The 138,852-nt window shown below is 38.2% G+C and overlaps 5 protein-coding genes and 3 pseudogenes across 5 annotated transcripts; 7 read left to right on the forward strand and 1 right to left on the reverse strand.

Moving 5' to 3' along the window:
* Nucleotides 1-6,931: 6,931 nt before the first annotated feature.
* LOC140240151 (uncharacterized) lies at nt 6,932-16,230 on the forward strand. The gene is made up of 6 exons (XM_072319956.1): nt 6,932-7,097; nt 8,138-8,434; nt 11,882-12,555; nt 13,815-14,043; nt 15,262-15,405; nt 15,749-16,230. Exons 1-6 carry the CDS (start codon nt 6,932-6,934, stop codon nt 16,048-16,050), a joined length of 1,812 nt encoding a protein of 603 aa, XP_072176057.1. The 3' UTR covers nt 16,051-16,230.
* A 4,503-nt stretch (nt 16,231-20,733) lies between these two features.
* On the reverse strand, nt 20,734-22,536 carry LOC140239885 (uncharacterized; annotated as a pseudogene).
* Nucleotides 22,537-28,907: 6,371 nt separating this feature from the next.
* On the forward strand, nt 28,908-38,316 carry LOC140240113 (nucleoporin NUP42-like). The gene is made up of 7 exons (XM_072319922.1): nt 28,908-28,997; nt 30,182-30,635; nt 31,151-31,245; nt 31,836-31,912; nt 33,037-33,123; nt 36,177-36,283; nt 37,824-38,316. The coding sequence occupies exons 1-7, from the start codon at nt 28,916-28,918 to the stop codon at nt 38,314-38,316; spliced, it is 1,395 nt and encodes a 464-aa protein (XP_072176023.1). The 5' UTR covers nt 28,908-28,915.
* Nucleotides 38,317-49,941: 11,625 nt separating this feature from the next.
* Nucleotides 49,942-79,680, forward strand: LOC140240268 (uncharacterized). Its single transcript, XM_072320052.1, has 6 exons — nt 49,942-50,014; nt 63,245-63,562; nt 67,325-67,560; nt 70,485-70,587; nt 72,703-72,864; nt 79,622-79,680. The coding sequence occupies exons 1-6, from the start codon at nt 49,942-49,944 to the stop codon at nt 79,678-79,680; spliced, it is 951 nt and encodes a 316-aa protein (XP_072176153.1).
* A 3,354-nt stretch (nt 79,681-83,034) lies between these two features.
* On the forward strand, nt 83,035-84,367 carry LOC140240137 (uncharacterized; annotated as a pseudogene).
* A 2,022-nt stretch (nt 84,368-86,389) lies between these two features.
* On the forward strand, nt 86,390-87,410 carry LOC140240309 (uncharacterized; annotated as a pseudogene).
* A 10,898-nt stretch (nt 87,411-98,308) lies between these two features.
* On the forward strand, nt 98,309-98,905 carry LOC140239566 (large ribosomal subunit protein eL21-like). Its single transcript, XM_072319398.1, has one exon. It carries the CDS (start codon nt 98,358-98,360, stop codon nt 98,844-98,846), a length of 489 nt encoding a protein of 162 aa, XP_072175499.1. The 5' UTR covers nt 98,309-98,357; the 3' UTR covers nt 98,847-98,905.
* A 6,140-nt stretch (nt 98,906-105,045) lies between these two features.
* Nucleotides 105,046-110,759, forward strand: LOC140240270 (uncharacterized). The gene is made up of 2 exons (XM_072320054.1): nt 105,046-105,693; nt 110,004-110,759. Exons 1-2 carry the CDS (start codon nt 105,046-105,048, stop codon nt 110,757-110,759), a joined length of 1,404 nt encoding a protein of 467 aa, XP_072176155.1.
* Nucleotides 110,760-138,852: the final 28,093 nt, after the last annotated feature.

Genomic DNA, 138,852 nt, shown 5'->3' on the forward strand with positions numbered 1-138,852 from the left:
TGTAATTTTATTTTCATTTCTTTTTTTTTCTCCGCCGAAAAAAACGCATGGGTGTACATCCGCTAAGCTCCCTTGTTATGTTTTTCGTTCATAATTTTGTGGCATGGTGCTCTGAAATGGAATATAAAATCACAAAAATGGTTATCTATTAAAATACCAAGAGAGTAGAGCCATGCAGTCAAAGGAGAGTTCAGCCGTGTCCTGCATCTCCCCTACTACTCATGTGTGTATGTGCGAGTATGCGTTTGTGTCAGTTTACACTGTATACATATATGAAATATTATTTAGGTGAATAATCTAGGCCACAGGAAGCATTGTTTTCACCCTCTTGCTTGGTCTTTGCACACACGGCTCTGCACAAAGTTCAGTAGAGGCCACTGCTTGTTGACACCATTGTCTTACTTTATGGGCAATTCCGTTCTGTTACTTAACCATTTTGTTGTTGTTTTTTTTTCTTGTTGTTGACGTGTGCTTTACTTACTCGCGTGGCACAAACATGCGATGTGACCGCGAACGTGTTTGCATGACATTGAGGAGAAGGTTTGCGTGTGTGTATGTGTGTGTGTGTGTGTTTTAAACCTCATCTGAGCCAGATACTGAGGTAATAGTCCAGGCTAGGCTCCATAGAAAGTGCACCTAACCTTGTTTTTCGATATATACAATGTTTTTTGATGGTTTCTCGTCAGTTCGAGGGTGCTGATTCCAAATCCGATTGATGCCACTCGCGAAACCTTGAGCATTTTCGGCAAAATGGAAAAATCCAAAATGGCCGCCAGATATGCTAATTTGGCCATGATAATCCCATTTATGTCAATTTTATGACCGATTATTCCATCAAACTTTTCAAAATGTTTGTTCCTTGAGTAATTCTTTTTGCACATGCAAGAAAATTTTCATTTAATGTAGGTACATTTGGTATTTTAAGCTTATTTTCAATTCAAAATGGCCGCCATTCCTATACTCATGTACTTTACGAATGGCAAAAAAAAAAAAAAAAAAAAAATACGCATAGAGATAGAAGACGAATTTGCTGTTTTTCCAGTCACATACCTGCGCTGTTATCAAGTTTTGCATGTGTAATGCAAATCTGATGAGTGCCACTTGCAACACAAGCAAGCAAGCAAACAAACAAACAAACAGAAAATATCTTTGTAATCTTATATGTTCTTCTTAATACAATTCAAAATGAATGCCACTCATATATACCCCTGTACAATATGAACGATAAAATGTGCACGGAAATAAACGAATTTTCTCTTTTTTCTGTCATGCAGCAACACTGTTTATCAATTTGGGTGCTGATTACAAATCAGAACAAATCAGAAGGTTGTTTAGAGCTGTTTTATTTGTGATGCAATCATCCAAATCTGGTTCCTCAATCTGGATTCTTCACAAGGAATTCGGGAAAAAGCCCAACAAAACTTGAATTGATGCCAACATCACGATCGTTTAACAGGAATTATTACACATGAACATTTGGTACTTACTTGCCTTGAGATGTTCAACATCATGAAATTTACTCTGATTTACTGAAGCTAAATCTCAGATGATAACACAAATGAAATTTTCCAAATAACTGACTAAAATATCGAACTACCTAAAATAACTCTAATCTAAAAGTGATATTATACAAACTGTTCAATCCCCTCTTCCGAGAAAGAACATGAGGCAGGGGAAAGTTGAAAAAAAAAACGACCACCCCATCACTTCCTTTCCTCACATCTCTGATATTCAAAAAAAAAAAAAAAATTTCATGTTCACCCAGAGTATATGATTTGCTTGAAAATACAAATGACAAATGACCTTCTGTCTGATCTGTATAAAGTAGATCAGATTTATCACTGGTTCTGTGATGGCGTGATTTTTCACCTACAGTGTATTTGCTCAAGGTTGGTTAAAATGTAACAGCATGAACTTGTTTACTTGCCACTGAAAAATTGGTTACAGCTCGTTATTCCGAAGGTTCGTTATTCCAAAGGTTCTTTAATCCGAAGATTCGTTAGTCCGAAGGTTCATTTTTTTTCCGAATTTCATGTTCGGATTAATGAATCTTCGGAATGACGAACCTTCGGAATAACGCCACAAATGTTTGGATTAACGAATCCTTTTTCATTTTCGAATTAACGAACCTGTAGGTATAGGGAATTCGTGTGTTTCGGATTGACGACCCTTCGGATTAACGAACCCTTTGTCACTTTCGGGTTAACGAACCTCTAGGTATAGGGAATTGTTGTGTTTCGGATAGACGACCCTTCGGAACAACGAACCCTCGAAATAGCGAACCGTCGGAATAACGAACAGCACCCGTAAAATTGACACATTTTTGTGTCTGGAGATGAGTACACTGCTCTTACCTTTCCTTCAGTGATGAATTGTGAAACTATTGAATATTTACCAATGTTAGTACAGTGCAGGTGATTCATGATGAATATAACAGTATAATGGGATGTGTCCATATTAGTCAAGGGGCTTGTTTTACACCTGTTTGCCCCCACCTCTGCTGCTGCCCAGCCCTGCCCAACCGCGACCCCTGCAATCCTGCAATTGCCTTACAAGGTACTTAGGGGTCACTCGGTGATCTTGCCATACTGTAGAAAGAGGGTAAAGACGTGGGGACTTGCTTGAGCACTCCTTTACAGAAGATCCAAAGCCCAACCTTACCAGCAAGCATCCACACAGCTATCTGACAATAGACATGCTGACATTCTAGCCATGATAGGTGAACGGCTTCACTGTTCTCGCGATAGATGGATTTTACCACCAGTTTTCTCGGAGTGAATGTCTTTGCGTATGATTTCTAGGGAGGCTCTAAGATTTTTAAAGTGCTGCCTTATTCTGAAAGCAGTGCTATAACAACTTCACACTGCTTGTCCGTAAATTTCAGCCCTTGCAGCTTCAGGATGTCGCAGACCAACTGACTTAGGACTCTGAATGATGGCCTCCTCCAGGGTGGCTATAAACTAACTCCACTCCTTTTAACATGGTGACATGATAATCACTTCATGAAGGAAGTTTGCTCGTGCGGATGATCTTACCCTTACGTCTCATAGAAGGTCCTTGGATGACATTAGCCGAGTACTGACCCATCTCAAGACAATAGAGGAATAATTCTCCTTCTGAGGCTTTGCCTCAACCTTTACAAGATTACCATTATTCCCATGCCTCCCATCTTAGCAACCATCTTGGCAACGCTATATGTTCAAGTTAGCCTTCTGTGGCAGGCATAGGCTAAGGAAGTTTACCCTCCTTAACTGGTGCTCAATCACTCTCCCTCCTTACGCTTGCAGGAAAGGATGCCAAGTGTCCCCAGTGCCGTCCACACATACCCTGATCTTGGCTTCCAATCATGATAACCTGATAACCAACCTGGGGGCATTTCATAAAGCGTTTTGTCTGACAAATTTGTTCTCAGCCAATCAGATTCAATGTTTTTTAGGCTTATAACAGTTTGTCCAATATATATACATCGCTTCATGAAATGCTTTCCCCTCCCCTCCCCCCCCCCCCCCCCCGAGGAACCTGCCATCAATGTGTCTGAAATCCAACAAGCCAATCTCATCTCCCTTCCCCTCTCCCCATCACTGACAGCTTTGACCCCAAAACCGGATGGTGCAGATGCTGGTCTGAGGCCATGGGCCATCCAAGTTACCTACAATACTGTCTCTGGCATGGCAACAAAGCCAGACGGCTTCAACGGGCTTTCATCCTGGTCCTATGGCAAAAAAAAAAAAAAAAAAAAAAAAAAAATCACCCTCTGACCGTTGAGGAAGTCATGGAAGTGCGGAACATCATCAGATGTGGTTGCAACTATTAGGCAATTGCAGGACTGATATGTATCTTTAGCCCTAGAATCCTGCAAATTTGGGGCTGATGTGGCCTGCTGCCAAATATCAAATCAAAGAGATCTTTGAAGACAATAAAAAAGAACAGTTTTGGTTTTAAGACGAGAATGAATGACCTCATGATGTCAAAGTATATTATAACAAACACATGGGAAGTGTGACAGAACTGAAAGAGGTATTTCACATTGGTCCTTGGTTTTGAACAGTTTGAAAGGTATTGCGTTTGGACAGTTTTGTTTATTAAATACCTTCACCAGTGTTTGCTGTTGTTTTAATTCAAGAGGAAAATGAAGTTTGCTCGATAACATCAAGGCGGTAGTCTTAAACTAAATCATATAAAAGTGATGGAAGTTATGATCCATTTCAAACTCACCACAGAACTCCCCCCTCCCATTCCTTGCACCTTTTCTGTACCCTATTAATAATGGTTTCAGTGAGATACATGTTAGAAGCCTTGCTTTCTAGCTTCCCTTCCATTTTCAACATTATTTGATAAATACCATGTATCTAGGTTGTTAATATTGTGTGAGTATTACATTTTTATGCAACCTGCATACAGAACAGGATGGTATATTGATTTTTTTTTTTTTTGCGTGATGTGTAGTGCACTCATATTCTTTGATGAAACAAAATAATAGATAAGAAATTTTGTTAAACATCGTAAAGGTTACCATTCATAATTCCTAGTAATAATCCTAATTCATGTGGTAAATAAGGACTTTTGCATCACTAAAGAATAACTTTTTGTTTAAATAAGAATATCCTTCAGATATATGATCAGCACTAGATCTTAATAAACATTGTAGCTGGATGTCAGAAAAAAAGAAACACCCAGCAAATTGGCTTTCTATTTCCATATATGTTTTTGCCATTCATATTGTACAGAATAAGAGTGACGACCATTTTGAAGAATAGAAATACACGTAGGCCCTATATATTGTAAGTGGCACCCAATATATTTGCGTTGCACACGCAAATAACAACGTACATGTAGGTACGGGACTGGAAACACAGTAAATTTGTTCTATATTTACATGCATTTTTTTACATTTCATATTGTACATGAGCATAGGAATGGCGGCCATTTTGAATTGGAAATTAGCTTTAAATACCAAATAAACCTATATGAAATGAAAATTCTCTTGCAAATACAGATGGAGTAACTCTAGGAAAGGAAATGTACAAAGTTTGGCGGAATAATTGGTAATAGAATGCGCCTTATTCTGATTATCACGGCCAAATTAGCATATTTGGGGCCATTTTGGATTTTTGCATTTTGCCGAAAATGTGCAAGGTTACGCGAGTGGCATCAATCGGATTTGGAATCAGCACCCTCGAATTGACAAGAAACCATCAAAAAACATTGTATATATCAAAAAACAAGGTTAGGTGCCTTCTAGCCTGGACTATAAGCTTTTTCAGTCGTTCCGGAGTCCGTCATGCGTCGTGCATAGTCCGGGGTCAGCCGCGTGTCGTGCCTTTGGGCACCATTGCCCCCGTATGGTGTCCATGGTCCCCGACCCCCCCCCCATCTTTATTCCTCAAAGAAAACAAAATCTTCATTCCGAAATCTGCACTCCTAGAAACAAAAGTGCGCTTATAGAAAGACTGTATTTTGCGCTTAGAAACGCTGTATTAAGTGCATTAATATAATGTATTATTATTATTATTATTATTATTATTATTATTATTACTACTATTATTATTATTACTATTATTATTATTATAGAGGGAAGTTAGTGCTAAGAGTGTAGAATAGAGTGACTGCACAATTTAAGGTTTGTTAATGGGGGGTGGAGGCGTGGAGAGGGAGACAAATTGGGGTCCAATTTTCACATTTTCATTTCCTTTTTGAAAACTCATGGACAAATCTGCAACAAAAGTTTTGCATATCTCTTCATCGCGAGACAGAATAGCGATATTTGTACAAATGGGTACCGTCTCCCTCTTCTCCAGGTGACCCAATAACCCCAATCTATATAATATAATCAATAATAAGATACTATCAGAAATGGTCTGAGTAAATGTACATTAGTGAGTATACTTCCGACCTTGTGCATGTCAAAACTAGGGGTGACCCGGGATCAATTTGGAGCCAGTTTTCACATATTGATTGTGGTTTTTAAAATGCTTGGATATCCCCAAATACACAATCATGTGGTTCTTTCAATTAACTTCCTTAACACAAATACCGAGAGTGCTTAAAAGGATGGTACAGTTATGGTTGAGATGGGGCTATAGGATTGCATGTTTTTTATGATTTTTTTTTCTTCAGATTTTTGAGAAACATATGAAATGTCAAAGACCATAATAATGTTAAAAGGAATTTAAACGTTGATGGAAATTGGTTTTGAAATGACTGACATAATTTATTCAAAACAAAGCAATCCTTGAAAAGGTTGGACACACCATTTTTGTTAGGGTTGTTTTGTTTCACTTTGTTTTTGGATTTTTCAGCCATATCAAAACCAATCATCATCAAATAAGGTTTGAATTTGTCTTAGAATCATATGCTCTTTACCATTTCATAAAGTTGTTTCTAAGCAGGCCTATCTTGTAAAAAGTTAGTATCATCTTTTTAATTCGAAACATGGATGTAATGACGCATCACTTCAGAATCGTGATTCAAATTAAACATTCTTGTCGTGTGAAAACGGAATGTGTGATAACTCGAATCGTAAGCCAGTCATATTCTATTGTATAAAATTCAACAGTGTAACTTACATTTCTCACTGTGGTGTAACCCAACCAGATGGCGAATGCTGACAAATTAGTACGTTTTTCTTTGATTCAAAGAGTTTCAAAGGTGTCAGCGCAATGCCATGTTAGATAACTGAAAGTTCTTGCCTTTGTTTTGTTTTGTTCTGTTTTGTTTTGTTTTCACAGGATTCTTTTCCGACTTTTTTTTTCTATTCCTTTCCCCCCTGAAAGGTTTCAACACTACATCTAATGAATTTGTCGTCATCTCATTCTTACGTGAACTATACTGGACCAAGTGATAACGAGCAGATGAGTGCAGTGGTGCGTCAGCGTTAAGAGGCATCGTATGGAAAACAACCAGTACGGTGTCTGGTATTAGACCGGAAACCATGGGCTGTTTGACCACGTGGAGAACCGCTTTCAAGGCCAAGTGGCGTTGGGTACTTGTCGTCGCCGCATCCATGCTCGCCGCCGTCACCTTCGGCTTCATGTACTCCTTTGGCCTGCTGATGGTTGCCCTCATTGAAGAATTCGGGAGCGGAGTCACCGAAACGGGTAACGAACGCTGCATAAATCTTGTGCGTTGCGATCAAATCCGCTGATCTGCGAGCTTGTATTTGTCGTTTCTATGATAACCCGCAGCGATGGTATACCAGCTATATTAACTTCCTTGCTCGTCAGCATTATATGATTTCTCTCTGAAACAATGTCGTGAACGTGACACCTAGGAGGTTCGAAGAAGACTCTATATGTGATTGTGATTAATTGTTTTGCCGCTGACGGTTGTAGCTAAAGAAAGTTTCATGTCTGCATTGACTGGAATAGCTAGAAATATTATTCAGTAGATTCGTTGTTTTGTTTTGGTTTTTCTTTCTTGGTAATGTTCTTTGGACTATAGATACGAACTTTAGTACTATATGTGTAATCTATATCGGCCTATCAAACAATCCTGATTTACCTCTTTTTCTTTCTTTCAATGCGCTGCATTTAGAGGAATATGGTCTTGGATTTTGTGCAGTAATTAGCTTGCGTTCGCATTAACAAGGCATATACTTCCCCGTATACACACTGAGCAACCGATGTCAAGTACAGCTATCATCATTTTCATGTCGTTTTTCTGTGTTTGCCCTACTGCTCAGAGCTTATAAGAATGAGTATCATATAATACATTATATATATATATATATATATATATATATAGAGAGAGAGAGAGAGAGAGAGAGAGAGAAAGAAAGAGAGAGAGAGAGAGAGAGAGAAACGATGCAAGAAATAGTGTGCCAACCTGTACAGATTATATAAGTTATATCATTACTTACATAATTGCCGGTAATATGGCACACTCTGTCATTATGTGTCTTTTTTTGAAATCCCGATGAAGGCCTATAGGTCCGAAAGCTTCAGAACTTACTAAAAGAAAGAGAAATTGGTAGAATGTCTATTTGCGTGACATCATAATGTCGGTATCCGGTATTTCTATCTTTACGTAAGCTATACACATGTATAAAGCTTTAAGAATGAATTCTTTTAGCATGTTTGTACGTATTGCACTATGTCTATGTGGCAAATCAAAAGCGTACCTTGTGATATCTTTTCAGGCTATGTTGGGACATCCTCGTTTGGGATATCAATGGTGGCGTGTCTAATCACCTCACCGCTGACCACGAAAATAGGATACCGTCTGGCCGTCTTCCTGGGCGTTACCCTCTGCGTCGTAGCCTCGATTACGACTTCGTTTGCTCCAAGTATCTCCGTGATGATCTTTTCCTACGGCTGTCTCTACGGACTCGGATGTAGCTTCATTTTATGCTGTGTGGTCAACTGCACAGTCACCTACTTTCCGAATAAACATCGCTCATTGGCAATTGCATTTGTGTCAGCTGGTTTTAATATCGGTAAGGTTTAATAAATGTAGTCAGTAAAAACCGTAAACCTAAGTATTATACGTGGTATTTGTAGGTTTCATTTGTTTAAATCATCGTTTAGCCGGGCATAATTGGTTATGGTTGTGAAGTCTGGTAGTTAGTCTATGTAAGCGGCTGTGGACTAGTCTTCTTCCCAGGTATTTAATCAATTCATAAGGAATTCGGTAAACATGTCGATTAAAAGTAGACTTGCGCATGATATCCTCTTTCCCCAACAGTAGAGAAATGTGTATCTTCCATCATGGTACCAGCACAATATAATATGGTGCAACATCAGGTAAAATTCACACTGACCGAAGTATTCCTCTATTTCTTCATTCATTCATTAAGTTTGTTCATTCAATTTTAAACATGAGTGTACAAAATGCATCCAACAAAATTAATGAAACACATAATTATATTCTAGCTGATAAGAAAGTAGTATACAAGTACAACATGATGATAATATTGTAAAGGAAATATGCATGAAATTTATAACTTAAATGATGTTAAAAATGGAGGGGAAGCTAAAAAGCGGTGCTAGTATATTAGGTATTATACTCTAGGCAATAATAATGAGGTACAAGATAATGTTGGCTTCAGAGAAATGCGCTGAAAAGACATAAAAGGCACCGACAGCAAAAACAAACAAACAAACAACTAATATCCTAACAAAGCCCTTTACAATGTCGCCAGCTTTCAGCAAAGAGTGGGGTTATGATAGAGTTTAAAAACATCGTCACGGTCTTTAGAGGAAACTGATGAGGAAAAGAAGGAAAACGTCCCACAGAATGAAAATTACTGGCCTGGGAGGATACGTATTCAATGGCTTCGGCTACGGGATAGACGCATTGTGTAATCAAAGTAAAGAAAAAATTAGCAAGGATTAGATGACAACAAGTTTTAAGGTTTATGATGCTTTTGGTGTCCTGTTCAGTCTAGACTTTATTGACATAATACTTGGTATACATTTAGAATTTTCATCAAGAGAATTACATAAAACTATGACAAAGTTTGGTGTACCTCAAGGTTCTGTTGGAGGCCCACTGCTTTTTTCTCTGTATATGCAACCAATTAGTGAAGTATTTCGCAAGCATTGTATTAGTTATCATTGTTTTGCGGATGATATACAACTATATTTGTCTTTTAAACCCACTGTGTCTTCATTGTCATCCGCCATTGCAAAACTCGAAGCATGTTTGCAAGACCTGAAAATCTGGCTTACATCCAATGGCCTTAAACTAAATGATGATAAATCTGAGTTTCTGTTATTGGGATCAAAGCATATGTTAAGCAAAGTTGATTATCAGTCATGTCATGTCAACATCGGTAGCACTTGCATTACTCCGTCGAAAACAGCCCGTAATTTAGGTGTCATTTTGATCAGGAAATGTCATTTCGAAGTCATGTAACTCATATTCAGCGGAATGTTCGATATCAGTTGCGTAATTTAAGTTTCATAAGGAAATATTTGTCTAAATCTGCAGCTGAGATACTTATTCATGCTTTGATTTCTTCTCGGTTGGATTTTTCGAATTCATTGTTGTGTAATCTTTCAAAAAAAGATGTCACAAAACTTCAACGGTTGCAAAATTCTGCTGCCCGATTGTTAACTTTTACTAATAAGTTTGATTCCATGTCACCAGTTCTCCGTTCCCTACATTGGTTACCTGTAGAAAAAAGGATTATTTTCAAGATTCTGTTAGTACATCATTCAGTTCATTCTTTTTCCCCAATATACATAAGTAATTCTGTTCAAAAATACAATCCGACACGAAGGCTACGTTCATCATCAGATGCATTCTTACTCCAAACACCCAGAGTAAAACATGGGTATGGTGATCGTGCTTTTTCCGTTATGGGACCAAAATTGTGGAATCAGTTACCTCTTCAGTTAAGGGAACTGTCATCGACAGAGTCATTCAAATCCAAACTTAAAACTTATCTGTTCCTTTCATACTGAGGACTGTAATTACTGAATGTCATTAATATTGGATCAATATTGTATTTCTTTAATTGGTATATGTTGTATTCTTTATTTGGTATATATTTGTTTTTGTTTACCATTTTCTTTTGTTGAAATGTTTGAATATGTATATATGCATGTAAATATATGATACATTTTCATTTTTGAAGCGCCATGAGCACTGAAAAGTGGACCTGTGCGCTATACAATTAGCCACTATTATTATTATTATTATTATAAAAAATACGTATCTATAGGAACAACAGATGTAAAAAATAATAGAATAGTGAGTTTGGGTTTTGTAACGGCAAAGGAAATTCGTTTAAGTGATGAAGTTGATATCTATGAATTGATTTGTTTGTTTTGTGTTAGATGTTTGAAAGAATAGAAGACAGAGTTTCATATTCCAGCATGTGCATGATTAGGGTTCAGTAAAGGTGGTATACATCAAAGATGTTCTGTACCTCATTTCCTCCCAAAACAACGGAAAAGAATGAGCTCTTAAGTAACACAAATTATCTACCCAAGTTTCTTCCCCGGAACCACTCTAAAGGCTTCCCCATGATTTCGATAATGTGGTGTCTAAACAAAACTTTGCAATATATTGTCAATCCTATTATAGCACGTCTTTTTTCTTTTTAGCGTTTAAACAATTTCTAATCATTCTTCCCTCATACCCGACGAAAAAAGATGAAGTTTAAAATGTACTTCTCAAGAATTCAACGATCTCTATAAGCATATACAGGTAGGATGATTTTGACAAGATTTTTTCCAATCTCAAAAGGCAAACGTGGTGACTAGTTGGATGGCAACACTAATTAACACATTATCTGTATGTACTACCTCTGTTGCATCCTGCTTTTATATAGTACATTAATTGTTAATAGCACTCGTTGAAACAGAAGTATTTTACAATAGTATTATAATTTTGAAACAAAATGCCTGATCTGTTATCTGAGTCGTCGTACTTTGTGTTAATGTTGTAGGCCTACTTAGATGTACATTTAACTAAAGGAATATGTTTTTTAAAGGCTGCTGAAAATTTTAAATTTGTGTCCTGACCATCAATAGAGAAGACTTTGTTTTGAGGTCATAGTTAACGTTTGCGCTGTTTGTGGGCGTAATCATTTTCATGCATGCCATCGTGCTTTTTGTAGTTTCTGTGGTGTGTGGAACAATGGGATAGAAATAGATCATATAATATAATATTATATATATATATATATATATATATATATATATATATATATATATATATATATACATATATAAACAATGTACGAATGATTTTTTTTTTTTTACTCTGGAGAAGAGAGACATAACAATAGAGATAACGTGGTGTCGAAAACCTCTTAACTGATACGTTGGCTGTGGAGTTTAGTAACAATTATCGCTATTGAAGTCTTGCTTTTGTTATGCATGTATAGTGTTTGAAGAAATTCATTATCTGTGGATTTTTTTTTTTTTTTCAGGTGTCTTGGTCTTCAACCCAGTCGTTTACACTCTCATCAATTGGTTCGGCTGGCGCACAATGATGAGGGTCATGTCAGGAATTATTGCCGTGACTGGATGTTTCTGTGTACCCATGTTCACTCCTGCCTCGGCTGAACCATGTCCTGTAGCAGATGGACCTAAAGATGATTCTGCCCGCAAGGGCTTAAAATTTGAACGAGAACTACAGGAGGACAGCAACTGTGACAATGTGATTCCACAGAGAACTAACCCGAGGGCGGCGACAATTCTCAGTAGTGTTCAATGTATTTCTAGCGGCAAACCTGAAAACTCTATTAGTTCAAGGACGTTTCACGAAAATGACGCATCTGCAAAGAACTCTGTCAAACAAATATTGTATCAAAAGTGCAGCTCCAAACAGAGTCATAAACCTGAACTCCAGGGCAGTGGTTCTGTTCTTGCAGCTGTTGATGGAGAACCCCGCCATTTTGATCGTACTGCAGAAGGACTTCACAAAGCTAGAGGACATTTGAACTCGTCGGCTGACTCTTTGAAGGGTTTCGCTGATGGACAGACTGGGAAACCCCGCACATGGTTCCATGGTCTCGGGATCCTGAGAATGCCGGAAACGTGGCTAATACAGCTGGGCTTCGTAACCGCGGCTGTTGCTATGTCATTTGCCTACTTCAGCACGGTACAGTATTTTCAATATGTTTGAAGGGAGTGTGAGTGAATGTGATGAGTTCGACAAAAAAAAGTTAGTTTTCTGATTCAATCTATAAACAGAACATTATTTTGCCACCGTATATGTAGACTGAAACTCCGCGTAAGATACAAGGTAAATTTCATTTAATGTTATTGTTAACTTTATTCAATTCCCTCTAAATATCACACTATAATGCACTTTATCCTTGGGTAATTTGTTTGTTTTTAATGTTTGATTGGCCGAATTTATTCATAAAAAACAAAAAAACAAAAAACGCCCCACCCCAGGAAAAAAAACAACAACACACTTTAAGTGAACCCGACGACGTGGAGAAGCATCAGACTACTTACAACAGTCATATTCAAAGAACATTTCAGAATGAATCATTGGTCAATTCAATTTTGAAACTGCATGGGAACATTATGTTTAAGATTGATATATGCCAAATTTTGAAACTTGTACTATCGAAAAATCATCGCCTTTTTCTTAAACGTAAAAGTGACCATCACGATGTCGGGTTGTTTTTTTTTTCATTTCAGGAATACGTGTGCAAATTAATAAATAAACGGAAAAAATCACTTTATATGTATAAGTCTATACAGGTGCGAGGTGCTTCTCTATTTCGCCCTTGTTTTAATCCTTTGAGTTTGTCAAGAAACCACCTTCATGCAACTAAACCAGGGCGCTAAAGATATAATGTTGTTTTTGAATATTTTTGTGTGATTTTGATGATATTGGAACTCATTTTATTTTATCTTACTTTAGCTTGCCTCATCAACTTGAAAGGGATGGTACAGTTTCGGTTGAGGTGTTGCTCCAGGTTTCCAACGTTTTTCGATGATGATTTTTTGTTGTTGTTGTTGTTGCGATGATTAGAAACTTCTCGTGAAACCTGAAAGAGCATAATGATTCTAAGAGGAATTCAAAGTTTATTAGATGAAAGTTGGTTTTGAAATAGCTGAGATATCAAAAATAAAGCGATCCTAACAAAAGGTGGGACCCACCTCTCATGAATATTTCTTTGCTTTACTTTGTTTTAAGCCATTTCAAAACCGATTTTCATCAAATAATCTTTGAATTCCTCTTAGTATTGTATGCTGTTTAAGATTTCATAGAGTGGTTTCAAAGTGTCTCACAAAAAGTCAAAAGCTGAATCCTCACCTCAACCAACACTATACCATCCCTTTAACCTGTATTGGATTTTTCATGTGAATATTTTCATGAGTACCTCACTGTTGACGTCATAGGTCAACATGACAATTTCGTCGGGATTCTCGAAAAAGACGGCAGCTATGGTCATGGTGACTATGGGTTCAACAGAGATCGTCGGGAAGATCGCACTGGGCGTGATCACCGATCGTCTGCCGATCCCCAAGATCTTCATTCTCATGGCGGCAAACTGTGTTGGCGCCCTTCTCATGTTCGTGATGGCACAGATCGCGCCTTCGAAGTCGTACATTTTCTTTCAGGCAGCAGGTGAAGATTAGATAATAATTGGCCAGTTCTGGTATAAATACTGTACATGCTACAACATTACAAGCTTTAACAGGGGTGGATCCAAGATTTCTGTAAAAGTGAGGCGCCTTTACAAAATTAAAGGGGGAGCACCCCCCCCCCCCCATTTTTTCTTTTTATTTGTTTTGTTTTGTTTTAACAAAAATGGAAGGGGACGCGCGCCTGGATCTACCACTGTCTTAGTGTCTTAGTAATAAACAAGGCCGCACTTGCGACAGTGATAGATTATTCAGCCTGTTTGTTTCCAAGGTTATGCTTGGTAGACGAGCCGTAATTTATTAGCAATCGGATAAAGTCAGTGACTGAATTTTCTTTTTTTAAACGATACAATGAGCAAATAAAGTGGCTTATATGATTGTGGGAACCTCATAGACGGAGAGCTGTATACCTATATCTAAGGTTAAACGTAAGGAAATTCGTATAATACCTAAAAACAAAGGGGCTGTTTTACTCAGTTCTTGCTTCAAAGGATCAACATGTTTCAGTTGCTTTCCGAAACTTTATTGAAGACAACGCTCTGCTAAAATTAGTTACAACATTTCATTTCCAACACCTGTTGCTGAATTATCGAGCGAAAATATAATGAATGCTGTATTATGTATGCAAGTCAATTGAAAGATTCCTGCGATACGTAAATCCGTGATATACTATATAGTGGAACAGTTTGAACTGCGTAAAAACAATATACGATAATCATGGTTAAAAAGATCATATACGTGTAATTCTTTTCCTTGTAAATGTACTATTTTTTTTTATACATCCAGCCTGAGCATTCGGTATTATTGTACTTTATTGTATTCTATGTACTTTCCATTGAGAAATACGAAGATAAAATTGACATTGGATTGAACTTGGCCAATCTCAAAATCATTGAATAAGATTTGGCAGAGGAGACCACAATGAAGCCCAGAAGCATGCAACAACAATCACAAACAGACGGACGGACAGACAGATTAAGATACATAATGAACTATACCGAGGAGGTACTAACCTCCTTCCACATACACACCCACACATGCACATATACAGATGAACAGACTGACATGAATGATTAAGAATTTCATTGAATGAAAGGTGGATCATTTTCATCTTTCACCTCATGAAATATTCTGTCAATTGCACTCATAAACATACATTATGTATACTCTGACTCTATAAAAATCTGTATCTGTCCAACAGTGCAAGGGATGATCGTCCTAGCTTCAATCAACTCCCTGTCTTATTCTCTTGGTGAGCAGATCTTCAGGGACGAGTACCGCCTCCATGTCTGGACATTGTTGGCGGTATCCCTCGGCGTGGGTGGAACATTAGGGGCAGTATTCGGTAAGCGGCGACTACCTTTTACAGACCAAGGTGGTATTTGTGATACATATTTTCCACATACCAAATATATGCAGCGAGATGGCCTTGACAAAAGGCTACACCTGAAATGGTCCAAGAGCACACTAGACAATACAATACTCAAAGGTTATTCAAGCACATATGAAATGATACTGGTATGATGGTGAAATGCATGAAAGGCATATACTGTAGTCAAGGCGGACAGTTACAATAGATAAATGTGCTCTGATTTCTGCAAAGTGCGTGAATTCCACTTCTAAATTTCTGTTCAAGCTATTTTATGGTAAATTTAGTGCTTACTTTGTCCACTTGCTGAATCTTTCAGGTGAAAGTGTTGACAAGACTGGCTCCTACCAAATGGCGTATTACGGGAACGTGGGAGTCTTCCTTGCCTCCGCGACCGTCTGTGGCCTTGCCATTGCGTACCAGAGAGTCTTTGCCAGGGACCGATTCATCTTGTTCGAAAGAGTTGGTCGCCGATATTCAGCGGTCAATCAGAAAGACATTGAGAAACCAATCAGCCCAGATCGAAACGGTGGTTTTCTTATTGAAGTATCTGGGTTAAAAAATGGCAACAAGACTGGGGAATGTAAATTTCTCATAATAGAGAAAATCACAAGCCTGTAATATCCTGTAATTTGGTATTATAGCAATTACATTGTACCTCAATTACGTGGCTGCAAACTGTCGGCGCTGATACATTGCAAATCAAAGTGATGATAGCAAGTTACACTGCACTATTCTTTTAAGTCCATGTCAATCGAAAGAGAAATGTATACAAACATATTTTCAACTGATATGATGTTATTGCTTTCGGCATTATCATTGCGTATATGAAAACTTTATGTGACCCTGCACCACAAAACCAACAAAAAGTCGCCAGACATGGATTATTAGGTAAGGGCGTATTCTTAAAGAGCAGACTCTATAATGCAATTCAACTAAATTCTCCTAACCTTTATAAATATTGGAAAGAAAGCCCACACTCTAGAAAAGTTTGAACTGAGAAAAAGAGGCTCTGAAGTACAGGGTCTATTCACGCGCTTAATCTTTACTTTAAAGCTATGCTACCTGTGCCATGAATGGGACAACGAGCATGATGTAAACCACTGTAGCAACAATTAAGATATCAAATTAAACTGAAATTGAACATGCTCTATACTAACACATTTTGTCCATGTTTGCTATGCCAGCTTTCAAAGCAGTAGCATCTCCCTTTCAAAAGTTATTAGAGTTGAAAGTGAAGACTGTGCAAAGGATTTTTAAGAAATGAAAAGGGGCCTCTAAGAAAAACCTGATCACAGTATACTATACAAAAAAAAAAAAAAGAGTTGAAACGAAACTGCTGAAAACCCACTTTCCCATTCAATGTATCATCTCAAACTCTACAATTATAATAGAAGAAGAATAGCTCTTTTTGGAAATATGGAAAACTCAAAATGGACATGGTTAACCCATTTTACCTTTGTTGAGTCCTCACGTAAAATCAAGGGTTGCGATTTTTTGTTTGTTTTGTGATGCACAGTCATATATAATATTAGATATTGGATAAATTACACATTTCTAGAACCTTTGTGACTTAGTCTCAGGGACTGCACAAAAAGGCTATTCGGCTGATGCCATCTCTTCACAAGACACTCAGCATACCTCACCACAGTACAGGCCTTCAATAGAAATGTTTGTTTATCCTTTATATGAACTTTCTACACTTGCCCCTTTAAAAGAATAAATTATGATCAAATTTAGATAAAATCAGAACCAATTCTTCTTGCCTTTCCCCGCTCTCTTTTACCAAAAAAAAAAAAAAAAAAAAAAAAAACCTTGTAGTCGGTTATAGCACTTTATTCTGTAGATACCACTTTATTCTGTAGATACGTCCCTGAAAAATTAGATATTACGTAGTAAAACTTCATTTCGATTTTTTTTTTCTTTGAGGCCTCGATCCATGTCAAGCAGGTTGCCTGTGATCGCAATCTTCTGCATGCTTTTCTGTTCTTTTCTCACAATTGCTATCATTTGAAGGTCCATTACCCTAAACCTCCCATTTATTTTTTCTCATAAATCCTGGCTATTGAAATGAAATGTACTCTGAATGAATATCCAATCATTATGCAGCTAATTATGATCACTGTTGTCTTTACGATCTCCTTTTGAATAACGTTGTAATACAGCTACATGCTATATAACCTTATATGTATCGAGTAATGTTATACTGAAAACGCATGTATTCTTGTGTTATGTGTCATTTGAAAATCAGCAATAAAACCAGCCAACCAACCAACCAAACAAGAAACAAACGAACATACAAAAAAAAAAGAAACCACCAGCAACGAACAAACATCCAAACTATTGTCGAGTTTCTGTCTGGAGGGGAGTAGATGAAATTGAGTCAAACTTCTTATTGTCAATACCTATATCAGTGGCGGATCCAGGGAGGACCGCAACCGGCGCACGCCCCCCCCCCCCTTATTTTTTGTTGAAACAAAAGAAATACATGTAAAAAGAAAAAAAAAATGGGGGAGAGGTGCGTGCGCCCCCCTTTAATTTTGTAAACGCGCCCCCTCTTTACGGAATTCCTGGATCCGCCCCTGTATATGAATGGGTTATGCAATTTAAGTGAAACATAAACAGTGATTTAACTACTCTTCATTTTCTATAGTAGCCACATGTGTAATGATTATACATTATGTTGAGTGAAATAACGGGTGTGTGTGTCTGTCTGTCTGTACTGGTAATTGTAATAGATAGTAATGTTGTTGAACAAGTTCATTTGAATTTTTTCCGGCAAATTCAACGTAAAAATAGAAGACATATTGCACGCTTTCACTGAAGTGTTGCATGTGTGTCATGGGGGGGGGGGGGGGCATGGAGGACGGGTCCTCTTTTTTTTTTTTGGCTAAAAGACTATACATTTACAGACCAGTTAGAACCAGTTCATCTTAAAAGGAAGAGTTCAAGAGCACAACAAAATTTCATCAAAATAATCGGATAAAAGCATTTGAAATTACGAACAAGGACTCGCCAAGTTTTCACCAAATTGTTCTTAAAGGGGATGGCTAGTAACTGATCAGTGGGAATCAGTGGGAATGCTGAGGGATGATTGTTCCAATCCTTGTGGGATTCATTTAAGAGTATATATAATGTACTCTTAAATGAATCCCACAAGGATTGGAACAATCATCCCTCAGCATTCCCACTGATTCCCACTGATTGGTTACTAGCCATCCCCTTTAATTATTGTAGTCAATATGAATATGCAAATAATTTTCCACATGTCATTGCCTCACAACTTGCCATGATTACACTGTAGTTCCATCTACTCGTTTGAGTAATTGTTTAACCCTTATGTGCTTCGAATGCTGATTGGCACAGAAAATCCCATAGTATTGTACACGCTGTCCAAACCCCTGGTGTGCAGACAGGGTTAAAAGTCCAACTTTTATGCCCAAGTCTCAAACCGTATAGTAATTTATCTGACTGATCATTTCTTTAAATTTATGCAGCCAGGAATACCATAATATTTTACATTTGAGTATATGAATATAAGAACGACCCAAGTCCATGGAAGACCATTTCGAGTAAACTAAAAAACCGTCATATCTTTTTTATTTGTCCAATAATATTATATTTAACTGTGATGGGAAGGCAACATTGTATATAAAAATTAGAACATATATTATTATGACAATTAACATTTACATTAATTTTGGGGAGGCCATTTTGTGTGGTGGACTTGGGTCGTTCTTTGATTCATATGGACTTGGGTCGTTCTTTGATTTATATACGTGATATTCTGCTATAGAGAATGATGAGAGATGGATGAGAGAGGGCGCTATTATATGACTGTAAGAATGACCCAAGTCCTTCGTTCTTACATTAATATAAGATTTAACTCATTCATTTCTGGCACTTCCGGGGGTTATTAGGATTTATCATTTATACACAAGATGAGTCCATGCATAAGCTACAATTTCCCATGTCAAACTGAATTTGGCCAAAAATTGGACTTGGGTCGTTCTTTTTTTTTTTTTTTTTTTTTTTTTTTTTTTTTTTTATTGATTTTCAAAAACAAATCATACATAACATTAAAACAATCAAAGCAAAAAATAAAAATAAAAATAAAAATAAAACAAAACAAAACAAAACAAAACAAAAAAAGCAGCCATACCAAGTATTTCACAAATAGCAGTTGTCACCCATTTTCACAAATCATCTTAAAGCAAAATAATGTAGGATTACGAGAGATGTCCCAAGCAAACCGCCGACAAGCCCGCGAACATGCCAGGCGGACCACCGCTCAATCCACCAGCACCAATTCAGGCCCCTGGCAGACTCCATTCTTTATTCGAGTGTTACATTTTTAGTTAAACATGACAAATCATCCACCCACAGTTACGATACTCTTTACTCGACCCTTCTTTCTTCATACACTTACCCAAACATGCATACCCACACACAATAATCAATATACAAAATGGAATCTGCCCACAGAGCCGATCGGGTTAGGCCGGAATAGAGAGAGCAGCAAACCCACCCAGCAGGCACACAAGGCCACCAACGGAAAGCCGGAGTCATTCCCGAAACCTGCTGGCAGTATAAACTGTATGTGACTCGCTGGAATGGAAGACAACCTAAAACAGCATAAACCATGTAAACAAATTTTGCATAATACTAATACAAAACCAAAATAAGTACATGTATGTACTATTGTACATAACATTCTTTCAGGTTTAACAAATGATAAAATATCTCAACATCCATGTACCTACAATCCTAGTACAGTATACTAGTAGTAATCTAACTTACTAGTAAGGGAACATTAAGGCAGTCCTTCTGTCTCATGAAAATTTGTACCCCATCCACATTAAGTGTCACTAACATGACACATACAGAACATGTACAATTTGTACTAAGACTATGAAAAATTGTGTTACATTAAAAAAATATATATAACTTATTGAAGATGAGGGGTTTCAATTTATAGATAAAGATACGAATACATGGCTACATGTATTTGACAATAACAATTAAGCTTTCCTCTTTAACTAATTAATACAATGTCCCATAAAACATCATCCACAGACCTGTATGGGCAATGTAGCCTTAAAAAACAAAAAAGCTTTTGAATCACCCAATTCCACAGAACAGATAAAATAACCAACTTCTTGAATTATACATAATACGAAATTATGGCTGATTCTGCAGAAACATGTAAAATACATACACATTGTATACCATCAAAACATGCCAAGGTTAAAACTACTCATACAGACCCGTGTGAGATGTCGTCTGCAAAACTAAAAATACTATTTACAGATCAAATCTCCATTTCCTGAAATGAATCGAAGGTTTGTTATTTCTTTTAGCAATATTATACTCAAGCTCCTTGTTGGCTGTGATATACGATTTATAACCTTTAAAGCTTGGTGGTTTATTTTGAAATTTACAAATATAAATATAATATTTAAGTAAAAGAAAAAGATATGTCAAAAATTTATCAGAATCAAAACCAAACATTTGTTCAAATAATGAAACATTTAGTGGCTTATTGATTTTCTGAGAGATAGCTTTAAGAGTATCCTCCCAAATGGGTTGAACTGAAGGACATTGAACAAAAATATGAATATAGGTTTCAGGGGCATTCTTACAAAATGAGCAATTGGGAGAATCTTTTCTTTTAATTTTATATAGAAAGTTATTCAAAGCTATAGCTCTGTGAAATAGCTTAAAATAAAAAGATCGAATACGTGTATTTATGGTACATAAAAAGTTGTTCACATGAACCTTTTCTCAATTGATTTCTTCGGACTCTTGGAGGTCACTCCAAAATACAGTCTGTCTTTCTGGATAACATGTTTCTTGTATTATACTGTAAGCGAACTTTGGATTTTTTTGAGTCTTTAAAAGTTTTGCTTTAATTTCCTCAAATATTTTGTCTGGAGTTAAATCAGAGGAAACAAACCAATCTTTTGGAATATTTTTCAATAAAAAATTGTATTTCCGCCTGTCCTTTTTGCTAATATCGTAATCCAAAATCAGTTCTTCAAATAATTTATAACCTGGATGGGGAGGGTTGAGTAGATCACTTATAAAGACAATACCTTTGTCTAGCCAATCTTCATACAAGAAGTATTGTTTGGATTTTGAACGAATACTTCTGTTAAACCAAATGCATTGACAAGAACCAATTGCAGAAAAAGCTGTATTAAATTCATCTTTAACAATTTTTTCTCTAAAAATGTACCATGTTTGAAGAGATTCGGCTAATTGACTTGAGCCTAATTTGTTCAAAATACATGCAGGGGGATGTGCTTTCCACAATATATCTTTTCTACCACTAAAATCATCTAAAATACATAATTCAATAAATTTCCATATACTTTGATAGTTATCATCAAGAAGCATTTTGACCCATGTCATTTTTTGTGCAATAGAAAACATGTATGGATCAATCATTTTTAAACCACCCAAAGAGTAATCATTACACAAGAGGTGTCTTTTGACCCTATCACTTCCACCACTCCATATAAATTTATATAGTATTGTGTTTATTTGTCTAAAAAATTTCTTTGGTATTTTTATACATAATACCGAAAAATAATACAGAAGTTGAGGCAGCAATAGGGTCTTTATAACACAGATCTTCCCGACCAGAGATAAATTTCTTACACGCCAACAATTCAAAATATTTTCAATGGATTTAAGCTTTGTCTTGTGGTTAAGATCATACAGATTACTTATGTTCAAAGAAAAATGAATACCCAGAGTTTTAAAAGTAGACTTATTCCATTTAAGACCTTTCTCCGAAAATGGAAATTTTTGAGAACCCTTTAAAGAACCAATCCAAATTGCTTCTGATTTAGAGATGTTAAGCTTACAGCCAGAACTCTCAGAAAATGAACCAATAGTATCAAAAAGTGATTTAAACGAGTTTTGTGAACCGTCAATGAAACAAGTAGAGTCATCTGCTAGCAAAGAAATTTTCAAATCATTTTCACCCACTGGGATACCTTTAATATTTAGGTTTTGTCTAATAGCAAGAGCCATAGACTCGATAACCAACAAAAACAGGTATGGGGATATAGGACACCCTTGGAAAATACCTCGTTCCATATTTATTGGTGTAGTCAAATGTCCATAATTTGAAACATAGCTTTTCCTACCTGAGTAAAATACCTTTATCCAATCAATAAATTTATCACTAAAATTAAACTTTCTCATTACCCGATACAAGTAATCATGCGAAACACTGTCAAAAGCTTTCTGAATATCAAGGAGAAGAATTGCTCCAGGAATTTGCTTTAAATCTGTATATTCTATTATATCAATAATTAAGCGAATGTTATTTCCAATATTCCTTCCTTTTAAAAAACCAGATTGATCTGGATGGATCAAATCCGAGAGACATTTTTTTAAACGATTTGCTAAAGTTTTGGCTAAAATTTTATAGTCTACTGTTAAAAGAGAAATTGGTCTGAAGTTTTTCAAAAAGGAATGATCTTTATCTTTTTTGGGAATCAAAGTAATGACTCCATTTCTTTGTGAACTAGACATTAGTCCATTCTGCAGGGAAAAATTAAACGAATCTAAAAGTAAATCAGAAATGTCTTTCCAAAACACGATATAAAATTCTATGGGTAGCCCATCCAAACCTGGTGACCTGTTATGTTTCATTGAGGTAATTGTATCATACAATTCCTTCTTTGAAAGTGGTTTATCAAGAAAATCCTTATCAACTTCATTTAATTGGGGAATTTCAATAGAATTTAAAAAAACATCTTTTTCATCACCTAAATTGTTATCACATTGTTTTGAGTATAAGAGCTGATAAAATGAATAAATTTCTTCCAATATAGTGTCCTGCTTAACAATAATCTCATCATCATCATTCTTTAATTTAAAAATACTTTTCTTCTCTCCAGACCTCTTTTCTAAATTACAAAAATATTTTGAACTTTTTTCCCCTTCTTCAATCCAACGAATGCGCGAGCGAATAATTAAACCTTTGGTTTCTTCATCCAAAATATCATTTAAGGCCTGGGTTAAAAAATCCTTTTCATTAAGAAGCTCATCATCATTTAAGTCAACACTCAATTTTTTTTCTATCTCCTCTATTTCCCGCAGAAGTTCTCTTTTTACGAAATTCTTTTCTTTCTTTTTACGTGCACAGTATTCTATACAAATACCGGTAATGGTACATTTAAGCGCATCCCATAAAATATTTGGATTGCAATTACTTTTAAAATTAATAAGTTTAAATTCTTCAATGTTGTCCCTAATGATTGTACAAAAATCTGAATCTTTGTGTAAATACTGACAGTTCAATTTCCAAAATCCTGGACCCCTTAGTGGTTGGGCACCTTTAAAATTTAATGTAACGAGGGAATGGTCAGATTGAATACCTGGACTTATTTTTGATTGCGAACAATTAGTAACAAAGTTATCAGAAACAAGAATATAATCAATCCTGGATAACACTTTAGGATTTTTTTGATGTCTGGTGTATTGTTTAAGGTTTGGATTAAAAGTACGCCAAATATCACAAAGGTTAAATTCTTCCATAAGTGTTGTTAACATTTCACTTGATTTGACATTAGAGTGGGTGTCCCTACCCCCTTGATAGTCCAGATGGCCCAAAACAGCATTAAAATCCCCAGCACATATAATAGAAGCGTGTTTAAATTGGTCTACTTTGTTAAAAACTTCAAGAAAAAAATTGGGGTCATCATTATTTGGACCGTACAAATTTACTAAAACTAAAGGAACTTCATTAATAATAGCAGATATAATCAGGTATCTTCCATTAGGGTCAATGTAAGAAGAGTCAAGGACCAATGAAACCCTATTTCGAATTAGAATGGCTACACCTCTACTGTTTGAAGAATGGCTGGAAAACCATGATTTTTCACCCCATTGTTGCATCCAAAATTGTTCATCCGATTTTGAAGAGTGGGTTTCCTGAAGAAAAATTATATCACTCTCAATGGATCTTAAATAATGAAAAATTTTGCGTCTTTTTACATGATCTTGAATTCCCCTGCAATTAAATGTTGCAAGTTTTAAATCCATATTTGTAATGTGGGGAAAACAGTCCATTTCTTATTACCTTTATACAGGACTTTCAATAAGTTTGAGAGCAAGAGCACCTGAGACAAAATAACTGCCAACAAAATAAAATTATGAAATACAAAAACATACTGAATAATAGTACTTGCGGCTGCTGTGAGATTAGAAAAAAGTGGTATGATTAAAAAAAGAAAAACAATTGGGAAAAAAACAAACAAAAGGATGGGTGCACAAGATAGGGTGGCACCGGGCCTCAAATTGTGAAACGGCCCAGGCCAAAAGTGCAACTTTTGGAGTGGCCTCAATGGCCACCGGCGCATGGGGGCGTAAACACATATCATAATCGTGCCCTTCATATTACATATAATTGGTACAAAATAAAAATGAAATACAAAATATATCATATGAACAGTCAATACTACAACCATTCAGGTCCCCCCTCAAAAAAAAAAAAAAAATCTTTCCTTTTTTTTCTGCTAACAATATAATGGAATCCACATAAGTTATATTAATCAAATGTAATTACTATTCCAAATAAAATTAAAAAAAAATTACCTTATTTAGTTTTCCACAGTAAAGATATCAACGGAAGAAAAAAAGGGGTATTTTACTTTAAAATACACCAATAAAATCTTTTACAACAAACTTGCATTATGAAGATCTTATTCTTAAAGATCAAAAATTTGAAAAAAAATATTAAAATGATAATAACATTTGAAAAAATAATAGGAATCTATTATGAGTGTAATGTATAATCAATTGTATTGACTTCTTCTCTTTAACCACTACTAAACTAAAATAACAACAAAACACACCCATTATACAAGTTACTGACTACTGTACCACTAATTCTACTTTGTATACAGTGAAACAAACGATATCAATTAGAACTCGATCAGAATGAAATAAAAAGCTTGCAAAGAATAATACAGCCAAGTGCAGACAACATTACCAGAAAATGGAATAAAGTCTTAGAGTTTTCAAATCGGCTTCCTCCTTTTTTTCTCTCAAGAAGTAACATTGGTTCAGTATATTCTGCAACAGTATATCAGATATCAGTAGTTAATGTTGATATTCTTCTTGTGTACCAGATCTTCCACATGTCTCTAACTGGACTTCCATCCTGAGATGCCTTTATAATCACGAAAAACAGTTTAAAAAGCATACAACAGCGAATATGAAAAAAAAAAAAAAATCCGATCTGGTGCTCCTGAAGCATGAAACAAGACACCTTGTTTAACTTCCTCTGGGAACGTCGGTATTTGCCGTTGGTGCTACGATCCTGCCCGAAGAATCTCTCGCCTTCAGAATGGCTGGGTAGATAAAAAAAGGCTTGAAACCTTTTTCCTTGAGAGCCTTGAATTTGGTCAGCTGAGCCTTTCTTTGGTCCAACACCCGCTTAGACATATCATCGTTGACAAAAATCTTTCTGCATCTCTGGTCTGGGCCTGAAACAAACTTTATCAGCTCCTTCTTGACTCGTTCTTTTACACGATAACTGTTGAACCCGATATGAATAGGGCGAGGGCGAGAGTTCTTCTGGTTGCTACGGTATGTAGGTGTGCGATGGATTCTGGAGGTCTCATCTTCAATGTTTATGTTGATCTTGGCCTCAGCAAGTAGGAGCTTCACTGATTTCAAACTCGCGCTAGCCTCATGGGCATCATCTCCTTCCGTTTCTGGCAGGTTGAAAATAACAATGTTAGATCTCCGCGAGCGGTTTTCTAGGTCGTCGATTTTTTCTTCTGCCTTAGCTAATGCAATTTCCAGCTTGCTTACTTTGTCAGATACCTCGCCAATCTCATGCTCGAGAAGGCCGTGGCTGTTTCGGCAATCTGCAGCCAGCTGCTCAAATCTAGCGTGCATACGGGCTTCAAACGCCCGGGCCCATGCCGGGGCTTGTTCTTCATCGTCCGGCATCGCTGTAGGTACACTCAAGTTTTCGTTTGGAATCACCGAAACATCAGAAAGTGTGCCTGTTTTTACCTTTTTCTTCGCCGGGCTGGAGGTTGGGTCCATTCTTGCGTTCACAACTGTCCATACGATGTAAAATAGCAGTATTAAGACTAAAATTGAAATAAATTCAGGGCACGAAAATCCACACGTGTTCACGCAGTAGTGTGCGCCGCCATCTTTCGACTTGGGTCGTTCTTATATTCAGGTCTTCATTTGTATCGAAGGACAAAAATATTTCTTTTTGTCAGTTTTACTTTGTAAGGGTTTTGTTGCATGATAATCATGTCATGGGTAAACATTTATTCTGCGATGGAATTTGAGTATCTATAAATGCGTGTGACATGCAGGCATCTTGCGTGTCAGTTGGAAATGAAAAGTTCTGATGTGAATTTACCCAGTGTAAGTATTAAGCAAGTACTAATACCAGTATAAAAGGACTAGACCTCGTCAGTTCCCGATCTCAACTTCAACTGAGAGGAGGTTTATCACCCTGCCTGTAAACCTAACAGTTTACAAATCTCCTCAGAGGCAGGTGCGGTTGCTGTTCGAAATCAAATGTAAGAGATACGTAACAATCGTGTGGTCAACAGTGCTCATTAATTCCATAAAAACGGTAGCTTATAATAGGAAGTCCAGATGGGACAATAATTGGTCAAAAGTATTTCCTTTACCGTCATGTAGTTTAATGTGTGTAGGCCAGACAAATTCGTATACAAGTTATGAAATTCCACGTGCTACGAATAAACGGTTGAGTAAAAGTGAACCTCTTGTCACACTTTCTCTTCTAGGCAATACATACAATAAAGTGTAAGCCGCTAGGCGTGCAGCCCGATTGGCTTGAAGTATTGGTCTATTTTTGGTATAACACCAATTTATATCATCAAATACCGATTTGGTCTGTTATGAGTTGGTCTAATTCCATTTCGTCTAATCATCAAATGGTCTAAAATATTATTAGACCAACTGATATTAAACAGTCTATTAGACCAACTGGCTGTAGACCAAGTGGTAATAAAGTGTAAACCGATCCGGACGATAGCCTCTTTGAAATGGTTGTTTGAAGGTTAAATTTAAATTAAAAACTCGTCTTTTAATACTAGTCTACATGAGAAAAAGTACCAACGCACCCTTTCGGCAAAACCGGGGGGGGGGGGGGGGCTTTGGACGAAGGGTAGGGTTCCAGTCAACGCGACGCGACCCAACGCTCCCAACGCACCCTTTCGGCAAAACCGGGGGGTGGGGGGGGGGGGGGGCTTTGGACGAAGGGTGGTGTTCCCAGTAACGCGACGCGCCACCACCCAACCCACCCTTTCGGCACAAGCCGATATGATTTATTATATTCCACATACTAAGAATGTTGCAATAGGATTGGTCCAGAGCGTGATGAAGCGTAGTTTTGCCCATCACATCACCTGAGAAGAAAAGTTCGTTACACTCTATGTTGATAGTTCCTTTTGTTTCGCTGATCTCCACACAGTCCACATAGTCCTAACGCAAGATGAGTACGCGCGAAATAAAAGTGCGTTGCACTGTGGACTATCATGTGACCTAGGTCACTTGATAGTACACAGTGCAACGCACTTTCACTTCGGTGCCGCGCGGTGCGCGCAGCAACTTCATTGTTTTGTCATCTACGCGCACACGTAGCCTAAGCCCTAAGGATACCTAAAGACAGCTGAAACGGTTTCAGATGTGGAATAAAATGGAAATTTCTAGGACCCTAGATGTGGAATATAAAGCAAATAATCAACTTCTAGTTTCAGGCAATGAGACAAACTATCACTTCCTCGGCGATCTGAATGTTTACGCTATCTTTCCTCAGCTGCGCTTCGGAAAGATAGCTACATCCAGATCGCCTCGGAAGTGATAGTTTGTCCCATCACCTTCACCAATGTTGATTATTTGCTTACTACGATTATTAGGTACATGAATTATTATAGTACTTAATGTTATCATTAATAGTCATCATCGCGTTGTAGTATGGCGGATCATGAACGAGGCCATTGGCATTATTACTGAGTGACCTACTCATTTGTTGGTTTGCAAGATGTTTTGTCTTGGGCACCACAGATTACTGCGTTTTTTTTTCTTTCTTTCTTTCTTTTCCTTTTTTTTTTTTTTTTTTTTTTTAGCTGATTGGGCACCATAATCCGTTGTTTTATTTTGTCTTGTTTTTATTTATTTGTTTGTCTTTGTTGTTGTTGTTGTGTTTTTTGTTTCATTGTTTTTGTTTTTTGCTTGTCAGCTGATTAGGCACCACATTATACTGATATGTTGTGACTTCATAACAATGACAAAGGCAGTGACTTCATCGTCGCTCGCTGAGGGCGCATGTCAGTGTCGTTTGCAGAAGGGTCTGGAAACAAGACCAGCAGCACGATAAATAATATTTTCACGTTGGTTACACAGCCGTACCACCGTACATATCTAGTTTGAGTGTTGTCTTGGTTGTTGAAAAACACACGTTATCATGTCTGTTTGTCGCTTTTACTTGCAGGGAAACTGTAAATTTGGTGACAGGTGCCGATATGAGCACCCGAGAAATCAGTCTGGTAAGTGAATAGCGCATGATTTGTGTTATCATTTTCGCCTCCACAAACCATTGCGCAGTCCCATATATTAAGATTAATGTGTGTATTGCTGGCGAAGGAGACCGTCGACCGTCCAAGCAATTGAATTTGCTGCAAATTCAGCACCAGAATATCTAACAGCTCTATACATTATTTACTCTTGTCATCTGCAAAATTTTGCATTGGGACACTCGTACATATGCCTGTTGGTGGTGGAGTTTGACATGAATTAAGCTTTAATGATTGGAATATTTTGATTTGTTTGAGTAAACATGATGTAGGCCTACAAGATATGAATGAAGTATTAAAGACTGGACCTAGACACATCTACGATTATTCTATGGTAACCGCAGCTGCGACCCCATGTTACAGCGCCCCGCGACGGGGTTAATTCTATGGTAACGTCACTTATTTTATGATATTAAATTTAATTTGCCTTTATGTAAATGACATAAACTAATAGTACGTTTAATAGGGCCTAGTCTAGAGAACTAGGGTAGGAAGTAATTAATGACACATGTTCCGAAATTTAATACTGAAGGCAGGTTTGTGAACTTGACCGCTTCCTAGTTTCTGGTAGAACTTCTGCGTCGAAGTGAGAAATTTACTCATAAAGTGCATGTTTGCCTTAAATTAAACAGGCATAGCCATAAGGCCGTAGGGGCCTACATGTAAATTCGGCTCATTCTGCAATTTATATTGCCTACAGTACAAAACTTACATGAGAGCTTTATGACTGAGAATGTTTAATTAGAAAAGATAAACATGACTATGAGGCTCTGTTTTTTGCTTCAGTTTTGTTTTGTTTTGCATTTTAGACATGCTGCCGAAAGATTTACCAGGCAAAGTACCAGCAAACTTAGATGACACAGAAATGGTAGAGGGAAAAAAAAATGCTTGAATGCTAATCCAAAATGATTGACATAATACATTGCATGACTTTTGTGATTATCGCTAGGGAATCCTTACCTGATAATGCATGTACCAGTGACTATGTAAGGGGTCAGTTGCAAAATATTGTTAACAATTATAAGATATCTTTACATTGATTTGTGATACAAAGCGGTACCAGTGCAGAATGTAGGCCGATTGGTGAATGAACCATGTGAACACTTCAGCAGGTCTTGATCAGAACTTGATCTGAAATTTGAATCCCCAATGTGCAGGCTACAACAGTTACGGAAGATCTCAAGGTGGAGGAGGGGGTGGATCCCAGTACAGGTGGACAAACCCTGGACAGGGAGGTCAGGGTGACAGTCGGCATGGGAGCAGGGATCCTTTCTCGGCACATGGCAGCAGCGGCAGAGGCGGGGATGCTTGGTCCGACAGAGGTAGACAGGGCGGTTACAGAGATGACAATAGTGGCAGCTGGGGGAGTTTGAGTGGTGGTGGAGGAGGGGGAAGTTGGCATAAAGGTGGAGGTGGTGGAGGAGGAGGGGGAGGAGGAGGAGGAGGAGGAGGAAGTAGGGGAGGCGTTGGGAGGCAACAGGTGACGTTCCGAGACTCATTTGGTTCGCAGTCCTCCAACCGATTCGGCGCCCTGCAGGACACGAGAGGGCAGGATTCTCGCAATTCCATGGGAAGCTCTACAGCGCAGGATATGAACAGTCAGGAAATCATGTGAGTTCGATGAACCAGCTCCCCTTTTCCTTTTTTGAGTGAACCTTTGAATTCCAGCTCCTGACTGATCGAGATATTCAGTTTTGTATCACCTAGGAAGTATACTTGTAGCCAAGGATAAAAGCTGCATACACCATGTAAGTAATTTTCATTACCGGTACCCACAATATAAGTCAATTACCACAGTACCAATTCAAACTACAAGTAATACACTGACCCCTAGAAAATATCGGTAGAATTATTCAATGCTGTGATCTATTAAAAGAAAAGTAAAGTAAATGGAAAGTTGACATTTCGTATCTCCTTCATTGAAACGTTTTTGCCTGTTCATGAACAAAGTTAACCCGTTGAGGACGAGTCCCGAGTATACTCGGGCAGATGTCTATGGGAAATGCGTAATGCAGCAAAATCAACTCGTCCTCGATGGATAAACCATGTGTAAAAGAAAAAAAAAATGTAAGCGGTTAGTATTCAAACGTGATGATATCATAATTTTTCTCCTCCATCACCGCTAGTGAGACCATACGATTTGATGTCGAGGAGTGGGAGAGTGGGGGGATGTGGCCCTTCTCCAGTTATGCACCCAACAAGTCCAAGGCCTGTTTACCGGGTAAGTACATAATGTACAGTAACAGCCAACTTCATGTAAATAAACTAACATTGACCAAGAAAGTCTAAGTGATGTTCATGCTAGCCTTGTAAAGTTGCTGAAGAGCAATTATCTGATATTGGCATTTTCTGGGTTGATTCCAGTCTCTTATCAATATCATCCAATTATTGATAACAGATTACGTACAAATGTACATGTATACATATACATGGTGTGTCTTTGGCAATACAAAAATTTACCGTTATAATGGCAAGGAAAATCAACACTGGAGAAATATAATGTGGCTTTTAAAAGATACACTGTAGGTGTTTTCAATGAATCAGAGATTCAGCATGTATTGCTATTGGTTGATCTAAGTTCTATTTCATAAATGCAGTTCAGTCAAACTCACAAGTTTGTATCAAGACTCCAAATTTACAAAGTGTAGACACCCCCTGAGACCTTGGCCATCAGTGGTGCGATCGCAATGAAGTTCTGAAAATACATATTATGCCAAAATCATAAACTCATGCATGATAAAAAAGTATCGCCATATATCCATCTATGTTTCAAATTGTGTCCTGTACATCCCCTCATTCCCATGATGATAGGTTTGGAGGATCTGTCACCTGAAGAACTGAGATATTTGGCTTACGTGGCGGAAAAGACCAAGCAGTTTGATCAATATGTAAGTGTGTGCCAATCAAAACGATTTTTGTCAATGTTGTTGTTGCTGTTTACCATCCCCTGATAACCATTAGATAAACTCTGCAGGCTCTTTTGTGCCATATATATATATATAGGACTAGTGCTCAAAGCCTAGTAAAATCCAAACCGGGCATGATGTTAGCAATTTTTTTGATATTTACTTTCTGTATATTTCGCATTTAATTGAACTAGAGTAAAATTATTTTACACATTATACAGTCAACCTTGCCTTAAGTTGAATCTATGTGGACTGAAGCAATAGCTTCGACTAAGAGAAAATTCGACTTATGAGGGATCAAAACAATAGAAAAAGAGAAGAGGACTTCAAAAGACCTTCGACTTAGCGGATTATTCGCCTTATGTGAGGTTGACTGTATATTTCTCAGAGATATCAAAAACTTTTTTCTTATCTGCAAGAGTAAAGGAATCAAAGCTCACTTAACGGGGATAGCTAGTAACTAACTGATCAGTGGGAATCAGTGGGAATGCTGGGGGATGATTGCTCCAATCCTTGTGGGATTCATTTAAGAGTACATTATATATCTATTGTTGTGTGAAAATTATTTGCTTCAGAATGGTCTCATATTCAAGTAATGTGCAGTTTAATGTTTCCAGGTTAGCATGCCTGACGGTGACGGGGCGATTGCTATGCACATTACTTGAATATGAGACCATTCTGAAGCAAATCATTTTCACACAACAATGAAATAATGTACTCTCAAATGAATCCCACAAGGACTGAAACAATCATCCCCCAGCATTCCCACTGATTCCCACTGATCAGTTACTAGCCATCCCCTTTAAAGATAACTGTGACTAATCCTAGTACTATTTTAGTTTCCATATTTATTTATTTTTTCTTTTTGTGGACACCGTTGTGTGTCACAAAAACTGATTGTAATACAGAGCTTTAGGCTTCTCAATTCAATTCAGTTTATTTACCTTACTGAATGTTTGGCACAGTAACCTTTAAAGAAAAAGGAAAAAAACAGAAGAAAAAAAGAAAAGAAAGTTTAATTTCTTGTTGGAAAGAAGCCCACTTTGTACTCTGTCTTTTACTGCTGTTAACTTCTTTTTCTCTTCCTCCTTCTGGTTGTTTAACAGAGGGCAGCGTTCACATCGGCCATCAATGCTGTCAAAGGCAAGCGAGACCAGCTGAAACGACCATCTCAGACCATGAGGAGCCAGCTGGTAAGTTCAAGAAAAGTTCTTTTTTTTTTCATTTCCGTTGAAATAAACAGAGAAATTAAATATAATTAGTTATGGCAGAACATCTCTGTGATAACTGCAAAATTTGAAATTAATAAAATACATGTGATAATGAGTTCACAACATGAATAAAATGATATATAATTTTATTTTTTTTTTTCAAATGATATTCACAGTACATACGTATCAAATGAAAGTGGGAATGGAAATGGAGGGTCCCATTTAAAAGCAAAGCTTGTACAATATGTGACCTCAGAAAATACGTAAGAAAAAGGTGTGAAGGCTCAAAGAGGCATAACACCTGAAAGGCATTTCTAGTTTTCTTTCATTCCTTTAACCCATTATGTTTCCAAAGTAAGATGACTGGTTTGGTGTAACTTACTTGAAACTTACTTATGAAATAATCTCCATGGCATGTGTGTCACAGGGTGAAGTGTCATTCTTTTATGTGATCCCCTAAATATAACTATTCATTATAGTGGCAAAATAAAATCAAAATCCTCTAACTCGCTGCATTTGATACAAGCCTTCTGTATATCAAGATTAGAAATTCTGTTTCTGTCTTGTATTGGCTTTTTTTTTTGTTTCTGAATGATTTTCTGCAGATTTACTGGAACAGTGAATTTGAAGTCCTTTCGTCTATGCTGTTTGTCTAATATTTGATATGCAGTGACTTAAGATCGATGTTGCCAATTTACAAGGGACAAAGGAATAAACGTTATATGATATTTTTTTTTCAACACAGATTACCTTAAATGGCATGATGGGTTAACTCTTACTATACCAGGAACTGTAGACAGTGTATACAATGCCATGGAATTTTCTTTGCCAATCGACACTCAAGGCATGCAAAGGGTTAAAACAACTACATTCATAGAGACCAGTAACCTGTCTCGATTGGCAATTGTCTGCATCTCTACACAAATACTAGGACCATGGCCCAGTGAAGCCCACTGAACTTTTGTAGAGTGTTGCTATGTCGTCTCATATCATGTAATTCCCTCTTTGACAAGAATTTCTTCTTTTTTGGGGTTTTTTTTGTCAAAAAGGGATATTATTGGAGGGTATACATAATTTGAGACTCACAGACCATGATGTAAATATCAAACTGTACCTCTTTATGCACTCACTGTGGTAGACTACAGTGATGGCCTTTTGGATTTCTGTAGCTGATGTGTACTATGCAGTGAATGGTATCAGTAAGGCACTGGTGTGCCCTCTTAAAGGACAAGTTCACCTTCATAGACATGTGGGTTGAGTGAATGCAGCAATATTAGTAGAACACATCAGTGAGAGTTTGAGCAAAATCGGACAATCCGTTCAAAAGTTATGAATTTTTGAAGTTTCTGCTCCGTCACGGCTGGATGAAAAGACTACTATAGCTTGTGATGTCACATGAGTACAACGATATAAAGAAAGAATAAAGAAAATTCAACATATTTCCATTTTTCTCGCATAACAAAAGAACACTCGACTTCTCTCTTTCAGAAAGCAGGGGGAATAATATTACCCTTAACATACGTCAGTAGCAAGTCGAAGAAATGTGCACTTTACTCAAAAAGTAAAGTTTTGTGAAATTCTCTTTTTATTTTCCTTATATAGTTGTACGCATGTGACATCATACACTGTAGTAGTCTTCTCTTCCAGCAGTGACTGCGCAGATACTTAAAATATTCGTAACTTTTGAACGGATTGTCCAATTTTCCTCAAACTTTCACTGATGTGTTCTACTAATATTGCTGCATTCTCTCAATCCTTATGATTATGAAGGTGGACTTGTCCTTTAATAACCCACCCCAAAAGTAAATAAACTCCTAAAGAAAGAGAAAAAAATATGTATATATTCCTTTAACAGAACGATACAAAAATGACAAAAATGGGATAAGAAATAAGGAAAATAAATATGGAAGTCCAGCTTAGCGTAGCTGAATATGGGCTATCCAGCCATCTTCTCAGATGAAAATGAACAAACAAACAAACAAACAAACAAACAAACAAACAAACATTACATGGTATTTCGCTTTTCCGAATTTGATATAACATACCTGAAAAATTGTGAGAGTATGACATCATCGTATCCCTCATTTCTCTATCATTCTGTAGCGAATATTTTCTCTTTCTTGTAATGTTTATTTTTTTTTTTTTTTTTGGGGGGGGGGAATGGATTTCTTCTTTAAGGGATGGGGGAGCAGAAGGAGTGGAAGTAAGAGGAAATTAAAAAATAGGAGAGGAAGAAGAAAGGGAAGAAATGATATGAAAAGATGGGGAGGATGACAGAAGGAGAAATGTAGAAGGTGGTGAACTTGTCTTTTGTTGTATTTTTTCCCCAATATGCCAGTGGTTTCATGATCGCCTGTACCCTTAAATACAATTTTTCTTTCCTCTTCTGCTTTACTGTTTGTGTTACAAACATTTTGAGAAAGTGATACATAATTATGTACTTGTGGAAAAGTGTGAAATATTCACTGGGCTTAGAACTTTCAGTAATAATGTGATATTGTTCATGATTAAATTTTCACCATGGTTTTATTTCTGTAAATTTTGTGTATCGCTTCTAAATTGAAAAAATAATAGTAGGTGAATATAACAACATTGAAATAACAGAAGGCAACAAATATAACTGAAAAAAAAAAGCAAATCAATCCATGCAAGCATGGGATTGGGTGCATCTCATCTGCTGTAAGGACTAGCATGTTACGTGGACAATGATGTAGCGATATTTGGGGCAAAACATCCCGTTACTCACGCTACAGTGTAGTACAGTACTTCAAATGCAAAACACACTACTTGGTTTATGTACTTGGAATCAATGCGTAAAGACATTTACTAGAAGTACAGCTGTATTGTCACCAATTACTCATTCTAATTTTTCCACGTAAAGTAACAATTCCTAGACCCTAACAAACAAGATACATGTATCAACAAGTGAAAATGTCCAACAAGAAGCAATTCGCAAAATTATGTTTGCATAAATTCCAGCTCCTTTAGGAATGTCGGGGCAACTATACAGTATACTCTATTTGTTTATCGTACAGGTGGATATATACCGAGGAATCGCTGACAGGAACCCATTTGCAGCGAGCAGTGCACCTTCCCTTTTTGGGAGTAATGCACCATCACTGAAAGATATCTTCGGACCAAAGTAAGGATTTTTTTTTTTTTTAAATCACTGTATTCATTACTTTTTCCTTATCAAGAGATATGAGCTTGAAATGAATTGAGGTTTGCTATTGCAATGTGTTTACTATTTGAGATGCTCTTCTGTCGGGCCACAAAATTGCATGTTGTTGTTTTTATTTTCAGTTTCATTCTAAAAGCAGAAATTTCTCCAGGCGTAGTGTACATGGCTTGCAAAATTGATACAGAAAGATTTGTAAAACAGTCAGTGAAAGTATAGGGGTATTCAGACTTCCAATACAAAGTTTATGAGTCTTTAATAATTATTCTTGTTGAATTTTGTTTCGTTGCCCTCTTTAGGCTATTGCATGCAAATGTAAAAACTCAAATTGTGGTGGTACTATTTCATTTTTGTGATAATCTCTTGACAACACTCTGTTGGTGCAACAGCGCAATCTCTATTTAGTGGTACATGGAAATCATGGAGCACTGTATCCCTATCTCCAAACTGCATAGTTTTTGTAGATTTTTGTACAGTGGTTTCCCGTTATAATGAAGTCCTTGGGATCGGTAGTTTTCTTTCATTATGTCGAAATTTTAATCAATCAAATGCACTGTAAAAAACAAAGAGCAGGTACTGTTGTGGCCTGAATTTTTACTTTGGTGTATTCTAAACTGGAATTTCATTATACAATGTAACAGTGTTATTTACAGGAGTGCACTGTAGCAATAGTTGGGAAAAGAAATATCAGCTGTAACCTCTAAAGACGCATTTTTTTTTTTTGAAGTGACAATGTAATCATGATAGAAAGAGAGAAATGATATGCTGTGAGTGTTTCTGTTGCACAGTAACTCCATATTACTCGAAGTAAACAAGTAAACACTGAGAACGTTCCCGTTTGACCTCTGTGTGTTGCGTTTGGTTGTGTATGAAAAATCATCTCATTCATCTGTACGTAGTATATGACCGTGATAAGGACTTGACTGCTTGTGAAAAAAATGTTTACATTTATCAAAGGAGAAACAAACAACAATACATGTATCAGCTGTTGCAGGCATAGAAAGATATGAAGAAGAAAAAACAGCAACAACAAAAGCAAAACATGGAAATTTATTTTTCTAGGATATTGGACAAAAGTTTTTATTCTTACCATCTCAAGATTGCATTTACATTGTTTGATATCCCAGTAGGTGGTCAAAGGAATGTGTACCTTGTATATCAAAGAAATGGAGATTTCTGAAATTTACATTGCATTTTTTTCTGTCTCTCTGCTATTGCAAATACACAAATTGTAGCTGAGCTCCGATCCAGATACAGTAGAACAGGGAATGAACTAAAACTTTTGAACTTAATGATAATAATGATTATGATAACTGACAGTTCTTATACAGCACATAACACAAAGTGATAATTGTCCCTATGGGCTCTTCACTTTTGAATGAATTTTCATATTTTCCTTGGAAAGTGACCCCTTGAAACATGCCTGTACTGAAAACCAAACCAGAACAGGTAGCCAGAAAGCATTGCAATGTGTGACATTTAAATCTGTGATACTTTGTTTCAGTCTTGCCAACCTTCAAGTGCCTGAAGGATCAAACTCTGCCGGTGCCAACAGTGGCTCTTCGTTTGGGACCCAAGGACAAAACACTTCAAGTTCGGTATCATCAACAGGCACTGGATCAGGAACCAATGCCTTTGGGTCAACATCCCCATTAAACAGGACTAATGCCGTGCGGCAGAATGCTGACAAGGCGTCTGTGTTTGGTGCTAGCACAAGTAGCGGAGCTGGTACATCTCTGTTTGGATCAAGCGCAGGAAATAGTTCTGGCTCTGTTTTTGGGACTGGGTCCAAGTCAACAGTGGCAGCACCCAGCACAGGACTGTTTGGCAAGCAGCCCACATCTGGACCTACCGTCCCGCAGCCCAAAGCTGCTAGCTCCAGGACTTACACGCCACTAGCGGAGCTGACGGCTGAAGAGAGGGAACAGTTTGAGGCACCTCTTTTCACGTTAGGTAAAGTTCCTATGCGGCCACCACCCATTGAACTGACCAGGTAGCAGCCTGTGACTTACGTACAGGGGAAACTCGGTATAACGAACACTGCTATAACGAGATATCGGTTATAACGAGGAAATTTCCTCGGTCCCAAATTTCCTTCCACACAAGTCTATGTAAAATGCTACTCTTGGGCCAAAAAAAAAGAATTGTTGCATTGGCGTAACCCGCCCGACCCTAAAAATTCCGCCGACCCCATGTTTTTTTATTATTTTTTTTTGCTATCGATATCAAATATCTTGTTGATTGCGATCGCGATCGCACAAACCCGGAAGTGGAAACGGCTCTGGGGATATCGGATGTACGAGGGAGAGATCTAGCGCCTCGCATAAGCCTTCCTTGATCAGTACGTCATCTGTTTCCAACACGGACACGTACTCTAACAAGATTTATTCAGTGTATACGTAGCATTCAGACTGCGATGTATTGTGAACAGTTTTGCCATAGGTTTCTTGTGTGGAGAACTTACACGAATCTGTATATGTGGGACTGTAATAGAGATCGCCGTGTGCGATGAAAAGATCGTACATATGGTTCAATTTGCATCTATCTTATCTAAGTCAAAATAGTAAAATATGAAGTGAAAACATTCAGGATAGGGATTTCAACATCTTTAAATTCTGTGAAGGGGTATAATTCCAGTAATATCGGCCTCATAAATGATTTGTAGAACGGATGAACACAGCACATTCGGTGCAGCAGTTGTAACTGTTTACTGAGCTGAGCACGAGTTTTACACGTAAAATGCAGGTAGCAAAAAAAAAAAAAAAAATCCGCCCGACCGACCCTATTTGAAAATCTCATGTTACGCCAATGCAACAATTTTTTTTTTGGCCTTATAGCGAGATCGGCTATAACGAAATAACTGCTATAAGGAGATAAATTTTGTGACTTCCAAACAAAGAAAAACATAGTAAATCAAACCTGCTATAGCGAGGTAAAGCAAAATGCCTTCGGTAGAGCTTTACTTCGCCTGTGCTATCATCTTCCGAGATTGTAAAGCTCGATGGGCCCAAAACTGTCTTGCACACACATAATCATTTTCTTCAATGCACTCCAGCTAGCACTGCATGTTGTACGTGTGAAGTGTGTGTGTGCACGCACACTGATACATGCAGAAAATGTGGTGGGACGGCCATATGTATGCATGACATCATCATGACGTTTAGCAGGTGTGAGGCAATCTGATGCTGTGATTGGCCTTCTACTTAGGGAATTCCCCGTCTTCACACACACGCAGTCATAATGTACATGCAGAATGTGTCACATACACACACAGCATTGTGCAGACCATATTCAAGCTTTCCACACAACACACACCCATTCGATAACCACATACCAATCCACAGACGATCTTGATACAATCGCAAGCTATATAAATTTACAAATTCAAACATCTACAATTAATAAGAAACACATTCTTGATATTGGATTTCCTTGGCAAAAACATCTTCTTACCCATAAAGGTGAGTAATTCCCTCACACACAATATCAAGTTTTCAGTATTGATTGAAATATGATGGGTACATTATTGTAGTCCCACATGTGCAAATTAATGGCATTATTTTATGCCTTCTTTTATGCCTACTGATATAACGAGATATCGGCTATAACGAGGAAAATGACTCGGTCCCGACCATCTCGTTATATCGAGTTTCCACTGTACTATCCAGGACTGCAGTGTAACGTGGATGGCTACATTTGTAGTACATTTTCTTCAGTTGTCAAATGAAACATAGTATGTAAAACACTAGTATACATACATTGTATAATAAGATCTTCCCTTTACATGTATACTGCAATAGAGTGGAAAATAGACAGATGAAAGGTCACATGCATAAGGTGCCACATGAAATCATTGTTTGATATGCCAATGTGCCAAGACTGTATGTGACCCTGCATCACAGTGCAAACAAAATGTCCTCAGACATGAATTTTGAGTTGATGGATGTATAATTTATATTTTCTTCATGTTGTTGTCCACTCATACACTGTACTTCATAACCTCTAGTAGTCTCCTCATCCAGTGGTTCCAACACCAAAACTTTAAAAAATTCATAACTTTTGCATTGATTGTCCAATTTTCCTCAAACTTCCACTGATGTGTTATACAGTGTACTAATATTGCTACTTTCACTCATTCCACATTGCTCTTTGGGTATGTGTTTCCTTTAATTCAATGCATGTGGACATTCCTATTTAAAGCTATCATAATAATGAACAGGAAGTACACACTTAGGACATGTGTTTTAATGAGGAATAAGAGGCTCTAAAGTTATGGTCTATTTATGTGTACAGTCTCAGCAAGCTGTGTTTAGTGCAATGAATGAGACAAAACCAGGATGTAAATCTCTGTTGCAACCACAGTGAAGGTATTATCAGATTAAACTGAAATGCTGCACACTCTAGAAGCACTTTCTAATCATGACTATATTGTGACAGAGTCAAAGCAGTGACATTTTCCTTTCAAAAGTTCAAGGTGAAGAATGTGTAAAGATTTTGTAATTAATGATAAAGGCCCCTATTAATACAGAATCATACTATCTTACAAAAAAAAAAAAAATCTAACATTTTAGAAAAATGGCATAAGCATGCAATTTTCCTTCCATTTCATGATCTCAAATCTTATGATTATATAGAAGAAGAATTCCTTTTTTTTAGCTCACCTGAGCCGAAGGCTCAATTGAGAGCTATTGCGATTGCTCTTTGTCCGTCGTCCAGCATGCGTCGTCTGTCGTGCGTAAACTTTTTACATTTTCATCTCCTTGAGAACCCCTTGACCGATTTTCACCAAACTTGGCAGGTAACATCCCAAGGGGGATAGGATCTCAATTTGTTCAAGTGGGCACCATACCCCACCTGGGGGGCCCCAGAGGGGCCGAAACCCCCCAGCCGCTAAGGAATCTTGAAAAATCTTCTTCTTTAGAACCAGCAGAAGTGATAGAGCTAAGCTAATACTATGAATTAGTACAGTGATGACTGTAGTTTCAAGTTTGTTCATGTTGGAATCAGGGGTGCCCCCCCCCCCCCCCCCCCCCCCCCCATTTGGGACCCAGGGGAGGGGGGTGGGGAGGGGTCCTAATGAGGCGCAAATTGTACATTTTCATCTTTTTCTTGAAAATGCCATTATGAATTTTCACTAAAGTTGGCAGGTAGCATCCCTAGGGGGAAAGAATCTCATTCCCATCAAATAGGCACCATGGTCCACCTGGGGACCCCAGGCACAGATAGAGAGGGAGACAGCATGGCAGCTCCTCTGTGGGTTTCACTGATCATTTCTGAACCAAGAAAAACTGTTCTTCTGCCTCTCATGCCTTTTTTGCGTTCAGACTAACACATCTTATGGTTTCAAACAGCAGCAACAACAACAACAAAATAATAATAATTAAAAAATTGACTGTTATCGTGCTGCTCCACCCAGGGCATTTTACGGACCTTAGTGGACCCAAATGAAATTCTCCACATATTAGAATGGAATGAGAGGAACTATACTGTAATCACTCTCTTCACGTTTGTGATTCGTTTTTTAAAAAATATTCATCCACATACTGTAGTCATGTATTCCCTATGACTGAATATGTACATGTATGTAAGTTCTTAATTTCAAGATCAGCTAGTAAAGGTCAGTCAAAGCCACAGTGTGTTGTACTCTATTTTTTTTATTGCTCTTTTTTTTATCCAAAAAAGAAGAAGAGAGAAATACATTATACATGATAAAGACTATTAGAATACAAATGAATGGATTTGAATTTACCCATTGCTACTTATAGACCATGGTGTAGTAAAATTTGTCACCAAAAAGCTTAATTTCTGTGGCTAACACGAGCATTTTAGGCCCCCAAAAACAATTTAGTGCATGAGTTGATGTAATTACTTAATGTATACAAAATAAATTAATCTTGAAATTCAGTCTAATACATTTCTGTAGATTACATCACCAGCAATATGTGTGGTGAGTGTGCATACATTGTAGTTTGACTGCTGACATACGCTGCATATGTGGGCTCTCTTGGGTGGTGGGAAGTTGTGGCAGAATGCAACCGCAGCAAAGGCGAAAGTCTGGCTTGAATACGTACAGTGGAATCCCTTTATAACAAAGTCCTTGGGACCGACAGTTTTCTTTCGTTTAAATGAAATTTCGTTATGACCGAACAAATAAACAATAAAATACCTAGAGTGTATAATGTTGAGGCCTGAATTTTTACTTCGTTGTAACCGGAATTTCATTATAACTGTGTTCGTTATAACGGGAGTACACTGTAGCAACTTTCCTTTGCTAGCTGGATTCTTCTTAAAACTGTGACATTTGGCACACAAGCAAGAGTTGCTATCCTGGCAACGTTTTACAAAGTGGGGTAGGTGTGTCATGATTGCACTTGGATTTATGGATGCTGTTACATTTAATGAAGTGATTCACTATTATTATAACACAAATATTATATAACACAAATATTATGGTCCTAATTTGAGGGTTTTAAACTGAAACCTGCTCATTGCTTTGCACATGCTTGCAGTGCATAGTGGATTGAGCTCCTATACAGTACCTGCAATGAATAAATACATGTACATTGTACTCCATTCCTCTGTGTATCTGGCTTCATAATTTTCTTTCTTTATATTAAGGAAAAAATGATATTATCTTTATTCCTATTCCTTTGTTCTTTTCTTGTGTGTTTTTTTTTTCTTCAGTTGAGCAGTATGTAAATAGGGTAGAGAAGACAATTGTAATGTCAAGGTTCAATGGGGCAGATGAAAATTCAATACAATACTTTAAAAAAATGACTGGTCAAACTGCACAGAAGGAAGTGAATTTTTTATTGATATTTCATTAGGTGAAGCTGAGCTTATAAACACAAGTTTGTGTAATTATATTCATGCCATTGGGAAGTATTTATGTAAGAAGTCAGAATGGAGCATGGGGGCTAATTTTTGTCTCCCTTTTTGATACAGAAATTTCAGCGCAGTACCAATTATGCTGATAAGTTCTCGTGCATGGCATTTCTAGAGATGTCTTATGATGGATGTAAGCATGTCAATGCAAACTGTTATGTATTCCCTACCGGAATGCATTGATGGCAGATCCAGAGGGGGGCGTATGGGTGCGTGCCCTCTCTTTATTTGTAAAACAAAAGAATTAAAAAGAAAAACATGAAACCTGGAAGTAGCACCAGAAATATCGTTTGCACCCCCACCTTTCCGGAATTCCTGGATCCGCCCCTGTGCATGGTGCATGCATTATCCTTTGAACCTTTTCTTTTTAATTTCTAATTGAACCATGTACATAACATGTTGGCATGTTAAAGGTTATAAGGAAATATCAGGCTGAAATTAGGATTATGGGAGTAATTGTGGCTGAATGATCCCAAGACATAGTGGAATGCTCTGTATAGTTTATAACTGACCACGATTAACCCGTTGAGGATGAGTCCTAAGTACACTCGGGCAGGTGTCTATGGGAAATGTGTGTTAGTAGCAAACATATAATATTAAAACATTATATAAGCAAACAACAGAAAAGGAAGACTGATCATCTCAGGAAAAGTGTATGGAAAAATGTATTATTTTCGTCATCCCTGAGTAACAACCTTTGGTATTTACAAGTCATTCTTGAGTCATGTTTTCATAGTAACACGCATACCTGCGTGCATATGCCTAGGCCTATCGATGCATTTTGGTATGCATGTACGTATGCGGGTACAAGTTCTGTATTAATTGTTTGTCTGCATTTGCATACTACGCAATTTAGGTGTGTCACGTACCAGTAGTAGCGGGCAGCGGGGAATCCCACATGCACGCAAATACCACTACATAGGCCTACAATATTATGCAGGACACTATTTGACTGTGGTGAGAATCACCTTGCGTGTTAGATTAACAATTTGGATATCAAGTCAGATATTTTGATCATTTTCTTTCATTTCATCTTTAATTTTCATGGAATAATGGCAAAGAGTTGCCCTTAAAGAGGCACTACAGACGATTTTCATATTTTCACATCATGTACACAATGTAGTACATAAATCGACAGCTCCATGTATAGATTTGTGGAATTTATTGTGGTCTTTGAGCAGACAAACCAATACTCTGAAAAATCTTACACAAATTACAGCGATCAGTGCTTATGACATAGGAGCCTCCCCATGTAATTCAGAAATGTGCAGTGTCATTCCATGACAATAGCGCTTGCTTATTATAAACAAGTTCACCGGCGTATAATCTATCATGCATGCCTTCTTCTTTTGTTCTGCTTTCTTGAGGCCCAGCTCATGCATTCTTATCAATGCTGTGCGTGACGCTGCCATGTCATCATCCTTGTTCATTACAATTTGTCATACATTTTGAAAATATTATTCCTCATGCCAATCACTAGTATGAATTCTGAAACTCTGTAGGGCCTACTCAGTATAACTAATTTATAGTTCGAATGTAAAAGTCTGAAAATCATCCGGAGGTCTCCTTTAATTTTGGCTGAATGATCCAAAGTCATTTTGAATATACAGTAGGCCTATAGTTTACAACTGACCAAGATTAATGGTGAAAAGTATGGTTATTCATACATGACGTAGACCAGTTACCCATATGACACAAGAGGGATTAAGGGAAGATGATATTTCAATCGCATGCTGTGATGCTGAAACAATATCTATTCTATGTTGCCGGGTCTGTGTCACATAGTCGTAACACTGGACAATTGTTTTTCATCAGATTCCTTTAAAAGCAGTCTATAAACTCACCTGTTTAAGGCCTCCTTTTGAATACTTATTATTTTGAATTTTGTATGCCTTGTTCTTTACCTCCTTCACTCTCTCTTCCGCGCCTAGAGCACTCTATAGAGTTATTATTATTATTATTATTATTATTATATTCGAAACTGAATGTTTATAGTTCTCAATATTCAGTTATAGTCTGCATCGTAAAAGAGTAAAAATGTGTGCGTACGGCAATAATATTTGTTTTTTTTAATTCGATGTTCATAGTTTGTGTTCTTTTTCAATTTCCATTTACATGTATTTCAACAGCAATATTCAAGCCAGTATTAGTTCAACACCTTATATATATATATACATATATATATATATATATATATATATATATACATATATATACATGTATATAATCAAAATATGAAAGTTCTGCGTCAGTGTGTAGTAAGTAGATATCAAGTGTAAAAAACAATCGTATGAACACCGCAGGAGCCTGCGGTGTTTATACGACTGTTTTTACACTTGATATATAATTATATAGGCCTATATATTGAGCAGCCACTATTCCACGCTAAGAATTCCCGCCCCTAATACATCGATTCCTTGAGAAATTTGCGGTACAACCATAGATTTCATCTCGTTAGACTTTATTTAAAGTATATGAAAGGAAACTTGCAAGATTCAATTCGATTCAATTTTTATTTTCCACTCATGGGGTGGAACACCCTCGTCAGCCAAAGGCTGGTTTTCAGAGGGGTCCACACATACAGGTTAAAAATTCAAACAAAAGATGACACCGAAATATGCAGTAAAATACACAGACCTACACTCTCCTACCTGAATAACATAAAAAGTAATTGATTACACTTAAAAAAAGAGGCATATAATCTATAGGAATACTTCACAACTGTCTTCATTCTTCAAGCCTAAACTGGTATCACCTTTTCAATTCACACTTATTGACTTATCCGCAGAGAAAACTGCATATCCCTGTGCATAATGATGGGTAATAGAACGTGGATAAACGCGGGCCCTTGCATGTACATTCATAGCAGTATGCATGCAACGAGTGCCAAGCTGGGCAGCTACATTGCATGGGTGCCGTATTCTCCGGCGATCTCCGGCGATAAGGCAGCACAGTAAACTTTCTATGTATTTCTACCTGGTTTTGCATGTTTTCCATTTCCCATTTTGAGTGTGTACCGGTATGTGTGTGTGTGTGTGTGTGTGTGTGTTGGGGGGGGGGGGGGGGTGTTATGACGGTAGAACTCTGTGTCCCGTGATGTGAAGGAAAACTGCGTGGGCGATGTTTATGCATCGAACTGTGGAATGCAATAAGAGCGTGCATACTCCTGCTATCATTCAACCAGCTTGCTGTACAATGCGGAACATTGTACTGCATGAGATAGAAATATGATTATGATCATTTTTGTGATGTCATGATGCCTGAAGGCCAGGTTACATTGTAAATGCAGTGGCCAGAACTGCTCTGCAAAGCAACTTGTTCATGTTCCAAAAATTGCACGGTGTACGTGCATGTAAGATCCAACATGATCACATATCAGTTCTTTTTTTTTTCTTATTGTGTGACGCTTTAAAGCTCTGCTATCATTCACTTGCGTATCCGTATCCAATGATAAAATAGGGCCTACGGGGAATATCTAGAGAGGATATGCATTTTTTCGTTCGTTGTAGTGTGTTCGTGACTTTGAGTGATAGGCTTATTGTAATATAATGTGCGATTTTCAATATCTCTCATATAATCAGGCCTATCCTATAATAAAACTAGAAATGTCGCTACGGCGACTGATGCCTCCGCCATAATGCATGATTCTCCAAATAGGTGTATAGTACAATGTCTTCACAATGTGTGATGACAGTTTCACATAACTGGCAAAATATCGAAATAACAGGTTTATCAGAAATATCTTGAATGTTCACTTTCCACGAACTGGGTTTGCTATAATTGTCTATTTAAGAGTACAGGTACACATATTTGGGGAATTTTCTTGACTTCTGACCGACCTTATTATAAGTTTATGCATTGAGTATGATTTTCAAGATATGAAGAAAGAGTGTAATTACAGTACAAAATATATCTTTTTTTTCATTTAAACCTAACCTGTGACCCTTAACCTTTGACCTTTGACCTTCTGGCTGGAAACTTCCAAGAGAATCTCCATTAAGTAATACATGTACATATATTAAATTTTAAAACTAATAATGCAATTATTGCATATATGAGGGAAATAGTAACATTTTGAGGAGTTGACCTTGACCTTTGACCCCCTGACTATTGACCCATGACCCCTAAATTCCCTAGATAATCCCTGCCAGTCAGTACATGCATATGTACCAAGTTCCATGAAGATACATTGAACCATTTGTGAGAAATGTGATATTGCAACATTTTCACCTAACCTTTGACCTTTTGACCTTTGACCTTATGACATGAAACTCTCTCTGGAGAATCTTTATGCAGTAGCACATGTCTACACTAAGTTTCAAGAAAATAACTGCAGGCATTGCATAGATATGGGGGAAATAGCAACATTTGTAGCATTTGACCTTGACCTTTTGACCTTTGACCTCTTGTCAATGTCACTAAAATCTACTCAACTACTTGTCCCATCATACATCATCCTTGGACCAAGTTTGGTGAAAGCTGCTTCATCCAGTTTTGAGTTATCACGTAAACAGATAAATTATAGGATTTGACCTTGATCTTTGACCTTTGACCTCTGTCCGATTTCACTGAAAAACTAATCAAGTAATTGTCCCATCATACATCATCCTCCAACAAAGTTTGGTGAAATTTGCTCCATACAGTCTTGAGTTACCGCGTAAACGGATAAATTTCATGATTTGACCTTGACCTTTGACCTTTGACCTTTAGCCGATTTAACCTAAAATCTAATCAAATCATTGCCCCATCATACTTCATACTTGGACCAAGTTTGGTAAAATTCCAGTAAATATTACTCAAGTTATCGCGTAAACGAAAGCGGACGGACGTACGGACGTACGTACGGACGTACGGACGTACGGACGGACGGACGGACAACCCGAAAACATAATGCCTCCGGCACCACTACGTGGCGGAGGCATAAAAAAAATGACTACAGCACACCAACAGATCAACATAACACACACGCACATTCACACACACATTTATACACAGACACACACATCCCAACAATAGATAGGGGTATACGTGTACGCCGCACACATAATCAATCACACACACACACACACACACGCACACACACACACACACACACACACACACACACACACACACACACATGTATGAGAGAGAAAAATTTTATAGTTATGTAGGGGCCCAGCACAACGTCAATCTGCAGATCTCTATGCTATAATGAGCAAATGACCATGGGGAGATTGTTTTCTCGAAGTGCTCTTGTGGCCAATGTATCTTCGATCGACAGCTTACATATTATGGTTCAAGAGATTTTCCCCTTTTTTGTGTTAGAAAACCTTTTTTTTTTTCTTAATCATCAAGGAAAACACGAACTATTATCTGAAATGGTATAGAAATCGTACTTTCAGAATCAACCGCATTTTCTGGGTCAGTGAAATCTGGAAGAAATCGTGGAATTTTCACAGGAATAGATGACATGAATACAAGAGTTGTATTTTCGTTTTTCCAGTTTACTGTACACACACACACACACACACACACACACACACACAAAATGTGACTTCAAGCCAAGCAGAAATTGCATCATTAATAACAGATATTTTTGTTTCTCCTGAAAATATAATTCCCACTCTGGAGCACACACTTTTTCCTAGCAAGACGTACAGAACGAAATTTAATTTCAGAAAATGGACATTGGGTGTCTTTAAGGTCCTGTTTACCTTTGGGAACAGTGACTTAAAAAGAAAAATAAATCAAATATGACATTTAATGCATATGCGGATCGGTCTGTCGTTCCACAACACATCCTATCATATAAAATTTTCGCAATAAAGCGTAAAACATAAGGTCTCGGAGTAAATTTTTCTCAATAAACCGTGACTGTAGACGGTTTAGTCTAACTATTGTTCACATTAATTTGTATACTCAACAATACTTAAAAACGATTTTACTGATTCAATTTTTTTTTCCAGTGGTTGTTTCTATCCTGAACTCACATTCTAGAACTATTTTAAAGTACTAATGCTAGGTTTTTGTTTCATGTGCAAATGGTAAATTATGCCTTTAATGGACCACACCCTATGGAACCGTGACCGTCAGCATGCCAGCTGTCATAATGACGATATCCACATTGACCAATCGTAGGCCGGCTTTCGCAGCCAAGTGGGAGGTTAGCGGTCATCCAATAGCAGTAAAGTCTTTACACAGCTATTTTGTGCTTGGGTTAGGAAAAAAAAGTAGGCATATTCTGGAACCAATCAGGATATATCAAGTAGGCCTTAAAAGATATCAGCAATTATGGAAATGTAATTTTTACATGAGTACCTACACCACGGAAACAGTAGGCCTATATGCCCTGCGGCAACCTGCGTGAATATTTTTTTTTGTTATGATGGTGACGTTCATGTCGCAACCGTGGAGCTCTGTGCATTTAATTATGTTCAGTAAAGCGAAATACAACGGCCGTCGGTGTAATTTTGCATGGGTTAACTGACTACCTGCCAGACAGCGATAGACCTTGCACATGGTGTGTATTCATTTGAGCATCTCATAAGTGAACGGATTCAAGAGAATGCTGTTTGCTGGGAATCCCCACTTGCCATATATGCATTGTGGAAATCTATCCAGTTGAGACGGGATATATTTGCGCAGAACTTGACGGAAACATTCTTTTTATTACATATAGTCACCTGCACCTTATGGTTGTTTGAGATTCACTGATTCAAGAGTCCTAAACGCGAATTAACAGGCCTCTGACAAACATGGAAGATTTCATATTTTCGTACGTGCTGCTGATGATGGCAGCCATTTTGTTGAGACTTGCGTGTGGATCAGGTAAGCTCACACGATCAGTTATGAACGTACAGTGTCCTGCCCTGTTCTGCTATGGTGAGTATCGTGTGTGGTTATGTATTAGGAGTGGATTCACGTACTTCGCAGTCCGCGATAGGAAGGATCGAGAACGAAGACTCAGAAAACAACATTGCAGAGATGTGTGTTTGAAGCTCTAGTCGTTGACTGATAAGAAGATAATCATGTCAAGTCACCATTACCTATAGGTGAAAAGGAATCGAAATGATTCAGTGATGTCAATTCTGATCAAAATCGTGAAAGGATAAGGAAGTAGATTTGATATTTTTTTTCATTCAATTTTTTTTTGAAATCATAAAGAGATCGCGAATATATCCTAGCTGTACGCCAATTTTTGTCGTTGCATACTATATATGCACTCTGTAAACACAAAGAAAGTAATATTAACTCTCCAACACACAACCATTACTCAGTATCTAACGGCGGTAGCATTTTGTTTCTTTTTTTTTGTCGATGAAGACGGGGGATGTGTCTTGTAAAAATACCATTTTCATTGAATCGACATTGCACCGATTCTATAGAAGCACTGTATGGAACAACAATGCATTTTGCTTGATGACCACACACCGAGACTGGATTTTTTTTTTTTTTTTTTGCTCTTTGCAAGTGACTTTCATAATTTTTCCTTACCATACGAGTAATTCACCCAGCCCCCCCCCTCCAAAAAAAAAAGCAAAATCCTTAAAAAGTAGACCCTACTCAATGTGTCTGAGGCTGGGAAATCCATGAAAAATGTTACCCAAGGGTGAGGAAAATCATTATACAACTTTGTTTGCCACGGAAAATTCAGTTATGGTAATACCAAATTGATGAAATAGGGATATTCACATTTGTAAAATACTTTTAAGTAATTAATTTTAGCTGGTTTTTTTTAAATGACATTGCAGATAAATTCAGTTTGTTTTGCAAAAGCCAAACATATAATGCTTTCTTCTGAGGTAAAAAAAATGACATGCGCACACACGATTAGAATACATTATTCTCAAAATATGATGAAGCTGAGCACTTATTATTGCATTTTCCTTTTCGGTATTGACAGAAAACGATAATTTCCGGGAAAAAAAAATTAGCGTTAGGGCCAACCCCTTTTTTCCTGTTTCCACCAAGGTGAAGTGCATGATTACAATGCATTTAAATTATTTTAAAGCACACTTGGTTTGGGACAAAGGTGTGTATTCTAAATTGAAAAAGTATACCACACGCAACATTTCAAGATATTTTTTTACACCCCTAAAATTTGCATAATTCATTGAAAAGAAGTTACTAACCTGAGGACTATATATACATCTAGAATTTAGAACGGATATTCATACTTGCAGCAGAAATATATCTGTGATATAGCGACATATGATATTCGGGTAATAGTTTGGATTCTCCAGCAGTTACAAAATTTATATTGATATACTTCATTATGAATGTCATAGCCCTCAATTGCAATAACAGATTTATATGATGTTGTAATGTTTCACAATTCAAATACTATGGTTTATGAAATGTAACATTTGTGAAAATAAATACACTGTCATGAATGTACATAATTACTACAATATATACATGTATATATATATATATATATATATATATATATGAACTTTTGAAGCAAAACATAAAATGGATATGATACGAGCAAGAATCCAGTTGTAATAAGAAAAAATGGAATATGTGAGACACAACACGTATCTCCATTTTCTATGTATTTGATATCCTAAAGATATTATGATGGATAATGCAAGACCTCCAAAAATTGAAATACCAAGATATGATGCACTTGATATTTTCCTTGGTTGAAAAATGACCCCGGCTATAATGGCTTTCATTCTTTTTCGAATTCTTAATGATTTATTGTTCTCTTTATTTTTTTTTCCCTTGGAAAAATAGAATTATGAAAAATGGAAAGTATGAGAACTGGCAAGATTTACTGAACATGCGACTTCGGCTTATTTGTCATTTTTGGATTTTCAGATGTCATTAGAATGTTGATCTTCCTTCTGGAAAAGAGTACATTACATGTAAACCAAATTAACAGTTGTTCTTACACAATTAAAAAAATTGAATCATAACTACCTTTTTTGAAAGTTCCATCTTGTTTGTAAGCTTTTACCATAACAGAATCAAACGCAGCTTATCACGAGCAGCCATTAACTGCAATACGAAGCTGTGATTTTCTTTTTTCCATGCCATGTTTACGGTAAATATTTTTGACAATCTTTAAAAGGAGCTACCTTTTAACATAATCACTAACATTCAGCTTTAGAGAGACATCGTGGTAATAATAGTCCTGAATGTTGGCGACAGGTAACCTCAATGAGACAATGATATTGTATATTAATAAGTAACTGATAGTGGTGCTATTTAGGAGACATATCTAGTATCTCAATGTTTTCAGCTATACATTTCATTCAACATTTGTTCAATCCAATGGATTACTGCTGACACTGCTTATAGTGAGCTACACATTTCCCACCAACTGCCTTCCTAAAGCTGGATATACAAGCTGTTCCCCCCAAAAAAAATCCCATTTTTACATATCAGATAAAACTTTCATTGATATGTGGGAAAGCTGATGAGTGTACAATTTAGTCGGAATTGATTTGAATATGAAAGCATGAATCAGTTTCATGAAATCCATGGTTAATTAGAAAGTTAGGTTCCGATCCAGATTTTAATTAAATTTCAACCCTATATTGTACAAAATTTAAACATTACACAGGAACCAATGATGTGCATGTGAGGGTGTACTTACAATGACCCTGAACAATGGACATGAATATCACCTGTGCAGAGCTCTGCTGGCCATGACCCCGTTTACAGTGCGAGGCTCGGCCGCGGCCGATCCCGCCTTAATTTCAGTGTAAACGCGGAAAAGGCCAAATGCGGGCCCAAAATTGGCCCCGCATTTGGCCACGCTCTGGAGATGAGCCGCGGCCGAGCCCGGCCTTTTCTCAGTGTAAACGCAAACTGGGCCAAATGCGCGGCTTATTTTAGTCTGGCTTCGAAACCCTCTGCCCGTACTATTTCGTTATTCAGGATGTTAACCCCCTCAACGTCGAAAACTAGTATAGTTTAAGGTGGTTTTGTCCTGCAAAGGATTTTTCCTTCGGCAAAGGCCTTTGCCCGAACGGTGACTTCGTCGCCATGGAATGCAGTTGGCAAAGGGTCTGAAAACCAGACTATACCAAATTTGATTACAACGTTTGATTACAAGCAGAGCGCCACTACGACAAAATATTAAAAGGTTTGAATAAAAAGCGCGGCCGAGCCCGGCAGTGTAAACGGACAAAATTGCGGGGCTCTGAGGCTGGGCTCGGCCCATCCCCGCACAGTAAACGGGGTCTAATGCTTCTAGTCTGAGAGCTGGCTGCTGGTCAATTTACCCCATCAAGCCCATAAGGTTTGACCCCTCAGAGTTGCTGGGGCCACCCTCCTCATTAAAAAAAATGCCCGTCAGCCTGGTCCCTGAGGGCGGGTTCGGCCCCCAGGGACCCCCCGAAAAGGCCCTCCGGCGGGTGTAATTTACCCCATGGAGCCCATGGACCAATTTTGGCCTATATGAATGTCCTATGGGTGTACATAATCAAAATATAAAAACTGACAAAATATCTGGTCGGGAAAGGGGTTGCCAGACCGCTTGTTTGCAGGCATAAAACCTTGTTTTTGGTCAAGGAGTCTGCGCCAAGACTACACTGTCCCATAGGCCCTGTACTGTAGCGTCTCCCAACAGGCTGACGGACAGTGCCAGTTAGTGCATGTAGTAGTCTTGGCGCAGACTCCTTTACGCCCAACAAGGGTTTGTGCCTGCAAACTACCCGTTATACCCTGGGACCCAGGGTAGTTTGCATGCACAAATTGACCACACACACACCCACACCCACACACACACGCACGCACACACACACACACACACACACACACATTCACACATGACTCTATGTATACTAAGAATACCGTAACACAAAACATGACCAGTGGTTTCTCCATACAGCCATGATACCTTGCACATACCTATAATTATTATGTTCATAACTTTTGAATGTTTTACATCGATATTATCAGTGAACCTTCAAGCAGGAACACTGAAGAGATTTTGAAATTTGTGTGAAATTGTATTCTGTTTTACTGGCCACACAACCTGCTTACCCTTTATTATGTATCCACCATATAAGACAAATATATATATATACATATATATGAAGGGGTCGGTGCAATATAGTGCTAACCCACACAATAGTCATTCTGAGATAATCGCTGTTGAATGTTTGGAAAGTCCATACATTGTACACTAATAAAACATGAATGCATGCATTTTTTTACCATCTTATTGGTTGAATTCAAATATGATGTTTTCACGGAGGTTAGAGTGAAGGATAAGGATTATGAAAATGCATGTAACTTAATTTTGACAAAAGTGTGGGTTAGCACTATATTGCACCGACCCCTTCATATATATATTTGGAAAATGCTGAAATAAACCCTTTGTTGTGAGTAGACTTCAGTTTCTCAAATCATGCATTATACTGAATGATAGACTAAAATATGAAATTATGTTTTATATTATATGAAATAAATTCATGCCAAATACTGGTCAGTTCAGGAATCATAAGACTGCAACTGAAACATGTGCAATGCTTATCATAGGCCTACATTATACGTAATTTATGTAAGCTTTAGTCTTCCATAGAGTGTGATGCATGGTTTGATGTGTAATTGCCATGGTTTTGAATGGCAACTAAATCATAAATATGAACTAGGACCTGCATTGTAACAGTATATGGTATGTGACACCCTGGAAGTATTATCTTTTTTTTTTTGGGGGGGGGGGGGAGGGGGGTAGACAAAGTATCTCAATGAGGAGTTGACAAAAATTCTAATATAAAAGAGAACACAACATGTAAATGCTCTCAACGTGTATGCTATTGTTAAAGAAAAGAAATTAAGCTAACATTTCATTTAGCTGGTAATTTTATGTTTCACGTTGTGTGTATATGTCCCGGGTTAACGGCAATCATAATACTATGATGCGCTCTTTGTAGTGTGTGACACCGTAGGTTGAGTTTTGTTTGTGTGGGGCTGGGGAACTGAAGATGAAGTACAGTGTATCTCCAGAAATAAGGAGTTGACAAAACTGCTGATATAAAGAGACCACAAGACCAAGTTAATACTTTCAGCCTATATGCTATATAAAAAGAGAGCTATTATGTTTCCACTTGGTGTGTACTGGTCACGGTCATTGGCAGTGTTTGCAGTATGTGACACCATTTGTGTGGGGCTGGGAACTATTATAAATAAAATATATCTCCAGAAATAAGAAGATGACCAAAAAAAAAAAAAAGCGCTGAAGAGATGAAGAGAACACAAGATCAAAGTAAATGCTCTTGGCCTGTTTATTTCCATTACAGAAAGTTAGCATTCTATTGTGAAGCTTGTTATTTGAGGTTCCAAGGAAGAAATACATATATATAGAACACCGTAATTACATGTTCATTAGTATTATAGATATGCAGATATTTGCCCAAAACTATGAGGTGACATGCACTACTGAGTATGAAAATTGATCAATATCATTTCCAAAACCATTAAGCTCCTTCCTTATGTTATGCAGTTTATTCTGATTTGGAATTTATTAGAGTCAAATAAAGGAAATGTTGGCATGGATGCTGTAATCCTTGCCTATTTTATACATCAAAGGGTGGTTTTTATCAGCCAAAAACACAAAAAGTTATTAGTTTGAGGTTTTCAAAGGAATCTTATATTAGGATTGAGACTTGTTATTTGTATCTAAAAGAGGATATCAAGCAGGAGAAAAAGAAGTAATCCGGGCTACATCCCACTTGTTGACATAAACTTTATTAGAGTTATGTTTAATGCACGGTTGATGAAAATGTTTACTTAAATGTGTTATACAACTGGCCTTTAGCGCTGTTGTGGTTGGTCTTAAACTGAAGTTTACTCACAACAAAGGTTTTCCAGCATTTTCTGAAAAGCTCTATTTGAGTCTCATAAGGTGAATACATCATACAGAAAGAGTAGGCTGTGTGGCCAATAAAACCTAATACAACTTCACACAAATTTCAAATTTCTTCAGTGTTCCTTAAAGGTGTATTGATAGTATCCATGTAAAACATTCAAAAGGTATGAACATCTTATAGGTTTTACATTTATTATGTGCAAGGTATTATGGCTGCATTAAAGAGAAACTTATTAATTGTAACATGTTTAGTGTTATGGTATATACAGTTGTACATAGAGTCATGTGTAAACATAATTGTGTGTGTATGTGTGTGTGTGTGCGCGTGTGTGTGTGTGTGTGTGTGTGTGTGTATGTGTGTGTGGGGGGGGGGGGGTGGGTGTGTGTGTGGTCAATTTATGCATGCAAACTACCCTGGGTCCCAGGGTATAACGGGTAGTTTGCAGGCAATAACCCTTGTTGCGCGTAAAGGAGTCTGCGCCAAGAGTACTACATGCACTAACTGGCACTGTCTGTCAGCCTGTTGGGAGACGCTACAGTACAGGGCCTATGGGACAGTGTAGTCTTGGCGCAGACTCCTTGACCAAAAACAAGGTTTTGTGCCTGCAAACAAGCGGTCTGGCAACCCCTTTCCCGACCAGATATTTTGTCAGTTTCTATATTTTGATTATGTACACCCATAGGACATTCATATAGGCCAAGTTTGGTCCATGGGCTCCATGGGGTAAATTACACCCGCCGGAGGGCCTTTTCGGGGGGTCCCTGGGGGCCGAACCCGCCCTCAGGGACCAGGCTGACGGGCATTTTTTTAATGAGGAGGGTGGCCCCAGCAACTCTGAGGGGTCAAACCTTTTGGGCTTGATGGGGTAAATTGACCAGCAGCCAGCTCTCAGACTATTCTGGTCTACTGCTCCAAGGCATAGAATGCTTTGCTAACAATTCATGATGGATTGTTTTGGAGACTGCTAGTCTGACACAAGCACAAAAATAAGTAAGCACATGTTTCCATGTGCTTGTGACACTGCATTTCAGGATGAATGAAGACTAGCTGCAGCAGTGGAAATCCTCATGAATGAATAATTAAGCATTCAAACCCTGGCCATTATCCATCGTGTATCCATGATCATTTTCCGGGTGTTTAACCACACACTCCCATACAAACCAATTGACTCCTATGCAAAAGGAAGGGTTATACGGAGGTTTGAAAATAGAACAAAATCTCAACCCCTATCCTGAAAATTGATCTTAAAATTAATGAAACTGATTTATGCTTTCATTTTTGATTTACCTGCCAAAAAATGGTACACGATTGAACTATTTTTCATATCAATGTCAGTGTTATCTTATATAGCTTCTGAACTATCAAAGGTCAAAAGTGGGAAATGTCTTTTTAACACCTAATATGAACGTCCCCCTTTTTACATATTTATACAGAATGTAACGTCGCTGCAGGGAAGAGTATGGCAATCATTAGTAAAACATAATTATTTTGCTTGATCAAGGCTTGTTTCATAATGTTCTGTTTGAATCAGTTATTTTATGTTTAATATAGAATAGGATATAATACATTTCAATCTAAAGGAATCTTTTCGTGTCTACAATAGAATAATTCCGAGATTCTTTATTGAATGCCACATTGAAGGTATGTACACCATATTCATTTCTTAGATACAAACTTTGATATAATTCATACGAGTTCAGTTTGTGATAATTGACCTGCAAGGGAAATGTTTGTGATATATTTTTGATAAAAGAGGATCACGAGCCAAGCTGTCTATAGACAAATTGTAGAGACCTTTTGACAATAAAGGCAATCTACAATAAGTTCCCTGTTTTAGAGGTACAAATATTGTAAACAAAAAAAAAAAAAATCTGCACACGGAATTAACCAAATTTTTGGAACGAAATGTTGTATTTTTTATTAATTAGATTTAAGTGTTTGTCAAAAACTTTCTGCATCCCGTAGTTCCACCACTTTAGAGACATTTCCTCTTTTGACGAGTTTGATGATTAAGAAGCATCGCTCCACGCATACTATACCTACAGCACATCTTCATCTTGATCCTTGATATAATAATTCTTATACACACACAACAATTTTGCAAAGCAGGGGTATACTTAGCGCGCCATAAAAGGCCTACAACGTAAAAAAAAAAAAAAAAAAAAAAAAAAAAAAAAAAAAAAAAAAAAAAAAAAAAACCTCTGGTCGAACTCGATACAATGCGTCCTTGCAAAGTCTGACTCGGAGTTGCCGTTTATTCAAACAGCTGCAACTCCAGTGTGCCTTCCTGCATGTCCTGGGGTCGAACCCAGTATGCCACGTCAGACTAGCTAGGTATAGAGTATGTTGTGTGAAGTTCAATCGGGTCAAGAACGACCTGAAATCCGATTGGCCCTCCATTCTGTAGTTTTGTTTGCTGCATGATGTGGACCCAAACGGTAGTGCGTGGACTTGCCCCTTTCAGAAGCTCGCGCTTGTGCAAATACTGTTGTACCACCCCTAAATGTAATATCAACGCTAATATTAACGCTAAATGTAATATCGACCCTAAATGCTATACACCTTACCCCTAAATGTAATAACAACCCTAATAAATGTAATACATTTTAACGTTAAATGTAATAATCGAGTCAACCCTAAATGTAATACATTTTAACCCTAAATGAAATAATCGGAGACAACCCTAAATGTAATACATGTCAACCCTAAATGTAATAACAACCCTAAATGTAATACATGTCAACCCTAAATGTAATACTTTTTAACCCTAAATGCAATATCGACCCTAAATGTAATATTGACCCTAAATGTAATACACCTTAACCCTAAATGTAATAACAACCCTAAATGTAATACATTTCAACCCTAAATGTAATATCGACCCTAAATGTAATATACCTTTGCGCTAAATGTAATACCATACAACCCTAAATGTAATACATTTCAACCCTAAATTTAATATCGACCCTAAATGTAATACATCTTAACGATAAATGTAATATCGACCCTAAATGTAATATACCTTGCGCTAAATGTAATAACAACCCTAAATGTAATACATTTTAACGCTAAATGTAATAACAATTCTAAATGTAATTCATGTCAACCCTGTAAATGTGATACATTTTGACGCTTAATGTAATTACGACCCTAAATTTAAAAACCTCATTATATAGAGAGTGTAACCAACGCAGAATATCGGGCAAAAGGTCAGGGCGTATATGAAAGGGATACTCTCCAAGAAAAATCGAGTGAAAATATTCACTCTTAAAGGAGTGAATACAAAAAAGAGTGAAATTAGGGTGAAATTGGAGTGAATTTTGATTGAAAATGTTCATTTTCACTCATTTTGGAGTGACCTCAGGGATCACTCGAAGATTCATTGGAGTGATCCCTGACGTCACTCTAAAACGAGTGAAAATAAAAATTTTCACTCAAAATTCACTCCAATTTCACTCTAATTTCACTCTTTTTTGTATTCACTCCTTTAAGAGTGAATGTTTTCACTCGATTTTTTTTAAAGAGATATGACGCAACTTTTTATAGCACTTTTGAAAGAGGAGCTATAGTTGCTTAGATTGTTTTTGTTGTTTACCAAGGTAAAAATCACACAGTCTTATTGATTCCTTCGTTTGCTGCAAAGCTAATTAGGTCCATTTGAAATAGTTTTTTTTTTTATCTATATCTTTATCATAAAATCACATAAACATTTTGTATCCCAATCTTCATTCAGTGTTCATGATTGTTTACAGTTTTGATGAAAAAGAAAAAAAAATGGGCATTTTTTTTTTGCAAGGAAATTCTGAATATGAATAATATTATTGCAAGAAAAGAAAAAACATATACCTACTGATGAAATGGGATGACAGTGCGAGTAGATTGAGAAAATTATAAATTAGAAAGATTTAGAAAGATTTCACAAATTTTTTATGAGCCATCATTATTTATGTAATGTTTCATGACGAAATATCTGTCACACATTGACATGGCAGCAAATCACTGTCCGAAATATTAGCCTCATGACATTGTTCACTACTCCTGGCAATCACTACTATACTTAGTGACACGAAACTGGGACAATTGGTCGTGGGGAGGGTACACGAAATGAATTTAAAGATGCCAGTAAAGTAAAAGGAAATAAATGTCTTTTTTTGTCATCTTTGAGTCACCATTTGTATATTGACTTTCCTATGATATGATATATGAATGTATGGGTAAGGCAAACTGACTTAATTTTGCGCATTTTTTATCTTTTTTAATAAAACTCTAAGCAATCATGAACACTGAATAAAGGTAATAGATTTATGAACTGTGTCACATGGACCTAATCAACTCTGCAGCAAACAATGGATTTAATAAGACTGTGTGATTTTTACCTGGGTAAACAACAAAAACAAGTCTAAGCAATTATTGCCGCTCTTTCAAGAGTGCGAGAGAAAGTTGCGTCATACTATTATCCCCTTCGTATACGCCCTGACCTTTTGCCCGGCATATTCTGCGTTGGTTTCACTCTCTATAATGAGGTGTATTAAATCTAAGGTCGTAATAACATTAAGCGTTGAAATGTATTACATTTGATAGGGTTGACATGAATTACATTTAGGATTGTTATTACATTTAGCGTTAAAATGTACTACATTTGGGATTCTTATTACATTTAGGGTTAAGGTGTATTACATTTAGGGTCGATATTACATTTAGGGTTAAGGTGTATTACATTTAGGGTCGATATTACATTTAGTGTTAAAAAGTATGACATTTAGGGTTAAAAAGTATTAAATTTAGGGTCGATATTACATTTAGGGTTGACATGTATTACATTTAGGGTTGTCTCCGATCATTACATTTAGGGTTAAAATGTATTACATTTAGGGTTGACTCGATTATTACATTTACAGTAGCGTTAAAATGTATTACATTTAGGGCTGTTATTACATTTAGGGTTAAGGTGTATTACATTTAGAGTCGATATTACATTTAGCATTGATATTACATTTAGGGGTGATACAACTGTCACGCACAGCTGAACGAATACATTGACGAAGGCCCGAGGCGGGCCGAAAATTTTGTGAATAAAAACCTTCTTACTGGATCTGCAAATGACGTACTCGAGACTCCTTCCTCTTATAATAATAACATTTGTAGTCCAACACGTGCAATATCTCAAGATTGCTATATACATGCATACATACATACAAGTTATTTTATTTTGAAATTTTATGGCCCGATAGGGCGATTAAAATTCAAACTAGATTGATATGCATTCTTTGATCTACACCATATTTCTTTTTCAAGCCAAGAATAATATTCAAATTCAATGGTTTTAGTGACACAAACAAGACATCACAGGGGGAAAAAGTTAGTGTCGAGCCCTGTTGTATTATCATAGGTGTTTTTTTTTTTCAAAATCGGATTAAAACGGATAAATGTACCATTGAGAATAATTTCAATTGATTTTGTTCTATGTAAATGCTTTATGTATATACTGAACTTATAACTTATAATTTTGTGTCACTTTACACTGTACAATTTGTGTGGAAACCTAATTAATGAAATGAAATATATTTCAAATGTCTAATTATTACAATCAAATTCCAGTAATGCGTCCCCTTCAGGCACTAACACCGGTTTTCTTTTCCACTTTTGATGTACATGAGTTACGATAAGAATTGTATTATCAATCTTTCAAATAAGGGAAATCGTTGTAACATGAGAAGTGTGTAACTTCTCATTGAATTTTGACAGAAAAATCACAATTGGAATTAATATTTTAATGACATCATACGTGTGTGGAAACACTTTAACTTGGAATAGTCCGAACCCTATGGCGCAACGATACATCGCTTAAGCATAATATAGAGATGACCGACATAGTTGATTTTATCTATAATATGACAGACCCAAAGGGTGCCCTTCTTTGCACCCGACAAAGATAGGAGTGTTTTGGGTTGAGCTAGATGTGTACCGAATTTGGTGCTTTTGGGGACAAAATGAGCCAAAATAGTCCATTGCGTCCCCACTTCGGCTACATCATGAACTTTGAGAAAGCAGCTGCGTAATGGTTTTGTGTTATGAGAGCCTGCACTGCCACAGACAGCTGGGGCTTACTGAACTTCTGTACGTAGAAAACCTCTCAACCATCACCGCCAATAAACAAGAAAACAAGACAAGCAATAATTATTGTAAAATAAAGAATGTTCGCGTGCATTTGGATTTCGCGAATATCGCGAGGGCCAAGTTCTTGTCTACAATATAATATGGATTGAATGCCAATGGAAAAAAAAAATCATGCCGCTTAAAAGGCAGTCGGCTCCAATTAACGAAGGTTTTAGGTCTCGAGTGTGTCTTGTTTTACAGTACAGTGTATAGTGGAAGCCAACATTATTATGCGCGTACGGATTTATTTATCATCAAATTTGATTGAATCGTCGATAGGTGGCTCGATAGATATTTAGAGCAGGGAAGTGAAACGAGATGAGCGGTTAAGTATACCTATATTCTCTTGGTGTTGGTTTGCCTGGAAACAGCTCTCGTTGGAGCACCACAAGTTGGTTATCTCTCATTCTAGTTTCATTTTTTTTTCTTTTTTCACTAGTTTCTATAGATGTATGTCTATCAAAAAAAAATTTAATAATGACTAGTGTCATTTTGCAGCATTCTAATTGTTACCTTGCCTAATATTTCAAAGCACTGGTCCTCCAGATACATCGCAACCACGCAGAACAAGAAGGTAATCATTTTATGAAATATTCATATTCTTAGAGCGTACAACAAGCACACTCGGTTATAAAATATATAAGAGAAAAATAATAGATCAAAGCCACATAATAATCTAAACCTTTTCTGCGGAGTGCATATACATTAGTATACATGCACTAGCTGTTCGAGGATTTCCGATCTTTCTAGCGTCACTTGATTACTCTCTTTTCCATTTGACAACGATTAAATTCATTGTCTTAACGTATCTTAGAAAAAAAATAAACGAACAAATAAAAAACCCAAACAAACACACAAAGGCGTATATACACAAATAAAAAAATCTCCAGGCCTGAATAAAATCATCACGATCTGGTCATTATTGTTGTTAACCACCATCACTGCCATTCCCATTTAATCAGTGCTGTCATCATCACCGTCCGATGCTATACCCACTTTAATATCCACAAATGCAAACGTCAGTGCTTATAAATCTCTTTAGTTTATTTGTTCATTATTTTCTTTTCTACAGACAATGTCAGGACACTCCCAGCCGTAAGTGTTGCTGGGTCGACTGTTGAGCTACCATGTGAATTTCACGAGTCCGTGGCAGCCGTCACTTGGTATCGCCACAGCTTCCTAGGGGATACGGCCGCTGAAAACGCTGAGATCCTTGCATACATGCTCGAAAGTAAGGTGACCAACGAGGCGGGTGCTAGATTCAGCATTACGCCGACGTACGCCTTGGTGGTGATTAACATATCAGTAGAAGACGAAACCACGTATTCATGTTACGTGGCCCTCAATGCTGGTGGAGGATATGCTAGTTACGTTAACTTGACGGTAATCAGTGAGTATTACTTGATACAGAAAATACAAACAGAAATACTTGTAAGGTTTCAAGTGGACATTTCCAAATTGATACAATGTTGTTAAAGCACGTGTACAGTAATGGGGGGGGGGGGGTGGGGGCACTCTGGACATTTCTCTAGTTTATTTATATATTTATTTGTAAATTAGGCATATTTATTCAAATGTATGCAAAATTCATGCAATTTTCTCAAAAATAAGCAAAAATGCTTATTTTACATTTTACATAGGATTTTTATTCTACTTGTTTTATCTGATAGGGCTGGGATGGGACTACCAAACCTCAATACATAATTATGCAAATCATTTATTATGCAAACTGAAGTAAATGTATGCAATTTTTCAGTTTTTAACAAAAAATGCTGCTTCTCGTACATCAAAGAGTGCATTTTGATTCTGCGTACTTAATCTGACAGGGCTTGACTTGGCCTTGACTAAGACTTGATTAAGACTTGTTTTAAACATAAAAGTTTGACATCTGGATCAAATACGTTGGAATAAGTTAACATTGGAAGTGAAATAAAAACCAACGTTTGTAAGCTTTAAAAATGCACTTGACCGAAACTGTTAATTTACAACTTTTTCAATTTTTCCCCCTTTGCATGGGATTTATTCTCTTTATCTCCTCTCTCTCTCTCTCTCTTTCTGTCTGCCTCCCTCCTTCTCTCTCTCTCTCCTGAACTCTCCTTTGTTTTCGTCTCTTTCATTTTAAACTACAGTGTTGTACTTATATACTGATTGTACCTGGTTATCTTTGATCATAACTGAACTGAACTGAACTGAACTGAACTGTAAATGTGTGCCGCAGTTTCATCACCATGTTTTTTGTGTTTTCTATATGTTTTTGGTTTTTTATGTATGAGTTTTGTTTTTTGTTTGTTTGGTGTCTTTTTTCATGTCTGTATATCTATGTTGTATTTTATCCGCACGGACCTGCGGAAGAACAGTCTTCGGACTGAAGTATGTACCGTGCATAAATAAATGAATGAAATGAAATGAAACCCACGCCCAAGTACGCTTACGTGAGAAACAAAAGCATTTTTTTTTTTTGCATTTTCTCTGATTTATTGTTATATGTCATTACCATGACAATGCAGTATCCATCCTTTAGCGAATATGTCTTGAACGTCTTCACTCCAAGACCAAAGTGCGTGTCAACTATCGTGAGCATTTGGCAAAAATTAAGAAAATAATTTGATCTGCAAGTTTTTGGTCATAGTTTGTTGCGACGATAAATTGTTGACATGGCAACACCCTAGCCATTAACAAAAGGCCCGGGGGGGGGGGGGGTAGCCGCTAACTCGAGTATCGCAGTCAATACACTTGACGCAGTTTCCCTCTAAATTAAGATCCTTCTCGCTTAAAAACAAAAAACAAAACAACACAAAAAAACATAGGCCTACCAAAAACTGTGAGTCCTTCATACCGAAAGGATGATTCCAAACAATTTAGGTTGAAATCTGCCCATTGTTTCTGAAGAAGATGGAAATTTGATTCTGGTCCCCACCCCCTTGTTTGTTCCCCCCCCCCCTCCAAACTTTCACACCTCAAGGAACCCAAGGGGCCATCCTAAATAGATTGCCATGAACAGCTTATATTCCTCATCTATAAAGATATCTACATGTATAAGATGTATGCCTAGGGGCAAGTCCAAGCTATTTTGCACCAGTAAACGCGTGGGACATCAAACAAATTAAACCGTATATTTCACAGTTAGTGATGGAAGCTCAATTGTTGGTTGTTTCCGGTAGATAGGTACCTACACACAAAACAACAATAATGAGAATTAATCATTCCATAATCAATTTGTGCTAATTTATTCTCCAGTAACGCGTAGGACCAGAAAGATTTTTTTTTTCGTTTCTCAAATATTGTGAAAATACTTGTCGCACTAAAAAATCATTGTGAACAACTTGTTACACATCTATTACTTAGTACAAAACAACTTGTTTCATTCATATTCATCTCTCAAGGTCAATTTTAAAAAGATGGGTATAGTAACGCGTGGGACAAGTAACGCGTTGGACATTTTTGTCACTGTGGGTAATATTCTTGAGAAAATTTTAAATTTGGTATTTATTCTAGGCAATAAAGACAATACGTACGATTTGACTCCATTTGCTTGGCTTTGTTTACCACATCATAGATTGGTTAATCATCATAAACAAACTGATTCATTTAGTACTTCATTTTCAGAGAGGCTATGCAAATTGTTTAATGAAAATGGGTACAAGTATGCTGTTAACCATTAGTATTAAATTCAACTGCTAAAAAATACCTATTTCAGTGCTCCCTAAAATGCCTGAAACCGCCTGTACGTTTGTTTGTTTTTTTTTATGTAGTTTTATGCTCTATGCCATTTTCATTGTTTTTATGTGTAATTACATATTTTGAAAGAGGTAAAAGGTCAACAAAAGTATGTCAGAATTATTTCTGTGACACACCATTCTCTTCGTAAAGTCATAATAGGCTTTCAAATAAACATAACATATAACAGACAAAAATAAACATCATGGGTCTTCCAATGAACAAACCATATTCTTCACATATGAAGGTATCTACATACAACATGCCTATAGACGCTATTGCTCTTGGGTCTGGAAAGAAGATTTTTAAAGTTTACTCCTTTTTCGCCTTGAGGGCTCTCTACATGGGCCCCCCTTGGGGCCACATGCTCCACGTGAATAACTTTGGGTCCCTATTCGGTTAGGATGATCCCCACCAAGTTTGATTGAAATTCGCATTCGCATCCCCCCCCCCCCCCCTGCCCAAGGGTGCCATCTTGGGTCTTGCCATAAACAAACTACATTCGTCATAAATATAAAGGTATCTACATACAACATAACTAGACAGTACTGCTTTTTGGGTTTGGGTCCGAGAAGAAGATTTTTAGAGTTTACCCCTTTTCCCTTGGGGCCCCTCCCTTGGGCCCCGGGGGCCACATACTCCACACGAACAAGGCTGATTCCCTCCAAGTTTGGTTGAAATCTGCCCACTGGTTCTGGAAAAGAAGATGAAAATGTAAACATTTTATGCATGACGCACGACACATGACGGACGACAGACGGCGGACGAAAAGTCATCGCACTAGCTCACTCGAGCCTTCGGCTCGGGTGAGCTTTTTTGCCTGTCTTCACTGCAAGACATCCTCCAGTATCCAATGCAATCGGCAGTAGGCGCATTAAATGGTTAAGCCATGCTACAAGGATTCTTCCATTATGACAGCTCCATCTCACCTTGGAACTTAGACTGGCAGTTGCCATCATGCATATTATGCTCTTGTCATTTTTTTTTTAACACTTGCGGTGTGTTCCAATCACTTATGGTACAGTGTACGTGTAAATCCACCTCTCACAGACAAACCGTCAATATATTTTAAAAGACAAACCGAATGTGTGAATTGTCGAAGAAATACATGAGAACAACGGAGACTGTGTATAATTGCGTGAAGGGCGTAGATTCCCAGGAGCTTATTTTAAGCTAATTATTAACTTTATAGTTCTAGAGAATAGATCTTTCAGAAAATATGAAAAACTCAATATTGACCTGGTTGCCCTGTTTCACTGGTTTTTTTTTTTTTGAATCCACACCTAAAATTAATGGGTGCCACTTTTTGTTGGTTTTGTGATGCACGGTCACGTATAATCATAATAATGATTGAAAATCCGACTTGTTGACTTCTTCTTGATTATTGGTCCACTCCCGAAGCTGATATCAATTTACATTACCATTTGTCCACCAGATCTTGCCCAACCACTGCACCCGACTGTTGACTACTGCACGCCAATACGGGAGGGAGTGTGTATCTACACGGTAGCTGAGTCAATTGAGGATTCCGAAACATTTACTATTATATGTCGAGTAAACATGGTTCGCCCCGCAGTTCGCCTCTCATGGAACATCACCGAGGGCGGCACAAACTTGATGGATGAGAAACAAGAAGAAGGGGGGCTCTGGAATGTATCTCTGCCCATAAAGGTGAGAAGTTCCTTAACCATGGCTACTCAAATATATTAAGGATTATTTGCCTTTTGTCCCACTTAGATTTTTAAGTGTAGCAAAAAAATAAAATAAAAAATGGAAGGGGGCTGATGAAAATTGCTTATCCAATAATGGCGAGATAATGGAGTAAAAATGGACTCAACTTAGATTTCTGAAATACATATTTTCTGAACATAAACTTGTCTCAAGGAATATCTAGTGTAATTGCTGAATAATGATATGATACCCTGAATCACATCTCAGGCTTTCCGGTGCTTAAAGTTTGTCCGAATCTGCACTCCGAATCTTATGTCAAAAAGAATGGAAAAGCAGCATCACTGAAAAAAAAACCCAAAACAAACAAACAATTAGGACCTATGAGGAAAGGTAGTTCTCAGATGTTTACAGTGTGACCTGCAAAAGGTATAGGCACTAAATATTTTAGAAACAATAGGGCCATTCAAAACACCGAGGGTGGAGGGGGAGGAAACAGTCAAGACTCAATTTCGAAACTGTGTAGAATGTTTCTCCCCGGAATACTGAGAGTAGGCAGTAAACTGTCAAACCATTTCTAATTTATTTGCGTAGATTTGAAATATCAGTTTCAATATTGCCCATACCTAGACCTTTTTAATATCTTGTAGTTTTCACAAATGTAATGTCTCTTTGGGTACAATCTCGACGACCACGTTTAGATGTCAGAATAGAGTGGCCTATCATTAGCATGGATTTTCTGATTGCTAAAACTGTATAACCCGGTGGTATGAAAACTTACGGCCCCTTTAAAGGGAACGCAAACCCAAAGAGCAATGTGGATTGAGTAAAAGCATTAACATTAGTAGAACACATCAGTGAAAGTTTGAGGAAAAGCGGACGATCGATGCAAAAGTTATGAATTTTTAAAGTTTTGGTATTGGAACCTCTGGATGAGGAGACTTCTAGAGGTTATGACGTATGAGTGGACAACAATATAACGAAAATATAAAAAGAATTCCTAAAATAATAACTTTCTAGCAAAATGAGAGACTACTTGACTAACCGCTTTTAGAAATAAGGGGAATAAGTGCTACCCTTAACATATGTCAGTAATAAGATGATGGAATGTGTAATTTTCATGAATTTTTTTAAATTTAATTCCCTTTATATTTTCTTTATATTGTAGTCCACTCATACGTCATAACTTCTAGTAGTCTCCTTAGCCAGCAGATCTAACTACAAAACTTTAAAAATTCATAACTTTTGCATCGATTGCCCAATTTTCCTCAAACTTTCACTGATGTGTTCTTCTAATGTTACTGCTTTCACTCAATCCACGTTGTTCTTTGGGTTTGCATTCCCTTTAACTCCGCTGATTTTGCTTTAATTCTGTTTCACAATGGAGCAGTCAGAGACATGCATTATTATTCATTATCTAGGCGTTGAGAAATCTCGTGAGTATTGCAAGTGTAAAGCCCGAAATAAATTGTTTGTTACTAAACAGGCCTTCTGTGAAATATATGCAGGCCTATATGAATATATACATTGTGTATGTATATATTTATATGTGGCCGTGCAACACAAAACAAAGAGTCGCACCCTTGATTATAACGTAAGTCCTCAAAACAGGTGAAATGGGTCAACTAAGTAATTTTTGAATTTTTCATATTTTCTGAAAGAGCTATCTTTCTTCTACAATATTCTTTAATTTGAGATCATGATATAAATGGGAAAGTGTGTTTTCAGCAGTTTTTCTACAACCCCCTTTGGGGGGAGAGTGTACAATGATCAGGTATGTATTAGGGGTCCCTTTTCATTTTTGAAATCCTTTACACACTCTTCACTTTCAATTCCAATAACTTTTGAAAGGATAATGCTACTGTGTTGTAAGTTGACATTAAACATAGACAGAATGTATTCATAGAACGTGCTCAATTTCAGCTTAATCTCATAATCTCTTCATTGTTGTTGATCCGGTGGTTGACATCCTGTGTTTTGTTCCTTTCATTACACAGCTATATAGCGCGCCTTGGTGAAAGATTAAGCGCTTGAATAGACCCTGTACTTCAGAGTCTCTTTTCTCAGTTCACACTTTTCCAGAATGTGCGCGTTCTTTCCAATAGGTTAGGGGAGTCTATTTGCATTGAGCATATGTTGAGTTATAAATTGAGCTTAGAGTGTGCTCTTCCAGAATCTGCCCGTAACTAAAAATCCATGTCTTGCGACTTTTTTGTTGGTTTTGTGATGCAGGGTCACACATAAATAATAATGATAATAATAATAATAATAATAATAATAATAATAATAATAATAATAAAACAACATATATATATATATATATATATATGTGTGTGTGTGTGTGTGTGTATATGTATATATGATAATAATAATGATTATAATAATAACATAATATATACAAGGTTGTATATGGATTATGGGCCGTGACGCGAGAAAAGGACCCTTAGGGCATTAAATACCGAAAATAAGTTTTCACCTCCACAGTGTAGAAGGAACTCTGATGTATTTAGATAGGCCTACGGAAACATTTTTTTCTGAAATTCCAATCCTAAATGACCCCATTACGACATTCCCAAAAAAAAAAGGCATGTTTTGTCCAAATCCTGTCACTTTTTTATGCGTACATATGCATGTGTGCGCAGTTAGCTAGTTGATCTTTTTTAAGCGTATTGCTTTGTCATACTACCGCGCCGTTTTCTGGCGTTTGCGTGCAGCAGCGCTAAGGGCCCTTTTCTCGCGTCACGGCCCATATATGGAGCTGCTCATCAAATAGAAATTAATGAATTAATTTGAAATGTAAAAGAAGAATTCCGCCCGGGGAATATTCCAGGTGTGTTTCATGTAGTAATGACAGAAAACATCTTAACTAAGTTTCAAATGTTATAACAGCAAAAGAGGAACCTTTGAGCAATCTGTCATTCCTCCAGGTTTCCAAATATGATGTCGGAAGCAGACTCACTTGCCTGGCAGCGGGTAGTGCGGTGAACGGGTCGAGTAAAATAACCGCGTTCATTGAACATTACAACCAAGGTAAAATCACCACGACACATCCGTTGCACAAACACAATTGTGTATGAAGAATTTTGTTAAATCACCTGTTAAGTTATTAAACGTGGATTTTCCTTTCAGTTGATCTCTTGAATCATTAGGAAAGATAATTCTACGCGTACAAAAAATAATCTGAAGTGCAAGTTCTGATCCCCTATATCCATCCACCAGTGTACATGACATGTACTTTATACAGTATCTCTTTCCAGTCACAGTTGACAGAAAATAAACTCTTAGGGGGTAGTAAGTCTTCAGTTTGAGATCTACGATGCGGTAATGTCAAGATATCCTTATTAACAGTACACTGCAAAAAGTCCGGTGTTAAATGTGAAACACCGAACTGGTATTAAATTTCGGGTGCTCATTCGTGGTGTTAGATTAACACTTCCGGGTGTCATTTCAAAATTTAAAATTGTTTTTTGAATAGCTTCTTTATAGTTACTGCACTTCTTGCTAATTTTGAACTTGAACAAGACGATACAGAATTTTCCGATAAAGTGCTTGATTTTTGAAAAAAATGTGTAAACACATTTGTGACCGTGCACCTCAAAACGAACATAAAGTCGCACACACTGATTTTGCCGAAGGACTGAAAATAAGTGAAATGGGTCAACCTAGCCGAACTTGACTTTTTCATATTTTCTGAAAGAGCGGGTCTTCTTTTACATTATGCTAAAATTTGGTATCATAAAATGGGCAGGAAAGTGTGTTTTTTAGCAGTTTATCTCGAACATTTTTGGTAGAATAATGTGATTAGGTGTGTCTTTAGAATCCCTTTTTCATTTCTGAAAAACCTTGTCCACACTCTTCACTTTCAACTCTAATAACTTTTGAAAGGATAGTGCTACTGCTTTGAAAGTTGGCAGTAATTATGGACAGAATGTGTTAATGAGGCATGCTTAATTTCATTTTAATCTGATAATCCCTTCATTGTCGTTACTCTCGTGGTTTACTTCCTGTTTTTTGTCCCATTCATCGCACAGCCAGCACAGTTTGGTAAAGATTAAGTGCTTGAATAGACACTGTACTTCAGAGCCCCTGAGTTTGTGCTTTCTTTCCAATATTGAGATAGGTTAGGAGAGTCCATTTTATTTGAGTTATACATCATTTTAAAGCTTAAAGTCTGCTCTTTCAGAATATGGTCTTAACTAAAAATTCATGTCCGGCGACGTTTTGTTTGTTTTGAGGTGCAGGGTCACATTTACACCACAGTAACACCAGTTGGTGTGGTCCTCTATTGAAGCTGGACGGGTGTTATACCATTAAAATTAACACCATCAATATCAAATCAACACCATGCGGTGTCATTATTGAATCAACTCTAGCGCAGTGTCAAAAATATCGCCTGCCAAAGTGTCAAATTAACACCACGAAGTGCCAGGCGAACACTTTTTAACACCGTCACAATACATTTTCAACACCTGTGGGTGTGGTCCTCTATTGAAGTTTGATCGGTGTTAGATTCAACACCCACGGTGTTAAATCTAACACCGACGTCTTTACAGTGTAGACAAGCGCTATGACTGAATCCACGTCTTATTTTGTTTTGTTTTAACTTTGAATAATAACTGGAAAACACATTCTTGCCATCCCATTATCTCCTGCGTTGTGAAAATTTATCCTTTACTCCTGCAGGTTCAATGTCATATTTCACTGTTTAATAGTATACAGATTTGAGAGTACATGTAAACATAGTCGATAACGAATACTAAGAAGAACGGGGCATTGTTATGTTATCATTATTATACTTTTTTAAAGGCCTTTTGCACTATACTTTCACTAGTACATCTTTAGTTTGCACCTATCCATTGTTGATGTTTTTATCACATAAAAAAGTGAGGCAATACCGTGCGCTACAGGCAAAGTCTGATGTGTACACGTCATTACTAACATGTTGCTTTTGTGTGTGTGGGTGTGTGTGTGTGTATGTTTGACGTTCGATAATGTACAAAAACATGACAAAAGCAAGTTTAAGAATTTTGTGCTTTGTGTTTTCATGCCTTTATTCTTTATCCTTCCGTCTGTGGCATTTTTGAATGAACTGATTGATAAGTGAAACAATGAATAAACTAACAAATATTTCGCCGGGCTTTACAGGAACTCCTCAAAGTATAACTGTCGAGGCAACTGCACCCGTGTCCGAAAAACCGTTGGTGAAGGATTTGACATTTTTCATCGTGGCGTCTACCATTGCGAATATCACAGTGCTCCTCGTTACCATTTTAGTTGGCGTTTGGTATCACAGAAGAAAAAGAAAAGGTACTCTCAAACTTCTTCATACGTCAGGACAGAAAGCCTCAAACATGTTTAAGGTTGATTATCTCCACCATGTAACAATAGGATATTTGTGTGTGTGTGTGTTTATTTTTTATTTTTTGGTATTTTTACAGCAAGATATATCAAGCACAAGTAAAAATTTTATTTGTTTTTGGAGTTCATATTTGAGAATATTTTGTTTACTATTCATTTCCCAAATTTATATAGTCTGTGCTATAACATTTATATTCTTTACTTGTGTGCATTTGTGTCAGTGAGTATGTCTGTTAACAATCTCATTCTTACTTTGAATCAGAATAGGTATTTTAAGGGATTAAGATCAGCATGAATAGTAGTACATTTCCTGAACCCAGTTTTGATGGTATGTAGATTTCTCTATCTATCCATCCTAAATTGAGTATGCCTACTGTTCATACAAAAACAAAACAAAACATTTGCCTATACATTGGATCTGCAACGGGTAAGTTTATCAGTTGTCAATGTCATGATTTCGTCATCTGCCACAATGTACAATGTACAGTCAATACACGGAAGCTTATATATATATATATATATATATATATATAATATTATATATACATATATATATATAGAGAGAGAGAGGGGGGGGGGAGGGAGAGCGAGAGAGAGAGAGAGAGAGAGAGGGAGGGAGAGCAAGAGAGAGAGAGAGAGGTTATAGGCTTGAAAAATGGTCCTAGAATATCTATTAGTTTCGATCAACTTCTGAAAACACAGATTCCCATTTTAAAATGATACGTGAATTTGGCATACATAATTACGATTCAATTCGTTATGTCTCTCCCAGTGAAAGAATGGCGGCCACTGTTTACCGCCTTGGATATTTGTCGTGCTTTTCTGGAGAATATTTACATCTTACCTTAATAATAAGTGTAGGAGAGACATGTGTAGGTGACTATTAAAGAACACAATAAACTCAATCCGTGAATCAACCTAAAAGAGGTTCAAGTGGTAGGCCTACACATGGCCCTCGTGAAGGTATATAAGTAGGACTCAACACAGTCAAAAGAAATGTGGCTTTCATAGATATTTTAATTTTGTCTTCAGAACGATAATGTGGTACAGTACAGTTGGCAGGGACTAGAAGACAGAGACAAATCTACTGTGGTAGCATGTGTAGCGTCTGTGCTGCATGGTCGCATGAGTGATTGAATACATATTATAAAATGAGTTCAAGAATGTAGCCAATTGGAAGCGCTGAAATGAGTCACGTGTGCGTGCATTATTTTCTTCAGGTATGCACTAAGAAGAGTCTCTCTTCCACCTCCCTGGCCTGACGTACGTCACAATGTTATACACTAGCAGTGCGCACTCAATCAGTTGTTACAAGTGCGTCACGCGCTACTATACGCGCTGTCAATCCTGTAAACAACTTCTAGTTCGGGCTGCGGGCTGCCACAACAGCCGGCGGCCTTTCTTGTGCATAACAGTACGTGGCGTACGTATACTCTTATACGTACGTACAGTACTTATGTGCGGGATTTCCGAGTGCGACGTGCGTAAATGTTTGGGACGAACATCTTCGGACATCTTGACTTTTGAGCGAGTGCTACATGTAGCTGACTGGTATTGACCCACAAAGGTACGTGAATAATGCTGTTAGTTTTCGACCCATTTTATAAAACAAATGATGCACAGGATTATTTCGTGGCGTTAGTGAAGGTGCGGCTCACTCTCGAGTATTGACAACGGTTGCAAACATGCACTCGGCTGCGCCTCGTGCATGTCGCACCATTGTCAATACTCTCGAGCGCGCCGCACCTTCACTAACACACTCTATCCTGTGCATCATTAGTATACTAACAATACTCTCAATAATTGCCAAAATAGATTGTATGCTTAGAATATCTTTTTGTTTTTATTTGTAAATATTGTTAGCGTCTGATCGTCCGAAAGAGAAAATAATACATATTTTGTTATTTTGTTACTCGTGTCCAATATTTCAGAGTTATTAAGGCGTTTGATGGAGCAACATCACCAATTCGAACGTGAACTTGCTTTAATGAGTGCACCATCAGGTAAGATAAGAAATAATCGTACAAAATGACTGAATAATATCATGTTTAGATAAGTGAGCATCCCTGCATGCTCTCATCTTATGTTCGGTGCCTTGTGGCGAGAGGACATACACAATATTACACTTTTTTCCTTTTCTTTTTGAAGAAGTGTCACTGCCGTAGACTGTACCAAAATATAAGAAGTTTATCGCCGAAGCTACATAACTAGCTTGTGAAAACTCGAATTTATCGTAAGGCTTAGAAAATTACAATATTCGCGTAAATCAGTTATTCAGGACTACATGCTAATCGCCACAATGTCTTAGACAAGACGTGGTTCGTTAGTTTTATTCATTTTCCATATTAAATTTTGGTTAAAAAGCATTGTACGAAACTGGAAATTGCATTCATTCTTCATTTAGTAACAAAGTTCTTGTTTTTTTATTGATGGTGTTGTTTGTTGTTTGTTTTATTTTCAAGAAATAATTAACCAGTGCATTAATAAAGAAAGACCAATTCCCTAATATTTCGGAAAATTTATTTTGAGTCACAAGTTTATCAAGTGTAGGGAAATGTGCCAGCAAGTCACATCGTCACTCTGCAAAGACAGTTAAAACACGCAAAAATACAGTTTGGCGTCTCTAACAAATGAACACAGTATGATCAGAATGTGACGATTCTCGTGTTTCTTGAATGAAAGTTGTTCCGTGTATGCACCTATGGCGTACAAACAATGAACTTTTATGTAGCAGCTGACATCACACACACACACACACACACACACACACAATCATAATTTACTTCGATGTCGATAGATATCAGTTTGTCTGGGTTTGGATTAAAAATTCGGAACAGTGGTAGATCCCTTTTCACGAGGGGGGGGAGCAACATATGGATTGGGAGAACTGTGCGAGGGAGCGGAGCGAATGAGCGGGGGAGCTGTATTAGGTTTGGGAGATTTTGCATTTTCAGACTTGAAATTCAGCGCTCTGTTACACATTTTTTTTTTGGACATCCTTTTTTTTCTGTTGAATTGCGTCAAATTGGAATTCTTATGTTGGCATTCTCAGTTCGGGCGGGGAAGTTCTCTCACCGATTTTTTTTTTTTTTTCTCTTGAAGATAGTACTATCCCATCTCTCAACCCGTCAGAGATCTCGGAGTTATTACAAATAAGCATTTGAATTTTCAACAACACATTAAGAACTCATGTCGTTTTGCTGCTTGGGGTATTTGTAAAATTGGTAAAATCCGCGATTTGATGTATCAGTCTTCCACTGCACGTCTAATTCACGCGTTTGCTTCTTCTCATCTTGATTACTGCAATTCCCTTCTTGTTGGTGTCCCTGCCTCGAGCATTGCACCACTTCAAAGAATTCAAAACACAGCTGCTATATAGGCTTGTGACCCTTACAAAAGATCTGACCTCATTACTCCAGTCCTCCAAATAATCCCTCCACTGACTACCCATACATCGAAGTATATCCCTTAAAATTATTCTTATTGTTTACAAGACATGAAAGAGTCTTGCCCCATCTTATCTTAGACTTGATTTTCTTCCGCTCCTCCACTTCCACTCTTTCTCTCATTTCTTCCTCCATTTTCCAATTATCACATGGTCCCCGCACAATGTACCCGTTAAAGGCTCAAGGATTTTTGTGTTTTTCCCCAACTCTTTGGAATAAGCTCCTGCTCTCTATATCCGTAATGCTGAAAGTGTTGCAAACTTATCTGTTTACTCAATCCTAATTTTGTTGTTGTTATGTAATATATGCTGTATCTTATCTCAATAGTTTTTTTTTTCGGATTAATGCGCTTGGAAACATCAGTATCAAGCGCTATGTAAGTGTTATTCATTGTCATTATCATTAGCATTCTATCAAAAAGTTTGACAAATTGTTATTTACAAAAAATTAATACGAATGACTAAATCGTTTTTGCGTCATCGCCATGTAATATAAAATTGTCTGGAAGTTGACGGGAAGGTGTAGGGGAGGTAGCCCCCTCGCACACGACGGATTGTAATTGAAATAGAACGATATTATGCACGTTTTTTGTGGAATATCAATGGACAAATTGTCAATGGAAAGGTACAAGTATACAGAGTCTATATGGAGGGGAACCGAATGAGCGGAGTGTCAAGGGGGGGGGGGGATGGGTAGTCTCCTCACATCCGCGGGAGCTTTTGAGTGTTTACATTTCATTTTTCCCCTTGAGTTTTGTTACAATTTTGTTACAATGAAAAAGAGTGCATTGTTCGTTTTTTGTCGCTATCATATCATTCGTATATATTCTATTGCATTATATCCAGTGATTTGTCATTTCAAATTGTAATTTGTTCAAAATTGAATTAGTTATTAATTCACCCCGTATAATGTATTTCATTTAATAGATAAAAAATAATTTAATTGAACTGTTCTTTTTTTAGTTGAACTTAAATATTTCGTATTCATCTTTCTTGTGGAATATTTGGGGAAATTGTCGAAAAAGTTTAGTAAATCTGAGGACAGCAAACGAGCAGGGAGGGGGGGGGGGGGTTGAAAGTGGATATCCACTTCCCACATGAAATAACCTTTGAATTTCTGGGAATTGGAGTGTCGCGAGAGAGATTTTGCATTTTTAGAATTGAAATCCAACGATCCGGTGCACAATATGGATAAAATATTTGGACAATTTTTTTTTCCTTAGAAAGCAAGAAAATATATTGTTCGACATGTCGGGAATGATTGGGTGATAAAGTATGTGGACAGTATTTTATCCCCCCCCCCAAAAAAATAATAATAATGGTTACAAAATATCGCATTGCGGGAATTATTTGGGAGCAAAATTATATGTTTCACTTTGCCCTCCTGCCAGGAATGTTGTCCCTGCATAGGAGGAAACTTTTGCATTTATAGAAATCAAAAGAAAATATCGCGTAGTTTGATGAAATTCGAGATCACACACACACACACACCCGAGGGAACACTGAAGTGACAAATGTGGTTAACGCTTTCGTTGAAAATGTTTTGAAATTCGTCAGTGAAAAAGTGTGGTAAGGTTGGAAAGGACCGAACGGGGACGATGTGAGAGAGGGTATTTCCCTCCCAGGCGAGGTAGATTTTGCATTTTCAGGATTGAAATTCAACGATGTGGTGCACAATTTGGATAAAATATTTGGACAATTTTTTTTTTCCTTAGAAAGCAAGAAAATATATTGTTCGACATGTCGGGAATGATTGGGTGATAAAGACAATGTGCCCCCCCCCCCCCCCCTGCGATGCCCCTGTATTCGGAAAATTTATTTTGAGACGCAAATGTAACCAACCATACCATGCTTCATCTACATTGGTCCACCGACATTTCCATCGAAGATACGGCGTTTTTCCCCCTTGGCCTCGTTGATACTGCAGAAGACTAATTTAAAATTCAAGGACTTTTGATTTAATGATGTTAACTTTTACGGAAATCTGTGGGAAACTACATTAGTCCAGCGACATCTGAAATTTGTTCAGAAATAATTTTGCACAATTTTTTTTTCTCTTTCTTGAATAATCAATGCTTCAAAAGAGATGACACTGGAATACAGTCAAATTAGTAATAATAATAATGACATTACTTCATTCTTAATTGTCTTTCATTTGTTGTATAGAATCCGAAAAGTTTGTTAAAAAAATATGTTACCTTTATATGTAATCATCGGGCAAAGAACACGGCACTCGTGTTAAGATCCATCCCGAATAAGAACTAAAGAGGGGGATGCTAATTATATCATGCTCCCCTCAAATAGTTTCGATAGTAGCATGGGCGTCACGGGGGGGGGGGGGGTGTTCGCACCCAACGCTACCCCCCCCCCCCCTCATAACCTTAAAAAAAAAAAAAAAAACACTTTACTCTGCGAGCGACCTCAACGCCGGACGCTAAATAATAATTATTTTTTTTTATTATTATCTTTATTATTATTATTTTTTTTTGGGGGGGGGGGCACCAGGGACAGGAAATTCGTGGGAAAAAAAAATCGAACACCAGACTCTGGCTTTTATACATATCTATTTTACAATGTTTACTATTTATCAAACGTACAATACATATCGTACGGTACGGAGCACATACACGTGTATGTGTGCTGCAATGATGTAGGGTCTATGTACAGTACTTTACTTCTCACCAATCTAGATTGAAACTGCGAGCCCATGTGCGAGCCAAGCATATTATAATGTTGCCCCCATCATTAATAATTCGAGAGATGAGATTTTCTTGCTTTTTGATAGAAAAAAAAGTACCCCCTATGAAGTATTGCAAGGTAAGCGTATCATTTTCCCCCTCTCATAATCATAATTCCCTTGATGAGAAGATTTTCATCTGTACAAATATTTCACCCAAAGTGTGCACCAGGTTGCTGAATTTCAGTTCTAAAAAGGAAAAGTCTCTCTCGTGGGGGAGGGGGGCTACCCCTTGATGCCACACCCTCTCCCGTTTGGTCTTTTTCCATGGACTTAATTCACCTTTAGATTGATAGATTAACAAATGTTTTATTGCAAGTGTGCACCAGACCTGTTACTCCATTTTAAAAGATAATGCATAAGTTCCGTCGTGTAGCAGGGAATAATTGAATTAAATTATCTCCGTTGAATTAACCCTTTCCCTTCATATTATCAGCACACTAAAAGTCTTGGGAGATTGAGAGCTTCCTAAATTCCAAATGTCTTTGTGAACTATTTTCAATTGAATTCTAAAAATGCAACAGCTTCCTCGTATGCAGAAACATCAATCCCGGAGGACAAGTGGACAAACGTCGCCCTATAATTCTCGAAATGAGGAAACATTTTTTTCTTATTTTTTTTTTTTATAGAAAACTGTCCAAATATTCATTCAATGTGCAATGGATTGTTGAATTTCAATTCTGAAAATGCAAAATCTTCGTCGCGTAGGAAGGGGATACCCCTCCCACACCCTCCCCCGTTAGGTCTCCAACCATACACTTAGCAAACTTAAACTTGGGAGATTGGCAAATGTCAGAATATTTCATCAAAAAGAATTTTAGATATCTGTCACTTGAATTCAATATACTCAAAACTTCCTTCATCCTCTTCGATTTATGTTTCCCCCGCTCGGTTCCTACCCAAAGATTAAGACACATTTTTGGGACTGACAATCTTTCCGGAGAATTTCATAGAAGTGTGCATCAGGGGCAAAGCAAGATTTTGCCCCCCCCCCCCGTGCCCCCTCTAACAAATAAATGATCAATTATTGAAAGACCATAATGAACAATAAAGGAACTTTTCTCGTTTTAAAAGACGTCAATTTCATAACTGACAATGCGACTCTTTTTCGCCCATAACGGGACGAATAATACACTAACAATTGACATTATTATATCTATACACTAATATTAAATTATGAGAAATTTTAATCTATAGATGGTAGCCTCGCGACCTCGAGTGTGCCCCCTGAAACATACATGTAGAAAACCTTACATTTTTCCTTTTTTTTTCTATGCTTCTATGCCAATAATATTTTAGAACAAATTGTATTGCTCAAACAATGCGATCACGTTTAAAGCTTTTAATGAATACAGTTCAGACGGACATGACGAATAATGAAGTGAAAGTGGCTCGCTTCCTTTGCCCGTACTTACAGTAAAATGAATAGCTTTCATAAGTTATCATCACAGTCCTTCGCGGTGCTTTTTTTTTACTATGTTTAATTCCCTAAATAAATGCTTTTAAAATGCTCTACAAACGCGACTTTTATACTCTGCTTTGACAAAAATTCCCTACCGTGGGAGGGGGTATCCCCCTCCCACAGTCCCACACCCTTCCCCCACCCCTCGGTCGCTTTGCTCCCTCGCCAAGGATCTCACATCGTCACATAATGTACCCCCGTATGTTGTAATCATAGAACTTCACAGTGATTTTTATGCCTCCGCCAACGAAGTGGCCGGAGGCATTATGTTTTCGGGTCGTCCGTCCGTCCGTACGTCCGTCCCTCCGTACGTCCGTACGTCCGTCCCGTTTTGTTTTTGTCGATATCTCAAGAACCGTGAGGTGGTTTTGCATCAAACTTGGTATGGGGGTTTATCCTGGGGGGATAATACTTTGTTTGGATTTTAGGGTCACGGGGTCAAAGGTCAAAGGTCACAGGTTATTTTTTGAAAAAAGATTGAAATTTCATGTTTTTCTCCATATCTCGCAAATGGTTCAAGGTATCTTCATGGAACTTAGTATAGATGCAAGTACCGATGGGCAGTGATTATCTAGGGAAATTGGGGGTCATGGGTCGAAGGTCAAGAGGTCAAAGGTCAAGGTCAACTCCTCAAAATATCACTGCTTTCCTTATATTTATGCAATGCCTGAAAGATTTTTTTTTTAACTTGATGTATGCATGTATAACCCAATATATATTCTGTGGGAAGTTTCTTGCCAAAAGGTCAAAGGTCAAAAGGTCAAAGGTCAAGTGAAAGTGCTAAATTGCACTTCTTCCTCCATATCTCAAAAGTAACTCAAGGTATTATCATGAAACTTACATATTTATGCATGTACTACCTAACAGTGATTCTCTTTGGAACTGTGAGGTCAAAGGTCAAAGGCCAGGTTTAGATAATACTATTCTACCATTGATACTGAAATTATACTTTTTCTCAATACCGTGAAAATTAACCAATGCATAAACTTATAAAAGGGTCAAAAGTCAAGTAAAAATCATCAGTTTCCCCAAATACCTGCACTCTGATGTTTTAATCATTCATCCAATTAAACCTAGTTCTAGGAAAGAGAACATTCAGCACATTTGTGGCAAACCTGTCATTTTAATATTTTGCCAATTGTGTGAAACTTTCATCACACATTGTCAAGACATTGTAGTATAGACCTATTAGGAGAACCATGCATTATAGCGGAGGCATACACCAGTCGCCGTAGCGACGTTTCTAGTTCTACTATGTTTTATTCCCTAGAAATTTGATTACAAATGCTCTACAAACGCGACTTTCATAATCTGTTTTTACAAAAAGTCCCTACCGTGGGAGGGGGTATCCCCCTCCCCCGCTCGGTCGCTTCGCTCCCTCGTCGAGGATCTCACACCGTCACATAATGTACCCCCGTATATTATAATCACAGTCCTTTACAGTGATTTTTCCATTATGTTTAATTCCCAGAAATTTGCTTTTAGATGCTCTACAAACGTGACTTTTGTACTCTGCTTTTACAAAAAGGCCCTACCGTGGGAGGGGGAATGATACCTCTTCCCACACCCAACCCCCCCCCCCCCCCACCGCTCGGTCATTTCGCTCCCTTGCTGAGGATCTCATGCCGTCACATAAAATGTGCCCGCCCCCTCGGGTCGAGATTTTGCCCCCCCCCCCCAAGAAAAAAAAAAAACCAAACAACAACAACAACAACAAAAAACCGGAAGTGTTCCGGCGCGCTTGTGGGTGTGTGTGTGTGTCACTTTGTGTGTTTGATAGAACCATGGCTAATCTTCAATTCCATACGTAAAGTACTATAAACTTCCCGTGACAATCTGTATCCAATACTGAATACAGAAATAAAGTCTTGAAGTATGATGTTTAAAATGATACTACGGATACAATAACAAGTGTGCACCAGATCGCACAATTTCACATCCGAAAATGTGTGTAGATTGCAAAGATAATGTAGAAAATACTTTGAAAACAACTTATGCTTATGAATACGTGCCACAAACTATGTATGTACACATGTGTAATATATACACAGTGTATGATTATGTAAATGTACATGATAATACAGGAACCAATATATATCAAATTTAAAAATAAAAAAAAAAAAATCTCGCAGGTTACATTTAGTCTGTCAAAACGCACCCCCTTGAGAAAAAGCTGGTGACGCCCCTGAGTAGGTAGTGATTATCATCATTTTTGTTATTGTTAGTAGTTATTGTGATTATAATTGATATTTTATCTCGTAATGTACGATAGAGAATTCAGCCATTGGCTGAATTTGCGTAATATGAGAGGCCGTTCCGCGCGCAATCGCCATCTTCGTTCCAGCGCAATTTTTATCGCGAAGCGACTTTTATCTGACCAGAAAAATCTGAAAATATCATCGAAATCCGTGGAAATACGGAACTCATTTCGTGCTCTCTTAAAAGCGTGAATACCGTTGGTTGTTCGTACTCAGCATGGAAGAACAAGCTGACAAATCGGAGAATGCAAGAGCCAAAAAAGATACCGAGCTGTGTGAGCCTAAGGCCAGCCCAGCTCCGGGAGCGAAGAAGAAAGCTGCAGGCAAAACTCTGTCTAGCGGCGGGGGGCCTAAGGCATTCCGCCCCGCGGCTTCGGGGAAGGCACAGCCGAACCCGCCCGCACCAGCTGCTACCGCTCCAAACCCGACCGTGACTACAGCGGAGAATAGCACGGAGGTTATGTCCCGCATTGGGAAACTCGAGTCAATGTTCGAGAAAATGATCGAGACCTTGAGCACACCTCATCATGGAGAACAATATGCCAACACGCCGCGGGATTGTTTTCGTGAATATGGCTAGCGCGACACGCAAAGGGGAAGCAGCTCACCACCCGTCATAGAATTGGCAGATAATCGCAGCGTGGCCGATTTCCTATCGGCAAACCGCTTGTTTTCGGACGTAGGCCTACAGGAGGCAGATAAAGACAAACGCCAGAATTCAAGATACCACGATTGGCTCAGAAATTCGTGGCTCCGTGCGGGATGCGGGGATAGGGGAACCACTCGATGAGGATGTCGCAGACACCATTGTGTATATGATGGGACAGAAACTTGACCAGAAATCTCTCGACGAAGCAGCAACTCGCTACCCCTGCCTATCAAACTGCACATGTCTGGAAACCCCTAAAGTTAACAGCACAATCTGGGAGAACATCTCCACGGGGACGAGACACAGGGATCTGAAACTACAAATGATCCAGTCATCCCTCTTGAAAGGGATAAACGCGTTTGCTCGTACTCTTCCAGCAACTTTGTCTGAAGCTCAGCAGGATGCTATGGCCTTTCTCTGCGATGCAAATTTCTCCCTCAACTGCATGAGAAAGGACAGCATAAAGCCTGACATGAACTCAAATTTCCACAACCTGTGCAAGCCCTCTCACAAAGTGACAGAGTACTTGTTCGGAGATGACCTTGGGCGTCAAGTAAAAGAGATCCAAGAACAAAGGAAAACAATGTCAGGCATGATGAAATCACGCTTCACACGAGAGCAATCACGGTTCCAGCCGTACAAGAAACCGGATGTTACATCTCGCCGTCAAAACACGTCGACTGGGTTTGCCTGTCCTTGGGGGAGGGGCTATGACCGCCGAACATCACATTCCAACCCCATGGCCGGTTCATCTGCACAGCCTTTTTTTAGGGAAGGCTTGGAGGGGGGGGGGGGACCTCGAGATCCTCCTCACACTTACATACCGTCGTCAGCAGCAAGGGAGGGTTGCAACAGGCAGCCAACCTACCACAGGCAGAGCCAAAGCCAGGGGAGGAAATAGAACAGGTAGGTGTCTATTATGAACACAACATAGACATGACAAAAAACGATCTAGTTACATCACCAGCTGTCTTCGGAGGTCGTCTGAAGCCATTTTTTCCCTGCTTGGGAAAATATCACAAGAGACCCACACATCATACAAGCAGTTCAAGACTATATAATAGAATTTGACCCTGAAAAATTTCCCCCTCCTCGAGATAAACCTGTGCGTTCTTACAAGCGGAATGCTGAAGAAACAGCCAAGATTGACCATGAGATTCTTGTTCTGGAAGAGAAACAGGTCATTGAAAAATGTGTCCATGTAGAAGGGGAATTTATTTCAGAGATTTTCACGAGACCAAACAAGAATGGAGGAGTTCGATTAATTCTTGACCTGTCCGAACTCAACAAAAGTGATTAGTACCAACACTTTAAAATGGATAATATTCAATCTGGTATTCTACTCCTCTCAAATGGGTGTTATATGGCTTCAGTAGACCTCCGTGATGCATACTACACAATTCCCATTCACTTAGACTCTCGTAAATATCTCCGCTTCGTATGGAGAAACCAATTATGGCAGTTCAAAGCTTTGCCAAATGGCTTCATATCATCCGCCCCAAGACTGTTCACCAAAATACTGAAATCAGTGCTTGCTTTACTAAGGCAACAGGGACACATAGTTTTGTCGTACTTGGACGACACACTGATAATTGGGAACAATAAAGCAGACACTCACTCAGCTGTGCAAGCCACCACTGACCTTTTGACTAGTCTAGGGTTCATTATTTACTCGGAGAAATCAGTACTTGAGCCATCTCATGAGATTGAATTTCTGGGTTTCCATTTAGATACATCTGAAATGAGAATCGCCCTTCCAGCCAGTAAAAGTAATGACATCCAAGATGCATGTAGATCCTTACTATCTAATAACAAACCTAGTATCCGTGAGGTAGCTAAAGTCATTGGGAAGATTGTGGCTGCCTTACCACTATCTCAGTACGGCCCCTTGCATTACAGGCAGCTGGAAAGGGAAAAAAAAATCAGAGCCCTGAGAAAACAGAAAGGACATTTCGATAGACATGTGAGCCTATCGAATAGAGCCAAGGCAGAAGTAGTTTGGTGGTCATCCCATGCACATCTCGTGTCTAAACCCCTGTACCCAGGGAAAGTATCAAAAGAAATAAGAACAGGTGCTAGTGGACAAGGTTGGGGTGCCACAGACCTGCAATCTAAGACAGGGGGTAGATGGAATGCTCAAGAATTAGCAAGAGCAGCAGGTAATGACATAAACTATCTGGAAATGCTAGCAGCCTGTCAGGGCCTCAAAAGCTTCTGTTCAAATGTCAGAAATGCACATATACTGTTGAGATTAGACAACACCACAGCGGTGACATACTTGAATAACATGGGCGGCGTCAAGTCTGAAGCATAAAATAGTGAAATGACATTGCAAATTTGGGATTGGTGTAGTAGACGACAAATTTGTATAACAGCATCTCACTTAGCAGGCTCTAAGAACACAGAAGCAGATACGATGTTATACTGTAACAGGATAGGTAGGAACATGTACGTTTAAATAAACTGAATATGTCCTTCTTTTCTTTTTCTTTTTTTTTCAGAGCTGCCACAAAGGAAAAGATAATATAGAATGGATGCTAGACAAGACAATATTCACTGAGATAGTGCAGAGGTATGGGTTACCAAACGTAGACTTTTTTGCTACCAGACTGAATGCCCCGCTCCCAACATACGTCTCCTGGAGACCAGATCCAGGGGCATGGGCAGTAGACGCATTCACCATTTATTGGGGACCCCTAGATTTTTATGCGTTTCCCCCCTTTATCCTAGTTGCCAAGTGTCTCCAAAAAATAAGACAAGATGGTGCTAGGGGAATTTTGATAGTGCCCAATTGGCCAACACAGCCCTGGTATACCGTACTACGTAACGTGCTACTGGAGGAGCCCGGGGTATTGCGAAAACACCAATCGTTAACTCAACCTATTACAGGTAGACCCCACCCACTTAAACACCTCTCCCTCTTATGTTGCAGGGTTGGAGCAAACATTTTGTAGCTCAATGGCTGACGGAAGAGACTGCTGATATAATGGCAGCGTTTTGGAGGAAATCTACCAAGGAGCAGTATATGGTGTATATTAGGAAGTGGCAAAGGTTTTGTCACGAGCGTCATTTATGTTGGACCCATACAAAGATGGGAAATTTGTTTGTGTTCTTTAATTCCCTGTACAAAAATGGAGCAAGCTACAGCACCTTGAATACATCAAGGAGTGCACTTGCATCACTGTTGTTCTTCTACGGGACGAGAAATACACCATTTCTACACATCCTTGGATTTGCCGGTACTTCAAGGGTATCTTCAATCTCAGACCACCCACTCCGCAATACAGCTTCATATGGGATGTAGGGAAGGTGCTGAGCTACCTCAGACAAATAACTCCAGTTCACAAGATTTCGCTGTGTCAACACGTTTACTGACACACAAAGTATGTTTTTTACTCGCGTTGACTTCCGCCCAAAGAGTGCAAACACTTTCATACCTAACCCTTGACAATGTGAAGGTGTCCAAAGATTGTGTGGAGATAGCAGTGGCTGATTTGATAAAGCAGAGTCAACCTGGGAATGTTGGAGTGAAAGTAACACTGAAAGCCTTTCCCGAGGATAAGAAACTCTGCGTTGTACACGATGTTAAAGAATACATTAACAGAACAAGCACATTGAGGAAGGAGGAAAATGCACTATTTGTCACCTACAAGCAACCTCACGGGAGGGCATCAAAGCAAACCATCGCTCGATGGATTAAAACTGTGTTGAAAGCATCAGGTATCAACACTGATCTCTTGAAAGCACACTCAACAAGATCAGCGGCAACGTCGTCTGCCAAGAGGAATCATTTTCCATTAGCAGACATTCTCAAACATGCTGGGTGGAAAAGTGAATCCACGTTCAAGAATTTTTACCTGAAACCCAAATCCCAGTTAACGTCTTTTGGACAAGCAGTTCTGGGACAACAGACCTCTAGGAGGGGACAAGATACAGTCCTGTAAACATAGTAGGTAAAGTTGCCCAAAAACATATCTCTGACATCAACCTCTGTTAGCAATGACTACTGTGAAAATCTTTGAAGTCTCATATTATGCAAATTCAGCCAATGGCTAATGCGCAGCCAATGGCTGAATTCTCTACCGTACATTACGAGATAAAATAGAAAATGGGAGGATAGAGAATTCAGCACCCTCCGCTCCCTCCCTTACTCTGAACAGCTCTAAATGTGGCTTATACAAGAACTATTTTATCTCGAAATATTTTTTACAGTAGTCATTAGCTTTTAAAGATGGCGATTGCGCGCGGAACGGCCTCTCATATTATGCAAATTCAGCCAATGGCTAATGCGCAGCCAATGGCTGAATTCTCTATCCTCCCATTACTCATAAAATATAAATTAAATTTCAATGTTTTTCATTTAATTTTCTATTATATTCTGGTATACAGTAACTCCGCCCTGGCTTGAAAACCAAGACCGCGGCCAGTGCCGGTCCCAAGCCCGGATAAAGGAGGAGGGTTGGGGCTCAGCCCCATCCAGTAAAAACCCTACAGGTGCAGAAAGAAACAAAAAAGAATCAACAATCAATGTGGACATGGGAGAGGATGGTTCTCATGCTGGAGAGCTCATGGTGCCGCGTGGGGAAAGCTAATTTCCGGAACCCACTCGGCTGATACCCGTCGTATCTTCTAGGTCTATACCATATGTATAGGTGCTGTAACCTATAAGAACTATGCTTGTAGCACAATCGGACAAAACAAGTTGCAGCAGAGATAAGGAAGTATCCAGATGTGATCAGCAATCAGGAGGTATGGAAAATGACATGAACACGAAACACTACAGAGACGCTGGCGTTGGCTACTATCATATGAAAACCAGCTGAAAATGTCAGAAGGACAGTACTCGGCTGGAGCCCACAGGTCAACACTGGTTTAGCGACGTTGTTTTTTCATAAATAACATGACAAACAACATTTACATTAAATAATTATGACAACCACAATAATCGAGATTGTATTACCCACATAGCCGTGCTGGAAAGAAGAGTGTCCTACAGTGTGAAATACAATGTGAAACAAAGTGTGAGCGCATTTTGAGCACTTCTTTTCGAGCGTTTTAACAAGGTGAACACATTTTGAATCATCAATTCACAGTGTGAAGCAAAACGAAAAAAAGCATTACTCTGTGAACTCTCAAAAAACACACAAATCACAGTGTGTAATCGATCTCCACAATGTTAAATTCGAGCGCTTCCCATAGGCGACTATGTGAGCACATTGTGAGCACACTGTGGGCCACTGTGTTCTTTCCAGCAGGGTCGTTTGGTCCCACCCAATAGGAGATAGTATAGGTACCCGAAAGGTTCCATTGTGTGATTTATTAAGAAATGTATGTATTTCTCACAATAGAGGTTTGTGTGTTAATCTCATGTAACCATGTACAGCTGTAACCCCACCATGACCTGTATAACTGTTAACTGATCCAGGTGAACTAACTTTGTACAAACCTTTGGTGAAAGCAGACAGACCTCGACTTTCCCCTTTTCCTTTCTTCTTTCTCATCTCTACGCAATTCTTCCTCCTCTCTTATTTTTTTTTTCTTCCGATGTGTATTATTAACGAGGGCTGCATGCAAATCAATGCATGCTTAAACTGTAGCCCTTCTGCATCATTCCTTGTATTACTGATACGTTTTACTTTAGATTGTATAAAGACAATTAAGGAAAAAAATGCTTATCTATAATTATAATCATGATTGTACTGCGTATCAGACCGAAATGTACAGCACAATGTATGTACATTTCATGTAGATGTGTGTGCATGAACACTTTTTAAAAAGATTTTTGTTTCTTATTTCGCATTATTTATTTATTTATTTCTCTTCATTTAAAAGGTTAATGAGTGATCACTTCTGCAGCCACCAAAAAAGGAAATTCCAATGGATATAGGGAAAAAAGAATTCAATGTCATGGACGTCATAGCGTCGTATGAAAGCTGTGTCCTTTGAAACACATACCCCTATGGATATCGAAGTGTTTTTGCTTTGAAACAATGTTAAGATATTTATCAATTTCAAATTAAGTATATGTGACCCTGCTCCTCAAAACAAACAAAAAGTCGCCAGACATGAATTTTTAGTTAAGACCATATTCTGAAAGAGCAGACTTTAAGCTTTAAAATGATGTATAACTCAAATCAAATGGACTCTCCTAACTTACCTAAATATTGGAAAGAAAGCACAAACTCAGGAAAAGTGTGAACTGAGAAAGGAGGCTCTGAAGTACAGTGTCTATTCAAGCGCTTAATCTTTACCAAACCGTGCTGGCTGTGCAATGAATGGGACAAAAAACAGGAAGTACACCACCAGAGTAACAACAATGAAGGGATTATAAGAATAAACTGAAATTTAGCATTCTAAAGACACACCTAATCACACTATTCTACCAAAAATGTTCGAGATAAACTGCTAAAAAAAAACACACTTTACTGCCCGTTTTATGATACCAAATTTTAGCATAATGTAAAAGAAGACCCGCTCTTTCAGAAAATATGAAAAAGTCAAGTTCGGCTAGGTTGACCCATTTCACTTATTTTCAGTCCTCACGCAAAATCAGTGTGTGCGACTTTATGTTCGTTTTGAGGTGCACGGTCACATATAGAGCATTTGAAGAGCTCAGTTGCAAAAGGTACTACATCCATTTTCTATCAAAATCCACTTTTTGGTCTTGATGTACTCATTTGTAGGACCTCTTTACATCTATACTTAGTCCAGCGGATATAGAGCAGTGCAGAGTCGCTGGTTAAAAGCTGCAAGTATATTCTGAAGACGGCAATCGGGGAGCAGATCTTGACACCGTTTGAGCTGTATACGTGCCTGCTGGAGGTCGCCAACCTTGTGAATCAGCGACCAATTGGCAGGATTCCGACCGATCCCGATGACGGCAACTACCTAGGTCCCAATGATATGCTGTTGGGGCGTGCATCTAGCGACGTCGCTCAAGGGCCGTTCCGGGAAACGAGAAATCCGAGGCATCGTGTCGATTTCATTCAGCGGATTGTCGACACATTCTGGCATCGCTGGACGAGAGACGTTCTCCCGTTGTTAGCGCCGCGACAGAAATGGCACGTCGATCGCCGCAACGTACGTGTCGACGACGTCGCGATGATGGCTGACGCGAACGGACCATCGCCCGCGTTATCCAAGTCTACCCGGGACCGGATGGTATAAGGTGCGCAATGTGAAGGTGAAAACGCCAACTGCTGAGTATCGACGTCCAGTTACGAAAATCGCGGTGATCTACCCAGCTGAAGGATACGACGAGTGATTTGTATGTGATAAATTCAGTGTTGAAGCGATCATGAGGAGAGATTTCCTCATTGGGTGGAGATCAGGATGTTTCGCGGAGCGAAGCGGTTTAATTCTGGTTAGCAAAATTTGCGTTTGAGTTTCCTTCATTAGTAATTTGAGGACACCATAGACGACTTGCGCAATGAGTGAAAGTTGTCATTTGTCACGTTTCGCGCAGTTTCTAATTGTGCCATTTAGTTAGTTAGCAGCTGACCGACGTCAAGACTGCACTGGTCGCGTCATGGGATGCGAACGCTGACTCGCCCGTTTTTCCAGAAGACTCATGCAAGTCAAGTTTCTAGTCCCGCCACAGGAGTAAGTTGTTTAATACCGGAAAATGTGAAATGAACATTAAAAACTGAAAAGAAAGCAAATTAGAGTATGCTTTAGCGAACTTGTGAACTCATTTGAACGCAGTTACCATAGCCGCATTTGCACCTACTAACATCGCGATTGTTAAAATCGCGATATTTGGTTCCATCCTTTACACTCGCGCAAAAGCATGCGAAGTTTGAGCTTCACGAAACATCGCGATTTTTTGGTCGGTAGTGCGTATAACCTCTTTTCAACGCGGTAGCTGAGTGGAAGCGCGCGCTATTCTGGTCGTTTTCACTGCAGTGGTGCTTAGTGCAGTACATGTATATTTTGTTCACAGCCAGCTGGTTGGAACGTTGAGCCAGGGCTTTTTATCAGTACAATGCACACATAAATTTGTGTTTCTCTCGAGTGTTTACTTACGGTAAAACACATACGTATCACATACGTAGTAGGTGTGTAAAACTTCATCTAAGTATGGAAAAGTTGATGAAAGCAGCATTCAGGAGGATCATGAAATTTCGCCGATATGACGAAAGTGAGAAGTAGGACTTGGAAGTGAGGACTGGTATTTTATCAAGCGACAGCAAGAACTCGCCATTGTTTCACCAACATCGTATCCCGTGAGCAGTATGGGCACTCCCACAATCAACGCATTTCTGGGAGAACATTATTTTGTTAAGTCGTCATGGGGTGAGGATACATGAAAAACTTCAGGTTTGCTACTAATTTTCACATACTAGTTTCATCAGGGAGAGGGAGGTGAGAGACCACGAGCCGATCGAGGATCGGCCGTTTAGACCTGTACACTGTACCAGGCGCGCCGGAAGCAGTTTTGGATTGGGGGGGCAAACATTGGAGGGGGCTCAAGATTAGACCATGCATATGTTACACAATATACACATACACACACACACACACACGCGCGCGCGCACACACATCTATTATATATATATATATATATATATATATATATATATATAATGTAAAGTGGCATACGGCGGGTCGAAACATGGGGGAACCATAAAGTAATTTTGACGGTCTGTATGCTTGTGCGTGTGTGCGTGAACAATAATGGGACTACAATACATTACGGAATGTGATACATTCAACAACGCAGTCATTGAGGAACATTGGAAGTTTTCCTTACATGGATTATGGAATGACGGTGTGAAACGATCGACAAATTACATACTGTCAGCAACATCAGGTGAATGGCATAACAATAAAATGCGAGCGAGCGAAGCGAGCGAGCTTGAAAATTTTGATATTCTACAGTTCCAAAACTGGAGTTTTAATTGTAGCTATATTTCGCTTTGAAATAAATGGGGGCGCATCGGGCGCATATGCTGGCAATTATTGGCAGCAACATTAGGAGAATGGCATAACGATTCAATGCGAGCGAGCGAAGCGAGCGAGCTTGAGAATTTTGACATTCTACAGTCCCAAAACTGGGGTTTGTAGCTTTATCTTTCACTTTGGAAATTAATGGGGTGGCGCATCGGGCGCAACTGCTGGCAATTACTGGCAGCAACATTAGGAGAATGGCATAACGATTCAATGCGAGCGAGCAAAGCGAGCGAGCTTGAGAATTTTGACATTTAACAGTTCAAAAACTCCCGTTTGTAGCTATATCTTTCGCTTTGGAAATTAAGGGGGGGGGCATCGGACGCAACTGCTGGCAATTACTGGCAGCAGCATTAGGAGAGTGGCATAACGATTCAATGCGAGCGAGCGAAGCGAGCGAGCTTGAAAATTTTGACATTTTACAGTCCCAAAACTCCCGTTTGTAGCTATATTTATCTTTCGCTTTGGAAATGAAGGGGTGGGGGCATCGGGCGCAACTACTGGCAATTACTGTCAGCAACATTAGGAGAATGGCATAACGATTCAATGCGAGCGAGCGAAGCGAGCGAGCTTGAAAATTTTGACATTCTAGAGTCCAACAACTGCCGTCGTAGCTATGTTTTTCGCTTTAGAAATTAAGGGGGAGGCGCACCCGGCTCAACTGCTGGATGCGAGCGAGCGAAGCGAGCGAGCTTGAAAATTTTGACATTTTACAGTCCAAAAGCTGCCGTTTGTAGCCATATTTTCCCTTTTATTCTTACATATTCATTTTATTTTCTTTGTTTATTCATTTATTTTTATTATCATTATTATTATCATTTTTTTTTTTTTTGGGGGGGGGGCTTTTTGGGGGGGCAAAAATGCGTTTTGCCCCCCCACTTTTTGGATTGGGGGGGCGGCCGCCCCCCCTGCCCCCCCACTTCCGGCGCCTATGCACTGTACCGTGTACTAGTACTCTGGCCAGTGACCGACTCTCTACACACGTTCCAAACAGGTATCGGGAGCGCGCGTAAACTCCCGGTGCAATCCGATCCCGAAAGTCACGTGGTGAAAAATCGCGATATTTCTGCAGCTTGGATTTACACTCGCTAACTTCGCCTCAAACTTTGCGATGTTTCAAAAAATCGCACTCCGGCTGGCGATTTTTCTGGCGATGTTTCGAGGGCGTTTGGGTGTAGTTGCTTAGCAACTTGCACCCAAATGTCGCGATTTTAGAAAAATCGCGATTTTTCCAAGCAAGTGTAAATGGGCCTACTAGTGTTGGATTTGTTGCATGCGTACCAGTAAGTTGCAACGTGGTACCTACGTGGTTACACAGGTATTGTACGTGAACAGTAGTGCATGTTCATGTAATGCACGTTCATGTCAAGGCATGTAATGCCAGGAATTTATGAGCTGCGTGTATGTCATTTAATCAACCTGATGTGGTGGTTGTGTGAAGATACAGTTGTGACAGAAATTGACATTAAGACAGATTTCGTGTGTTATATAAATGTCGATAATGGTTCAAAGAGACAAAGTTGATGTTGGTGAACAGAGCTGATAGTGGGAAAAGGTCACCACACGTTAATAGGTTCTTTGTGTATGATTTATCGACATGCATCAGTGTGGATGTTTGTATGTATTGCAAGACAAATTGCAAGATAATTACAGAACTGTGTTTAATGACAGCAGTCCGTACAGTGTATGTAGCGCCTAAAGTGGAATCTCAAGTGTAAGAATCTACTCAGTGGTGTGCTGTAAGGTTTAATTTACATTTCTGGAGTAGAATCCATGGTATGGAGGTAACAATGTTGAGTGTACAATGTAGTGCTTAGCGAATATGGAAATGCAGGTTGTAGATTTGTTGTAAGGTGTTACATTGAGTATATTCAGCATCATTTACCTAGCTCAAAGTGAGATTATGGGTGTCTACAGTACAATCAGAGTGTAGATGCAAGTGATGTTTGACAGAAGAATAAGTATAGGTGGTTTGACTTGTACATACAGCTGTACGTAAGTTCTGTTTCCATATCCGTATGATTTGTGACTGCAAGTGTATGAAGCAAAGTCACTGAGAGTTAAAGGGTGATAACACATGTTGTATTTGTCCAAAATTACACATTTGTGCAGAAGTACAAATTAGACAGGATGTGCACAATACAGCTAATAAGTACAGTGTAAGAGTGCCAAATTAAGTGCTCAGATTAATGTGCATATGTACAGTGTACACGGTAGATGAGCACAATGAGTCAGTGTATTATACAAAGCTGCTCCTTCAGTAAGACAGGTATAATCTGTGTCTTCAGGGGCGGATCCAGGGAGGACCGCAACCGGCGCACGCCCCCCCCCCCCTTTATTTTTTGTTGAAACAAAAGAAATAAAAAGAAAAAAATGGGGGGAGGGGTGCGTGCGCCCCCCTTTAATTTTGTAAACGCGCCCCCTCTTTACGGAATTCCTGGGTCCGCCCCTGGTCTTTCAGGCATACAAGTGTATTTAGCAAACTCCAAACATTCAGTGTGCATGTTCAATTGATGCTCTCTGTGTAATGGAAACATGACAATTTATTAGTCGCTTTTCAATATGTGACAGAGATATAAATCCAGGTGTTGTGTATAATACAATATACTATGAAGGTAACAAGAGACAGTGACAACAAGAGAAGTCTTTGAGTCTATATGCATGTCAGGCAATGCAAAGATTTAATCACATACAGTGTACAGGGCATGCATGAGTATTACATGTGATTCTGAAATCCAAGTTCAGTGTACAAGGCATGCATGAGTATTACATGTGATTCACATGTCCAAGTTATTACATGTGTATTAGCAACAAGGCGCTAATATTTGTTTGCGGTTTTGATCTATTCACAGATCGAATAAACAAGCTTCACGGCTTAACCATCTCAATCCACGGCTGGGCTAAACTCGGGTTCCATTCTTCGACTATTCATTAGTGGTGTGTTGTTATTTGCCATTGATAACAAAGTAAGAGAAGCTATTGAATTCTTCTTTTCTGACAGCTTTAACATGCATATTTGTTGTTCGAAGTATAAGTATCATATTACAACCACAGGAGGATTAATGGATGCAGCTGTGCCTAGTACACAAAATACGTTACGGTGAGCGTTTGGTGCATTATTTGAATTTTAACGGCTAACAACCTTCAAATATCACAGAAATGTTATAGATTTACAATAATCATGTCATTCTGGTGGAATATATCATGTTCTGTGGTATTTGGGAAGGAATGCAAAAGGGAAGGACCATCTTTAATAAAGAAAGACCAATCACCAAATATTTCGGAAAATTTATTTTAAGTCACGAGTATTTCAAGCGTAAGGAAATACGCCAGCAAGTCACATCGTCACTCTGCAAATACAGTTTAGACAAGCAGTAATACATTATTGGACTCCTCTTAACAATATTGAACACGGCATGGTTGGAATGCCACACACGCACACATATGAAATAAAACAAATCAATAAATGCTATACTGCTATACATACAAAGTGGAATTGCGACACACGATCGTTAACGGCCCGTTAACGACCCCCCCCCCCCCCCGACATACTGTACAGGCATGCTAACCTGGAAACATTGAACTGCACATTCCGTGCATATGAGACCATTCTGAAGCAAATAATTTTCACACAACAATAGATATAATTATAATGTACTCTTAAATGAATCCCACAAGGATTGGAACAATCATTCCCCAGCATTCCCACTGATTCCCATTGATCAGTTACTAGCCATGCCCTATACTGTAGTTATATTCGTGGTTTATCATTTTCTTTATTAATGACACTATTTAGACGTGTAGTATATTTACGACGAGGTTCGATTTTGCTGCAGTATCTACGGGAAAGTGTTGCTATTTGCTATTACTTGTATGTGTGTGCGTCTCGTATAACCAGTGTCATCCGGAGTGTTCGTATTTGGTGATTTGTGTGTTGAGTTGTTTAACTCAAATGATGACAGTGCTATTGTGAAAGCTTGGCGATGGGCTGTTTTGATTAGCGATGGTATTCAAATTTATTGTAATGCTGTTTAGGACGGTTTGCTTTTAATACACACGTTTCCCTTTTTTCCTCATTTTTTCCTCCCCGTGTATGAACAATAACAATTGCAGCAGCAGGAGCAGCAACAGCCACAACAAAATCTACACTGATATGCCACAAACCAGGACATAGCGATAATATAGCGACCAATATAATCTACGTACTCATGAGGCAACATGCTGACGACTACGAAAAAAAAAATACTGATAGGGAACACTAACTTGGTAATTATTTTCGAGAAAGACGAAGAGCTAGTCTTAGGACGAGATAGAGGGAGTCAATTAAAAGAATGCAACTCACCCTAATGAACGTTCTTCTAGTTTCAATTTAAGATTGGAGGATATTATAAACGTAACGATTTGTTTTTCTTTTAACCTCGGAATCTCAATATCGAAAGGCCATGGCGTGATGATTAATCCAACGAGAAGCTATACGATAATCAAGACAATTTTGTAAAATACAACCAATGAAATATTCGAATGAATCGATGGTTCATAACTTGACCGTACCAAATTGAATTAACTATTAAACGTACTTGAGAATCCAATCGTCAACAGAGTCGGTGGAGCATAAATAGCGGTGGAACAATTGTCGGCAGAGCAAATGTCGGCGGAGCATAATATGTCGAGTCACCTGTGTATACAAAAGTGTTAAGCATGGTCGCAGAAATGAAGACTTCCTTCTCGTTTGTAATGATAGATGGTAATGACGGAGAGAATACATTAACTTTGCTTTGAACTTTTTCAGAATCACAAATGTGAGTTTGATAAGTGGCTGCGAGAGTCTATACAGATTTGTATATCTAGGTAACGATCGGTACATTTCCGGGAAAGAGGAAGTAAGCCCAGTGCCTGACGGAGACTGTGTATTCTCTGTATAACAATGACCAACGAAAAGTATAGTGTCAGAACTACCATGGCAAACCACATAATGGCAAGCAGACGATGTCAACAAAGGGCTTGAAGTTTTTTATGCCTCCGCCACGAAGTGTCGCCGGAGGCATTACATACGTGTGTTTTCGGGTTGTCCGTCCTTCCGTCCTTTCGTCCGTCCATCCGTCCATCCGTCCGTCCGTCCGTCCGTAATCGATTTTGTGGACAGCGTAACTAAAAAACCGTATGAGGTATCCTAATGAAACTTGGCATGTGTATGTATGAGTTGGCGAAGTTGTGCCTATCAACTTTTGGGTGCACATGCTCAGGGTCAAAGGTCAAATGTCAAGATCAAATGCTCAAAATTTAACAATTTCCCCCATATCTATGCAATGCCTGAAGGTATTTTCTTGAAACGTAGTGTATACATGAACTATCAAATGAATATTCTCTAGGTAGAGTATAAGGTCAAGAAGTCAAAGGTCAAGTTAAAAGTGCTTCAAGGTATCTTCATGGAACTTAGTACATATGCATGTAGTGACTGGCAGTGATTATCTATAGAATTTCGTGGTGATGGGGTCAAAGGTCATGGGTCAAAGGTCAAGGCGAATTCCTCAAATTTCTTTTTTCCCCTCATATCTATGCAAAGCCTGCAAGATTTTTCTTGAAACTTGGTGTATACAATCATGTATTACATAATAGAGATTCTCTTGGAAGGTCAAAATGTCAAAGGTCACTTGAAAGTGGTAAATTTCAATTCTTTCATATCTTGGAAGTGGCTCAAGGTATCATCATGAAACTAGGTACATATTTATGCATTGTCTCCCTGACAGTGATTCTCTTAGGAATATTAAGGTCATAGAGTCAAGGGTCAAAGGTCAGGTTAAAATTCTAACAATTCACATTTAATGCTGATAAAACTTATAAAAGAGTCAAAAGTCAAGTAGAAATCCTCCAATCCCCAAATACATGCTCTCTTAGAAAATATAGCCATTCATCTCTTTCGTGTACGATCTACTCGAGACACCATGGTGAAGACTAACACCACAGGGTACCGCCGCGGTACGCGGTACATGTTCTCCAGGGACTTCAAGAAGCATGGTGTCGAACCTCTGTCTACTTTCCTGAAGGTGTTCAAGCGTGGAGACTACGTTGACATCAAGGGATGTGGAGCCTTCCAAAAGGGTATGCCCTACAAGGTGTACCATGGTCGCACTGGGCGCGTCTTCAACGTGACGCAGCATGCTGTAGGAGTGGTTGTCAACAAGCAAGTCAGGAATCAAATCCTGCCCAAGCGCATCAACATCCGCATTGAGCACATCAAGCCCTCGAAGAGCCGCGAAGGGTTCCTGGAGAGGCGCCGCAACAACGACATCCTCAAGCAGCAGGCCAAGGAGAAGGGAGAGTACTACGAGCTGAAGAGACAGCCCGTCCAGCCCAGGAAAGCCCACTTCGTCAGCACAAAGAAGAACGCTCCCTCGCTGATCGAACCCATCCCCTACGAATTCATCGCGTAACTTGGTTGACGCACCTGGGGTAGTAGAATAAATGTACAGAGTGGCATAAATACAAAAAAAAAAAAAAAAAAAAAAAAAAAAAAAAAAAATATAGCCATTCATCCCATTAAACCTAGTTGAAGGAAAGTGAACATTGAACATATTTGTGACAATCATGTCATTTTGATATTTTGCTAATTATGTCATCACACATTGTCAAGACGTACTACAGACCTATTAGGAGAATCATGCATTATAGCGGAGGCATACCAGTCGCATAGCGACATTTCTAGTTCGTAATAAATTTGGGTAAGAAACACACTAGTAAAAAAAAAAAAATGTGTCATTTTTTGCTAGTGATAGTTTTCTATACCTGTTTGTGACATACTTGAGTGTGACCGGTTACACTTGTCCATGGTCTGATGGTGTGGTAAAAACCGCACACACTCACAGCTGATATGCTTTTCTTCATCATTACCATTTGCAACCTGTTTGTGTACATTATTACTGATATTTGATACGGCGAACTTAAAATGGTTGAGCAGCAGGTGGGACACTCCCTACGCAAGACACAGTGGACGTCTGGTCATATCTTAACTTCTGAAATAATAATGCAGCTTCGCCAGCATAGATATGAAAATGGACTCAACCATTACGAGTAAACTGGTATGCTGTTTCATTTGTAAAAGATAGGTGTCTTTCACTTATGTCAATAGCATATATAACCGTGGAAAGTGGAATGAAGGAAAAATTATAATACTCAACATATCATGTTGAGTCGATTTATCTTGCTTTGTCCATAGGACAGGTAAATATCATTATAGAAACGGTACAACCTGAAGAATCAACTTTATTTGAAAAGTGGGAATACGTGCAGAGCCACTTTGCAGGCTTTATTGAGGAAGCATTAGTTATGCTGGTAGTATTGCAGAAAGACAAAAGCTTGACTTTGTTTATAAATTATTATGCTTCATTGTAAAATATGCATGTACAAAAGCTATTTCATATGGAATACCAAAGATAACACATGTAAACCGTGGCAAAATTTATATGTAGTTGTGAAAGTCGATCATTATTATATTCCGGAAATTCTCTTTCAACTCTAAATATTATGGGGATGAAGTCCCTCGATTTCATTTTAAATGATGCTATTGCTGGCACCATGGAATCAAATTGCAATTTCTTGCCAATCTGCCTTGTCTTTATTTTAGTTTGATCTATAATGAGACACACGCTCACACACACACACGCACACGTATACAAACATACACATAACCAAAACGAAAAAGAAAACACGAGAAAGTACTGGTATATATAACAATCACTTTAAGCAACAAATATATATATATATATATATATATATATATATATATATATATACACAACTGTCTCGAAATTACTCATATTTCGAGTTCTATTCTGAAGAATGGGAAAAGACACGCGAATACAAGCGGTATTAAAAATTTACAACAAATACACATGTACACACATCTCTGTATGAACACTGTCAAACACTGTATATAGTTTGTGATGTGATGGTCACACCCTGCATGTTATAAATTTTGCCTGTGGAGATAGATTGACAAGAGTTTTCGCTTTACGGTATCGTCTTCCATACGGTTACAGCTCGTTATTCCGAAGGTTCGTTATTCCGAAGGCTCTTCAGTCCGAAGTTTCGTTATTCCGAAGGTTCGTTATTCCGAATTTCATTTTCGGATTAACAAAATCTTCGGAATAGCGAACCTTCTGAATAACGCCACAAAAATGTTCGGACTAACGAACCCTTTTTCATTTTCGGATTAACGAACCTCTAGGTATAGGGAATTTGTGTGTTTCGGATTAAGGAACCTTTGGAATAACGAACCTTCGGAATCAAGAACCTTCGGAATAACGAACAGCACCCTGCAGATGAGCCAAGACCCCTTGTTTCATACGTGAATATATAGGTATCATAAAAACCTATCATTGATTTGAAATTGAGTATATGAATATAAGAACGACCCAAGTCCGTGGAAGACCATTTCGAGTAAACTAAAAAAAAACTTCATATCTTTTTTATTTGTCCAAAAATATTCTATTTAACTGTGATATGAAGGCAACATTGTATATACAAATTAGAACATATATTATTATGACAATTAACATTTACATTAATTGTGGAGAGGCCATTTTGTGTGGTGGACTTGGGTCGTTCTTTGATTCATTTGGACTTGGGTCGTTCTTTGATTCATATACATAATATTCTGCTACAGAGATGAGAGAAGGATGAGAGAGGGCGCTATTATATGAATGTAAGAATGACCCAAGTCCTTCATTATTACATTAATATAAGATTTAACTCATTCATTTCAGGCACTTCCGGGGGTAATTAGGATTTATCATTTATACACAAGATGAGTCCATGCATAAGCTATAATTTCCCATGTCAAACTGAATTTGGCCAAAATTTGGACTTGGGTCGTTCTTATATTCAGGTCTTCAATTGTAACACGACATTTCCAAATAGAATAATGTAAACCTAAATATAGAATCAAATAAAATGTCTTTCAGGGTGTCTTATGAAAAATTGTTTGATTAAAACATTGTTGATTTCTCCGTACCGAAACTTATGGATCATCACATCGCCTCCAATGTATACGTTGTTTATAACAATATAACGCTCAGTAAGATTTGTGTAATATGAACCATGACTCCATTTTGTCAATATATTTCGATTTTTGCAGTCGAATTTCACTGTGGGGGGGGGGGGGGTTTGAGAGATGTACATGTACTTCATGATAACTGCTAGGGAGTTGAATGTTCCAGCATGATCCTGTCGAATTTACGTGTATTATAGGTATACATCGGAGCTCTATTGTAGCTCGATCCACTAAACATGGGCAAGTCAGTTTGCATGCTATGCACAGTGAAATCTCGGCCACTATAATTATACTGAACAAAACATACGATCCCATCGGTGGCAAAAACCTTACAATTGATATATATATATATATATATATATATATATATAGCATTCTAACTAAAAGTTTCCATGAAGTATAATACAACATAAATATGTAACCAAGTCACTGCCAGGGGGTCTTACCAAAAATAATTCTGATTAAAATATTTTTGATTCAAATGATTCATCACATCACGTTCGGTACGTGTTTACTTATTTTGTTTACATGTGCTAAGCAGAATAAAGCAGAATGAACCATTTGTCAAGCAGGTAAGTCATATTATTCATGACGTGATTGACAATACAGACTTTGCCACAATAGTTCCGTAACAGTAAATTAACACATAAGAAACCAAGTGTTGTCTTTATTATATTCCATAAATACTTCATGTACAAAACGTTGTGATACTACGTACGATACCTGCCCGTAATATGGATCATTCACGTAAACAAATATCCGCTCTTAGCTTTTTTTTTTTTTCGGCAGTTGTAACGGGGGAAGTGACTGTATGTGTATCAGACACAGCTATGAAAAAAGTAATATCATTCATACGAACGATGTATTTTTATACAAACGTGTATTATTACTATTTTGTCGCATAATTTCGGACATGAATTTCATACAGTTCAGAAGCAGCAGTGAGATTGAAATATTCACTTACCTATAAAGATGACCCTTGGTTGCCAAACATACCGATTTGGCAGTCCAAATCAAGGAACCAGCCAATAAATGGTATGTATTTTTCTACTCTAATTCAATTCAATTCATTAATTTTTTTATTTCCATCTTAAAAATGACATGATTAAGAAAAAACTTTGAATTTCAGAAACTCAAGAAATTGTAATCAAATCAAGCAGTAGGAGTCCTACAGGCCTACCGGTAATTGCAGTGTCGTTGATTCTCAAGACAGTTATGTCGCATAACTCACATAATATCAAACAAAACTCTCTAAAAAAGATCGAGTGAAAATATTCACTCTCGAAGGAGTGAATACAAAAAAGAGTGAATTTTGAGATTTTGGAGTGATCCCTGGGGTCACTCTAAAAAGAGTGAAAATGAACATTTCCACTCAAAATTCCCTCCAATTTCATTCTAAAATCACTCTTTTTTGTATTCACTCCTTCGAGAGTGAATATTTTCACTCGATTTTTATGCCTGCGCCACGAAGTGGTGCCGGAGGCATTATGTTTTCGGGTTGTCCGTCCGTCCGTCCTTCCGTCCGTCCGTAATTAATTTTGTGGCAAGCGTAACTAAAAAAAACCTTTAGAGGTATCCTAATGAAACTTGGCATGTATGTGTATTAGGGGGTGAAGTTGTGTCTATTAACTTTTGGGTGCACATGCTCTAGGTTAAAGGTCAAAAGGTCATGGTCAAATACATACAATTTCACTATTTCCTCCATATCTATGCATTGCCTGAAGATATTTTCTTGAAACTTAGTGTATACATGTATTACCCAATTAAGATTCTCTGTTGAAAGTTTGGGGTCATGAGGTCAAAGGTCAAAGGTCAAAAGATCAAGTAAAATATTAAAATTTCACTTTTTTCTCTGTACCTTGGAAATTGTTCAAGGTATCTTCATGGAACATAGTATATATACATGTACCGACTGGCAGTGATTATCTAGAGAATTTAGGGTTCATGGGGTCAATGGTCAGGGGTCAAAGGTCAAGGGCAACACTTCAAAATTTTACTATTTCCCTCATATTTATGCAATGCCAGCAGGATTATTTTTTTTTACACTTGGTGTATGCATGTATAACCCAATAGAGATTCTCTGTTAAGTTTCTTTTCTTTTCTTTTTTTTTTGCCTCAAAGGTCAAAAGGTCAAAGATCAAGTGAAAATGCTGAACTAACTGTTTCCTCCATAATACTATCTAGGAAATGGTTGAAGTCATCTTGAAACTTACTACATATTTATGCATGTTCTGCCTGACATTGATTATCTTAATATGAATTTTAGGGTCAAAGGCCAGATGAAAATGGTGTAGCAGCTAGACTTTCTCTGCTTCTCTCTCCCCCACAATCTATCTCTCTCCGCTCCAATCTCTCTGCCTTTCCCCTCTCTCTGTGGGTCATCTCCGCTGCCTTGTGCTCCTAAACATAAACAGCTGACCATAACTTCATGGACTCGCCCTCGATAATTCACTCACCGAAGACCATTAATAGCACTCCTCTCCTCCACCGTTCCCCTCGAACATCATTATGCGACATAAACAAGAGGGTCAGACATGAAAACATGAGGCATGATCAGCTGTGGTCAACGACCTTTTCGGGTCTGGCCTGTTTAAATATATGTGACCCTGCACCTCAAAACAAACAAAAAGTCGCCAGACATGAATTTTTAGTTAAGACCATATCCTGAAAGAGCAGACTTTAAGCTTTAGAATGATGTATAACTCAAATCAAATGGACTCTCCTAACCTATCTAGATATTGGAAAGAAAGCACAAACTCAGGAAAAGTGTGAACTGAGAAAAGAGGCTCTGAAGTACAGTGTCTATTCAAGCGCTTAATCTTTACCAAACCGTGCTGGCTGTGCGATGAATGGGACAAAAAACAGGAAGTAAACCACCAGAGTAACAACAATGAAGAGATTATCAGATTAAATTGAAGTTGAGCATGCCTCATGAACACATTCTGTCCATAATTAATGCCAACTTTCAAAGCAGTAGCACTATCCTTTCAAAAGTTATTAGAGTTGAAAGTGAAGAAGGTGGACAAGGTTTTTCAGAAATGAAAAAGGGATTCTAAAAACACACCTAATCACACTATTCTACCAAAAAAGTTCGAGATAAACTGCTAAAAGACACACTTTCCTTCCCATTTTATGATACCAAATTTCAGCACAATGTAAAAGAAGACCCGCTCTTTCAAAAAATATGAAAAAGTCAAGTTCGGCTAGGTTGACCCCTTTCACTTATTTTCAGTCCTCACGCAAAATCAGTGTGTGCGACTTTATGTTCGTTTTGAGGTGCACGGTCACATATGCTCTCTCTCTTCCCTCTTCGACTCACTTCTCATTCCGTCATTCCAGCTTCCAACTGCTCATTTTTTCTGTCTCTCTCGACAACCAATGCGTCCAACTTTTCAGCTAAATGTGCTGATAGAAATTTAATAAAGTAACGGATACTTTTGCCTGCATCACGGTGTCGTCGGCTGAGATCATTACGTGTTCGGCTCCTTCCCGTAAATAAGTGCAGAGTGTGAATCACTAAACATCTACAAAACACATTCTCACAAACTGGTGACCCCGACGTGATCACGGAAGGAGCGACGATGTCCAGCACCGACGCATCAGCTGAGGGTTCTTCGACGCCATCGACAACGGAAGACGTCAACGTCGCGTCTCTCACTGTTAAACTGCCTCCGTATTGGCCCGCTGACCCACACAAGTGGTTCGCGCAGATCGAAGCCCTTTTCGCTACTCGACGGGTATCAAGCGAAAAAACCAAATATTCACATTTGATTTCGTCACTGACACCCGACATCGCGCAGGAGGTTCGTGATTTAATCATCACACCGCCAAGAGATGAGCCCTACACGAAACTGAAGGAGGCGCTCATTCGGCGAACCTCAGCATCGCAGCAGAAACGCTTGCAGCAACTGCTGATGGAGGAGGAGCTTGGCGATAGAAAACCGACGCAATTTCTTCGTCGCATGAAGCAGCTCGTCGGCGATACAAAACTGGATAATTCAGTGCTACGGCAACTCTTCCTGCAGAGAATGCCGCTGAATATTCAACTCGTGCTTGCCTCCACTGACGAGACGATGGACCTGACGCGACTGGCCGAACTCGCCGACCGCCTTATCGAGGTCGCGCTGCCTTCCACTCCATCGGTGCAAGCCGTCACAAATGCACCTCCAACGCCCACGCAGGATCCCGTCGCACTGCTACACTGCCAAGTGAAGGATTTTGCCGCCCAGGTCAGCGCGCTCACTACCGAACTACGACACCGGGATCGCAGTCGTGATCGACCAAGACAGCAACAATGACAGAGCCGTCCTAGTGGGCAAAGACCGCAATCCTAGCTGACAAACACGAATTCGACCGAGTGCTGGTATCACCAGGCGTATGGCGATAACGCTCGGCGATGCCGACCACCGTGTATACCCGTAGTCGAGGCCTCCCGCCCTCCTCCGGACCTTCACAGCCGGGAAACGACCGAGCCAGCGAATAGCTACGACGGAATCCGCTGGCACTCAGAACATTAGTCGCCTGTTTTACGTGACGGATTGCAATACAAAACGGCGATTCAGGCCCGTAGCCAGGATTTTTCAAGGGGGGGTGCGGTCACTAAAAAACGGACCTTCGGTACCAATACCAATGATGACACACACACACACACACACACGCACACACACACACACACACACTATTATATATATATATATATTCTTTGGACGACCGAACTACAAAAGTTGTATAAGAATTTGCGCGCGAAGCGCGCCGCAAATTGTAAATTTTGACTGTTTTAATGACGTTTTAAAGTCTCGAGGAAATTTGTATTTTTGTCTGTTGCATGCAATCGCGTTACGGTATTTCATCTAGGAAATAGTAAAAACTCATTTTGCCAGGAAGTTGCAAAGTTTAATTGTGTTCGAGACTCTGCGCGCGTAGCGCGCCGCAAAATTGAGAATAGTGATTTTCCTGGTGTTGTTTTAACTTTTATTTTTTTCTATTGTATACCCGCGTTAGCAGGCCTGAAGCCTGGTATGGGAGTTTGTCAAAAACGAAAATAAATAAGAAAATTTTTAAAACAAAATGAATTGTAAATGTGAACCATTTATATTTTGCCTCCTTGTGGTAGGATATTTCCAGCATTTCCGAACTTTCAAATAATCATTTTAGATTAATAATATTAAAGGTAGTAGATCCGATTCGCAAACATCTCCAATATCAGTCAAATGTCATATTAACCATCATGCTAAGAAGGTTTTCTTTGTGAAATTTGGAGGTCAGTGAAATTCAAAAATTAAACATCCGTTAGCCATTGGAAGAAGTTGAGTGCAAATTCAGACCTCAGGCTTAGTGCTCAGATGTTTTCCTATTTGATTTGATCTGTCTTACTGTGCACACTAAGACACATACTGGAATGGTTATTTCTTATCTATTAAATTATAGTAGGTTATTTGGTTACTAGCTGTCTCTGGGCATTTTCGAATTTGGGCTGTAAACAGTGGCGTATCTAGGGAAAACGGCGCCCGGGGCAAGCACGAAAATTGCGCCCCTAATTTCTGAAAAAAGGTGTTCAATCCCTACCCCATCCCGGTAGGGACTTTAAACAAAGTCCGCATGATGCTTTTTCAAGCACTTAAAAGGGATCTTTTTGAGGGTGATTTAAATGTAATGAATTTTGATAGATTTTGGCGAGCGAGCGCAGCGAGCGAGCCGAAAATTTTTGTATTTCAGCTTACAAAACATGGAATTTTTGTCATTTTTTGCTTACCAAATCTTACAATTCTAATCAAGATATAGTGACAGCCTTATAGATATCGATTTATACCAAAAGAACTGAGGACTTTAAAAAGTACTCTAAATTAGTGCGCGCGAGTGTGCTGAAATTTGTAAATGTCCTCGTCATCATCACGTATTGTTCTTATATTTTTTTTTATATAAATTTTGGCGAGCGAGCGCAGCGAGCGAGCCGAAAATTTTTGTATTTCAGCTTACAAAACATGGAATTCTTGTCATTTCTTGCTTATTAAATCTCACAATTATAGTGACGACCTTATAGATAACGATTTATACCAACAAACTGAGGACTTGAAAAAATACTCTAAATTAGTACGAGCGAGTGAGCCGAAATTTGTATATTTCTGCGTCATCATTACGTTTTTTTCTTATCTTTTTTTATTTTTTTCTTGCGCCCCCCCTTCCCCGTATGTTCGAAACCGTTGGCGTCCTCTTTTGATCCAATCGGCGATCGCTTCAGAACGAATGAAATTGCAGTCGCTGCTCCGTGTAACATTTTTCCTGCTAAATATAAAATGACATGAGTGAACACAATAGACATTATCATTTTGTCCGCGTCATCGTCACGTTTTGTTCTTATCTTCTTCTCTTTTTTTAAACAAATTTTGGCGAGCGAGCGCAGCGAGCGAGCAGAAAATTTTTGTATTTCAGCTTACAAATCATGAAACTCTTGTCATTTTTTGCTTATTAAATCTTACAATTCTAATCAAAATATAGTGACGGCCTTATAGATAACGATTTATACCAACAAACTGAGGACTTGAAAAAATACTCTAAATTAGTACGAGCGAGTGAGCCGAAATTTGTATATTTCCGCGTCATCATTACGTTTTGTTCTTATCTTGTTTGATTTGTTATTGTTTTTTGCGCCCCCCCCCCCGTATGTTCGAAACCGTTGACGCCCTCTTTTGATCCAATGGGCGATCGCTTCAGAAGGAATGAAATTGCAGCCGCTGCTCCGTGAAACATTTTGCCTGCTAAATATAAAATGACATGTGTGAACACAATAGACACTGCCATTTTGTCATCATCACGTTTTGTTCTTACCTTCTTTTTATACAAATTTTGGCGAGCGAGCGCAGCGAGCGAGCCGAAAATTTTTGTATTTCAGCTCACAGAACATAGAATGTTTGTGTGAACACAATAAACATTGTCGTTTTGTCCGCGTCATCATGTTTTGTTTTTATCTTGTTTGATTTGGTTTTCTGCCCCCCCCCCCCCTTACCATTCTCCCTCCCCCTTCCGGGCGAGTTTTTTTTTTTTTTCTTCTTCTTCTTCTTCTTCTATTTCTTTTCTTTTTTTCTTCTTCTTCTTCGTTTTTTTTTTCTTCTTCTTCTTCGTTTTTTTTTTCGTTTTTTTTTGCGCCCCCAAGGAGTGGCGCCCGGGGCACGTGCCCCCCTTGCCCCCCCCCCCCCCCCCTAGATACGCCACTGGCTGCAAAGAGATCCACTACCTTTAAGTTAGAAGAGAGATAAGTAAATAATGATAAAATAAACAAACAAAAAAGAATGAGTTTCTTTTGTAATACTATCTGACAAACTTTTTACTTTACCATTTTACTTCATAGCTCAGCACTTTCCATTCTCTCTCATACCCTCTTACCCATTACATTTATATGAAATACAACTAAAATGAGTTTGCGTGCCTGCATAATACTCTTTGGAAATTATAAGTGAAAAATTTTTTTTGGGTTTTGGCTCACTTTAAAATGAGAACCAATAGAACTGTCACAACATGAGAAAATGTATAAGTAATAATCAACACTACATTTCCGAATTTGGCCTGCAAAGAAATCCGCTACCTGTAAGTTAGAAAAGAGATTAGTAAATAATGATAAAATAAAAAAGAAAGAAAAGAATGAGTTTCTACCGCTGTATCCAGAACAGAGCCTGAAACGGTGCAGGCTCAAGAAATCGTTTGTACAATAATACGTCTTGAAGTACTGTGTGATACTGTTGACTCAGACTTCTACAAAGCTGTAAGTGAGAATTGTAATCCAATCCGACTCATTTTGTCTCTCCTGATCGTTCGTAAGAAATGCTAATTCATGACCACCTTTTCACAATTTGATTGGAGCATGCATTCATAATGGAAAATAGTTGACATAATAATCTATCCCCAGGCATTATCATGCCAACATGTACTTATATACATGTACTATATCTTTGTGAGACGTAGATATAAAATGTCTCAGGTTTTCGATTATAGTTATAATTTCGAGGAAATTTCTTTAATTCTTATCATAATAAAAACATTATATGTAAACTTGAGGCTATTAGATTTTCATCCACTTACCTCTGTTCCTGTGAAAAAATGCAAGTGTCAACCTCAATGTCATCCACGAATCGCACGTACTCGGGCGGCCAGTGGAAAAAAAAAAAACACCGGTCACACGCGCCAAGGGCCATGGCATGCAGTGCCAATATAATAATAGCTCGCACAAATTGATACATAACATTTGTGTTTGTGTGCATGGGGACGATCCGATGGTTCATACAACAAAAGGGTTTCGTACAATTATTTTTAACATTGTTAAACGTACTCTTCCACATTTACGTAGCATAATAATGTGTCTTTATATTTATTTGGATTGTTATCTTGAGAATTGCTAAAAACCGTTATTATGAAAAATTGGACCTTTCAGAATTTGGGGGGGGGGGGGGGGGGTGCGTACGCACCCGACGCACCCCCCCTGGCTACGGGCCTGCGATTTCTGGTCGACACCGGAGGCGAAGTGTCGGTTATTCCACCTACCCCACAGGAACGACAACGGGCTGGTCAGGGCCCGCAATTATGCGCCGTCAACGTCTCGCCCATACGGACATATGGCGAGAAGTCACTGACCCTTGATATCGGATTGCCGAGAACTTACAAATTGGATATTTGTAGTCGCGGATATCTCAACGCCGATACTGGGGGCCGATTTTCTTCGCCATTTTGGGCTCTTGGTCGATGTCCACCGACGAAAACTCATAGACGTCGCGACCACGAGGAGCATTCAAGGCATCACCTCTCCGACAGCGCTCGTCCGCTAACACAATCGCGATTCACCGCCTTATTAGCGAACTATCCCTGCCTCACTCGAACGACATTCACGGACTCGTCGCCCACGCATTCGACCACCCACCATATCGTCACGAAGGGGCCGCCCGTTAATTGCCGACCACGCCGTCTGGCCCCCGACAAATTCGCGATCGCTAAAGCCGAATTCGTCCATATGCTCGAGCTGGGAATCATTCGCGCGTCCGAAAGCTGCTGGTCGTCGCCTCTTCACATGATCCCCAAGAAAACCGAGGGTGACTGGCGGCCATGTGGTGACTACCGAGCACTCAATGATGCAACCATACCCGACCGCTATCCAATCCCTCACATCCACGACTTCGCTGCATCGCTCGCGGGTAAAACTGTGTTCTCCAAAATCGACCTCGTCCGCGCATATCATCAAATACCGATCGAGCCAGCCGACATTGGGAAAACAGCCATCACGACTCCCTTTGGGATGTACGAGTTCACATAGACATTTTCAAATCAAACTGATCGTTTATCAGCCGCGCAAAATACGTACCAACACGCACGGTTGTTAGCTCAAAATTTGCGCTATCTTCATGAGCGCAAAATCCTTAAATTCAATTATGACGTAACAATGTATCATAATATGCATAAGAAGTAAGACATAGACATTTTCAAATCAAACTGATCGTTTACCAGCCGCGCAAAATACATAGCAACACGCACGGTTGTTAGCTCAAAATTTGCGCTATCTTCATGAGTGCAAAATCCTTAAATTCAATTATGACGTAACAATGTATCATAAAATGCATAAGAAGTAAGACATAGACATTTTCAAATCAAACTGATCGTTTACCAGCCGCGCAAAAACACATAGCAACACGAAGAGAGCATAATGATTAGAATATACAGATAAAACATTCTAAAGGCATGTTTGAGTAATAGCCGGTAAACTTTATCAAGTACGGCCTAAATTGAGGCGCAGAGACAAAGAGATATACTACTTAAAGAAACTATATTTGCCTAGCCATGACAGGTCTCTGATAAACGATCAGTTTGATTTGAAAATTTGAAAGGCTTTTAGGTTGATGTCATCACTTCACACGACACTAAAGCACGCCTTACCACAGTGCAGGCCTACCTAATAGCAATAGTTTGTTTACCCTATAATATTTGAACTTTCTACACTTGCCCCTTTAGAAAATCAGATACATTCAAATGAAATCAAAACCATTTTTTCTTGCTTTTCCCCAATCTCTATTACCAAACAATAATAACAAAACGTTACAGCTGATTATGAAATTTTATTCTGTAGGCACGTCCCTTAATAGTTATGTATTAAGTAGTAAAACTTCATTTCGAGGCCTCGTTCCATATCAAGCAGGTTGCTTATGATCGCAATTTCCTGCATGCTTTTCTGTTCATTTCTTACAATAGTAATAATTTGAAAGTCCACTACCCTAAATCTTCCATTTATTTTTCTCATAGATCCTGGTTATTGTAATGATATATATTCTGAATGAATATCCATCATTATGTAGCTAATTATGATCACTGTTGTCTTTACAATCTCCTTTTAAATTGCGTTGTAATACAGCTATATGCTATTTTATAGCATTATATCGAGTAATGTTATGCTCAAAATGCATGTATTCTTTTGTTATGTGTCATTTGAAGAGCAGGAATAAAACCAGCCAACCAACCAAATAAACAAAGAAAGAAAGAAACAAAGAAAGAAACAAAGAAAGAAACAAACATCCGAACAATTGTCGAATTTCTGTCTAGAGGGCAGTAGACGAAATTGAGCAAAACTTTTTATTGTCAATACCTATATAAATGGGTTATGCGATTTAAGTGAAACTTAAACAGTGATGAAACTAATCTTTACTTTTCTATTGTAGCCACATGTGTAATGATTACATTATGTTGAGTAAAACAACGTGTGTATTTGTGTGTGTGTGTACTGATAACTGTAATACCTTTGCAGACAGTGATGTTTTTGAACAAATTTTATTTGATTTTTTGGGGGGGCAAATTCAATGTAAAAACAGAAGTTATATTGCAGCTTTCACTGAAGTGTGTGTGTGTGGGGGGGGGGGGGGGGGCATGGGGGGACGGTACATTGTTCTGCTGAAGGACAATAAATTTACGAACAAGTTAGAGCCAGTTCATCTAAAAAGGGAGAGTTTAAGAGCACAACAATTAAAATCCAATCAAAAATAATCGCATAGAGCATTTGAAATTACAAGGACTCGTTAATTTTCACCAAATTGTTCTTAATTTGTAGTCAATATGAATATGCAAATAATTGTCCACACGTCATTGCCTCACAACTTGCCATGATAACATTTGTAGTTTCCTCTACTTGTTTGTGTAGGGGCCTATTTGTTTGTTTAATAGTCAAACTTGTGCCCTTTATTCTCAACCATAGTAATATATCTGACTGATCATTTTTTTTTAAATAATATCAGCAATGGGGATGCCATTATGTTTTACATTTGTATCGAAGAACAAAAAAAAAAACTGTTTTTTTCCCGTTATATTTTGTAGGAGTTTTGTTGATAATCATGTCTGATATTGTATGATTGTGGTGATGTGGATAAACATAGTTCTATGATGGAATTTGAGTTTCTATAGATGCGTGTGACATGCACGCATCTCAGATGCACGCATCTCAGATGCACGCATCTTGCATGTCAGTTGGAAGTGAAAAGTTCTGATGTGAATTTACCCAGTATAAGTGTTAAACAAGCACTTAAGGGCCTATAGACCTCATCAGTTCCCCATCTCAACTTCAACTGAGAGGAAGTTTACTATCACCCTGCCTAAAAAGTATGTTTACAAATGTAATCTCATCAGAGGCAGAGGCAGCTGCCATTCGGAATCAAAAGATAGTGTTCATTAATTCCATAAAAAAACGGTAGCTTATAATAGGAAGTCCAGATTTCCTTTAAAAGTATGTATAGTTTAAATTTCAGCCAGACAAAGTCGAAAATAAGTTATGAAATTCCACCCTCTATACTTGAATGGTTGAGTAAAAGTTAACCTTTCGTCACACTTTCTTCCCTAGACAATACATCGAATATGTCAATATGTCAATCGAATATGTCGAATATGTCAATATATGACACAGACACCGATGGAGACGGACGTGGATCGCTAACTCTCTCCGATAGTGGCCACCGCCCCATTCTTCTTACCCAAATCCCTGACGAAGCTGTACCGCTTGACCCTAAATTCCCCAATTTGAACACTTTCATCGTTCTCAAGGTGCTGTATTGCAAAAATGGCGAGCCGCACTACGCGACAAACCAGCAAGGATAGAGTGCCCACTACCCAACATGCCCGGGGAGAGGTGAGCCAGCGACCCCAAGACAGCGGTAATGCCGAACCTACCGAGCCAACGCTAGCAGACATTCAGCAAAGCATAACTAGCTCATCATCAACTGTGTGTGCTAAGCTTGATGTACTCTCACAGGAGATTGCCGCTATCAACAAAAAACTTTCCGAACTGAAAGACTCTACATCGATGAACTCCGCCAGGCTCGACGAACTTGAGAAAAAAAGGCTTCCAGAGGTAGAAAAAAAAAAACGGCGGAAGAAATCTCTAGGCTTCAGGACAGTTTGACATTGATGGAAGTCTACTGTCGTCGCATGACCTACTGTTCTACGGAATAAAGGAAACCCCCGACGAAAACGTGGAGAATCTGCTTAGAGATACCTTTGCCTACCTAGGGTTGAGCCACGACGAAGCCGCCACCATCGCCCTGGTCAATGCGCATCGACTTCCCCGACGCAATGCACCCACCCAACCCAACGAGGGCTCTCCCCAAGCCCCAGCCCCTCGCGCCATCATCGCAAAATCTGTCTACATGAAGGACAGAAATAAAGTCCTCGCTGCGTTTGATGAGCGCCAACGCCAGCGCCAGCCACGGTCAGCCAACGCCTCAGCTGCCACTGACCCGCAGGAAACCCGCAGAATAACCGTTCGCACGGATCTCCCACCCGCCCTTAAAGCTACGAGAACTTCCCTCGCGAAAATCGCGTACAACATGAGGAAGGTAAGAAATGTTTCCACCAAAATATCAGTGGCTGGTACCAGAGTGCTGCTCTACTGGAAGGAAAGAGGCACAGCAGTGTGGGACTAATACAAAGATTAAATCTTCATTCCAATCTTCGGCTAAGTCATTTACTGCGTTCGTTAGTTTTCTGATTTTTTTTTCCTCTAAACATCTCCATCTGACCCCAGGATTTATCAGCACAAAACTGCAGCGTTTACAGTAAGCGACGAATCCCCTATCGCAAACTCTTAGCGCAACTTATCTGGTTAGTTCACCATTCCACATTTATTTTGAAGAAGTCCACATAAAATGTACGTGCCCTTCTAAACCTCATTTACTACACAACTGAACTTTGGTACTGATTTACATTGTTATCACTTTCGCGAGAAGAATGAACTTGATCTGAAAAGTGCTGATGCAACCTGTGACTTTGTATTTGAATGCTCTGTATACCAAACTAGTCGATTTTGTTACGTACGAACACCGTCTACAGTATGTTTTCCAATCAGTTTGTTAACCAAATTTAATTTGTAATTCACAACTGGTTTGGACATGAACGGACGTCGTCCATAGTATGCTTACCAGTAAAATCGTTTTACATTAATTGAACCAAAGTCCATCTGAAATTGATTTTGACACGAACGAACGTCGTCCTTAATAGGTCTCGCAGGTAATTCGTATTTCACACTTTAATCATACTCAGTTCGAAATACGTAACCACCCACTGTTGTGTTATTACCAAGGCAGTCGTTGTAACCGGATAATTGTCATTTATTTTACCCTTATGCCCCAGTCACACAGTGCTTTACGATGGATTACGTCCGCCACGGATAGATACGAATGAGTGGACGCAGGGGGACGCAGCGTGGACGCAGGCATCCGCATGGACGTATGTAGACGTAACTGTCCGTAACTCATCCGTAAAGAAACGCAAAATGACGTCGCCGAACCTGCGAAATTTTGAAATGTTCAAAATTTCGCAGAGGGACGCCACGGACGCAAACTTACGCAAGTAACCGTAACCAAACGTAACTATCCGTAACTGAACGTGACTACCCGTGGCTTGGACGCAGACCATCCGCAAAATAATTTACCTTCCGTCCGTTTGCGTTCGCTTACGTCCACCGTAAGTATCCGAAATTAACCGCAAGTTAACGTATCACAACAGTTTCCTCCGCTTACGGATATTTACGGACAGCTACGGATGTTGCGGACAATTACGTCCTTCGACGTTTTCCGTTTTCCACTCGCATGGGAACACAGAAACTCGTGGGAAGGCACACTACTCCTGTTGCCAAGCTGCAGCGCCTTTACCTGAAGGAATACTACAACACAGTCGGAGCGGTGGAGAGGCAGAACTGCATGGTCAAATTATGAAATTTCTCCCACATACTGGTCATTTTAAGTGGCACCCATATACCATGTATACTCATGACATCGGTTGACTCTTGGTGCTGAACTTTTTTTCTTGTACTCTTCGAATGTATATTTTTCGAAAAAAGCAACATTTTGGGCAGGGGATGGGGTGATAGCATTTTATTCACTTTTCTGGCCGGGGAAGGTGTGGGACAGGGGCAACTATATAAAATGAGAACGAATTTAGTATTTCTCTATAGTCTTACCCATGCACTTTACGCTCCATCGAATGTGTATTACATTTTTTTCTGTGTGTGTGATAATGATAATAATAATAATAATAATAATAATAATAATAATAATAATAATAATAAAGGACATTTATATTGCGCAGCTACTATAATAATATACTTTACTGCGCATTACAAAATGACATGCATACAAGAAATTCAAACATGAAATGCAATACTTCAAGAGATGACTTGATATTGTATTTGAGTGTGGGAGGGGTGTTTGAAAGTTTTGATGTCTTTTTTTTTTCTGTAAATTTAATAAGCATTGCTTTATCATAAATATCTCCTGAACATAACCCAGTAAGTCATGAATATTGCTGAACAATGACAGTGTAACCACAGTTTGTCTATTCCATGACTGCAAGTAATATTTTCTTACTCTAATGTTTAACTTTTCGATCTATATTGTCTTTTATTTGTGGTATAGTGATGTTATATGTGACCCTGCACCACAAAACACACAAAAAGTCGCCACACATGAAATTTTAGTTGAGAGCATATTCTGAAAGAGCAGACTTTAAGCTTTAAAATGATGTATTACTCAAATCAAATGGACTCTCCTAACCTATCTAAATAGTGGAAAGAATGCACACACTCAGAAAAAGTGTAAACTGAGAAAAGAGGCTCTGAAGTACAGTGTCTATTCAAGCGCTTAATCTTTATCAAGCCGTGCTGGTTGTGCGATGAATGGGACACAAAACAGGATGGAAACCACCGGAGTAACAACAATGAGGGGATTATCAGATTAAACTGAAATTAATAATAATGATAATGATAACGATAAAGCCTTATTTACCCAGGGTAGCCAAGTCAAGATCGGCTCGGTTGACCCATTTCACCTATTTTCAATCCTCAAACAAAATCAGTGTGTGCGACTTTTTGTTCGTTTTGTGATGCACGGTCACAATATATTCTTTACATTCATGACGTTTATTCATATTTGAGTTGCACAAAAAAATTCAAACTTCAAGTTCAAAATTTCATATATATTTTATTATTGTAAAGCAAATTAAAGGATTACGATTTTTTTCACAACTTGTACATAATACAATTTCAATTTTCCCCAGTATACAATGTAAGACAGTCCAAAATTATTATTGTAGTCCGGTTTGGGCAAATGCCTCCTAATCTAACCTTTCGCAATTACAAATACTACAAAATAGATCACTTCGTATTGTTATGAATGTTGATTATATGCATCCTTCCAATGATTTATATGATACATTGAAATTAGATCGGCTACATGTAAGATGGGCTAAACAACTAGCATGTACAATGTACTGTTCATTACATGAATTATACCCTCCCTATTTAAATCAAAAGTTTTGTTTTCGACAGACTGCTCATAGCACAAGGTCCGGCCCATCCAAATTGAAACTCATTCAACCGAAGACCAACTATGGTAAACGGTCCCTATCTTATCGGGGGGCCAAACTTTGGAATGAGCTTAATTATCCCTCTTCAACAATTGTATCAATTGAAGCATTCAAACGTTACGTAAATCACAGCCCCGACATACCCATTTTTGCAGGATAATGAGTCAACGCAATTAGTAGATTATTTGAGATTGTACGAGAACGATTTTCTCACCCATCCCCCACCCCAATTCCCCGATTTTTGATGTTGATTATATCATATTGTTTCTAATTTCTTAGTATGTAGGTTTTTTCCCCTTAGTTAAACTGTATAGCTCATGCCATTCTGGCTTTTTATGTAATTTTAGTTGTATATGATTGATTGATTTGTTGTTTGCACTTATGGCATGTTTTGTATTTTGGTTTGACCCCTGTGAAAACCAGCTTTTAGCTGACCAGAACAATCCATCCCATGAGTGGAGAATGAATAGATAAAATGAATAAATAAATAAAATAAAATGTGATAACCTTGCTGTCATAATACACTGACTTAGCAGGAATCGTAAGAGAAAACCAAATTGTCCATAATTATTAATAACAATCTGTAACTATCCGTAACTATCCAAAAATATCCGCAACTCTCCGCAAGTGTTCAGAACTATTATGTGCCAATTCGTAAGAATATCCGCAAGTGGACGCAAGTATTCGCATCTGGTCGTATCTGTCCGTATCGCCCGCATTTTTTGCCCGCATGTTTTGTACAAATTTCTGGTGACGGCAAAGGATCCGCGGGGGTCCGCGGAAAAAATGACTTTTTTGGACGTAACGCCGGACGCAGAGCATTATGTGACTGGGGCTTTATCAAATTATGTTCAACGACTCGCCTAATGCTGTGAAATAATGTAATATTTGTTTTTCTACACAATTTCACGGATTGTGCATTGGTATGTACGTAAATGGCTTGACATGAATCTTGTTGCATTCAACTGCAGGTTATATTAAACACAATATGAATGATTTTAATACATTACCTCCAACTTTGCTGCTGTTGTTGTTTTTTTCTCCAACAGCAACCAAAAAGTAATGACATTGGGTACATTGTACCACTAATATGTAATTCAGAATCTGTATCATAATGATACTTTTTTTCCTTGTTTACAATAGAAAAGGGTTGACAAGAGGAAAAAAGAAAATGTCACCTCTGCTCGTCATTCTGTTCACATGTATAGGAGGGAGGGGTGACCACAAATTGTCTCTATTGGAATCGGTTAAAGAAATGTATAATTCCGTTCTCGTGTTAATGGTATTCCTGCTTCTGTTCTCAGAGGTTGAGACAGTTGCGTTTACCTTGTTTGATATAGTAAGTTTTGATCTATGCACATTGTGTTCAACGTCATTTATTCCTTCTGTTTTTTATAGAAGGTATATTTATGTTGAAATGCCAAATGCAAGCTCCACAAAGATTTTTAATTTCTTTCATTTGTGTGCCAAGCGTGCACTTTTAAATGCCTATGATAATAGCACAAAATGTATCGACACAATTCTTATTTGTGACCACATGAACTTGTCCCTTCTTTTTCTGGTATGCAGATATTCCAGTAGCCAAATTCACACCCTCTGTCATTATTCCACACCCAGTGAACACAAGCTGTTAACATGTTTCAAGTGTTTCTTATTTTCTGGTTGTAACCGTACAACCGACATTTTTGCTGTCAATGTCTGTATGTACGTACATGTAGCTACTCAAATGTGTCACATTTTTTCAAAGGGGAAAATAGTCATTCCAGTGTCTCTGCCTGCTTTTTATACAGTTTTCTTGCTGCTTGTACTCACAAACACAGGTATTTTTCTTTGTAAATCATCCCGTGAAATTCCTACCTCAAAACAAAAATTGTACTCGTACTTCAAGCTCGGTTAACGCATAATGCTTGCTCATGTTTTCTGTACAGACATTCCTTTGCCAGCTACTCAAGCATCTTACATAACTCAGCCAGGTGAATGTCGTCTTCTCTCTAAACAGCAAGCAGCAAACAAGTTCAAAAGCAGAGTTTTGTGTCAACAAGTTTATGTAATACCCACTGTTATGAAACTTTTTCACAATGGCTGAGTCAAATAGTGTGAATGATATGAATAATGAAATTGTTGTTATGTCTGCTTATGCACAAGACAAAGAGGATGTACCCGTATATGCCACAAATAGCGAAGAGGGTAATAACCCTGATATAATTAGTTTTTTGAACTCACAAGCTCACGAACTGATACTTGATTCGGATGTAAACGACACCAGTCCTCAAATACCACCCACAGAATACCACATTGAAGACGACATAATTTCATTATCTCATTCAAATCCAAACCATTTTTTTTTTATTTCACACTTTATCATAAGGATTATAAACAAAAACTTTGATCATTTCAATATGTTCGTGAATAAAGTTAAATTTGATAGTCAGGTTATCGGAATCAGTGAAACCTGGTTAAATGAGACATCAGTATAAGACGTTCCTCAGACATAGGCAATAAAAAAAAAACGATGTCCATTGATCCATAACTAAGAGTTTTGTGAACCAACAACATTATTCTTTTATTGCAAACATGCTAATCTTTTGTCAACAATTCAGAATGGTAATTTCAACTTGAATTATTTTTCATACTAACCGATTGTAAATACAAACCTCTAATTGTAAGAGGAATTTCGATTTTTACACCAAAAATCAAGTACAAGCCTGTTCTTGATATATTATTCAGATCTTACAACACTTTTGAATGACAGACAACAAAATCGCATGATATACTTGCAATTTCGACCACTTTACGTAATAACTAGTTCATATCAGAGACATTTCTTTTCCATCAGGGACGTTACGGCTGTAAGTTATCACTAGAATTAAACATCACGCTCCCTATTTTAAAAGATGCTCCTATTAAACACAACATTCAGCATTCACTGAGAAATTATTAACAGGGACCTAGGCCTATATGTCAAGAATTGTTTTGTTTATGATGACTACTTCGTATTTCACCTTCCGGTTTATACGCAGGTGTACCCACACGCTATCAATTATAATATATGTTTGCTTTGAAGTGAATTCCGAATCTATAACAAAGGTAAACATGAATTTACTAATACTAATTCAATTTGACCACTATGCCTAAAATATGAATGTATATGTATATCAGGTCAATTCTGATTTTGATCAAGGACCGTACCTGGGCCACGAATGATGTCGTCTCAGAAAGCTGTACTTAACCTTTGCTCATCCTAGAAGCATCAAAAAGTAATGCGCTTTTTTGTATGTGTACTATGGCAATATAAATTGTAAACAATGTAATGCAGTTGCCACAATACCAAACTGTGGTATAGCAACTATTTTTTGACCAAAAGTTAAGTGAAAACCTATTTCAAGAGGTTGACAATGATAACATTAAGATATCACATTTTACCCTCACATCGGTATGGGATTATTAAGCTTTCTTCCGTCTACCCAAAGGCGACACATAAGTGTTGTAGAGGAACTAAGTAAGGGACATTGTTAATAGAAGATTAAATTTTTTTCTTTGTTTCATCACAGACGTTCATATTTTTTCCTTTTCTCGTGTATTTGGCTTACAAACCTAGAAAATATCACCAGAATATCTTGCCTTACTTCTAAAGGAAAAAGCTTCATTGAAGGGGAAATTCAGCCCAAAAATAAGTTAGTCGCTTATAAGAAAGAATAAAATTTTACGGGCTCAACAAAAAATAAGGAAGTTATGACATTATGGATTTTTCAGGAAACAGTTTTTGGATGGTCATTATAAACTTGCAAATGGCAAAGTGAGCATGTCATCCCCCTCATAACTTGCCATAACATTTGTATATAAACATTTTTAGATTTCCATTTTTTTTTTTATTCAATCATAATTAGGCCCTAGGCTTAAATCCGAGTATGTCTAACTGATCACGATTCTGAAGGTAATCAACCAGGAATAGCATCATGTTTCAGATTTCAAAGACAGAAACATTAATTTGTCGTTATTTTTTGTAAATAATCAATGGAAAATTGGGGGTTATGACATGGTTAGCTACCCTATTTGCATAATTATTCTTATCCACTGTACGAGAACTTGTTTGCTGAAATTAGCGAAACTTCAAATAGGCAGTTAATTAAAGGTGCAATTAATCACAATTAAGGGTGCAATTGTGCACCGCAGGTGTGCTGCTATTGTTTCAAATTGGTGCAAATTTGAACCTTTATTTCTTAGTGTGTAAACCTGTAATTTTACAAGCTCAAAAGCAAAGTAGTGATTTGCATTAAAAACAGAGTCCGCATCATAACACTGAACTGAATTTCTCCTCCACTTGGTATTCAATGTCCTCTATCAGTGCATGGTGCTGACTGCGTCGCTTGCTACCTGGAACCAGGGTTGGGATAGTCATTATTTTGTAAACAGATGGCACCTCGAAGATGTCCGTCCAGTCTTGCCAGTACCACGGCCGTGGTCTGGAACTTATAGGCTACACGAACATGACTGAACCCAAAGATCCTCAAAAGGAAGATATTCTAATATTCAGAGCGTTTAAAATCCATCCGGGCTACCCATCTTGCCGTAAGAAAAAAAAATAGAGTTAAAATGATATTAGAATCAACTTACCATGCGCTGGGAGAACAATGTTCGCACAAATGAACGTCATCAAAATCATAAAATCAACATTGCTTTTAGATTGCGCAAATTATCTAGAACAATGTATGTACACGAGGGCCATCTACTGTTGAACTATGAAAGATCTACTCCTAATTGTACTAGTTTAAAATATGTAAAACGTCCCGTGTAACGTCTCTGATGTAAACATCTTTGCTTATCGGTATTTAATGGGTTTTATTTTTATAAGATATTGGCATTATATTTGGATTGAGGAACCTATGTGCTACAAACTTAGGCTTCAGTTTGCCATGATTGGTCATTAATATTGGTTTGAGCACAGATCCTGTTTTGTTCAGAGAACGTTCCTGACCTAAACCTGTTTTTCTTACATTTCTGTTTCTCTCACGAAAATACATAAACTCAAGTGACTACTACATTATAATCTTAGACTTTTGACCTATTACTAGTCATAAAACATAGTTTCTGTCATGGCAATGTGTCTACACTTGCTCAATCAACAGAAAACCTTAAAATTGAAACTTTTCTTCACATTTTCAACATCTTTCAGGAAGCTTCAATTTTCTTAATATTATAACACGCCTGTGTACACTTTGTTCTACTTGTTCCTATTATACTAACCATAACCATCCAGAGCTAATTTTACTGTAATGTTCTTATAATTTGTATAGTGGATGTCTTTATTTCATGAAACAGTAATTATCAGAGACGTTTTTCATTTTGCTCAGAGACGTTCGGTCATAGATATTTGTGCAGATTCTTACATATTTACTGTCTATCCTTTTTTTAACTTACCTCTTATCCAAAGATTAAAATACATCATTTCACAAATGATACTGATTGGCATATCTACGGGATAATAGCTGTTATAAATCGGCACAAACACCAGGAAAGTTTTTCGTTATTACGCACATATTGAGGATTTGTGGGCATTTCCGTTATTGAACTGTGCTGACACTATTCCAGGATGGCACGTCAGTGCGTAAAATAAACACCCAAATAAAGTATCATGCAGTGCGTAAGTGTCAAATGAGGGAATATCCCTTCAGAGATTTTCAGTCAGGGACATTCGTTTTGATCAGAGACATTCGCCAATTCAGGTTTTCAACCAGAACTCATCTTTGTGGACAGTGTGCTACTGAAGTTGCCAATCATCATAGTCTTCTGGCTCACGCTGACATACTGATCACCAGTTTTTATCTCAAGCATAACCCACTTTCATTAATGACACCATTAATCACTTGAACATCTCTGATGGTTATTCAGTATAATTTTCTTTCATGAGCCACCACTCGATTATTTCATACAGCTCACTCACAAATTTTGATGGAATGGTAATTTGGGTAAGACGGTAACTAAATATGGCCATACATGTTTTCATATTAATCCTGAATTTTTTGCGTCAATGAAAAGATAATTCATTCAGAGACGTTCTTTTTCAGACATAAGTGAATTCAACATTTCTTGATTAGATAAATAATACACACGTTCATGGCAGAAGTATTTGATTTAATAGTTGAAGTGTGTGGGCTTACTCAGAAGGAAAAACTAAGCTGTAGAATTGGATTAGAACAAAAATTGCGATGTGTGATTTTTTGATTTTTTTTCGTAAAATATGCATTTTTGGCAAATTTTTCAGCTTTAAAGCATTATATTTTTCTGGAAATGCTGTAACAACAGTACAAAGTATATATTTTCTGAAAGGCACAACTCTCCCCTACCAAATGATACCTAAAACTATGAAAAACACCCCCAGGTCACAATTTTACAGTGGTTTGAATATCGCAAAGCCCGAAAATGGCCAATTGTACATCGTTCAACGTTTTCACCCATATGTGACCCGCTACAACAAAAGGATTATAAAGTCGCTGACGACTGAGCCGAGAAAATCGAGTTTGAAGTTACATCATTAAAATTGGTCAAAACAATCGGATTTCTGTTTTTGGCATAATTTTGTAGTCTAATGTTTTGTTTATCATCTGTCGAAATTTTGAAGCTAAATGATCAAAGGAAAGGCAAGAAATCAGCGTTTTTCTGGGCCATGATTTTCTGACTTTCAACGTAACAGAATCGTGTCCGAAGATATGGATTTAACACGGCAGCTAGACTCCGCCTATAGCAACGAAGGAGTGATCTTTTACGTGGCATCCTGATTACTGATTGGTCGTGCGCAGACCGCTGGCGCTGAGCTTGTATGAACATCGCGGAGGTCGCCAGGAGCATACCTTCTATTGTCAAGCAGTGAAAACTGTCTCGCCTCCACTTGATCATGATAGCGTCGGAAGGAAAACTTTGAAGGTGTTTTTCTCGAAACACTGATTTCCCTAACCACTTGACATGCGCTAATAAAATCATTGATATATATCTCCGCAACCAAGTACTTTTATGAGTTGTGTTAAAGTAGAAGAGTAAGGGAATAATGTCATGCCATTTTCAAAAAATTGTCCCCCCCCCCGACTTTCGGATCCTTTTGTTGTAGCGGGTCACATATATATATTCCTTACAGAACGATACAAAAATGACAAAAATCGGATAAGAAATAAGGAAGATAAATATGGAAGACCAGCTTAGCGTAGCTGAATATGGGCTATCCAGCCATCTTCTCAGATGGAAATGAACAAACAAACAAACAAACAAACAAACAAACATTACATGGTATTTTCCGAATTTTATATAACATACATGAAAAATTGCGAGGGTATGGCATCATCAAATCCCTTTCTCTATTATTCTGTAGCGAATATTTTTCTCTTTCTTTTGGAGTTTATTTATTTTTTTTTGGGGTGGATTTCCTCTTTAAGGGATGGGGGAGCAGAAGAGGTGGAAGTAAGAGGAAATCAAAAAATAGGAGAGGAAGAAGAAAGGGAAGAAATGGTATGAAAAAGTGGGGAGGATGACAGAAGGAGAAAAAGTAGAAGGTGATGAACTTGTCTGTTGTTGTATTTTTTTCCACTATGCCAGTGGTTTCATGATTGCCTGTACCCTTAAATACAATTTTCTTTCCTCTTCTGCTTTATTTTTTGTGTAACAAACATTTTGAGAAAGTGATACATACCTGTGGAAAAGTGTGAAATATTCACTGGGCTTAGAACTGGCAGTAATAATGTGATACTGTTCATGATTAAATTTTCACCATGGTTTTATTTCTCTAAATTTTGTGTATCGCTTCTAAACTGCAAAAATGATAGCAGGTGAATATAACAACATTGAAATAACAGAAGGCAACAAATATAACTGAAAAAAAGCAAATCAATCCATGCAAGCGTTGGATTGGGTGCATCTCATCTGCTGTAAGGACTAGCATGTTACGTGGACAATGATGTAGCGATATTTGGGGCAAAACATCCCGTTACTCACGCTACAGTGTAGTACAGTACTTCGAATGCAAAACACACTACTTGGTTTATGTACAGGGAATCAACACGTAAAGACATTCAGTAGAAGTACAGCTGTATTGTCACCAATTACTCATTCTAATTTTTCCATGTAAAGTAACAATTCCTAGACCCTAACAAACAAGATATCAACAAGTGAAAATGCCCAACAAGAAGCAATTCGCAAAATTATTTTTGCATAAATTTCAGCTCCTGTAGGAATGTTGAGGCCACTATACAGTATACTCTATTTGTTTATTGTACAGGTGGATATATACCGAGGAATCGCCGACAGGAACCCATTTGCAGCGAGCAGTGCACCTTCCCTTTTTGGGAGTAATGCACCATCACTGAAAGATATCTTCGGACCAAAGTAAGGATTTTTTTTTTAAATCATTGTATTCATTCATTTTTCCTCATCAAGCGATATGAGCTTGAAATGAATTGAGGTTTTCTATTGTAATGTGTTTACTATTTGAGATGCTCTTCTGTCGGGCAACAAAATTGCATGGTTTCTTTTTTTCAGTTTCATTCTAAAAGCAGAAATTTCTCCAGGCATAGTGTACATGGATTGCAAAATTGATACAGAAAGATTTGTAAAACAGTCAGTGAAAATATAGGGGTATTCAGACTGCCAATACAAAGTCTATGAGTCTTTAATAATTATTCTTGTTGAATTTTGTTTCGCTGCCCTCTTTAGGCTATTGCATGCAAATGTAAAAACTCAAATTGTGGTGGTACTATTTCATTTTTGTGATAATTTCTTGACAACACTCTGTTGGTGCAACAGCACAATCTCTATTTAGTGGTACATGGAAATCATGGAGCACTATAGAGACCTGTATCCCTATCTCCAAACTGCATAGTTTTTGTAGATTTTTGTACAGTGGTCTCCCGTTATAATGAAGTCCTTGGGATTGGTAGTTTTCTTTCATTATATTGAAATTTTAACCAATCAAATGCACAGTAGAAAACAAAGAGCAGGTACTGTTGTGGCCTGAATTTTTACTTGGGTGTATTGTAAACTGGAATTTCATTATACAATGTAACAGTGTTTGTTTTAACGGGAGTGCACTGTAGCAGTAGTTGGGAAAAGAAATATCAACTGTAACCTCTAAAGATACATTTTTTTTTGTGCGAAGTGACAATATAATCATAAGAGAAATATATGCTGTATTTTTGTTGCACAGTAACTTTACATTACTCGAAGTAAACAAGTAAACGCTGAGAATGTTCCCTGTTTGACCTCTGTGTGTTGCATTTGGTTGTGTATTCTCTCATTCATCTGTACGTAGTATATGACCATGATGAGGACATCACTGCTTGTGAAAAAACTGTTTACATTTATTAAAGGAGAAACAAACAACAACGCATGTATCAGCTGTTGCAGGCATAGAAAGATGTGAAGAAGAAAAAAAAACAACAAAAGCAAAACATGAACTTTATTTTTCTCGGACATTGGACGACAGTTTTTATTCTTACCATCTCAAGGTTGCATTTACATTGTATATCCTTAAAGGGATTGTACAGTTTTGGTTGAGACCTAATTTCAGGTTTCTAAAATTTTTTGGTGAGATAATGAGAAACCTCTTATAAAATGTGAAAGAGCATGTAGTTCTTTGAGGAATTCAACGTTTATTTGATGAAAATTGGTCTTGAAATGGCTGAGATATCAAAAAACAGCGATTCTAATAAAGTGTGGGACCCACACTTTATTACGATAGCTTTGTTTTACTTTGTTTTTGGATGTTTCAGTCATTCCAAACCCGATTTTCGTCAAATAAACTTTGAATTCCTCTTAAAATGGTATGTTCTGTACTATATCATAAGTGTTTTCTTGGTATCTCGCAAAAAGTTGAAAGCCAAATTCTCATCTTCACCAAAACTGTACCTTCCCTTTAATATATCCTAGTAAGTGGTCAAAGAAATGTGTACTTTGTATATCAAAGAAATGGAGATTTCTGAAATTTACATTGCATATTCTTCTGTCTCTCTGCTATTGGGAATACACAAATTGTAGCTGAGCTCCGATCCAGATACAGTAGAACAGGGAATGAACTAAAACTTTTGAACTTAATGATAATAATAATTATAATAATTGACAGCTCTTATATAGCGCATAACACAAAGTGATGAATGTCCTCTTCACTTTTGAATGAATTTTCATATTTTCCTTGGAAAGTGACCCCTTGAAACATGCCTGTACTGAAAACCAAACCAGAACAGGTAGCCAGAAAGCATTGCAATGTGTGACATTTAAATCTGTGATACTTTGTTTCAGTCTTGCCAACCTTCAAGTGCCTGAAGGATCAAACTCTGCCGGTGCCAACAGTGGCTCTTCGTTTGGGACCCAAGGACAAAGCACTTCAGGTTCGGTGTCGTCAACAGGCACTGGATCAGGAACCAGCACCTTTGGGTCGACGTCCCCATTAAACAGGACTAATGCCGTGGGGCAGAATGCTGACAAGGCATCAGTGTTTGGTGCTAGCACAAGTAGCGGAGCTGGTACATCTCTGTTTGGATCAAGCGCAGGAAATAGTTCTGGCTCTGTTTTTGGGACTGGGTCCAAGTCAACAGTGGCAGCACCCAGCACAGGACTGTTTGGCAAGCAGCCCACATCTGTACCTACCGTCCCGCAGCCCAAAGCTGCTAGCTCCAGGACTTACACGCCACTAGCGGAGCTGACGGCTGAAGAGAGGGAACAGTTTGAGGCACCTCTTTTCACGTTAGGTAAAGTTCCTGTGAGTTGATGGATGTATAATTTTCATGAAAAACACTCATACGCTGTACTTCATAACCTCTAGTAGTCTCCTCATTAAAAAATTCATAACTTTTGCATTGATTGTCCGATTTTCCTCAAACTTCCACTGATGTGTTATACTAATACAGTGCACTCCCGTTATAACGAAATGCTCGGGACCGGCAGTTTTCTTTCGTTATAACGAAATTTCGTTATAACCGAACAAATACAATAATAAACAAACAATCACTGCTCGTCCACAAGCTCCTTGGTATGATGATTCTCTCCATGCAGCAAAGAAGGAACTTCGGAGCTGGGAACGACTTAGAAATTCTCAGAATCTTGAAGTGTACAAACAATCAGCGAGCTAGATACAAGGCTTTGTTGAACAAGAGAAGACGTGAATATCACAAGAAATCCTTCGAGGATTGCAACACTCGGCAAATGTTTCAAAAGTTCAGCAAACTCTCCTCGTCATCGTCCGACAAGGTTCTTCCATCCAATTATGGTGGTGATTTACTTCACTTGGCTAATCAATTTGTGCAATTCTTCTCTGAGAAAATTCAAAACATAAAGAATGAATTGGCAAACGTCTCAAACAACCAGTCATCACTTTCATTTCCTTGTACATCACCGCGTCCAAAAAGCATCCATGCGACAGCCTACGGACCAACCTTTGCAGAATTTCAACCCGTCACCGAGACAGCGGTAAGGAAACTGGTGTTGGCTTCACCGTCTTCGTCTTGCAACCAGGATCCAATACCCACATGGCTGTTGAAGAAATGTGTTAATGAGCTGACTCCAGTACTCGCAGGCATTATCAACCTTTCTCTGATGAGCGGCTGTTTTCCAGATTCCTTCAAGCATGCACAAGTTGATCCTCTTATTAAGAAACCAGGTTTAGATTCAGAAGTATTGGGAAATTACAGACCAATAGCAAAGCTTAAATTTGTTGCAAAGTTGGTAGAGCGAGCATGTGCTAATCAGATACATGCATATCTGGAATCAAATGAAATGTATGGAAGAGCACAATCAGCATACAGGAGAAATCACAGTGTTGAGACAGCTATGATACGTGTTTTTAATGACCTACTTCTTGCAGCAGACAGGGGCCAGGAGACGCTGTTGGTGATGCTAGATTACTCGTCTGCATTTGACACTATTGACCATAACATCATGCTCCGCCGTCTGTCATCGACTTATGGAATTGTTGGTACTGCATTTGATTGGTTTCAGTCTTATTTTAGCAACCGAACGCAGAGTGTCTCAATCAATGGTACTGCATCTGCCCCTTATGTTCTCAAACAAGGGGTTCCTCAGGGTTCTGTCGTAGGACCACTGTGTTTCATAATGTACACAGCTCCCTTAGAGGATGTAATTGACAAGTGTGGCATAAGTAAAATTACATATGCTGATGATAGTCAGATTTATCTTTCATTGCCAAAAAGCACCAATTCTGATGTAGCAGTTGGTCAGATTGGATCATGCTTAGGTAAAATTCAAGATTGGTCTTTGCAAAATGGTTTGAAATTGAATCTTGAGAAAATTAACTGAAGTTGTGCATGTAAGATGTCGTAACTAGTCCACAACAACTTTGTCCGTCAATGTTTGCGATACTCCTGTGCTGCCAATTTCTAAAGCACGTGACCTTGGTGTCATTATCCAAGATGATCTTAGTATGAAAACTCACGTCAATAACATATGCAAATCTGTAGCCATAGGTCTACACAGGATAGGAAAATTGAGACACGTTCTCGATAAAGCAACTACAGAAAAACGGGTTCATGCGTTTATTTTCAGTCATTTGGATAATAATAATGGTTTGCTCATTGGAGTTACAGACTCTCACCTGAAAGGACTCCAACGGATACGAAATTCAGCCGCAAGGCTTGTGACACGCAAAAGGAAATTTGATCATATAACTTCCATTCTTCGTAGTCTTCATTGGTTGCCCATAAGAGCTCGTATCAGGTTTAAGATTTTGACCCTTGTATTCAAATGTTTTCATGGTAATGCCCCTGCATATCTCAGTGAACTCATCAAGCCATATCATCCTGGTCGTAATCTGCGCTCAAAATAAAAAAAAAATCTCCTCTCTGAAATAAGTGTGAAATCTAAGACATATGGTGATAGGGCTTTTGGAAAAATGGCACCCTCATTATGGAATAATCTCCCTCTCAGTGTTAGATGCATTACAGATTTTGATAAATTCAAATCTGTGTTAAAAACTCATCTTTTTGACAATTGTTGATTACATGTTTGAATAGAGAAATATGTGATAGATTTTGTTTCATTATTTTGTACACGCATAGAGACTATCTTATGGTATTATGCGTTTCTAAGAACTGACTATTATTATTATTATTATAACGAAAACAAGGAACCACGTATATATATCATATTATGTTTGCTGAATACTCATCATACACTGGAAAGCTATGTGAAATGTGATGGGATAACTGTATTACAATAATGAACGCAAGTTCCCCTCAGAAACTGTGCGTGACACAAGGAGCGAACACACAGTGGTGTGAAGCGTTCACCCATGCAGAGACGCTATAAATGCTTGTTCCGCTACGTATTTTCGAAAGCAATTCGCATTTCGTTATAAATGAGCACATTTCTTTTGTTTTTCTTTGTCTGTGGCGCTCGGAAAAGACTTCGTTATAACGGAAATTTCGCTATAACCGTGTTCGTTATAAGCGAATTTTGTACCATAGACTTTAATGGTGATAATTTTGGGACCAGAATATTTACTTCGTTATAACGAAATTTCGTTATAACGAAATTTCGTTGTAACCGTGTTCGTTGTAACGGGAGTGCACTGTATTGCTGCTTTCACTCAATCCACATTGCTCTTTGGGTATGTGTTTCATTTAACTCAATGCATGTGGACATTCCTATTCAAAGCTATCATAATAATGAACAGGAAGTACACACTTAGGACATGTGTTTACTTAGGAAAGAGGCTCTAAAGTTATGGTCTATGTATGTGTACAGTCTCAGCAAGCTGTGCTGTGTGCAATGAATGGGACAAAACCAGGATGTAAAACTCTGTGGCAACCACAGTGAAGGGATTATCAGATTAAACTGAAATGCTGCACACTCTAGAAGCACATTCTAATCATGAATATATTGTAACACTTAGTGTCAAAGCAGTGACATTTTCTTTTCAAAAGTTCAAGGTGAAGAATGTGTAAAGATTTTGCAATTAATGATAAGGGCCCCTGTTAATACAGAATCATACTATTTTACCCAAAAAATTCTAACATTGTAGAAAAATGGCATAAAAATGCAATTTCCCTTCCATTTTGTGATTTCAAATCTTGTGATTATGTAGAAAAAGAAATCCTTTTTTCAGAAAGTATACAAAACTGGCATTATGCATAGTGTTTTCGGCTGTAAAAAGGCCTGGAACGGATAGAGAGGGAGACAGCATGGCAGCTCCTCTGTGGGTTTCACTGATCATTTCTGAACCAAGAAAAACTGTACTTTATAGTCTACTGCCTCTCATGCCTTTTTTGCCTTCAGATTAACACATCTTACGGTTTCAAACAGCAGCAGCAACAACAACAAAATAATAGTAATGATTAAAAAATTGACTGTTATCGTGCTGCTCCACCCAGGGCATTTTACGGACCTTTGTGGACCCAAATGAAATTCTCCACATATTAGAATGGAATGAGAGGAACTACTGTAATCACTCTCTTGGCATTTGTAATTCTTTTTTTTCTTTTTATTCATCCATATACTGTAGTCATGTATTCCCTATGAGTGAATATGTACTGGGTATGTAAGTTCTTAATGTCAAGATCAGCTAGTCAAGGTCAGTCAAAGCCACAGTGTGTTGTACTCTATATTTTTTATTGCTCTTTTTTTTATCAAAAAAAAGAGAGAGAAATACATTATACATGATAAAGACTATTAGAATACAAATGAATGGATTTGAATTTACCCATTGCTATGTATATTATAGACCATGGTGTAGTAAAATTTGTCACCAAAAAGCTTAATTTCTGTTTCTTACATGAGCATTTTAGGCCCCCAAAAACAATTTAGTGCATGAGTTGACGTAATTACTTATGTATACAAAATAGATTGATTTTGAAATTCAGTGTAATACATTTCTGTAGTTAACATCACCAGCAATATGTGTGGTGAGTGTGCATACATTGTAGTTTGACTGCTGACATACGCTGCATATGTGGGATCTCTTGGGTGGTGGGAAGTTGTGGCAGAATGCAACCGCAGCAAAGGCGAAAGTCTGGCTTGAATACGTACAGTGGAATCCCTTTATAACAAAGTCCTTGGGACCGACAGTTTTCTTTCGTTTAAATGAAATTTCGTTATGACTGAACAAATAAACAATAAAATACCTAGAGTGTATAATGTTGAGGCCTGAATTTTTACTTCGTTGTAACCGGAATTTCATTATAACTGTGTTCGTTATAACGGGAGTACACTGTAGCAACTTTCCTTTGCTAGCTGGATTCTTCTTAAAACTGTGACATTTGGCACACAAGCAAGAGTTGCTATCCTGGCAACGTTTTACAAAGTGGGGTAGGTGTGTCATTATTGCAGATGGATTTATGGATGCTGTTACATAGAATGAAGTGATTTACTGATGACACAAATATTATGGTCCTGATTTGAGGGTTTTGAACTGAAACCTGCTCATTGCTTTGCACATACTTGCAATGCATAGTGGATTGAGCTCCTATACAGTACCTGCAATGAATAAATACATGTACATTGTACTCCATTCCTCTGTGTATAGCTGTGTATCTGGCTTCATAATTTTCTTTCTTTATATTAAGGAAAACAATGATATTATCTGTATTCCTATTCCTTTGTTCTTTTCTTGTGTGTTTTTTTTTTCTTCAATTGAGCAGATTAACATATGTAAATAAGGTAGAGAAGACAATTGTAATGTCAAGGTTCAATGGGGCAGATGAAAATTCAATACAATACTTTAAAAAAATAACTGGTCAAATTGCACAGAAGGAAGTGAATTTTTTATTGATATTTCATTAGGTGAAGCTGAGCTTATAAACACAAGTTTGTGTAATTATATTCATGCCATTGGGAAGTATTTATGTAAGAAGTCAGAATGGAGCATGGGGGCTAATTTTTGTCTCCCTTTTTGATACAGAAATTTCAGCGCTGTACCAATTATGCTGATAAGTTCTCGTGCATGGCATTTCTAGAGATGTCTTATGATGGATGTAAGCATGTCAATGCAAACTGTTATGTATTCCCTACCGGAATGCATTGATGGCAGATCCAGAGGGGGGCGTATGGGTGCGTGCCCTCTCTTTATTTGTAAAACAAAAGAATTAAAAAGAAAAACATGAAACCTGGAAGTAGCACCAGAAATAGCGTTTGCACCCCCACCTTTCCGGAATTCCTGGATCCTATGTGCATGGTGCATGCATTATCCTTCGAACCTTTTCTTTTTAATTTCTAATTGAACCATGTACATAACATGTTGGCATATGTTAAAGGTAATAAGGAAATATCAGGCTGAAATTAGGATTATGGGAGTAATTGTGGCTGAATGATCCCAAGACATAATGGAATGCTCTGTATAGTTTATAACTGACCACGATTAATCCGTTGAGGATGAGTCCCAAGTACACTCGGGCAGGTGTCTATGGGAAATGCGTGTTGTAGCAAACATAGATAAAGCATTATAAGCAGACAACAGAAAAGGAATACTGATCATCTCAGGAATAGTGTATGGAAAAATGTATTATTTTCGTCATCCCTGAGTAACAACCTTTGGTATTTACAAGTCATTCTTGAGTCATGTATTCATAGTAACACGCATACCTGCGTGCATATGCCTAGGCCTATTGATGCATTTTGGTACGCATGTACGTATGCGGGTACAACTGTATTTGTCTGCATTTGCATACTACGCAATTTACGTGTGTCACTTACCAGTAGTAGCGGGCAGCGGGGAATCCCACATGCACGGAAATACCACTACATACAATATTATGCAGGACACTATTTGACTGTGGTGAGAATCACCTTGCGTGTTAGATTAACAATTTGGATATCAAGTCAGATATTTTGATCATTTTCTTTCATTTCATTTTTAATTTTCATGGAATAATGGCAAAAAGTTGCCCTTAAAGAGGCACTACAGACGATTTTCATATTTTCACATCATGTAGTACATAAATCGACAGCTCCATGTATAGATTTGTGGAATTTATTGTGGTCTTTGAGCAGAAAAAACAATTCTCTGAAAAATCTTACACAAATTACGCCGATCAGTGCTTATGACATAGGAGCCTCCCCATGTAATTCCGAAATGTGCAGTGTCATTCCATTGCTTATAACAAGTTCACCTGCGTATAATCTATCATGCATGCCTTCTTCTTTTGTTCTGCTTCCTTGAGGCCCAACTCATGCATTCTTATCAATGCTTATGGTGACGCTGCCATGTCATCATCCTTGTTCATTACAATTTGTCATACATTTTGAAAACATTATTCCTCATCCCAATCACTTGTATGAATTCTGAAACTCTGTAGGGCCTACTCAGTATAACTGATTTATAGTTCGAATGTAAAAGTCTTAAAATCATCCGGAGGTCTCCTTTAATTTCGGCTGAATGATCCAAAGTCATTTTGAATATACAGTAGGCCTATAGTTTACAACTGACCAAGATTAACGGTGAAAAGTATGGTTATCCATATGACGTAGACCAGTTACCCTTATGACACAAGAGGGAAGGGAAGATGATATTTTAATCGCATGCTGTGATGCTGAAACAATATCTATTCTATGTCCCCGGGTCTGTGTCGCATAGTCCTAACATTGGACAATTGTTTTTCATCAGATTCCTTTAAAAGCAGTCTATAAACTCACCTGTTTAAGACCTCCTTTTGAATACTTATTATTTTGAATTTTGTATGTTCTTTACCTCCTTCACTCTCTCTTCCTTCCGCGCCTAGGGCATTCTACAGAGTCGATTTGGTGCTATATAAATCATATCAATTATCATCATTATTATTACTATTATTATTATTATATTCGAAACTTAATGTTCATAGTTATCAATATTCAGTGATAGTCTGCATCGTAAAAGAGTAAAAATGTGTGCGTACGGCAATAATATGTAGATAATATATGGTTTTTTTTTTTCAATTACCATTTACATGTATTTCAACAACAATATTCAAGCCAGTATAAGTTCGACACCTTATATATATATATATATATATATATATATATATATTATGTGTGTGTGTGTGTGTGTGTGTGTGTGTGTGTGCGTGTGTGTGTGTGTGTGTATAATCAAAACATGAAAGTTCTGCGTCGGTGTGTAGTAAGTAGATATCAAGTGTAATAACAGTCGTATGAACACCGCAGGAGCCGTTTCGGTCAAATACCGAAACGTCAGTCCATTTTTTTTTTTGGCTCCTGCGGTGTTTATACGACTGTTTTTACGCTTGATATATAATTATATAGGCCTATATATTGAGCAGCCACTATTCAACGCTAAGAATTCCCGCCCCTAATATAACGATTCGTTGAGAAATTTGCGGTACAACCATATTTCATCTTTAGACTTTATTTAAAGATGAAAGGAAACTTGCAAGATTCAATTCGATTCAATTTTTATTTTCCACTCATGAGGTGGAACACCCTCGTCAGCAGCCACAGGCTAGTTTTCAGAGGGGTCCACACATACAGGTTAAAAATTCAAACAAAAGATGACACTAATATCAGTAAAATACACAGACCTACAGTCTCCTACCTGAATAACATAAAAAGTAATTGATTACACCTGAAAAAGGAGGCATATAATATGAAGAGTTTGTTCGCAAAAACCGATAAGTCCATATTTGCCAAATGGAGATATTTGCGATTAAAGGTCAAGAAAAATAAGGAGAATAGTACAAAAATTTTTGCTTCTTTTGACCATAACTTCAAAAATGTATCTTCATATGTAGTGACCAATGTATCATTTAAAAGGTATTATTTTGTACTTTATGACAGAGACCGTACTTCAAGATCTTCAAAAATGGACTTATCAGTTTTTGCGAACAAACTCTTCATATATAGGAATACTTCACAACTGTCTTTATTCTTCAAGCCTAAACTGGTATCACCTTTTCGACTCACACTTATTGACTTATCCGCAGAGAAAACTACATATCCCTGTGCATAATGATGGGTTATATAGAACGTGGATGAACGCGGACCTTTGCATGTACATTCATAGCCGTATGCAACGAGTGCCAAGCTGGGCAGCTATATTGCATGGGTGCCGTATTCTCCGGCGATCTCCGGCGATAAGGCAGCACAGTAAACTTTGTATGTTTTTGTATTTCTACCTGGTTTTGCATGTTTCCCATTTCTTTTTTGAGTGTGTATGTGTGTGTGTGTGTGTGGGGGGGGGGGGGGGTGTTATGACGGTAGAACTCTGTGTCCCGTGATGTGAACGAAAACTGCGTGGGCGATGTTTATGCATTGAACTGTGGAATGCAAAAAGAGCGTGCATAAGTGTATGTTTAATACTGTTATCATTCAAACAGCTTGCTGTACAATGCGGAACATTGTACTGCATGAGATAGAGACAATATTTTTATGATTATGATCATTTTTGTGATGTCATGATGCCTGAAGGACAGGTTACATTGTAAATGCAGTGGCCAGAATTGCTCTGCAAAGCAACTTGTTCGATTGTGTTCCAAGAATTGGCACGGTTTACGTGCATGTAAGATCCAACATGATTACGTATCAGTTCTTCTTCTTTTTTTATTGTGTGACGCTTTAAAGCTCTGCTATCATTTAATTGTACTGATGAACATCCATATCCAATGATAAAATAGGGCCTACGGGTAATGTCTAGAGAGGAAATGTATTTTTTCGTTCGTTATAGTGTGTTCGTGACTTTGAGTGTTATCGCATAATGTGCGATTTTAATATCTCTCATATAATCAGGCCTATCCTATATAATAATAATAAAAAAAAATTGACTACAGCACACCAACAGATCAACATAACACACACGCACATTCACACACACACACACACACACACACACACACACACATGTATGAGAGAAAAAGTAGTTATGCAGGGGCCTAACACAACGTCAATCTGCAGATCTCTATGCTATGATGAGCAAATGACCATGGGGAGATTGTTTTCTCGAAGTCCTCTTGTGGCCAGTGTATCTTCGATCGACAGCTTACATGGTTCAGGAGATTTTCCTTTTTTTGTGTTAGAAAACCTGTTTTTTTTTATCATCAAGGAAAACACATGAAGTATTATCTGAAATGGTATAGAAATCGTATACTTTTAGAATCAACCGCATTTTCTGGGTCAGTGATATCTGGAAGAATTCGTGGAATTTTCACAGGAAAAGATGACATGAATACAAGACTTGTATTTTGGTTTTTCCAGCACACTGTACACACACACACACACACACACACACACACACACACACATAAAATGTGACTTTAAGCCAAGCAGAAATTGCATCAATAATAACAGATAAAGTGTTTTTTTTTTCTCCTGATAATATAATTCCCACTCTGGAGCACACACTTTTTCCTAGCAAGACGTACAGAACGAAATTTAATTTCAGAAAATGGACATTGGGTGCCTTTAAGATCCTGTTTACCTTTGGGAACAGTGATTTAAAAGAAATAAATCAAGATATGACATTTAATGCGTATAAGGAGGTCTGTTGTTCCACAACACTGTTCCATCCTATCATAAATTTTTCGCAATAAAGCGTAAAATATAAGGAGTAAATTTTTCTCAATAAACCGTGACTGTAGACGGTTTAGTCTAACTATTGTTCACATAAATTTGTATACTCAACAATAATTAAAAACGATTTACTGATTCAATTTTTTTCCAGTGGTTGTTTCTATCCTGAACTCACATTCTAGAACTATTTTAAAGTACTAATGGCAGGTTTTTGTTTCATGTGCAAATGGTAAATTATCGTATCCGGGCAATTACCCCCAGAGGGCAATTACCCCCCGGCTAAATACTGGTTAGTGGTAAGCTTAGAGTAAAGACTAGGGTTAGGGTTAGGGTTAGGGTTAGGAGTATGAGTGAGGGATAGGATTAGGTTCAGGATTAGGATTAGGATTAGGGCCAGGGGAAGGGTGCGGGGTAATTGCCCAGGGGGTAATTGCCCTAGACCCGTAAATTATGCCTTTAATGGACCACACCCTAAGGAACCGTGACCGTCAGCATGCCAGCTGTCATAACGATGATATCCACATTGACCAATCGTGGGCTTTCGCAGCCAAGTGGAAAGTTAACGGTCATCCAATAGCAGTAAAGTCTTCGCACAGCTATTTTGTGCTTGGGTTATATAGGAAAAAAAGTAGGCATATTCTAGATATATCAAGTATGCCTTTAAAAATATCAGTAATTATGGAAATGTAATTTTTACATGAGTCCTACACCACGGAAACAGTAGGCCTATATGCCCTGCGGCAACCTGCGTGATTTTTTTTTTTTTTTTTTTTTTTATGACGGTGACGTTCATGTCGCAACCGTGGAGCTCTGTGCATTTAATTACAATATGTTCAGTAAAGCGCAATACCACGGCCGTCGGTGTAATTTTGCATGGGTTAAATGACTACCTGCCAGACAGCGATAGACCTTGCACATGGTGTGTATTCATTTGAGCATCTCATAAGTGAACGGATTAAAGAGAATGCTGTTTGCTGGGAATCCCCACTTGCCATATATGCATTGTGGAAATCAATCCAGTTGAGGCGGGATAT

This window comes from Diadema setosum, chromosome 16, assembly GCF_964275005.1.
Source record: "Diadema setosum chromosome 16, eeDiaSeto1, whole genome shotgun sequence".
NCBI classification, from domain to species: domain Eukaryota; kingdom Metazoa; phylum Echinodermata; class Echinoidea; order Diadematoida; family Diadematidae; genus Diadema; species Diadema setosum.

What these genes read in the sequence shown, in the direction of transcription:
- LOC140240151 (XM_072319956.1), top strand. Translation starts at nt 6,932, where the DNA reads ATGGGCTGTTTGACCACGTGGAGAACCGCTTTCAAGGCCAAGTGGCGT. An exon ending in CATTTGCCTACTTCAGCACG is followed by an intron (nt 12,556 to 13,814) that starts GTACAGTATTTT and finishes TTGACGTCATAG; the next exon opens with GTCAACATGACAATTTCGTC. An exon ending in AACATTAGGGGCAGTATTCG is followed by an intron (nt 15,406 to 15,748) that starts GTAAGCGGCGAC and finishes TGAATCTTTCAG; the next exon opens with GTGAAAGTGTTGACAAGACT.
- LOC140240113 (XM_072319922.1), top strand. Translation starts at nt 28,916, where the DNA reads ATGTCTGTTTGTCGCTTTTACTTGCAGGGAAACTGTAAATTTGGTGAC. An exon ending in ATGAACAGTCAGGAAATCAT is followed by an intron (nt 30,636 to 31,150) that starts GTGAGTTCGATG and finishes CATCACCGCTAG; the next exon opens with TGAGACCATACGATTTGATG. An exon ending in AAAGATATCTTCGGACCAAA is followed by an intron (nt 36,284 to 37,823) that starts GTAAGGATTTTT and finishes ACTTTGTTTCAG; the next exon opens with TCTTGCCAACCTTCAAGTGC.
- LOC140240268 (XM_072320052.1), top strand. Translation starts at nt 49,942, where the DNA reads ATGGAAGATTTCATATTTTCGTACGTGCTGCTGATGATGGCAGCCATT. An exon ending in CGTTAACTTGACGGTAATCA is followed by an intron (nt 63,563 to 67,324) that starts GTGAGTATTACT and finishes TTTGTCCACCAG; the next exon opens with ATCTTGCCCAACCACTGCAC. An exon ending in CATTGAACATTACAACCAAG is followed by an intron (nt 70,588 to 72,702) that starts GTAAAATCACCA and finishes CGGGCTTTACAG; the next exon opens with GAACTCCTCAAAGTATAACT.
- LOC140239566 (XM_072319398.1), top strand. Translation starts at nt 98,358, where the DNA reads ATGGTGAAGACTAACACCACAGGGTACCGCCGCGGTACGCGGTACATG.
- LOC140240270 (XM_072320054.1), top strand. Translation starts at nt 105,046, where the DNA reads ATGTCCAGCACCGACGCATCAGCTGAGGGTTCTTCGACGCCATCGACA. An exon ending in TGAAGGATTTTGCCGCCCAG is followed by an intron (nt 105,694 to 110,003) that starts GTCAGCGCGCTC and finishes CCTACCCCACAG; the next exon opens with GAACGACAACGGGCTGGTCA.